Genomic DNA, 144,179 nt, shown 5'->3' with positions numbered 1-144,179 from the left:
TGGATGTTCTGTCCATTGGTGTTAATGGTGTGTTGAGGTCCCCTACTATTATTGTATTGTTGTTGATGTCTTCTTTTAGTTCTATTAAGAGTTGCTTTACAAATTTTGGTGCTCCTGTGTTGGGTGCGTATATATTTATAAGTGTTATGTCTTCTTGGTGGAGAGTCCCTTTTATCATTATATACTGTCCCTCTTTGTCTTTCTTTATCTGTTTTGCTTTGAAATCTACCTTGTCTGATATTAGTATAGCGACACCTGCTTTCTTTTGTTCATTATTAGCTTGGAGTATTGTTCTCCATCCCTTCACTCTGAGTCTGTGTTTGTCTTTGGGGCTGAGGTGTGTTTCCTGGAGGCAGCATATTGTTGGATCTTGTTCTTTGATCCATCCTGCCACTCTGTGTCTTTTGATTGGGGAGTTCAATCCGTTTACATTTAGAGTGATTATTGAGACGTGGTGGCCTACCACTACCATTTTGTGTCTTGTTTTCCGGTTTTCTTCAGTTTCCTTTGTTTCTCGTTCCATGGTTTAATCTGTTCTGATGTAGAGCTGCTACTCTCTGTTGTTGTCCTTCTACTTATCTCCTCTGCTCTTGGTTTTGTAGTCCCTTTCCTTTTTTGGATTTTTCAGGAATGAGGGTTTTCCTGAGGATTTCCTGAAGAGGAGGTTTTGTGGCAATGAACTCCCTTAATTTTTGTTTATCTGGGAAAGTTTTTATTTCTCCATCGTATTTGAAGGATATTTTCGCTGGGTAGAGAATTCTCGGCTGTAGGTTTTTGTCCTTCAGATTATTGAATATATCATTCCACTCTCTTCTAGCCTGTAAAGTTTCTGCTGAGAAATCTGCTGATAGCCTGATGGGGGTTCCTTTGTAGGTTAGTTTCTTTTGCCTGGCTGACCTTAATATTTTCTCCTTGTCGTTGACTTTTGCTAGCTTCACTACTATATGCCGTGGAGTTGGTCTTCTTGCACTGATAAAGTTTGGAGATCTATTGGCTTCTGTCACCTGAAGATCCATCTCCCTCACCAGATTTGGGAAGTTCTCAGCCATTATTTCTTTGAATAGGTTTTCTGCCCCTTTCTCCTTCTCTTCTCCCTCTGGTATACCTATAATCCTTACGTTGCATCTCCTAATTGTGTCTGATAATTCTCGGAGAGTTTCTTCATTTCTTTTAAGTCTTGCTTCTCTCTCCTCCTCTGCCTGCAACAATTCTATATTGCCATCTTCCAAATTGCTAATTCTTTCCTCCATATTATCGGCCCTACTGTTCAGAGCATCTAGATTTTTCTTAATCTCCTCTATTGTGTTCTTCATTTCCAGTATTTCTGTTTGGTTCTTCTTTATCGTATCAAACTCTTTTGTGACATAGCTCCTGAACTCGTTGAGTTGTCGGTCAGAATTCTCTCTTAACTCAGTGAGTATTTTAATGATGGCTGTTTTGAAGTCATCATCATTTAGGTTATATATCTCATTTTCTTTGGGATTGTTTTCTGTGTATTTGTTACTTTCTTTCTGTTCTGGAGATTTGATGTATTTTTTCATATTGCTTGATGTTGTTGATTTGTGCCTCCGCATGGAGATAGAGTTTAGTTGCTCCTTTCACTTGTTTCAGCTGCTGCGGTGGGGGGAGCAGCTGTTTATACTTCACCAACCAGGAACCCTGTCCGTAGTTGCTAACTGGGCCTGGGCCCCTCTTCGTAGCCACAGTGGCCCTTTGGATTCCCTCCTCTGCCGTGGGGGCCGTCACGGGGGGCTTCAGACTGCAGGTGCCTACTGTTGTTGCCCACCTAGATGCGCTCTCTCCTTGGGGTCTGCAACGGTGTTATGGGCTTTTCCAGCGGCCAGGGGTGGGATCACTTTTATTTGTCGCTCGGTTGCTGTCGGCACCCACCAAATCTCACTTGTCCTCTATGGGTCGCAGGAGAGCTATTGGCATCTTCTACAGTCTGTGGTTAGTACACCTAGCTATGCTGCTTTTGCCCTGGGGTCTTCCAGCCTTGTGGCTGGCGGCTGGGTGCCTTCTACTGGTGCTGTGCAGAGGCTTTCCCTAAGGCTTCTGTGAGCCTGTAGGGTTTCCCCCTAGGCTACTAAGCTGGGTCTCTGGAACTCTCTCCAGCCCCAGTCCTCTCCGAGATCTCCGGCAATCCCTAGCCTCACCTGGTGGGCAACGGCAGCTGGGGGTCGCCCCGCCCTCTGGGCTTCTCTCCGGGCCTCTGCCGGGAGCTCTGAATGCTCAGCGTGGCCCCTCTGCTACCGGCAGACAGAGAGTTTTGTCTGCTGCCCGGGCGGAGCTCCGGCGCTTCTCCACCGGATCGCCGGACCCGCCTTTGAAAGTTCCCCCGCCCCTGTCCTCTCCGAGATCTCCGGCAATCCCTAGTCCCACGGGGCGGGCAACGGCAGCTGGGGGTCGCCCCGCCCTCTGGGCTTCTCTCCGGGCCTCTGCCGGGAGCTCTGAATGCTCAGCGTGGCCCCTCTGCTACCGGCAGACAGAGAGTTTTGTCTGCTGCCCGGACGGAGCTCCGGCGCTTCTCCACCGGATCGCCGGATCCGCCTTTGAAAGTTCCCCCGCCCCGGTCCTCTCCGAGATCTCCGGCAATCCCTAGTCCCACAGGGCGGGCAACGGCAGCTGGGGGTCGCCCCGCCCTCTGGGCTTCTGTCCGGGCTTCTGCCGGGAGCCCTGAGTGCTCAGCGTGGCCCCTCTGCTACCGACAGACAGAGAGTTTTGTCTGCTGCCTGGGGGAGCTCCGGCACTTCCCCTCCGGGTCGCCGATCCGGCCTTTGAAAATTCCCCCGCCCCGGTCCTCTCCGAGATCTCCGGCAATCCCTAGTCCCACGGGGCGGGCAACGGCAGCTGGGGGTCGCCCCGCCCTCTGGGCTTCTGTCCGGGCCTCTGCCGGGAGCTCTGAATGCTCAGCGTGGCCCCTCTGCTACCGGCAGACAGAGAGTTTTGTCTGCTGCCTGGCGGAGCTCCGGCGCTTCCCCACCGGGTCGCCGGACCCGCCTTTGAAAGATCCCCCGCCCCGGTCCTCTCCGAGATCTCCAGCAATCCCTAGTCCCACGGGGCGGGCAACGGCAGCTGGGAGACCTCCGTGCCCACCGTGTCTCTCTCTGGGACCCTCCGGGCGCCCCGAGCACCAGGCCGGGTCTCCCCGCCAATGGCGGGGAGAGACTCTCCCCGCGGGCTCAGGTGTGCAACTCCAAAGTTTCCCTCTGCGTTTAGGAGTAATTGCGGGGGGTTTAAGTAGGGTTCTGGTCACCTGTTTCCACCGTCGCTCCTCTGTTGTGTTCTCGCTCCTGCCCTAGATGTGTGTGGATCCTCTGGGGGCGTCCGTTGGAAGAAAGCCGCTTGCGGGTACTAGGCTGCCCGTCGGGGTCGGAGAGTTTTCACCTATTTCCACATCCTCCCGGAGGAAAGTCCGTCCGCCTTCCGATGTATAGTCGCGTGGGTGTCTCAGACGTCCTGAGATGCTGTCTGGATATCCTTTGTCAAGCGATAAGTGTCCAAATAATTGTAGACTCGAAGGGCGAGAGACAAAGAGGACTACTCACGGCGCCATCTTGGAAGAATCGCCTGCCATATCTTTTTTGAAAATTCCCAGTCCAAGTGATTACTCACTCATTCCTTATCTCCTTGCCATCTAGCTTCAATCCCCAATAATGATATCCTAATCAGAGTAGGAAATCCTAGTTATGAAACCCAATGGCTTTTTCTCAGTCTTCGTCTTTATTGACCTCTTTTGAACGTCTTCTTCTTTAAATGTGATTCTCCCTTAATTGTTAGTCACATTTCAAAATTCTCATTCAGCCAATACTTAGTTGTCATCAACTTTGTGTGTGCATTCTGTCAGGTGCTGGAATACAAATGTCAAAAGACACAGACTTAACCCTCAATAAGCTTGTCTAGATTAAAGATAGTTAGGCAACTACCAAATAGTAAGCATGACTATATATATAATATATAAATTACATATAAGAAGCATGATATATATTTGATATATAAGCATTATATATATATCATGCTTATTTGGTTATACATACATGAAATCATGCTTATTATTTGGAAGTTGTATTACATATATATAAAAAGAGCAAAGAGGAAAGTATACCCAAATTTACAGTAATTTTTAGTGGTTAAGTTTATAAGCTTTAGAGTCAGATAGACAAGAGTTTGAGACCTGAATTTGTCACTTGTTAGTTGTATAACCTTGTGTAAGTTATTCAAAGTACTTTAAGAATTAAGTGAATCATTACAGATTATTTCATGCTCACTATATATTTTTTTTCCTTCTTCTTTTCTCCAAAGCCTCCCAGTACATAGCTACACAATCTAGCTGTAGATCCTTCCAGTTGTGCTATGTGGGACGCCGCCTCAGCATGGCCTGATGAGTGGTTCTGGGTCTGTGCCCAGGATCTAACGCAGCAAAACCCTGGGCCACTGAGCAGAGTGCACAAACTTAACCACTCGGCCATGGGGCCGGCTCCTCATGCTCACTATAGAAGAGGAGAACGCTATTGGTGTTCGTGAGTGAGAATGAATCATATAATATAGAGTCCATTACACAAATTACTAGAGGAATGCTTGATTTTAAATGGTTTAATAAAATTATCATAAGTAAACACAAACTATACTATTGTTATCCCACTTCTTAGCATTTTTTAGTATCTGACATAGTCATTTACTGCTGGAGTACATTATAAAATCAATATGTAAACTGCATGGACACAATTTCAAATGAAAAAGCATGCCTTTTGGAGATGGAAAGTTGGTTTGCTGTCCTGACTCAGCACCAGACCTACAGAACACTGGTTAACCAGGCCACCCACACCATTCTGTGAAAAAACACGTGCAGACAAAGTGTTAGCATTTAATAGGCTGCACCTTACCCCAAAATTGGCGGAGTCCCCAAGACTGACTCAAAGTAGAAAGGCAAGAATATATTTCTTTTATTTGTTCTTACCAAAAGGTGAAAAATCTAAAGCAAATTCAGTTTGCTCTGGAACTGCTGATGCTGGAAACTAGCCAATTAGGCAGACTCAAGGGACTCTTTAGTTGAAATGAGCATACCCAAGAATGTATTTTATCTAATACATAAATGGACTGATCGATTGCATACTAAGCAATTCAACTGAGAGACATTCCTTCTGCCACAACTGACCACCTTTATTGACATAAGCCATGAAAGGTGAATCCAGGTATATGCCAAGGACATGTGCCACTCTGCCCCCTCACCACCAACTATGAAACACTGTTTCACTCAGGAGTCCAATCTCCTGCCAGCACGAAGCACGTTAATAGCGTTCCTTGCTATGACATCTTCACAATAAATTTTGCCTTTATGTAGTTAATTTGTTGGTTTCAGTTTCTTTCCTCCCCCTACTCTGGCGGCATGACGCCAGTTGGAACTGTTTTTTGGGCAAGAGTAGGATTTAAAAATTCTGACACATGCAGAAATTTTACATTTTAATTATGGTGGCTTCTGACATCAACTAAAGTAATGGCCAAGGAAGTAATTTGCAAGTATGGCTCCCTCATAGGGTTAACCTAAAAATATCTGTATATAAAATATATACAGATATATATATCTAAATCAGTATACAGATTTAGTACAGAACATGCTCTCTATTTATATATCTACTAATATCTCTGTCTACATGTATGTATATGCGTGTATACGTGTGTATATATAAATATATATATATATTTTTTAATTAATGTTATGATAGATTACAACCTTGTGAGATTTCAGTTGTACATTTTTGTTAGTCATGTTGTGGGTACACCACTTCCCCCTCTGTGCCCTGGTAACCCACCCCCCCTTTTCCCTGGTAACCACCGATCAGATCTCCTTATCAATATACTAACTTCCACCTATGAGTGGAGTCATATAGAGTTCGTCTTTCTCGGACTGGCTTATTTCGCTTAACATAATACCCTCGAGGTCCATCCACATTGTTGTGAATGGGCCAATTTTGTCTTTTTTTATGGCTGAGTAGTATTCCATTGTGTATATATACCACATCTTTTTTATCCAATCATCAGTTTCTGGGCATGTAGGCTGGTTCCACGTCTTGGCTATTGTAAATAATGCTGCAATGAACATAGGGGTGCAACGGACTCTTGAGATTTCTGATATCAGGTTCTTAGGATAGATACCCAGTAATGGCATGGCTGGGTCATAGGGTATTTCAATTTTTAACTTTTTGAGAAATCTCCATACTGTTTTCCATAGTGGCTGTACCGGTTTGCATTCCCACCAACAGTGTATGAGGGTTCCTTTTTCTCCACATCCTCTCCAACATTTGTCACTCTTGGTTTTGGATATTTTTGCCAATCTAACGGGTGTAAGGTGATATCTTAGTGTAGTTTTGATTTGCATTTCCCTGATGATTAGTGATGATAAACATCTTTTCATGTGTCTATTGGCCATATTCATATCTTCTTTTAAGAAATGTCTGTTCATGTCCTCTGCCCATTTTTTGATCGGGTTGTTTGTATTTTTGTTGCTAATCAGTGTGAGTTCTTTGTATATTATGGAGATTAACCCTTTGTCAGATAAGTGGCTTGTAAATATTTTTTCCCAATTAGTGAGCTGTTTTTTTGTTTCAATCCTGTTTTCCCTTGCCTTGAAGAAGCTCTTTAGTCTGATGAAGTCCCATTTGTTTATTCTTTCTATTGTTTCCCTCAACTGAGGAGTTACAGTGTCCGAAAAGATTCTTTTGAAACTGATGTCAAAGAGTGTACTGCCTATATTCTCTTCCAAAAGACTTATTGTCTCAGGCCTAATCTTTAGGTCTTTGATCCATTTTGAGTTTATTTTGGTGTGTGGTGAAAAAGAATGGTCAATTTTCAATCTTTTGCATGTGGCTGTCCAGTTTTCCCAGCACCATTTGCTGAAGAGACTTTCTTTTCTCCATTGTAGGCCCTCTGCTCCTTTGTCGAAGATTAGCTGTCCATAGATGTGTGGTTTTATCTCTGGGCTTTCAATTCTGTTCCATTGATCTGTGGACCTGTTTTTGTACCAGTACTATGCTGTTTTGATCACTGTAGCTTTGTAGTATGTTTTGAAATCGGGGATTGTGATTCCGCCGGCTTTGTTTTTGCTCAGGATTGCTTTAGCAATTCGCGGTCTTTTGTTGCCCCATATGAATTTTAGGATTGTTAGTTCAATTTCTGTGAAGAATGTTCTTGGGATTCTGATTGGGATAGCATTGAATCTGTATATTGCTTTAGGTAGTATGGACATTTTAACTATGTTTATTCTTCCAATCCATGTGCAAGGAATGTCTTTCCATCTCTTTATGTCATCATCAATTTCTTTCAAGAAAGTCTTGTAGTTTTCATTGTATAGATCCTTCACTTCCTTGGTTAAATTTACCCCAAGGTATTTTATTCTTTTCATTGAGATTGTGAATGGGATTGAGTTCTTGAGTTCTTTTTCTGTTAGTTCATTGTTAGTGTATAGAAATGCTACTGATTTATGCACGTTAATTTTATACCCTGCTACTTTGCTGTAGTTGTTGATTATTTCTAATAGTTTTTCTATGGATTCTTTGGGGTTTTCTATATATAAGATCATGTCGTCTGCAAACAGCGAGAGTTTTACTTCTTCGTTACCTATTTGGATTCCTTTTATTTCTTTTTCCTGCCGAATTGCTCTGGCCAGCACCTCCAGTACTATGTTGAATAGGAGTGGTGAAAGTGGGCACCCTTGTCTTGTTCCTGTCCTCAGAGGGATGGCTTTCAGTTTTTGTCCATTGAGTATGATGTTGGCTGTGGGTCTATCATATATGGCCTTTATTATGTTGAGGTACTTTCCTTCTATACCCATTTTACTGAGGGTTTTTATCATAAATGGGTGTTGGATCTTGTTGAATGCTTTCTCTGCATCTATTGAGATGATCATGTGGTTTTTGTTTTTCATTTTGTTGATGTAGTGTATCACGTTAATTGACTTGCGGATGTTGAACCATCCCTGTGTCCCAGGTATAAATCCCACTTGATCATGGTGTATAATCTTTTTGATGTATTGCTGTATTCGGTTTGCCAAAATTTTGTTGAGGATTTTTGCATCTATGTTCATCAGTGATATCGGCCTGTAGTTCTCCTTCTTTGTGTTGTCCTTGTCAGGTTTGGGGATCAGAGTGATGTTGGCTTCATAGAATGTGTTAGGGAGTTCTCCATCTTTCTCAATTTTCTGGAACAGTTTGAGGAGAATAGGTATTAAGTCTTCTTTGAATGTTTGGTAGAATTCTCCAGAGAAGCCGTCTGGTCCTGGACTCTTATTTTTGGGGAGGTTTTTGATTACCGTTTCTATTTCCTTACTTGTGATTGGCCTATTCAGATTCTCCATTTCTTCCTGATTCAGTTTGGGGAGATTGTAGGAGTCTAGGAATTTGTCCATTTCTTCCAGGTTGTTCAATTTGTTGGCATATAGTTTTTCATAGTATTCTCTTATGATCTCTTGTATTTCATTGGTATCTGTTGTGATTTCTCCTCTGTCATTCCTGATTTTATTAATTTGCGATTTCTCTCTTCTTTTCTTGGTGAGTCTGGCTAGGGGTTTGTCAATTTTGTTAATTCTTTCGAAGAACCAACTCTTTGTTTCATTGATCCTTTCTATTGTCTTTTTTGTTTCAATATCGTTTATTTCTGCTCTTATTTTTATTATTTCCCTCCTTCTACTGACTCTGGGCCTTGTTTGTTCTTCTTTTTCTAGTTCTGTTAGGTGTCGTTTGAGGTTGCTTACGTGAGCTTTTTCTTGTTTAGTGAGGTGAGCCTGTATTGCGATGAATTTCCCTCTTAGGACTGCTTTTGCTGCATCCCAAATGATTTGGTATGTCGTGTTCTCATTTTCATTTGTCTCCAGATAATATTTGATTTCTTCTTTAATTTCTTCAATGATCCATTGTTTGTTGAGAAGCGTGTTGTTTAGTCTCCACATTTTTGCACCTTTCTCTGCTTTTTTCTTGTAGTTGATTTCTAGTTTAATAGCGTTATGATCAGAAAAGATGCTTGATATTATTTCAACTCTCTTGTATTTATTGATGTTTGCTTTGGTTCCCAAAATATGGTCAATCCTTGAGAATGTTCCATGTGCACTTGAGAAGAATGTGTAACCTGCTGTTTTTGGATGAAGTGTTCTATATATATCTATTAAGTCCATCTGGTCTAATTTTTCATTTAATTCTATTATTTCCTTGTTGATTTTCTGTCTGGATGTTCTGTCCATTGGTGTTAATGGTGTGTTGAGGTCCCCTACTATTATTGTATTGTTGTTGATGTCTTCTTTTAGTTCTATTAAGAGTCGCTTTACAAATTTTGGTGCTCCTGTGTTGGGTGCGTATATATTTATAAGTGTTATGTCTTCTTGGTGGAGAGTCCCTTTATCATTATATACTGTCCCTCTTTATCTTTCTTTATCTGTTTTGCTTTGAAATCTACCTTGTCTGATATTAGTATAGCGACACCTGCTTTCTTTTGTTCCTTATTAGCTTGGAGTATTGTTCTCCATCCCTTCACTCTGAGTCTGTGTTTGTCTTTGGGGCTGAGGTGTGTTTCCTGGAGGCAGCATATTGTTGGATCTTGTTCTTTGATCCATCCTGCCACTCTGTGTCTTTTGATTGGGGAGTTCAATCCATTTACATTTAGAGTGATTATTGAGATGTGGGGGCCTACCACTACCATTTTGTGTCTTGTTTTCCGGTTTTCTTCAATTTCCTTTGTTTCTCGTCCCATGGTTTAATCTGTTCTGATGTAGAGCTGCTACTCTCTGTTGTTGTCCTTCTACTTATCTCCTCTGCTCTTGGTTTTGTAGCCCCTTTCCTTTTTTGGATTTTTCAGAAATGAGGGTTTTTCTGAGGATTTCCTGTAGAGGAGGTTTTGTGGCAATGAACTCCCTTAATTTTTGTTTATCTTGGAAAGTTTTTATTTCTCCATCGTATCTGAAGGATATTTTCGCTGGGTAGAGAATTCTCGGCTGTAGATTTTTGTCCTTCAGATTTTTGAATATATCATTCCATTCTCTTCTAGCCTGTAAAGTTTCTGCTGAGAAATCTGCTGATAGCCTGATGGGGGTTCCTTTGTAGGTTAGTTTCTTTTGCCTGGCTGTCCTTAGTATTTTCTCCCTGTCGTTGACTTTTGCTAGCTTCACTACTATATGCCGTGGAGTTGGTCTTCTTGCACTGATAAAGTTTGGAGATCTATTGGCTTCTGTCACCTGAAGGTCCATCTCTCTCACCAGATTTGGGAAGTTCTCAGCCATTATTTCTTTGAATAGGCTTTCTGCCCCTTTCTCCTTCTCTTCTCCCTCTGGTATACCTATATTCCTTACGTTGCATCTCCTAATTGTGTCTGATAATTCTCGGAGAGTTTCTTCATTTCTTTTTAGTCTTGCTTCTCTCCCCTCCTCTGCCTGCAGCAATTCTATATTGCCATCTTCCAAATTGCTAATTCTTTCCTCCATATTATCGGCCCTACTGTTCAGAGCATCTAGATTTTTCTTAATCTCCTCTATTGTGTTCTTCATTTCCAATATTTCTGTTTGGTTCTTCTTTATCGTATCAAACTCTTTTGTGACATAGCTCCTGAAGTCGTTGAGTTGTCAGTCAGAATTTTCTCTTAACTCATTGAGTATTTTAATGATGGCTGTTTTGAAGTCATCATCATTTAGGTTATATATCTCATTTTCTTTGGGATTGTTTTCTGTGTATTTGTTACTTTCTTTCTGTTCTGGAGATTTAACGTATTTTTTCATATTGCTTGATGTTGTTGATTTGTGCCTCCGCATGGAGATAGAGTTTAGTTGCTCCTTTCACTTGTTTCAGCTGCTGCGGTGGGGGAGCAGCTGTTTATACTGCACCAACCAGGAACCCTGTCCGCAGTTGCTAACTGGGCCTGGGCCCCTCCTCGTAGCCACAGTGGCCCTTTGGATTCCCTCCTCTGCCGTGGGGGCCGTCACAGGGGGGCTTCAGGCTGCTGGTGCCTACTGTTGTAGCCCACCTAGATGTGCTCCCTCCTTGGGGTCTGCAACGGTGTTATGGGCTTTTCCAGCAGCCAGGGGTGGGATCACTTATATTTCTCGCTCCGTTGCTGTCGGCACCCACAAAATCTCACTTGTCCTCTATGGGTCGCAGGAGAGCTATTGGCATCTTCTACAGTCTGTGGTTAGTTCACCTAGCTATGCTGCTTTTGCCCTGGGGTCTTCCAGCCTTGTGGCTGCCAGCTGGGTGCCTTCTACTGGTGCTGTGCAGAGGCTTTCCCTAAGGCTGCTGTGAGCCTGTAGGGTTTCCCCCTAGGCTACGAAGCTGGGTCTCTGGAAACTCCTCCCAGCCCCAGTCCTCTCCGAGATCTCCGGCTATCCCTAGTCCCACGGGGTGGGCAACGGCAGCTGGGGGTTGCCCCGTCCTCTGGGATTCTCTCCAGGGCTTTCCCGGAGTTGAGTGCTGGGCGTGGCCCCTCTGCTAATGGCAGACAGAGAGTTTTGTCTGCTGCCCGGGCGGAACTCCGGCGCTTCCCCTACGGGTCGCAGAGCCGGCCTTTGAAACTTCCCCCAGCCCCAGTCCTCTCCGAGATCTCCGGCAATCCCTACTCCCACGGGGCGGGCAACGGCAGCTGGGAGACCTCCATACCCTCAGCGACTCTCTCTGGGACCCTCCGGGTGCCGCGAACACCAGGCGGGGTCTCCCCGCCAATGGTGGGGAGACACTCTCCCCGCGGGCTCAGGTGTGCAACTCCAAAGTTTCCCTCTGCGTTTAGGAGTAATTGCGGGGGGTTTAGGTAGGGTTCTGGTCACCTGTTTCCACCGTCGCTCCTCTGTTGTGTGCTCGCTCCTGCCCTAGATGTGTGTAGATCCTCTGGGGGCGTCCGTTGGAAGAAAGCTGCTTGCGGGTACTAGGCTGCTCGGTCGGGGTCGGAGAGTTTTCACCTATTTCCACATCCTCCCAGAGGAAAGTCCGTCCGCCTTCCGATGTATAGTCGCGTGGGTATCTCAGACGTCCTGAGATACTGTCTGGATATCCTTTGTCAAGCGATAAGTGTCCAAATAATTGTAGACTCGAAGGGGGAGAGACAAAGAGGACTACTCATGGCGCCATCTTGGATCTTCTCCAATGTCAGTCTTCTTTTTGTAAAGAGTCCTCTCCCACTGACCTGTCTTCACTGGACACTAGCAGGGGCTCAGATTCACTGTTACCACTGGGAATCCTTCCGGGTCCTCGTCAGGCGGGGCGGCAAGGAGTACTACGCTCTCCACATGGCAGGAGAGGAAAATGAAGGTGCAGATCAGCCTAGGGACACGGAAAGTTCTGCCCTGCACCTCACGCTTTCCTCAGTCCTTCCGCCCCCTCTCCTCCTGGTCTGACTTCCCTCTCGCCTTCGCTTCCCTTCCCGAAGGCCCCATGTCAACTACAAACAAGTCGCGCCATCAAACTCTATATAAATATATATTTTAAAGCATATATTTTATATAAAAAATATATATTATTATATACTATTTTATATTATATTATAATATATAATATGATATATAATAATAAATAATATATAATTAGTAAGAAAATATATATTTATACATACACACACATAAATACACACACACACACACACACACAGTGTCAATGTTAAATAAAAAGCAGTTATAATGTATGGCCTGCTGTGCACTCTCAGTTTCCTACAAAACGACAGCTATAATGGAATTTATCTACAGGATTATCATGGAAACTAAATAATGGATATAAAGTGTTCTACATAGTGCCTATAAGTTAGCAAACTCCTAAGTATTCATAAAATGTCTACCACTATTGCCTCTTGGAGCAACCTTAAGGGAGACATTGAAGTGTACCAAGCAAAGAAAGACATTCCAGAAAATGAGAATGCTGTAGTCAAAGCTATGGTAGTAGGAGAGTATGGTGTATGGGACAAACTCAATGGCTGGACTGGAGAGGACCAGAGTAGAGGCAGGGAAATTATTTAAAGAACTGACACAATTGATGAGGAGCGCCTGGACTACAAGAGTGGCAAAGGAAAAGAGGGGATAGATAAAACAGATATCTAGGACAGAGAATTGACAAGAACTGGTGAATACTTAGGCAGGAGATGAAGGTGAAGAAAGTGATGGATATCTTAGGTTTCTGATGTGATTTACATGTTGGTGACACTAAACCACAGAGCCACAAACATATTTTAGAGGAAGAAGCAGAAGCATTTGGTTTTAACATATTTAAATTAATGTAAAGCATCTAGGTAAAGGTCATCTACAATATATTAGACACATACAGAGAATTCAGAAGTCAACCTTCTTTTTAGAATATCTGATAATATTTATACAATTAGATTCTTATAGAATCATACTGGCAACAACAAAGCGATATTAATCAAGAGTTACACATAATAGAGTTTCATGAATAATCCAGAAAGTATAGGGTAATTCAAACCAGAATTAAATAAACTAACAACAAACTTCCAGCACTACCTCAGCTGCTTTGCCGTTGTAAAGGCGAAAATGATTACAGGCCTTAAGATTGAGCGCGATGGTACTGTCAGGAATTTGCTGAAGGTAAACAGCCAGGACTTCTTGAGACACATCGTAGTAATCCAACTTGTAGTAACACAGGGCCACATACACATTGAGGGCAAGGTATTCCCTATTAGATGAAAGAATTAAGGGTTAACAGCTTAGGTCTACTTCATAGAAACGTTCTCAAACTACAAAGACTTTTTTAATGGCTCCATGGACAGCAAGGGAAAGAGGACAAGAATTCGCCTTCTGAAGAAAGAAGGCAAGATATAATCAGTACAATATTTTTCTTTTTGTATTGTAATATTTGGGTGTTTTGATATAAGTAGAGTAAAAGACGACAACTAGGGGAGAAATGGAAAAGTTCAACTCCTACCTATTTGTGTTAAAAAAAAATGAAACTAACATATGCTGTAATTGAGCATAAATGCAAATAAGCACACACCATATAGAGGACAGACAGACAAGGCAAGTAGACTTAATGACTGAGAATGGGAATGGGTGGGAGACAGTGATGGTAAAGCAAAAGAGGGATCAGGGGAGGTGGATGAGATATTTTGGGGTGTAGGAGAGAGGCAAAGTAGTGATAGTTGGAATGTTAATTCTTTAGAAAGGTTTGTTTCTAATTTTGTCAGCAAATTACCTACAATGTTACTACAACACTAAAACTGATACACCTGGACCACACATTTTCAACAGGGCAATATCAACTCCAAAGGGGCAGAAATTGGTTCTTATGGGCAGGTGGAAAATTGTACTCATTTTATGTATAAAGCACAGATATACATACAGTACATAAATGGATATACAATATATCTGTGCTATTAAAGTTTCAAAAGAGGGTGATTGGGGGGAAAAAGTCTAAAAAAGCTCCTTGGAAGGGTGATGATAAAATAAAGATGGAGAAACTCTGATGTAGACAAGAAGGAGATCTTAATCTCACCAGATTATTGGCTAAACAAAGTTGAACACATAGTGATACTAGACTGAAAGTACACTAGGTCCTCAGCCAAACTAGTTAAGAAGAAATGAACAAAATGAGATTTCAGGTAAGCACAAAAGAACACAGACCTGTTATCTAGCAGTATTCGCTTATAAATATCAATAGCTTCTTGGTAGTGAGATCGCATATAGTGGATTGAGGCCAAACTGAGCTGATCTTCTGTGATATCCTGAAGATTTTGATGAAAGTTCATCAATTTCTTCTCATCATTAAACTAAAATTGTGAGAGACAGAAAGGCATGTAGAGATTCACGTTAGAGTACAGTTAGAGAAATCAACACCTATGGTGTGGAGATTTTAACTCCTCCCTCAGCCATCTCATCTCTATGGTCTTCCCCTCCATTCCTTGTCGTCTTCTCCTTTGTCTCTCCTTCAGAGAAAGAACGAAAGCCTCAGCAAAGCCTTGACAATGGAAAGTCTATAAGTTACAGCTAATATTCATTACTTGATGGCCCCCCCCTCTTACTTTCTTTTTCTTTTCTATTTCTTTATATTTTCTCCCTTTCCTTTTTTTCTATGTCTCTTTATCTTTTTTATATGCTGTTTATAAGAGAGATATTTAAAATGGAAGGACACAGAAAGGCAGAAAGTAAAAGGATGTAAAGAGATATAACAGGCAAACACTGACCAAAAGAGAGCTGAGGCAGCTCTTCAACTATGACAAAGCAGACTTTCTGTGAAGAGGGATTTTTAGAGTTAAGGAAAGACATTTCACAATGATAAATGTTTCAATCCACCAGGTGGACATAATTCTAAATTTCCATGCCCTTGATAGAGTCTGAAAAACATGTAAAGCAAAAACTGAAACAACTAAACAGAGAGACAGATAAATACAGTGTGAAATTTTTTTTTAAGATTTTTACATTTTTTTTCCTTTTTCTTCCCCAAAGCCCCCTGGTACATAGTTGTATATTTTTAGTTGTGGGTCCTTCTAGTTGTGGCATGTGGGATGCTGCTTCAGCATGGCTTGATAAGCAGTGCCATGTCCACGCCCAGGATTCAAACTGGCGAAACCCTGGGCCACCGAAGCGGAGCGTACGAACTTAACCACTCAGCCACAGCACCCGCCCCCTTTTTTTTTTTTTAAGATTTTTTAAATTTTCAGTGTGAAATTTTTAAATGCACCAAAAATAATTATTTTCATATACTGCCTGTGGACAATTAGATAAACTTTCTGTAAAATAACTTAGCAATACCAATTAAAAACTTCATAGTTGTTCATACCCAATAATTCAGTAAGTCCATTTCTAGGATATTCAGAAATGTATTTTTATAATTAAAATTAAAAACAATCTAAAAGTCAAATAAATAGGAAATGTTACACAAATTACGGTACATGCATACAATGGAATGTTATAAAAACCATTTTAAAAAATTATGGTTTTAGGGGCCGGCCCCATGGCCAAGTGCTTGGGCTCGGCATGCTCTGCTGTGGTGGCCTGGGTTCATGGGTTCAGATCCCAGGCACAGACCTACACTACTCATCAGCCATGCTGTGGCAGCAATCTATATATAAAATAGAGGAAGAGTGGCGCAGATATTAGCTCAGGGTGAATCTTCCTCAGCCAAAAAAAAAATAAAAATGATTTTGAAGACTATTTAGTGACTCAAGGATATGCTCATAGTATAAAGGTAAGTAAAAACAAAAACCAGGAGCCAGCCCCATGGCTGAGTGGTTAAGTTCTTGTGCTCTGCTGTGGCGGACCACGGTTTTGCCGGTTCGGATCCTGGGTGCAGACATGGCACCACTCATCAAGGCCACGTTGAGGCAGCATCCCACATGCCACAACTAGAAGGACCTGCAACTAAGATATGCAACTATGTACCGGGTTGGGGGGGGTCGGATTTGGGGAGATAAAGCAGAAAAAAAAAAAGATTGGCAACAGTTGTTAGCTCAGGTGCCAATTTAAAAAAAAAAAGCAGAATACAAAAACATATATTCAGCGTGAGTCCTATTCTGCAAAATAAAATAAACAAAAATAAAAATATGCATATAAAAAATTATTATCCTAAAAGGAGATATAATATACCAAAAGGTTGAAATGTAGTTATCTTTAAATATGGTATATGTTATTTCCTTTTTTTCTTATTTCTATTTTGTTTAATAGAATTAATGTGTAACTTTTATAACACAAAAAATTATTTTAAAAAATCATTTTATGATGATGATCAAAATTATTACTATAAGGCAATTCTGAAAAGTGTTGACTTACTTCTAGGCATCAGGGCAAGGTGTTTTTGATTCTGTTTTCTAAGAGACAATAGGATAGTTGAAACAAACTAATCTTCTTAAATGACTACTGCTTAAGAAAAACTAAAATTTAATATCTCTGAATAAATTAATAGGGTAAAAAACTTTGATGGAGGAGAAAAACCCTATAAAGTTAACAGTTATATTCTACTGGTTCTGGAAATATCATTAACAAGAATTTCTAGTTAATTACCTTTCACCATTGTTGGTAAAAAGAAGGAAGAAAGAGAAAAATATTTTACAAGCACAAAGTGTGAAATGAGAACATAAATACCTTGTGAGCCAAGTGGAAGAGGAGGCGGTTTTGAAGTCGGCTTTTTGGAGCTGAAAAAAAAATCCAAGCTGCTTATTAAAGAACCCAATTGTCTACGGCACTTAGTCCCTTGTAGGAATGACATGAGGCTCAGATAAATCTTCCCAAATCCTTACCCATCTGACCCTCATATGTCTCTGCTAGAACGTATATAATTTTAGTCTAATTTCCATCTGCAGTAGCATCAAGAATCAGAAGAAAAACGTTCTAAGGCTCTGCTCTTCTCCACCACTTCTCTGTCTGGTTCCATTATGGTGACCCACAGCACAGCGCTCCACACACACAGTTCTAGCAGCAGCCCATCGCTGTGCTGTTCACATACTGAACCAAACACTGGAAATAAATGGTTATGGTCAACTCAATACATCTGGAAATCCACTCTCATTCAGCTGTTCTTTGCAGTATTCTCTGTCAATTCCTTCTGAAATCTCCTTTCCCACACACTGCCATATTTTCTTACACACTAGCCCAGCCTCTATTCCATAGGTCTTCTAGCATGATCATCTGCCACGCTGAAACAGATAGCCACGCAAAAAGGTTAAGTTCCAAATTCCCTTTGCACTCTTGGAGAATCTTCCTAATTCGGGACACCCATCCTATATCCCTTTACAGTAAAAAGTCATACTTCAGTGTACAAAAAAGAAAAAATATATACGGAAAGAGAGACAGCTACCATGATCACTTTCTATGTGTCTAACACTGTTCTTGGCACACACAAAATCTAGAAACATGAGATAAAGTAAGTAACTTAAAGGCTCTAATAACTAACTTAGGAAAAACTACATTAATACATATGAAACAATTTGGGTATGAATCAAGAAAGGCTTCAAGTTCCACATTTTCCAGGAATTTGAGTTGGAATTTTTTCTAAATATGTATATATCAGTTAATTCTCTAAGAATTCTAACCTATTGTAACCTGGAATACATTCTTCCCTAACAAATCTCCTAACAAATATTCTCTTGCTCACTTTCTCTGCATTTCTTTGAATTTAAGTTGATTCACAGTCTAATTATTCTTCATCTTTCCTCCCATGTTTCCCTTTTGCTATACTCTTATTTGCAAATTTGAGTCCAGTTTCCTAAGATGACTGCCATGACAAAGCAAAAGGGAAGAAGTCTGGATTGTTCAAGCTGAAATTGCTTGGCTCCTCACTCCAAAGCAGGAAAAGCAGCTATAAAATCCACATCCCTAAGAGTTTGAACAACTATACCCAACTCCTACCAACAGCATGAACATCCTACCACGTGGGGCCTAAGAAAGACACCTCTCCCTTTTTCTTCTTTCATCCTTCTGCTTTCTGGCTGTAGCTTCTGGGGAGACGGGGTGGGGAGGGCAAGCAGCACAGAGATTAACTCTCTTTACATGTACAGTTGCTCAGATCCAATATTTTTTGAAGAGTAAAGCTATTTTTAAACTTTCTAATGTCACTTGGTTTTTCCTCAATAGAAAAAGGAATTAAGTTTTAAAATCTCAAAAATGACTCTTACTATATTAGTGATGAATACCAGATATTAAAAGGCCCATTTTACCTTTAAATCCAGCTGCTTCAGCTTGTTTATACATTCCGAGAAAGAAGTAGGTACAGGCTAGGTTCACCCAGACTTCAGGATTGCAGTTTTCCTCTTTTGTTGCATTTTCATATTCCTGAAATACATATTAAGTAGCCATCTCATTTCAGCAGTAAAGCCATCCATGGGTCATTCTTCTACAACGGAATAGGATTTCTTACTGAGACTGTGCACATTTAAGGAATCCTACCTGCTCCTCAACTATCCTCTACCTGTAAGGTTAAATACTGAGCTGAAGCTCAATCCTAACTACACAGGACTGTTGGTCACATAATCTTATGCTTGTTCTTTCCCCTTTTAACATTGATATAGGCTAACAAACTGCAGAAATGAAAAGTGACTAACATATTTTATTTTTGCTAACTTAAAAAGACATACAAAAGGGGCCAGGCCAGTGGCACAGCAGTTAAGTTTGCACACTCCGCTTCAGTGGCCTGTGGTTCACCAGTTGAGATCTGGGTGGGGACCCTCACATCGCTTATCAAGCCACGCTGTGACAGGTGTCCCAGGTACAAAGTAGAGGAAGATGGGCACAGATGTTAGCTCAGGGCCAATCTTCCTCAGCAAAAAGAGGAGGATTGGCAGTGACTGTTAGATCAGGGCTAATCTTCCTCAAAAAAAAAAAAAGGAGACATACAAAAGATACCTTATAAAAAACACATAGGTTCAGTTAACTTAAAATCTGATGACCTTAATACACTACAAATTTCACTTCATTCTAATTGTTTTCTGGCTTTGTTTATGTGGCTTTACATTTTAAAAAGATATTTTTTTCCTTCCAAGAACAGTTTTTGAGATTCACTCTGTCAACTACATTTTCCATATACTTTTACTATTTATCAGTCTTTCCCCGATGGCTTTGTTTCTTTTTCTGACTACATTTGGGTTATTGTCTTTTCTCCTACATCTTTCACAAATACTACCAGCCTCTGTTCTTTCCTTTTCACATTTCCCTTTTCCTTCACCGATTTCGTTGCTTTGTTCTTCATCTCACCTCCCCGTGACCTGATCTTGGATACTTTCATTTCAGCTATGCGGGTTCTTTAAATATCCTTAGATTACATTTTGGGAGTAAGACTATCTTGGAAATGTTTAAACAATTTCATCTCCAAATTAAAAACTGCTTGACATAAGGCATCTATAATTTTATCTAGGTCCATAATCCTAAAGACTGTTCATCGTTAGATAGGGTTTACAACGACCAACGACGACAACTTTCAAAACAATACTTGCAAAAATATAAAGATAATATACTCTGTCCTATGTCTAAAATTAACAAATCCAAATAAAAATTAACTTCTTTTAAGAAAAGAATCATGAACATTCTTTATCAAAAGGGCTTATTTTTCTTCTTCTGAAGATTTCTTTAAGAAATACAAATGTTAATATGTTGAACAATCTCATTAGTATATATCTAAAAGTAAAAAGTAAACAGGACATATATACATACACTTGAACATAGATAAAAGATTTCTGAAGCCATACATCAAAAATGAGCCAATGGTTGCCTCCATTAACAAAAAAATAGGATTGGGGAAGGCAGACAGGATGGCTTTTTTTATTTTTACTTTGTTCCCTTCCATATTGTTTGAATTTTATCATGAGTGTATATTATTATAATACAAAGCTTAATGACATTTTCAAAACCCTTCCGTTATAATTTTTTTTTTTTACTAACCTCTAAAGCTCTCTTGTAGTCACCCAGGTGAAAGGCACAGTATCCAATCCACAAATTAGTATCCTCTTCCTGTTCCCCAACATGACGTTTGAACTTCAGGTTAAAATTTCATGAAAAAAAAATGATGAAAAACTTTGAATAGTAAACCCTCTGTTTAAAAACTGCTATGTTAAGTTACTGATGAACAACAGGAAATCACAAGTAATTGAAACAAGACAATACCCAATTTAATTAAACCTATACCTACAGAACTTAGCACAATCACCTTCTGATTGTCATAGAAACTTATATTTCAAATATTTCACATTTGCTTTTCTGTATTTACTGACACCTTACTCCAGAAAGTATTTAAGAGATATTCTCATAACAATTCTGGGGGATATGTAAGGAACGTAAGAACTATGTGAATTATTTAATGCCAAATAACTGAAGGTTAGCGAGATTAAGCAATGAACTCAAGGCCACACAGCCAGTAAGTGTGGTGGCAGGGACCACCAGAGCCCACTGACTCCGAAGCCCATGTTCTCCCACTCCATGCTCTGCTGCATTCAACCCCACACTTCAAACCTGTCCCATTAGCACACACGTACATTTATTCATAGGTCATGACCTTTCACTGAGGACAAGCCACTACAGCATTCTACTACCCCGGAACAGGCTTACCAGGGCTCATAAGAACTACGGGTGTTCAGAAGACTGGCCTCATTTATGTTCATTGTGAAAAAATTTTTATGAATTCCTCAGCTAACAGAAGAAAAGTCCTGTTTTGGAGGAAAGGACCGAGACCTTGAAGGAGGAGTCTGAACCACCATGTAAGGTGAGATTTTTTTCACTCTACAGGGTGATAAATCAAAAACATGGGTGCAAAATTAAATAGTGAGCCAACACATATTTACAGAGCATTGCTACAGAACTTCTGGTTCCTTGACCATTACAAGATGAAGACATCGTGGATACTTTCCTGTCTGGGCTAAGACCTTACGCTTGTAGCTAACTCCATAACATTAGAAAGCCTCCTCTCACCAATGCTGTGAATTTGAGTCCAGTACCTTAAGTGTGAAGAAATTCTTCTTTGAGGTCTCCCTGAATTTGCCCCAGGAATTCCCTGGAGCCACAGGAGAACTAAGGAGACTTCTTCACCCCAAACCACGGCAGTTCTCATTCCCAGACTGCATGGCCCTTTGACCCTAAGAATGTAAGCACAGAGCAGAGCCTCCCTGACAATTAAAGGCAGTGTGGGATTACACAAGAAATGTGTGGTCTTTGCCTTAAAGAAAATAGAGAAGAAAAAGAGAGACTGAAAAAAATTAGACAAATCCCTACCACTCAGTCCACTGATTGACAGAGCTAGAAGGTCCTTCCAAGCCAACTTCCTCACTTCCAAGATGAGAAAGCTGACATCAGAAAGTCACACAAGGTGCTCAAAACCAGAGCACTAGGAGGAAACAGAGGACTATACATGGAAGACTGAGAAAGATACATAAGCTAACTAAAATAATTATCGTTGATAGAGAAGAGTGGCATGGCTGCAGCAGTGCTTTGGAGAAATGACTGCGGCACAACACAACCAGGTTGTGCTGTCAAAACTCTTCATCTCTTTGATCTTCGGTGCACTCCTTCATTCTCCCATAACCTGTGCGTCCCACAAAGCAGTGTCTCAAAGTGCAGCGTCCTTGGACCATCTACTTTAGAAGCACTTAGGCTAGTTGCCAAAAAAGCAGGTTCCTGAACACCACCAAAGACGGATTCTGTAGAGAATCAGAATCCCTAAGGCGGGGCCGGCCCCGTGGCCGAGTGGTTAACTTGGTGCACTCCACTTCGGCAGCCCAGGGTTTCACTGGCTAGGATCCGGGCGCAGACATGGCACCACTCATCAAGTCACGCTGAGGCATCATCCCACATGCCACAACTAGAAGAACCCACAACTAAAAATATACAACTGTATACCGGGGAGCTTTGGGGAGAAAAAGGAAAAATAAAATCTTAAAAAAAAAAAAAGAATCCCTAAGGCAAGGGTTCATGAATACATATCTTAATAAGTACCCTAGGTGATTCTGAGGCATATTGAAAGGTGAGACCTGCTGCCACAGATTTGAAATATGTTCTAAAGCTATAAGATTTTAGACAATGAGCATGAAGCATGGTTGAATTATTTAAATTTGGTAAAAATGTTATAATATATAATAGAAATAAATCATAAATTGGTCAGGGGTTGGGAAGAACAGTGTGTGAACCGACACTGTATTAAATGTGCCTCTCTATTTTTCAGTTGGATTCACCATCGGTGGGACCAGACATAATTAAAAGTGTCCCTCAAAAGAAAAAGTCAAAAGGAAATGCTAGAAATGAAAAAACTCTGTAACAGAAATGAAGAATGCCTTTGATGGGCTCATCTGTAGACTGGACTCAACCAAGGAAAGAATCAGTGAGCTTGAAGATATGTCAATAGAAACTTCCCAAACTGAAATGCAAAGAGGAAAAAGAAGACAGAATAGAATATCCAAGAACTGTGGACAATAACAAAAGATATAACATACATGTAATGGAAATAGCAGAAGAAGAAGAGAGAGAGAAAGGGACAGAAGAAATATTTGAAGTAATAATAGCTGAGAATTTTCTAAAATTAATAAGATACATCAAACCACAGATCCAGGAAGATCAGAGGGGCACCAAGCAGGATAAATACCAAAAAAAAAAAAAAAACTATACCTAGGTATATGATTTTCAAACTGCGGAAAACCAAAGACAAAGAGAAAATCTTGAAAGAAGCGGGGGGAAAAACATCTCACCTATAGGAAAACAAGGGTAAGAATTAAATCAAACTTTTTTTCAGAAACCATGCAAACAAGAAGAAAAAGAAGTGAAGCATTTAAAGTGTTAAAAGAAAAAAACCCATCAACTAGAATTCTGTATCTAGTGAAATTATCCTTCAAAAGTGAGGAAAAATAAAGACTTTCTCAGACAAAAAAGAAAAAGCGTCCCTCAAGAAATAAATCTCTTTTTAGTTCATCTTTAATCAGGTTTACAGTTAACTTGGAACTGGAATCTGTGCCTGACTAGATTGAAAGGAAGCCCCAGAATGTGCGCACCTGTTCCAACAGCACAGCACCCAGCATTCACCCAAGCATTCGTCTGCGTTCTGGTATTCACCTCCCAAGAAGCAACCTTCTTTGGACATTACCTCCAATAGAGTAATAGCTCCAGTGAAATCTCGTTGCGAAAGCAGCTCCTCTAGCTTTGGAATCTTCCTACCTTTCTTCTTTCTTTTGTCCGCTTGCGGTAGGTCCCCGCCTACAGCAGGTTTGGCCCTTGAAAGCATCTGTGAAAGAAACAACAAAGATCCAACTCCTACGGTCAGTTTTAAACTGAGTGTGACAGCTCCAGCATTTACAAGTCAAATCCTTAAAAACGAATCCCAGGGAAGCCTATTCAAACTCCTTCTGTAACACGTATTTTACTAAAGGGGTCAAGGCCCTGGACTTGAGCTGAACCAAGCAGCTACTCCCAACTTCTGTATCTTCTCCAACTAGAGCGAGATAAGAGACGCCTTCGCGCAGCTTCTGTCATCTCAGCCTTCCCTTGGTCCGCTTTCCAGCTCACGCGTAGCTCAGGTGTAGGGAAATGCAGAAGCAGGAGGAAAGAAAGCATCAAAGTCTTTAGTGGTACCCCTGTTCCCCGTGGGAACACGGGGAGGACGAGATCATCCTCTGCTGACACTCTTACACTTAGCCCAGAAGTGCGCTGGGAACCGCCAATCTCCAGTCCCAGGACCTACTCAGAGTTCTCCCTCACTGTTCAGCGCCACTAACCATCTTTTCGTCGGTCCTGTGAGCCCTCTCCGCAGACAGACCCCAAAGGCCGGGCCTCAGAGCGTCTCCGCATCCACACAGCTCGCTCTGTCTCCACGGCAACCCCGCGGGCGGGCTGGTCCGTCCCAGATTAGCGCTCTCAGAAGAACCGGTGCCCTCCGCTTCGTGGTTCCGTTCCGCTTCCTCCTCTCCTAGGAAGAGAGCGTCGTTCCTTTGCTAGGAGTGAGAGTTTGTTTCTCTGTTTATGTGTTTACTTCAGGAAAAAGCGAATTCGAATGGCCTTGCTTTTCGAATACATGTTCCGTGGGAAAGTCATTTTCAAGGACCACTTCCGATTTGGACCGCGTTGGGCTCCATAGCAACCCCCGGCGCTGACTGGCGCGTGATGTCGGCCTCCGGTGGCTGTGGGAAGCTTAGGAAGAAATTTCTCCTGAACCGAGGAAGCTGGCCTATGGAAGCGGGAGTTCACCAAAATACGTTTATTTCCGTTGACACACACAATATGGAACTGTCATAAATATGTGTTGTTTGGAGGACTTAATTTATCTTACTTGCGAACCCAGTTAACACGGCTGCAAAGGTGATCTAGTCACCGAATCATGGAATGTTAGAGAGCTGAAAGGGACGTCGAAGGACTTCGAGGCCAATCCTGAGAATTAACAGAACTAACATCTGGAGAAGTGAAGTAATTCTTCCAAGTGTATAGGCAGTTGTGGCACGGTTGAATTACATTACACACCACCCCGAATAACTAGCTTTATAGAGACTCAAGTGTACCATAAGCTCATAGAACGAAGGTATGACTTCCTAGATTCTTTCGCAGCCTCGTGGCGCTTCAGCCCCTGCCTCCCTCCCCCAGCCCCCACCACTACTTGAAGAGTAAATGAATGACTACGTATCTCAATTCACTGACACATACACTTTTGTATACACGCAAACATTGATATATAGATAGATATAGATATATAGAGATATACAGAGACATGGAGATAGGCATCTGTGTAGACTTCCGAGATGCACAAATTCACCAGCACAATACTTAACAATTCTTTTGGTTCCAAATATCACAAATATTCCTACTTTTGGTTGAATTTAAAACAAAATTATTTTTAGCTCATTTTTACAGAATAGTCTATATAATTTTGGAATCTCTTTGTTGTGATATTATTCAAATACCATAAAACTCACCCTTTTAAGATATACAATTCATCGCTTCTTGGCCTTTTGGCTAAGATCAAGTGTAACGTGTACAATTCAGTGACTTTCAGTATATTCACAGTGTTGTGTATCCATCACCACTATCCAACTCCAGAACACTTTCATCATCCCCAAAAGAAACCCCACATCCATCAACAGTTGTTCATCATTCCCCCCCTGCCCCCAGCCTCTGACAACCACTAATCTATCTTCTGTTTCTATGCATTTGCCTATTCTGGACATTTCCTGTAAGTGAAATCATACAAACAGAGATCTACATACCATATCTAAACACTGAAAATTTTTAAATCAGAGCAAACTGTTAAATAAAATGTTTTATCCTTGTATTCTGACAAATATACAGTCATAAAGAAGGTCAGGCTCTAATTTAGAATTCTCACGCTTCTCAGAATGCTGTTGCTAGAGATGGCAGTGTGGAGAGAGCTAGCCCCAACCCTCAACCCATGCCCTTCTCTTCTCAGCCCAGGCTCCATCTGCACCATGAGGAGCAGTGTGTGTGTGTGTGGACACCTAGCCCATAAGTGCAAGCTGTTGTCACCCACTCTCTCGTGAACTGTCACTCTCTGACACACCTAAAGGGAGAACAGATGCAGGGAAGAGACCTGTGCAGGTGTGGAAACAGGCTTGGGGTTGCGTGGCAGGGAATTCAGAGTCCTGGGCACCATAGCATGGTGAGGATGGCTGCAAGAACCCCTTAGCTCCATGGCTTCTTCACATCTGGTGTAGAGTCAGAGCACTGAGCCCTGGGCAGGGACCCCTCTCTCTAGGGCCTAAGGGCAGTATTGCTGATAATGCTGTAAACAGCCTTGTTGATCTTGCTAAATCTATTGAAATGATCTCTGATTTCTAGCAGTTTGGGATACTGCTTTAAACCTCTAAATTCCTGTAGAGGCTGTTTGAACCATAGCTATAATTATGAAGGACAGAACATGGCATTAAGTATACTTGAGAAGAAGCTATTATTCCCAGCTACAGCTCTAAGAATCTAATGTGTTATGAAACACATAACAACAGAGACACACAAAAGCTGGTTGCATGGGTTTAAGAGGGAAAGTTGGAACTTGCAAACTTGTTGCAATTGCAATAGAACAGCAATTTCTGAGAGGTTGTAAAAAATAACTCAGATTGTGATGATAGTTGTGTGACTATGTAAATTTACTTAAAAGCATTGAACTGTACAATTAAAACAAGTTAATTTTATGATATGTAAATTGCATTTTGCTAAATCTGTTTTCTTGTTGTTTTTTGTTTTAAGGTAATCCGGATCTGAGCTCAGAGTGCTGTTCTGGAGTCTCTGTTACTCCAGTCTAGCCCTGTTGCACAGTGGTATTGACACGAAGTCCTTGGAAACCACCAATCATTCTCCAGGGCCATGAGTTGCTGAGGGAATATGAAAGACAGTAAGAAGTTTTGGCATTTCTTGATAGAGTGGATTTTCCTTAAGGAAAAGTTCTCACGAAAAGGAGAACCCTCACCATTTCTGCTACAGAACCACAGTCACTGTATTCATGAATTCTATTGAGTGCTGTTAGTTTTTTCTTCTTTTGTTCACTAGTTTCACAAATATTCCACCTTACCATTGAAAAGGATGTTTTAAAAGACAAATTTTAGGGAGGGACATCAGCATCATGGCAGAGTAAGCTCTTCCCTTAGACTATCCCCCCTAAGATACAATGAAAAGGACACTCATAAACCAGCAGAGGACATTGACACAACACAATAGATGTCTGAGAGATCCGTGCAGCCCTACCTCTGAAGGTGGAGGTGCTGGGCCCTCAGGGAGGCAGTGGAAGGAGGTAAGGAGATCTCCCCTCCCTCCCCAGATGGCAGAGATCTAGGGCACAGGACCACATGCATCTATGCGGGGTCGGGGAGGAGAGCTGCCCTCCACAGAAATTTCTTCACTCTCAGAATTGCCTCCCAGCCTGTGGGAAAGCTCTACACCGAGGAGGAAAAGCAATCGTGAGGGTGTCTTCATCAACCCAAGCACCCCAGGAGGGCAGAGAGTGAGTGCAGAGTGGGAGAGCCCTAGGACCGTACATGTGAAACAAAGTACCCCTTCCCCATCCTGGTGCATCAGCTCAGCCAGTCAGCCAGAGCAAGGGACTCTGCCAGAGAGCCTACCCATAGGTTTGTTAAGCAGCAGAGGTGAGCATGCAAACACAGATGGGCCCTGTCAGCATAGCTTCCAAAGGACAGGCACAGATGCCAGAGATCATGGAAGGCCCAGAATACACAGCTCCTACACCCTCACCCCCAGTGGCAGCAGGTAGAATCTGTGACCAGATACTACCACTATGCACAAATACACCCCATCAAATAGTATGAAGCGTTATATTAACACTCCAGACCAGAAGGAGAATGACAAGCACCCAGAAATCAATCCTGAAGGCACAGAAATTTACAATCTAAATGACAGAGGATTCAAAATAGCTATCATAAAAAAACTCAATGCATTACAAGAAAACTCATAAAGACAGTTCAATGAAATCAGGAATAAAATTAATGAACAGAGGGAGTTCTTCACAAAAGAGATTGAAACCATAAAAAAAAAATCAAAGACGTTGGAGATGAAAAACACAATGAATGAGATAAAGAAAAATCTGGAGTCCTTAAATAACAGAGCTGATTTATGGAGGACAGAATTAACAATTTAGAGGACAGAAATGTGGAAATGCTTCAGTGGAGGAGAAGGGAGAACTAAGACTAAAAAGAAATGAAGAAATTCTCTGAGAAATATCTGACTCAATTAGGAAATGCAACATAAAGATGATAGGTATTCCAGGTAGAGAAGAGAGGGAGAAGGGAATAGAGAGATTATTCAAAGAAATAATAGCAGAGAACTTCCCAAACCTGGAGAAGGAGCTGGAATTACAAATAAAAGAAGCCAATAGAACTCATTACTTGATGTAAAAAGACCTTCTCCAATGGATATATTAGTAAAACTGGTAAAAGTCGATGACAAAGAAAAAATATTAAGGGCAGTAAGGCAGAAGAAAATAACCTATAAAGGAACCCCTATCAGGCTTTCAGTAGATTTCTCAGCAGAAACCTCACAGGCTAGGAGAGAGTGGAATGATATATTCCAAATTCTGAAAGACAAAAACTTTCAGCCAAGAATACTCTATCCAGTGAAAATATCCTTCAGATAAGATGGAGAAATAAAAACTTTCCTAGATAAACAAAAGCTGAGGGAGTACATCATCACAAGACGCCCCACCCCCCAAGAAATGATCAAGAAGGCTCTCATACCTGGGGGAAAAAGAGAAGTGTTTACAAAGCCTTGAGTGAGAGATAAATAGGCAAACAAAATCAGAAAATTGCAGCGTTCTATCAGAACAGGTTAGCAAACACTTAATTATAACATTAAAGATGAAGGGGAGGAAAGCATCAAAAATAAATATCATCACTGCAAGTTACCCACAAACTCACAACACAAAATGGAATAAGCTGTGACAACAATAAATTAGGGAAGAGGAAAGGGTTGGAACCTGCTTAGACTAAGGAAATAAGAGGCTATTAGAAAAGGGACCGTCTATGAGATCTATACAAACCTCATGATAACTGCTAAACAAAAAATCAGAGCAGAGATACAGGTGATAAATAAAGAGAAAACAAAAAACCATCATAGAGAGCCACTAAACTGAATTGGCAACCAAAATACATGGGACAAGAAACAGGGGAAATACAGAACAATGGGAAAAAAGTGATAAAATGGCAGCATTAAGCCCTCATATATCAATAATCACTCTAAATGTAAATGGATTGAGTTCTCCAAAGAAAAGACACAGAGTGGCTGGGTGGATTAAAAAATAAGACCCAAAAATATGCTGCCCCCAGGAAACACATCTCAGCTCTAAAAACAAACAGAAGCTCAGAGTGAAGGGATGGAAGATGATACTCCAAGCTAGTGGCAAACAAAGACAGCAGATGTTGCCATACTTATATTAGATAAAGTAGACTTCAAGATAAAAGAGGCAATGAGAGACAAAAAGGGGCAGTATATAATGATAAAATAGATACTGCATCAATAGGACATAACACTTACAAAACTATATGCACCTAACACAGGAGCAACAAAGTACACAAAGCAATTATTAACAGACATAAAAGGAGATATTAACAGCAACACAGTAGTAGTAGGGGACCTTAACACCCCTCTTACATCAATGGATAGATCCTCTGGAGAGGAAGTCAATAAGGAAATAATGGAATCAAATGAAATACTAGACTAGATGGACTTAATAGACATATATAGCACACTCCATCCCAAAACAGCAGATGACACATTCTTCTCAAGTGCACATGGAACATTCTTAAGGATAGACCATATGTTGGGAAACAAGGCAAGCCTCAATAAATTTAAGAAGACTGAAATCATATCAAGCATCTTTTCCTATCACAATGCTATGAACCTAGAAATCAACCACGAGAAAAAAAGCTGGGAAAGTGATAAATGTGTAGAGACTAAACAACATGCTACTGAACAACAAATGGGTCACTGAAGAAATTAAAGGAGAAATAAAAAAATCTGAAGACAAATTAAAATGAAAACACACCATACCAACTCACATGGGATGCAGCAAAAGCAGTCCTAACAGGGAAATTCATAGCAATACAGGCCCACCTTAACAAGAAAGAAAAATCTCAAATAAGCAATCTTAAACTCTACCTAACGAAAGTAGAAAAAGAAGAACAAACAAATCCCAAAGTCAGCAGAAGGGGGGAAATAATAAAAACTAGAGCAGAAATAAATGAAATTGAAACACAAAAAACAGTAGAAAGGATCAATGCCACTTAAGAGCTGGTTCTTTGAGAAGATAAACAAAACTGACAAACCCTTAGCCAGACTTACTAAGAAAAAAAGAAAGAAGGCTGAAATAAAGGAAAAGAATGAAAGAGGAGAAATCACAACGATACCATAGAAATATAAAGGATTATAAGAGAATACTATGAAAAACTATATACCAACAAATTGGGCAATCTAGAAGAAATGGATAAATTCTTAGACTCATACAACCTCCCAAAAGTGAATCAAGAAGAACAAGAGAATCTGAATAAACTAATCACAAGTAAAGACATTGAAACAGGATCAAAAACCTCCCAAAAAACTATAACTCCAGGACCAGACAGTTTCTCTGGAGAATTCTGTCAAACATGCAAGCAAGATCTAATACCTATCCTTCTCAAACTATTCCAAAAAATTAAAGAAGATGGAACACTTACTGACACATTTTACGAGTCCAACATTACCCTGATCCCAGAGGCAGAAAAGGACAATACAAAGAAGGAAAATTACAGGCCAATATTACTGATGAACACAGATGCAGATATCCTCAAAACAATATTGGCAACCCAAATACAGGAATACATTAAAGGATCATACACCATGATCAAGTGGGATTTATACCAGGGATGGTTCAACATCTGCAAATCAATTGCTGTGATACACCACATTAACAAAATGAGGAACAAAAGCCACATGATCATCTCAATAGATGCAGAGAAAGTATTTAACAAGATCCAACATCCATTTATGATTAAAACTCTCAATAAAATGGATATAGAAGGAAAGTATCTCAACATAATAAAGGCCATATATGACAAACCCACAGCGAACATCATACTCAATGGGGAAAAACTGAAAGTCATCCCTCTGAAAACAGGAACAAGACAAGGGTGCCCAGTCTCACCACTTTTATTCAACATAGTACTGGAGGCTTTCGCCAGAGCAATTAGGCAAGAGAAAGAAGTAAAATGTACCCAAACTGGAAAGGAAGAATCTACAGATTCAACACAATCCCAGTCAGAATCCCAATGACATTCTTCACAGAAATAGAACAAAGAGTCCTAAAATTCATATGGGGCAAGAAAAGATCCCAAATAGCTAGAGCAATCTTGAGAAAAAAGAACAAAGCTGGAGGCATCACAATCCCTGACTTCAAAATGTACTGTAAAGCTATGGTAATCAAAACAGCATGATACTGGGACAAAAACAGGCACACAGATCAATGGAACAGAACTGAAAGCCCAGAAGTAAAACCACACATTTATGGACAGCTAATCTTCAACAAAGGAGCCAAGAACATACAACGGAGAAAGGAAAGTCTTTTCAATAAATGATGTTGGGGAAACTGGACAGCCACATGCAAAGAATGAAAGTAGAACATTATCTTTCACCATAAACAAAAATTGACTCAATATGGATTAGAGACTCTTTGATGTTAGTGTTAGAATGATCTTTTCGAATACCATATCTACTTGGGCAAGGGAAACAAAAGAAAAAATAAACAAATGGGACTTCATCAGTCTAAAGAGCTTCTGCAAGGCAAAGAAAATCAGGAACAAAATGAAAAGGCAACTCACCAACTGGGAGAAAATATTTGCAAATCATATATCCGACAAGGAGTTAATTTCCAAAATATATAAAGAACTCATATAACTCAACAACAAGAAAACAAACAACCAGATCAAAAAATGGACAAAAGATCTGAATAGACCTCTTCCCAAAGAACATATACAGATGGTGTACACGCACATGAAAAGATGTTCAACATCACTAATCATTAGGAAAATGCAAATCAAAACTACAAGGAGATATCACTTTACACTTGTTAGAATGTCTATAATTACCAAGACAGAAAAAAAACCCCCCAAATGTTGGAGAGGATGTGGAAAAAAGGGAGCCTTCATTCACTGCTGGTGGGAATGCAAACTGGTACAGCCGCTATGGAGAACAGTATGGAGATTTCTCAAAACGTTAAAAATAGAAATACCATACGACCCAGCTATTCCACTACTGGGTATTTATCCAAAGAACTTGAAATCAATAATTCAAAGAAATTTATGCCCTCCTATGTTCACTGCAGCATTATTCACAATAGCCAAAACATGGAAGCAACCCAGGTGCCCAGTGACTGATGAATGTGTAAATAAGATGTGCTATATACATATATACAACGGAATACTACTCCGCCATAAAAAAAGACAAAATCATGCTATTTGCAACATCATGGATGGACCTTGAGGGTATTACGTTAAGCAAAACAAGCCAGACAGAGAAACACAGACACCATATGATTTCACTCATATATGGAAGATAAACAAACACATGGTCAAAGAAAACAGATTAGTGGTTACCAGAGGGGAAGGGGATTGGGAGATGGGCATAAGGTATAAAGGGTCACATATATACGGTGACTGGAAAATAGTAATGTGCAACTGAAATTTCACAATGTTATAAACTTATGACCTCAATAAAACAAAAATAAATTATTTTTAAAAAAAACAAAAAAATTTTATTTCACTCCCTCCTAGTGAGTTATATGGGTTCATGAGAAGAAGACCCTTTTATTTTCTTTGCTGAGGAAGCTTCACCCTGAGCCAATATCTGCTGCCATTCTTCCTTTTTTTGTGTGTCAGCCACTGCCACAACATGGCTACTAACAGGAGAGTGGTGTAGTCTGCACCTGGGAACTGGGCCCAGGCCACTGATGCAGAGCACACCAAACTTTATCACTAGGCCACTGGGGTTGCCCCTGGGAGAGGACCCCTTTTTGAATGTTCTAAGCAAGAGCAAAAATGACTCTGGGATTAAGCACTTGAAAAATACTCCCTAAAGAAATATGTTTTTCTGTTATTTTAAAATAACTTGTTTTTTCTTATTACAAAATTACTCAGTATTCACCATGGAAATTTTGGAAGATACTGAGAATTAAAATGAAGAAAGCGCAAATTATCTATAAATTTATAAGCAAGAAATGACACCAGTTAACATTTTGCTTTTTAAAAAGTGATTTAACCAGTACTGAAAGATAATACGGTAATGGCTGAACTATGAATAGATTGGAGAACTAGATAATAAGAAATCTGTAGATGATAATTGTTGAAGCTGGATGATGATTTTATGCATGTTTATTATACCATTCTATTTTTGTGTAGAAATTTACCATAATCTAAAATAAAAAAGAGACATCTATTTGAAAACTCCCAAATTCTTTTGTATGGCCGTACTTTTAACTGAAATGAATTAAAGACTGGGGAGTCAATATTTATTTCAATATAAAAGGTAATTTGCATTTATACCAGTTAAAACTAAGTGGCTTTGTGTATGTGAGGATACTGAGAAAAGTAACTTATAATCTCTGCTATTGTAATTGTTTATTTGGTGGGAAGATAATTGGAAGATCAGAAAGCAATATAAAGATAATAAAATGTAAACAGGAAAAATACCAGGGGTTGCAACCAGGTCTGAAAGAAGGAAGCCCTGAGAGAAGGAAGTCCCTGTGTCAGCCAGCCACTGAGGTGTGGGGTCCTGGGAAGGTCCATTTCAGTTCATCCCCTAGTGCTGAAGGCAGCCTGCTAGCAAGAGCTAAAGGTGGCATAGGGTTGTGTGCTTCAGAGGCAGCAAGACCTGCATTTGAAACTGCCTCCCTTGCTTCCTACCTGTGTGACCTTGAGCAGGTTAGTTAACCTCTCTGAGTTTTAGTTTTTCCTCTGTAAATAGAGGTAATAAAACCCATCTCACCAATTTGCTTAAGACTCACGCGAGATCATTTACAAGCAACAGGTAGGATAACAGTGATTAAGCATGCAGCCTCAGGAGAGACTGCCTGAGTTCACCTACTTGCTTTAGCTGTGTGACCTGAGCTAGTCACTACACCTCTCTAAGCTTCAGTTTTCTCACCTGTAAAAAGAAAATGATAACGATAGTACTTCGCTCCTAGGTCCACTGGTTGTGAAAGGTGAATGAATTATACAGAGAAAGTATTTAGAATAGTGCTGGGCACACTGTCAGAGTGCTGTGACATGTGCTTCAGTCTTCATATTATTTTTTTAGTGAGATATAATTTGCATGCCACAAAATTCACTATTTTAAAGTGTACAATTTAGTGATTTTTTAAGTATATTCACAAGATTGTGCATCAACATTATGTAATTTTAGAGCATTGTTATCACCCCCAAAAGAAACCTGTCACTCCCTGTTCCCCTTTCCCAAACCCCTGGCAACCATTCGTCTATTTTCTATCTCTATGGATTTGCCTGTTCTGGACATTTCATATAAATGGAATCATGCAGTATCTGACCCTTTATGTTTGGCTTCTTCAACTTAGTATAATGTTTTCAAGGTTCATCTGTGTTAATAGATGTACCAGTACTTCATTCTTTTTGATGGCTGAATAATATTTCATTGTATGGATACGCCACATTTTGTTTAAGTCTGCATATTATTTAAAGCACTTAATACATAGTAAATGCTCAGGGTCTGGTGGTCTTGTTAATGTCCCGCCCAGTGCCTTGGGCTTTAAGGCACAGCCTCAATCCTATTCCATCTCAATTCTAGGTGGAATAGTACTCAAGGAAGAAGCCCAAGCCATGAAAGTCCACCCAGATGCAGCCTGCTGCTGGGCCTCTGCCTGCCACGCCCGTTCCTGCCTTGACCTTCCACACACTGGTCTCCAAGTCTCAAGTTCTCTGTTATGTATCTCTAGCTACACACAACCTGGTAACCTGTTGTAATTCCCACTCCCTCTCATCTACTCTCTTCACCTAATCTGTTCTTTCAGTCCTGTGGACCTGATTACCTACCCAGTTTCCTTAAACAGTCCATATTACGAGCCAGCCCTCATGGCCTGGTGGTTAAAGTTCAGCCCTCTCACCGCCTCCGGCCCAGGTTCATTTCCCCCTTGCAGAACCCCACCACCCATCTGTCAGTTGCCATGCTGTGGTAGTGGCTCACAGAGAAGAACTAGGAGGACTTACAACCAGGATATACAACCATGCACTGGGGCTTTGGGGAGGGAAAAAAACCCAGAAAAACAGTTCATGCTGCTTCATGTTTTGGACCTTTGTTATTTTGTGTGTTTGGCTGTATTGTATTAATTATCCATCCCTGCATAAAAGTTTGCCCCAAAACGTAATAGCTTAGAGCAATCAATATTCTTCTCTCTCATGGTTTCTGCTGAGGAGCTCAGCTGGGTGGTTCTGGCTCAGAGTCTCTGCTAACATTGAAGTCAAGCTGTCAGCTGGGGCTCTACTCACCTGATATCTTGACTGAGGCTGAAGGATCCCATTCCAAGTGGCTCACCCACATGCCTGGCAAGTTAATGTTGGTTGTTGACAGGAACCCTTTGCTCCTTGCCATGTGGATCTCTCCAGAGGGCTGCTTGAGTGTCCACACAACCTAACAATGCGCTTCCCCAGAGTGAATGATGAAAGAGTGAATGAGGAGGAAGTTACAATGTTTTGTATGACTTAGACTTGTAACTCACACTGCGGTTTCTGTAATATCGTATTCATTACACAGACCACGCCTATTCACTATGGGAGGGGACTACACCAGGGTGCAAATATCAGGAGTGGAAACTTGCTGGGGGCCAGCTGACTGCCACATCAGGCCATCGTCACCAAGTCAGCCCCACCTCCGGATTACTACATGCCCATTGCCTCTGCCTTCAGACCAGTGTTACTAGAAGGTTTGCAGCCTGAAGTTGCTCATTTTAACACCACCAAAGCAAAGTCTGTAAATTTATTCTCAAAGAGGGAAATGCCTTTCTCCCTCTAAAGGTAACCCCTCCGCTATACCTACTGCTCCATCCCTCCCCAGTTCAGTTCTTCTGAGGGAGCCTCGCTGCTAAGCAGATTCAATCCAGGGAAAACCCCTCTGCCTGCTCCTCACCTCTGCCCTGCCCTGTCTGTCTCACCGTTTGACTAACACCTCCCTTGACTCCCACATTTCCTGGAGAACACCTGTTTGCCGTGGACTTTGGACATTTCATCTGACTCAACCCTCTGATGTTTATGTACTTTTAATTTCTATGACTTAACATAGCTGACTCATCGCTGCCTTGTGTGTGTTTTGCTTCCTTCTCTGATTGGTGGTTCAACTGATTCACACAGCCTGATATCAGGCGAATGTGTCCTAGCAACTGCAGCTTGGCACGCTCCTCCAATTTATTTATTTATTTATTTATTTATTTGGTGAGGAAGACTGGCTCTGAGCTAACATCCATGCCCATCTTCCTCTACTTTCTATGTGGGACGCCTACCACAGCATGGCTCGCCAAGTGGTGCCATGTCCACACCCGGGATCCAAACCAGTGAACCCTGGGCCACCAAAGCGGAACTTGCGCAATTAACGGCTGTGCCACCAGGCCGGCCCCCAGGAGAATTTCTTGGTGTAGGAGCACTCTCCCAGGATACAAGAGTTAGTATCCTGGCAAGGACCAGGAGATAATGCAAAATTGCTGCCAGGGGCCTCCTAGAAGCCTGGGAAAGTGAGGGCCAATGAAAAGTGAGGTTGAATTGTCTAAATTTCTGGGGTCGACAGTAGAGGAAAGGATTAAAAGACTCAGAAAAGTGGATGAGCTGGAATAGATATATCATGTTAGGCCAGAAGATGCACCAGAGGATTGGGCTCCACAGGATGGCTCAGAGGAATCACATTCATCAAAGCTCTCAGAAACATACTGGTGAGAGGACACCAATGTCACTAAGAAGTTCAGTCATGCTTCCCCTGAAGGACATAACTGATGGAAGGAGGGCCTGTCCTGGAACCTGGCTCGCTAACACCAACAGGGATGATAGGCCCCTGATGCAATAGACACCATGTAATGGCCCTTCACGGCAGAAGCCAGGGGCTCGTAGCAACAAAGGCAGAGTGGCAGCCAGGGGGCCTGACCTGTAGAGAGCTGTAGAGACTGTGAATAGAACAGAGTTTCCCTAGAAGGAAAACAGATGTGTAGCATACAAAATACTGTTTAACATATGCAATCTAAAGAGAACAAGAATTGATAAGCAGGACAATGAGGAGGACAGTTACCCCAATAAAAAGTCACAATTCCTGTCCCGGTTTCCATACTTGAACGAATGTACAGACTCAGAACCAAGTAACTGAAGAGGTGGCCAGGTCCCCAGGGAGAAGAACCTGCAACACAATGGCAAGAATGAGCTATGGTTGTTCCTCCAGTCCTTCCCCAAGGAGATCTACAGCATTTATGGGGATGACAGAACACTGGGCAGGGAGTACCCAGACATTTTGGTGACTGTTGGGCACAAGGTCAGAGGTCGACTGATACTCTTCCAACTGAAGCATCTTCATGACCCCCGTGTTAGAGTGGGAGCAAATAGGTCCATCTTACGACAGGTCCCCTGGGTCCATGAATGCACTGGTTGTCATTCCTCTAGCTCCAAAATGTATAGTTGGCATTGACGTACTTGGAAGTCGGGCTAACCCTCTATTGCATCCTTGTGATCCTTCCGTACTGTGATAGCTCTCACCTGTTAATGTACCCAGCCTTTGTCAGAGCCCCCTCTCCCCTCACTGCTGTATGATGGGTGCCTGAACAAAGAGGCTATGGTGGCAGAGATGGAGGTGATGTACGGACTGTCATTTGCCCAAATGAACACAGTTACTGCCACCTCTGAATGTCCAATCTACCAGCCATAAAGACCAATGCTAAGTTCTATTCTTTAAGGAGACCAATAGGCTACTTGGTGACCAGTTGACTACATTGGGCCCCTTTTGTCCTGGACGGGCCAGCTGTTTGCTCTGACTGGAATAGACAATGATTCTGGGTATGGGGTTGCCTTTCCTGCCTGAAGGACCTCAATAGCACCACTCTCTGGGGGCTTAAAGATCGCCTGATCCACAGACATGGAATCCCACATAACATAGCATCTGACTAGAGGACTCTCTTGATGGCACAGGAAATGGGGGAGTGGTCCATGAACATGGGATCCGCTGGTCATATCACACACCTCACCAACCAGGAGCTATTGGATAGATAAAGTACTGGAATGGCCAGTTAAAGATGCAGCTCAAGCTCCAGCATCAAGGCAGAACACTGCAGTGATGACATCTTCTCCAGGATATCATCGGATATGTGGTCAATCAGACAACTTAATATGGTACTGTGTCCCCAAGAGTAAGAATACATGAGTCCTGAAACAATGGATAGAAGCTTGAGTGGCCCCCATTAGCATCATTCCAATGACCCACTTGGTTCCCTGTCCCCACAACTCTGGGCTCTGCAGAGTTAGAGATCTTAGTCTCCAAAAGGGGCACATTCTCAACTGGAGCACAGCAAAGGTCCCATTGGACAATTTATGGCTGCCACCAGGCACTTTGGCCTCCAAATGGTCAGAGACTAGCAGGTAAAGCAAGGAATCGCTGTGTTATCAGAGGCAAATTGACTTGGTCAGCAGGAGGAGGTAAGGCTGCTGTTAGAGGGGGCAGGGAGGAATATGGATGGACTCTAGTGACCTATTTGGGTGACATTTGGTACTCTTTTGCCCAATTGTGACTGTGATTGGACATGACAAGAGCAGAAAGCCAGGTCTGAGATGGTGCTCAGACCCCTTAGGAATGAGGATTTGGGGTTCTCACTCAGGTAAGCTACTGAGACCAGCTGAGGTGGTGGCTGAGGGGGAGGGGAATTAGAATGGATAGTGGTGGACGGACATGATGAAGGCAAGTTGCAAGCTTGCAACTGATTGCAGTGACAGGGGCTGTGGTCCATCCCATTAACTTCTCTCTTCTAAGTTTTCTTTCAGGAAGAGTGGCCCATCAGAACTCTGAAGGAGCTGTTCCCTGAATACGGATGGAGAAATTGATCCACGTGGCACAAAGGGTGCACAATAGCGGATTCCTCAGGGCACCAATGGGTTACTCAGATCCTCCTTCAAGCCAGGCCTTGCTGCTCATCTGCAAGGAGTATGTTTAGCTGATAGTCTCCAGCTTTAGCTCCTTCAGGATCCGCCCCACGGTTTGAGCTGAAGTCACACATTTCTTCATGGCCGCCACCAATGACCAAGCAAGGCAGGAGTACAAGGGCCTGGGCCTTTCTGCCCAAGGCTAGACTCCTGCTCCCCATCGGGCTGGCAGAGACTTTGTCAAGTCTGCACCACCATCTGACAGCTCACACAGATCAGTCCTGCCTCTTCCGTTGACTTTCTCTGTTTTACGCTCCAGGAAATCTTCTGTACTCTTAATTCCATATCAGTATCTGCTTCTCGGAGAAGCCAACCTGTGACAACACAAATTTTAGTATTTCCCCAAATGTCTGCTTTTCCCTTCCCACAACCCCCTACATGGTTTTACGTGGCCTTGAATTGAGGGGATTTTATAACTCTATTCCTAACCACTCTGGCCAAACCATGCTCTTTCTTTTCTAATCTCCTATAAACCCACTGTAATATTCAACCACTGATTCCCTTGTGTTTTAATGTTTTTTCATGTCTTCCCAAACACAAGCTCCTTGAGTACAGGGACTATTTCTTAAACTTCTGCATGTTGGTGTGACTAAGTAAGGGCCACACAGAAGATGCTATGCTGAATTTAATTGATTTGGTAATGAAAGCTCAGTCCCTGGGAACCTGTCAGACCACAAATAAGGCCAAGTGGAGTGAAAGGCAACTGTAGAAGAAATTGCTAAAGGGAACAAGAAGTCAGATGACCCTGTGTGGGCCCCAGGTTTGGCTGGTTTTCATTACTAACGTACTCTATTCCTGAGATACAGTTCATCTCCCACGAATTACCAAACTGAGGAGAATTCCCAGTAATCAGTTTGAAGAATTTCTAGTTTGACAACCAAATTCTACCATTTTAAAAATAGGTTTATTTATTGATTTGTTTAGGTGAGGAAGACTGGTCCTGAGTTAACATCTGTGCCAATCTTCCTCTATTTGCATGTAGGACACCGCCACAGCATGGCTTGATGTAGGCCTGCACCTGGGATCTGAACCCACGAACTCCAGGCAGCCAAAGCAGAGTGTGTGAACTTAACCATTAGGCACCAGACAGCCCAAAAAAGGTTTCTTTCTTATCTGATCAATGACCCATTTTTTTAATCTGGAAACTAGGAGCAACAACTCTCTTCCAACTTCCAATTTTTTCCTCTTCCAACTTGGGTCCAAGGATTGGAGGCCTGCAAATTAACTGAAAATAGACAGATTAACAGGAGAAAAAATAAGATTTATTTACACAATGGGATGAGGGGAGCGCCCAGTAATGGAAAACTCCTGGAATAGCCAGAAGTAACTTTCTATGTCTCAATTTAACAAAAGGAGGGTTCTTTAGGACTTCATCGGGAGAGTATGGAAGGTTCTATTGGGCTTTTTGATGCTAATAGAAATGGGCAGTCTGTCTCCAAGGCAGCTGAATTAGCAGGAAACTCTTGGAAAAGGGTTAATGGTAGTTGTATTTTCAGGATGCTTTGCTTTAGCAGATCAAGAGAAGGTTAGATAAAATTTCTTTCTGCGTCATCTGTAGCTCATATCTTTTCACTTTAAAACAGTCTTTGTACTAACTCTGGGGGCCGAGTGGATCCCTGCAGAGGGAAAAGGTCTTGTTCAAATATCTAAAGAGAGTAACCTATCTGAAATCTTGGTCTATGTCTAAGCGTGCTCGTCTGTGACTACTTGCTACCCGGGACTAACCGGTGTCCAGGATACCGCTGTTAGCGTTATAGACAGGCAAGAACGTGTCAAGAAGTGGTTTTTCAAAAAGCTTGTGGGAAGGCAAAAAAGAGGGAGAGTAATAATTGCTGTTCTTTAAGAGGGTATGGTGGTGTGGGAGAAAGGGCACGTCGGTCGTGGCCAGATGGACCACGATCTGGGGCCGGGGGCCAGTTTTGGGAATCCTCGGGTAGCGTCCGGGGTCCAGCTTGATGGCTGTGCATGCTTACTCGTTACTTATTCACGTACAGAGTCAAGATAATAATGTCTAACTCGTGGAGTTGCTGTGAAGATTCACTAATATCAAGCGCCCAGCTCGAAGGAAGTGCGCACTCAGGTCTGTCCGTTCCAGGGATGGGTGGGGTGGAGAACTGAGGACTCCTCGAGGGGCTCCCAAGACTCGCGTCATTCGCCACTTTCAGCTGGCTTATAAAAACTCCACCAGCGCCCAGAGATCATTTTTAGTTTCTCTTCTTTCCGAAGAATCCTCACGGTGCTCAGCTGGCGAACCTCGCCCTCGCAGAGCCTGGAACCGAAAGGGAGCTGTCCGGGCGGTCGCGGGCAGATTTGCCCGCGCTCGTTCGCGCTCATTGCATTCGGTTGCCGTCGCGATTGGCTTTAAATCTAACACAGGGCCCGGGTCGGTGAGATCTGGCCTCCACCCAGAGCCGAGTGTGAAACCGAAAGCGCTGGGCTCTGCTAAAGGCGGTGGAGAGTGCGCGCTGGCTCGCCCCGGGCGCGCCCAGCCGGAGCCCCGCCCGCGCCCGCCTCCCCCCCGGGACTCTTGTAAGTTTCGATTCTCCGCAAAGCAGAGTCCGGTGCCGCCGCCAGCCCAGAGCAGCGCGCCATGGCGGACCCGGAGGTGTGCTGCTTCATCACCAAAATCTTGTGCGCCCACGGGGGCCGCATGTCCCTGGACGAGCTACTCAAGAAGATCGCGCTCCCCGAGGCGCAGCTCTGCGAGGTGCTGGAGGCGGCCGGGCCCGACCGCTTCGTGGTGTTGGAGACCGGCGGCAAGGCCGGGGTCACCCGATCGGTGGTGGCCACCACTCGAGCCCGGGTCTGCCGTCGCAAGTTCTGCCAGAGATCCTGCGAAAACCTGCACCTCTGCAAGCTCAACCTGCTGGACCGGTGCCACTATTCGCAGTCGGAGCGGTGAGTGCACAGAGATGGAGGGGCGGCTCCCTGGGGTCTCGGTCTGGGAGGACTGTCGCGGCGGCTGCTCCGCGAGGGGCGCGCCTTCGCGGGGACCTCGCACCCGACAGCCTCTGCCTCCAGCTCCTCATTTCTCTGCTCTCCTTGGAGAGCCCCTGCTAGACCCGCGCTTCTCTTCTTGGCGGTTCCCTTCCCTCCAACGCCTCCAGACCTTTCCTCGATTATGGCTAACGCGACATTGCCCCGGTGAAGTCTCTGCTTAACTCTCCACCCCAATGAGAATAAAATTCTTTGGGGCAAGCCAGGGCCTAGAGAATTTGGAGGCAGGTTTGGGAACGAAGGAATACGCCTCGACTCTCTGGAATCTTGAGTCTTTCCCTCTGTCACCTTCGTCCCCAGGCGTTTTGCGATCTTCCCAGCACCCCAGCCGAGCTCAGCACCTGGATCCGTCTCCACCGCCTGGAGCCAGGGATCTCTGCTTGGCCGTCCATTCTCCTCATTATCACTTTTCTCATATCTGAAGCTAACCAGCGTCACCTGACCAGAATGGTCCTCTTCAAAGTTACCAATGATGCAGTGTTCTCAGCCGGCTCTCCTCCCCGGTGGTCTGCCTGCGGTGGCCCCAACCGGCGCTTGCAAGCACTTTGAGATAGTGCGGCTTAGTCTCGGGCAGCCGCCTCCATATTTCCACTTGTTCTTTTTTGCCTCCTAGATGTAGGTGTATCCCAAGGTTTGAGTTAGGCCTTTTGACCTGTCTTCCACGTCTCTCCCTAAGAGAGCTCACTCCCTGGGGTTCAGCTGTCACACATACAAAGATGGCTTCCATATGCACATCCGCTGCCCAGACCTTCCTACCGAATCTAGGTCCTTCGTCTCCCAGTGTCTGAGGAGCATCTGTACCTGAATCTCCTGCCAATGCGAATCGAACTCATCTTCTTTGCCCCAGGGCAGGCTCTCTGACCTTCCGTTCAACCCCTTCTTCATCCCTCACAATACCTTAATCACCGAGGCCTTTTATTGAAGTCTCCCATCCCTTCCCCCGTTTCTCCTTCCCATCTCACTTCTGAATGAATGCCTTGTTGAATTAGTGAATGATCTCTGACCACAGCCTTTCTCCCCATCTTTTCTGTACCTATGTACTTCCGCGCAATTATTTTTCTTGATATAGTACTTCACACACTTTGCCCCTCCTTAAAAACTTTAAGTGGTATCCTAGTGTCCCAAATGGTGGTGATCAAACTTTTGATCATGCGCTTGTTAGCAAAAAACTTTAGATTACTCACCCCCAATGTATGTGCAATAAAACGTACAAAAAACAGGTAATTTAAATGGATGAGGTAGATGAGATTATTTTTTTAAAGAAATTTATTTGTTTAGGGCAAAAGTATAAAATTTTTAAAGTGCTTGAATATGCTCCGTTATTTAAAAAAATATTTATTAAATATGTTGTGAGGCACCAATCTGAAAGTCTGTTTCTGAGTTTCAGAAGTTATGTGTATAGAGAGAGTCATCTAAATCACAACAGATGAAATCAGGAAGGAGGGGAGGGTGGAGAATAGAAAGAAAAGGAAGGAACATTCTAGCACTGTACTGAATGACAGAGTTGGAAGGCTTTATCTTGTCTGTTCTGTTATGAAAAATTATTCACCAACTAGTACTGGCTTTTAGTTTTAAATACATATGCTTTTTTTTTTTTTTTTTAAAGATTTTATTTTTCCTTTTTCTTTCCAAAGCCCCCGGGTACGTAGTTGTATATTTTGAGTCGTGGGTCCTTCCAGTTGTGGCATGTGGGACGCTGTCTCAGCATGACTTGATGAGCGGTGCCATGTCGGCGCCTGTTATCCGAACCGGTGAAACCCTGGGCCTCCCAAGCAGAGCCCGCGAACTTCACTACTTGGCTACGGGCCACCCGGATATGCTTCTTATCTTTTAATTTTTTACTATGAATTTTCAAAATATACTAAAGTAGAGAAATAGAGTCATGATCCTCCCTGTACCCATCATTTCACTTCAACAATTTTCAAGAACCATGGCCAATCTCGTTTCATTTATTTGCTCCTCCCCATCCCTGTCCCCAGCTCCAAAGTGTTATTTTAAACCAAATCCCAGAGATCATTTGCTTCGTAAATACTTAAGTATCTCTAAACGATAAGGACTCTATTTTATTAACATACCCACAGTACAATGATCACATTTTTTTTTTAAGATTTTATTTTTTCCTTTTTCTCCCCAAAGCACCCCGTACATAGTTTCATATTTTGAGTTGTTGGTCCTTCCAGTTGCACTATGTGGGACGCCGCCTCAGCATGGCTTGATGAGTGGTGCCACGTCGGTGCCCAGAATCTGAACTGGAGAAACCCTGGGCCATCAAAGTTGAGCGTGGGAACTTCACACGGCCTCGGCTGGCCCCTACAATTACAATTTTAATATCATCTTGTAACTAGTAGGTGTTCAAATTTCCCTGAAATTGTCATAATTTGACTTGTGTTTTCAGGAAAAGTCCTACACAGACATAATCTGTAATTGTTTTGGTATGTTACATATCCAATATATTAAGACATTTTGTTTCAGTTTCTTAACACAGTTTTTTGTTTTATGAATTTTATTATGGTGTGGTTTTTTCTGCCTGATTTGAAACATCAAAACCATTTAAACTCATAAATTGGGTTGTTAACCTACACTTTCTATATTTAAAAGAGTAGATATAATACAGAGATAATTTGGTCTGTGCAAGTTTGGATGGATCCTTTGGGGGAATTCATTAAACTCTTTTTTTTTTTTAGTGAGGTGATAAGTTCTTCTTACATTTATTGATCTAGTCATATTTTTTATTTCCTTTTACGTCTCTTTTGAATTTGAGAATTACAGATTTTTATTCCATTAATGTACATTGTGTCCTCATAATAAGGACCTTTGGGAGAATTTTTTTTTTGCCTCAAAGCCTAGAAAATGTTTTTTTCTCCAGGTATGTTTTAAAAATCTTCTCCCCTTGCAGCAACTTATAAAACCTTCTCTTCTAAAACTTGACATGTGGGAATGTAAGGACTTGCTTTGTAGATAACAGGTTCATGGGATCTGTTGATCAATTGATACCCATGTTGAGATTACCATTCAGTCTGATAAACTATTCTCTGCCTGAGGACAGTTTGCGTGCTGGACTTAGAAAATTTCTTCTATAGTGCTATTATCCATAGATAGGATTTCTCTTACTTATTCTGTAGTTACCATCTTTTCTCTTACATTACTTTTAGCTATATATTTTAGTCAACAGCAGGGCTTGCTTCAGTGTTGCATAATTATTTGTTTTGATGTATCACTTTGGATATTCCTGTTTGTTTTACCGAAATATATGCCCACAGGTGGAGTTGTAACCCCAGTTCTGACAGAAATAATAGCTACCATTTATTGAACAAATAACTACGTACCAAGCACTATGACAAACACTTTAGAGACAGTATCCTAGTCAGTCTTTCCCAGGATTCTTGAGGTAGGTATTGTAAGTCCCAACTTACTGTTAGGAAACAGGCCTAGAGCTGTTTAGAAATTTCCTGAGGGTCACATAGCAGATAGCTTTCAGAGTAAGGGTAGAACCCAGATCTGCAGACTTCCTAACTAGTCCTTGTGTAGTCACGTAGCTGTATGAAACTCGATCTTTCATAATTCAAGTTATTTTTCGCGAGCATGATTTCTAGTTAACCGTTTAAAACAGGCTTGTCTGAGTGTCTTCAACTAGCTTTGTGGTTTCTGCCAATGTGGGTGTTTCCTCTGGGCTTCCTGTTTGTATGCCTTTCTCTTTTGCTTAATTGAAACTTTGGGTGGGGGTGGGTAGGTGCGGAGAGGATTAGTTGACTATTTCATAAATTGAAAAAGAAATACGCCAAAATGCAAAGAATAATATAATAAACATAAGAGTATATAGATTCTGATTATGTAACAAAAGTTATATTATATAAAAGAATATATGGTATAATAAGCTTATAATTCACCTCCCAGAATAAATATTTACATTTTTCATTTTGCTTCTTATCTTTTAAAATAAATAAAACCCACAAAAGGCCTAAGGGTATTATTTTTTTCTCTTCCCTAGTGTCCTTCCCTTCTCTCTCTAAAAGCAACCTCAGTCATGATTTTGGTGTGTATCCTGTCCTTCCATGATTTTATAATTTCCTTGTATGTATATTTGTATCCATATACAAAATGTAGTATTGTTTTATGTGATTTAGAATTTCTACTCAACGTTATGTTTTGGAGATCTACTCCTGCTGTCATAAGGATCTAGTTTATTAATTTTAACAGCTGTATAGTATTTCATCATCTGATTAATACCACAATTCAGAACCTATCCCCTCAATAATGGGCATTTGTGACATTTCCAGTTTTTTGTTACAACAAACCATGCTGCCAAGAATATACATGTCTCTTGGTGCTCATGGCAAGAACTTCTCCAGTGTAGACCATTAGGAAATGGAATTACTAGGTTGAATGTTTGCACAGCTTCCACTATTCCAAATTCTGACAGGTTAGTGTTAAAGGTGGTTGTAACAATTTACACCTCCATGTTTGAGAGTCCCGGTTTCCCCATTTTATGGCCAACTGGCACTTGGCATTACAGGACTGTTTTGATTTATGCCACCACTATGAAGGGTATAAAGTAGTATCTTATTATTTTAATTTTAAAAGAATTTTCTCATGAAAGTTCTTTTTTTTTAAAGATTTTATTTTTCCTTTTTCTCCCCGAAGTCCCCCGGTACGTAGTTGTATATTTTTAGTTGTGGGTCCTTCTAGTTGTGGCATGTGGGATGCCGCCTCAGCATGGCTTGATGAGCGGTGCCATGTCTGTGCCCAGGATCCCAACCAGGGAAACCCTGGGCCACTGAAGTGGAGCGTGCCAGCTTAACCACTCAGCCACAGGGCCAGCCCCTAAAGTTCTTATTATGTGATATTTAAGTCTTATGAAAATATATAAAGCATGCAATGAATATGTGTGTACCCACAAATCGGTTTCAGAAATAGGATATCAACAATCCCTCCGGAATCCCTCTGGAATTCTCTTCCTTGATCATCTTCCCCATCATAGAGGTGATAACTAGAGAAAAACACTGTTCTTTTTTTCTCTCCAGCTTTATTAAGGTATGATTGACTAAGAAACATTGTATATATTTAAGATATACCACATGATATTTTGATATATGTATACATTGTGAAACGACTCCCTCAATCGAGCTAATTAACCTATCCATCACTCTCTTTACCCCCCCTTTATGATAAGAACACTTAAGATCTACTCTCTTAGCAAATTTCAAGTATACACTACATTTTTATAAACTATAGTCATCATGCTGTACCTTAGATCTCCAGAACTTATTCATCTTATACTTGAAAGTTCATACCCTTTGACCAACATCTCCTCATTTCCTGCCCTGTCAGTTGCAGGCAACCGCCATTCTACCCTCTTTTTCTATGAGTGACTATTTGATAGAGTCCACGTATAAGTGAGATCATGCAGTGTTTGTCTTTCTGTGTCTGGCTGATTTTGCTTAGGACAATGTCTTTTAGGTTCATATGTGATGTCATGTGAAATGGCAAGATTTCCTTCTTTTTATGGCTGAATAATATTCCATTGTATTCATATATATATGTGTGTGTGTATATACATATATATATAGACCTCATTTTCTTTATCCATTCACCTGTATCAACAGATGACACTTAGGTTGCTTCCACATCTGGGCTATGGTGGATAACGCTGCGTTGAACATGAGAGTGCAGGTGTCTCTTTGAGATACTGATTGTATTTCCTTTGGATATGTACCCAGAAGTGGGATTGCTGGATCATGTGGTAGTTCTAATTTTAATTTTTCAAGGACCCTCCATACTGTTTTCCATAATGGCTATACCAGTTTACAGTCCCACCAACACTGTTCTGCTTGTGAGGTTTATTTTTGTCATACATTTATTATTTTTTCAAATATGTGTGTATTTCTAAGCAGTAGTTAGGATTGTTTTGCCTCTTTTCAAGCCTATAAATTTCATCAATACTAAGTGTGCAAATACTTGCTTTATTCGCTCTTGTTTGTGTAGCAGGATGTTTCTGAGACTCACCCCTAAGATACAGAGCCTTATTTCTGTAACACCTCAAGACCTGGGCAAGATAGGCTTCTGTCCTGGGCCCTCTGCTTTACAGGTCCTAGTTTGGGCCTCCTCCAGTTGTGTCCCTACGGTTTTTTTTTTTTCCCTAAGGAAGATTTGCTCTGAGCTAACATCTGTGCCAGTCTTCCTCTGTTTTGTATGCGGAATGCCACCACAGCATGGCTGATGAGTGGTGTAGGTCCACACCTGGGATCCCAACCTGTGAACCTGGGCCGCTGAAGTGGAGCATACAAACTTAACCACTATGCCCCCAGGCCAGCCCCTGTATCCCTACTTTCTGAGGAGTCTGTGGAGCCAAGGAATCATACTCCTCTAGAGCCTGTGGCCCCCACTCTCATTCTAGACCATGCTCTTGGTTCCTGGGACACTGGAATTCCCAAGCCCACTTCCAGAGCCTGAGTGGGCTTCTTCCCCAGGTCTTCCTACATGTGGGAGGAATTTGGATGTACAGGCTGACGTGTCCACTGCCTCTGTGTGGCAGCACTAGCGGTGTGGGACAGAGCCTGGGGTGGGAAGAGAAGTGGTAGGCCAAAGTTGGGAGCCAAGGCTGACTTTCTTCATTCTGCTGTATCCTATCATAGAACTCTCAGGAGTCTGAGAATTCCAAATTCCATCTTGGCCTTCCAGGTTGTTGTGAAAGTACGTTTGTCAAGATAGAAAGGTAGAACACATTTTCTTGAACCACTTCTTAGCTTGATTAATTGCTTTTAAGTATTTAGACACTCGGTGCCTGGGCCTCCGTTTTATCTTGCCCCGAGCCCCATCTGTTTTAGAAGAGGGGCTGCTCTAGGTCATTCAAATGGATAGTTTTCTTTTGTATGAAGGTACACAATTTATATATCGATTTTTGTTTTATTAAAAGATAGAGTGTTTTCAATATTTTACTATTACAGACCATGACGCATTGAACATTTTGGTACATGTTTCCCTGTGTGCACGTGCAGGAGTTTCCGAAGTATCTAGGAGTGGAACCCCCACACTGAAGGTTTGTGAGATAACCCCAAATTGTTTTCCAAGTGTGTATTCCCAGATTTACTCTCACCAGAAGAATATGAGTATTCCCTTGCTTCATATCCTTGCCAATTGATATCATCAGCCTTTAAAAATCTGTGCCAATACAAGGAGTGTGAAATTGTACCCCGTGTGGTTTTAATTCCTTATGTATTCTGGGCCTCTAGCCCTTTTAAGCCATAATGCTCATTTTTTAAGTTTGTCGTACTTCATGTCTAATTCCTAGTAGTTGCTTCTTATTTGCATTTTGTTTTTTTTTGGTCATCTTAGCACTCTCTTTTTGTCTGTAATGGCCTTTATTTTATTTTATTTTTTGCCGTTTTAAAGTGTGCAGTTCAGTGGCGATAAGTACATTCACAATGTGCAACCGTCACCACTATTTAGTTCCAGAACAGTTTTATCACCTCAAAAAGAAACTCACACCCAGCCACCGTCACTCCTCATTCTCCCCTCTCCCCAGCCCCTGGCAACCTCTAATCTGCTTTCTGTCTCAGTGGATTTGCCCATTCTCGATGTTTCCTATAAACAGAATCGTATAATCTTTGTCTCATTGCGTCTGGCTTCTTTCACTCAGCATGATGTCTCAAGGTTCACTTTTTACTTTTGCGTGTGACATGTCATTTGTGTGGGTGTATCTACCCAGGAGGAGTCTTCCTGGAAGCTCCTTCTGTCAGTAACTGTGCTCTGTCCATGGAGTCTCCTTGTCAGGCTGATTGCTTTGGAGACACGCCATTTTCTGCAACATCGTGGCATAAAAGGGTGTGTACCCAATAAGAATCATTTGGGAATTTTTGTTCTCTTTTCAGATTTGCTTCATGTTTATTTTAATTTGACTTTCAATTTCTGTGGGCTTTCTGCAGAAATTAAGCTAAGAAACAACATTATAAGGGATACTGTGAATTGTGATAAAATCTTAAATAAGTGACAAGCATTTGATAACAGGGTATTTTCTATTTTTCACATCGTATAGAGATGGCAGAATTAAACATTTAAAATAAGTGTAGATTTGTCTTCCTTCCATAAAAGGGTTCTAATTTGCTTACTGCTCCTGACCTCATTTACTTCCAAGCAGGGATCTATGATCTTTACCTACAGGCTACTTTGGAATTGGCAAGGCCCCAGGATGGGGGTGGAAACAAGCAAAAGAATCCAGAAGGACCTAGGATTTCAGGCCCAGTGAGAAGTCAGTTTAACCAGGTTTTGGAGCAGAGGAGCTAGACTCAGGGTGGGAGGCACGAGTGGAGACCCATTTCATCATCTCTTAACACCTCCCCACTGAGGAGAGATTTCAATCCGTTTCAGACCAACTCAGAGTATCAGGTTAAGAGAAGTCCCCTAGGGAAGTAGTTACCAAACATTTTCATTCCTCACTCCCGTCAATAGAGAACACTTTAAGCATGTACTCCTATTATGTGTATATTTATTTAAAAATCATACACACAATGTGTAACTCTTAATTTGTATGTTAAATATTTCCTAACTTTTTACCTTTAAAAAAAAACCCTTTAAAATCAACTTTATTGACGTATGAGTTACGTGCAATAAAATGTACCCATTTAAAATGTACAATTTGAAGACTCTTCACAAATGGGTACGCTCCTGTAACCATCAACATGATTAAGATAGAGAAAATTTGGGGGCCGGCCCCGTGGTGCAGCAGTGAAGTGGGCACGTTCCACTTTGGTAGCCCGGGGTTCACTAGTTTGGATCCCGGGTGTGAACATGGTACTGCTTGGCAAGCCATGCTGTGGTAGGCGTCCCAGATATAAAGTAGAGGAAGATGGGCATGGATGTTAGCTCAGGGACAGTCTTCCTCAGCAAAAAGAGTGGGATTGGTAGCAGATGTTAGCTCAGGGCTAATCTTCCTCAAAAAAAAAAAAAGAAATAAATGCATTATCTCATTTAAAAGAAAAAAATTTTCCATTAGTACTGAAGGTTCTTTTGTGCCTCTTCTAAGTTAACCATTTAATCCTTCCTACTCCTCTACTCTTTTCAGCCCAGGCAATCATTTTTTACCTTTTTAGATAAAAAATAAATATAAAGAGTTGTAACATTTTTTCCCTGCACCCTGATGGATCACCCTTGGGTACCCAGCTTCGGAATATATCTGAATTATTTCAATGGCTATCTGAATCACTTGGGGGGAATGTATTAAAATGCAGATTCCCAAGTCTCACTCGGTACAGCTATAGACTACACACAGATCCTTGGCCCCCCCACCCCTCCCATCCTCAGCGGGCCTGGTCCCTTCCTGTTGCCCTCTGCGGCCCCGAGTCTCGCAGCCTACCTGATACAGTCCTCTCCCCAGGCTGAGGCCTGCAGCCGCCTGCACCTTGGGCTCACCATGTGGCAGCAGGCAGCTGGATTTCTCTTCTTTGGGCCTAGTGAGTTCTGGGTCTTTCAGTTGTGGTTAAAGCAGGTCCGTTTCTTCAGCTCCTCTCTGCCCCCAGCTGCTCCTTACTCTGCTTCTGTGCTCTCCTCTGATCTCCTGTGATTCTCCCCCATCTCACTAGGGGGCTCCAGATTCGGCAAACCACCCTGCCCTCTAGTAACATGGCAATTGAATCTTGAACATTAGAAGTACAAACAACAGGAGTCTCATGGCTTTAAAATAATACTTCGTTAGCGTTGTTTTTGATTGATGACATTTTATTTTTTAGATAAATGTTCTCTAGATTTTATCTTTCACACATCCGGGTTCCTTTTTCACCTGTCTTATATCATGGTGAGCTATTTCCTGTTTTCTGTGAAAATCAACTATTTCTTTGTTTTGATCACCGCCCCCCCAAGCCCCGCCCTCCCCAACCCCGTCGAGGTGTTGGAGAGCAGAGGGAATGAGGAGGAGAAGGGTAGGAATATTCTGATACAAATTACTGTCAAAAAATAAGACTCTCCCTTACATTATTATCTTTTTCTCGCTGGTCTGCTTGTTGAGGTCAGAGCTGGCCCTGTGTTTACCGACGTGCGAAGTGCAAGAGCTCAGAGGTGAACATCTCATTCAGGAAACTAATTTAGAAACTAATCTGACAAGCCCAACCAGCAGATCTCAGCCCTGACTGCACATTCGAATTACCTGGGGTCCCACCTCCTGTCAAATCAAATCAGTCTCCAAGGGTGTGGTCCAGGCTTAGGTATTTCCAAATACTCCTCAGTTGATTATCCTGTGTAGCCAAGGATGAGAAGCACTCTGCAGGCTAGGCCTCATCGGTGGTGGGGGGAGGATTTATTGCCAGGGTTAAAATAACATTTTGTTCTGTAGCTGGGAGAGAAAAGTGAAAAGGTCATTTGTTTTTAGTCTTTTGGCCTGAGATTCTTGAAAGAGAGACAATTTTGCCTCTTTCAAGGCCATCTTTGCTTTTTTTTAAAAAAAAAATTATCATATCCTCTCCCAACTCACACTGTTTGAAGTTTATCTGCTCCAAGTGCAGGCAGCATTCTGCAAATGCTTGTTTTTCCCTGGGCCCTTCATAATAGCTTCTCAGCGAGCTCTTTCTGTGCCAGGAGGTGGGGAGACCCTGCGGGTACGAACCAACTTCTGTGGGATCCATTGTCCTTTGTTGGAGGAAGAAACCTTGAGCCACGATACTCCAAGTGTACTCATTAGACCAGCAGCATCAGCGTCACCTGGGAGCTTGTTAGAAATGCAACTTCTCTGCCCCCACCCCAGACCTGTTGATCAGAAACTCTGGGGGTGGGGCCCCAGCAATCTGTGTTCTAACAAACTCTCTAAACGATTCTAATGCCCACTAAAACTTTGAGACTCACCCAGTAGGTCTGGGATGGAGCCTGAGAATTTGCATTTCTGACAGCCTCCCAAGAGATGCTGACAGTGCTGGTCCGGGGACCTCACTTTGAGAACCACTGGCTTAGAGAAGCCCAAGAAGCCATGGGGGGCTTTCACACTATTTCCTGGTGTAAGCCTCCCAACCAATATTAGGGACCTGGAGCTGGGGCAGAGTGATCATAAGAAAGTGGGAAGGAAGCTCCTGTCACCTTAAACCGAAACACGACCTCCATTGAGCCCTAACCAGGATCAGTGCTGCTGAACTTGTCTCCTCAAGGCCCATCGGAAGAAATAGTTTGTATCATTTGTGTCCCTGCGACACCCTTTATATGATTTATATGCATTCTCTCTTCTTATACTCTGCTCTCAATTTTCCATTTAGTCCAGGGGAACAGTGGCCTAAATAATCCAGAGTGCCTTTTTCTTTCTTTCTGATTTGGAAAAGTTTCAGATACGTCTATTTTTGTTTGCTTTTTGGGATCTGGGTTCAGTTACCAGATCTTCCTCTTATTTGAGTCACCTTTGATTTCTCATTTTATCCCACCTCAGTTTCCCAAAGTGAAAAGTAAACTGTTGTCTCATAGGATTTTTGTAATGACTAAATTAAACAACAGATGCAGAGTTCCTGTCACTTAGTAAATTGGTCATAAATGTTAGTTTCTGTACTTCTGCTCTCACACCCAAATACTGTACAGTACAAACTGCCCCACCCCCGTGGCTGATGAATATGCTGACATTAGGACAAAGATGAAGCCTCTGAGAAGAAGTTGGGAGAAGTCTAGGCAATGTGGGGAAACAGCAGGGCCTCCCAGGGAGTGGGCTGCAGGTCAGAAACCAAGGCTAGACCTAGATGTGGCCAAGTGAAGCTGGGTTCTAGCTGAGTATCACAGAATCTAGAGGAATGAGCAGTTTGCCTGAGGATGGAGATGAGAATGCAAAGTGAAACTGGGCCCTCAGGTGGGCAGTGTGTGCTGAGTGGGCTCTTCCTCTAGGCTTCAGTGTCTTAGGTGGGCTTGGAAAGCCTGGACACTCAGAGTTCCAGGCAGAGGGGTCCCCATTGGGCTGCCTGGCTGCCTTTAGTGATTTAGAGGAAAGGTTCACTTCCAGGCCCTAGGAAGTACCCCACTCCTCCTCATCTAGGACAGGGCAGGCACAGGGCAGGTGTGAGCAATGCTGCATCTTGCTGGGTTCTGGAGAGGGGCAGAGCCCTCATCTGTGACCCTAATTTGGCCACAGGAGAGGTACCATAGTCTTGGCTCCGTGTTCAGGCTGTCTGGCCTAGAGCTAAAGGGAAAGCAAAGATTCTTAATTCCCTCTGACTAACAGGTGTCAGGCATCTCTGGGCCAGAGGGCAGAACCTGTCTAGTGGTCAGGAGTTGTCATTTTCAGTTCCATGTCAAGAGGATCGTTAGTGGCAATGGCCAATGGAGTGAGGATGCTTTATGAGGTAATGAGGTTCATAAACTTCTCATAAAGCTATAAGGGAGGGGCTTTCTGCTTTGGGCAGGAAGCTGGGCCCTTCTTGCTGTAAATTCTTTTCAGATTCCCCCTCCCATGGGGGTTGGGAGAGTGATGAGGTGGAGTCTTTGTCCAGCTGCTGAGGGCTTGGATGGTGGGGCCTGCTGGGTAGCAGTTATCTGAAACCACAGAACCCAAAGCAAGCAGAGAGCTGAGGTCAGCCTTATCAAGGAGTGTCCAAAACACACTAAAAGCCAGGGACACCGGGTGGAGAAAGCAAGGAGAAGGCCTGCCTGAGAAAACAGCTGGGAGAGAGGCTGTAGCCAGGGTCTGACCAGCTGCCCTTGGCTTCTCCATGAAGCAAGGTGCATGGGAGGGGTGGTTGGATTTTAAGGGCTGCACCAGTCGGCGATTCTGTGATTTTTCTTATGAGGTTCCACATCTAGATCTGAAGGCAATTGCAGAGGGTTTCAGAAATGCCTACGCACAGGCAGCAGCATCTGAATGTGACTTTTAAAGATTAATTCTTAGAGAATAACTTTTACCTAGATGTTTACATTTTGAGAAAAATCGTTACCAATTTCAATAAGATGATTTTGCAAAGTCACTTGCATTTCTGTTTACTAGTGACAAACAACTAAAAAATAATAGTGGCAACAGATAAATGTTTAATATTTGGAAAATGAGTACTATTAAAAGAAAGATTTTAATTCTCAATAAGAAAAATAGAACAGACTTGAATAAATGGAGAGATATTTTATATTCCAGAATCAGAAGATTTAACATAATTAAGATGATATAATATCCAATCTAATTTATGGAGTCAACACGAATTAGATTCTTAATATGATATTTTACGGAAATTAACAAAACCATAATAAAATTTCTATAGAGAGAAAATAGTTAAGCACACTAAAGAGTTTTTTGAAAAGGAATAAGCCAATGATATGATAAATTACTGTTAATATTTAAAATATGGTGCAAAGCACGTTTAAATTATGTAGTATGGGTTTCAAAGCAGAGCAGTAGATTGATAAAATGCAATAGGGATTCCAACAGTTCTAAATTTATTAAAAGGTTAACACACAATAGTCCAAGATAACACAATAATAAAAAGGAATCCTATTTAATATACATTAATGAGAAAAGTTGACATAAAGCACTGGTGTTCCCCGACACCACTTGTCATAATAAGCTCCAGATGTTTTAAAGAATTAAAGTTGAAAATGTCTCCTTTAAAAATGAAACAAAATGTTATAGCTATCCAGCTATGGTGGAGGAATTAATTTCTTGGTATTTTAATAGTAGGCTAGGTTATGAATGGCAAACTGGAAGGATCTGATCATATAAAAATTCAGCAACAACTTTAATAAGTTCTTGATAAAAAGGGAAAAAGTGAAAAACTGTTTGAAATAAGGCTAAGGATTAACATCAAAAAATATAAAAAATATACATATAAAGAACAATTATAAGTCTGTACATCGGTACCCATTATCCACTAGATAAACAGTTAAAGGATATGAACAAATAGTATAAGTAAAAGGAACTATAAGCATCAAGCCAACATTTGGGAATATTTCAGTCTTGCTAAAAACTAAAGTTAAAAGCATAAGTCTATTTCATAACTATTGAAGGAGCAAAAGTGATAAAACTCCATGTGAATGTCTTTGCAGGGAAATAGACACACTCACAGATTGCTGGTGTGTGTTCTAGAGAGCAGTAGATCAAAATGAAACTCAAGCTGCCAAGAAAATTATTGTGTCCTCCCAAAGGAGTAAATCCCAGGAAAATAAAGTAAAAGAAAGGTTGTTTGTATAAAGGTAATTGTAGTCACACTATTTATAGAGAGAAAATCTAGTCATTACCTAACCACCCGATAATTTGATAATGGTTGTGCAAACTAGAAAATATTAATATCCCATTATATTAGTAACTATTAAAACCACGAATCTGAGGACTTTGCGTTATTATAGGTAGCATACATGAGTTAAAAAGTGTAATGAGTGTGTTATGTGGACATTGATAACTATCAAGTTACGCTTGTCTAATGAAAACATCATTTCTATTAGGCTTTCTCAAGGATCTAAATCAGTGCTTCTCAGACTTTAATGTTAATAAATCATATGGGGATGTTGTTGAAAGGCAGATTTTGATTCAGTAGGTCTGCGGTGGGGCCTGAGGTTCTAAATTTCTGATAAGCTCCTAGGTAATGGGGATGCCACTGGTTTTCCCACAATGCTTTGAATAACAGCGATCTAAATCTCTGCTATTCAGTATGGTAGGCATTACTGTGTGTGGCTATTCAAATTTAAATTAATTAAAATAAAGTAAAACAGCACATTTAGTTCCTAAGTCTCACTAGCTATATTTCAAGTGCTCAGTAGCCACATATGGCTTCCATCTTGGAAAGCTCAGATTATACAACATTTCCATCATCACAGAAAGTTCTGTTGGACAGTGTTGACCTAAATCATCAATGTCTTAGAGTAAAGAGGATTTTTATTTCTTTTTCTGTGGAGTTGTTTGAAATATACAATTAAGAGCTTGTTCCATTCCTTTGTAGGAAATCTTATAGGTATACATTGGTGTGTAAGACACAGAAGAGATAAAGCAATGAACAATTTCATAGAATTAAAATGTTTGATAAATGGAATTCTCTTCCCATTGATTTTATTGTCAGTCCATAGATGTGTTATCTCAATTATTCCTTGTCTCTCAGTGGGCAATCATTTCCAATAAATTAGTTTCAGTTTCTTTGCCAATTTTTTTCTCTTCTCACATTATTAATATATACTAAGAAGAGGTACTGTTTAAAGAAGCATTGCAATAGTTTAAAGCATAGATCCCCCCCATCTAGCTGTCTCATCACTTTGTCTTTTTAAAGTATGTTCTTGGGGCCAGCCCCGTGGCCGAATGGTTAAGTTCGCACGCTCTACTTTGGTGGCCCAGGGTTTCGCCGGTTCGAATTCTAGGCACAGACATGGCACCACTCATCAAGCCATGCTGAGGTGGCATCCCACACGCCACAACTAGAAGGACCCACACCTGAAAATATACAACTATGTACCGGGGGGCTTTGGGGAGAAAAGGGAAAAATAACATCTTAAAAAAAATTAAAAAGTATATTCTTTAAGTAGGATCAAGCTGTGTAGATAACAAAAGATATGGGCGTTGATCTTCAATGGCTGAAAGTTCCCTGGATGATTTCTTCTGTGAAGTGGAAACACTGACAGTTGTCCTTTCTTCCAGGAATTTATGCAAATATTCTCATGATGTTCTCTCAGAAGAGAACTTCAGAATCCTGAAAAATCATGAGCTCTCTGGACTCAACAAAGAGGAATTAGCAGTGCTCCTCCTCCAAAGTGACCCCTTTTTTATGCCTGAGGTGAGTTATGATTTCTTAGTTTAAAAAGTAGGGAGAATATTGGCAGCGTTGTGTCATAGATGTGTTGGAATAGGAGCAGACAAAACGCGTAAGTTAGCCTCAGGGCTCTGCAGAAGGCAGTCAAGGCTGTTGCTGAGTGACCTAAGAGATTCCAGCAATTTCCTTCCTATTTGAAGTTTTATAAGAATTTGCCTCCTCCTCTCGGCTGCTAGGGAACCCTGTGTGAGCTTGTGTGATCTGAAGATATGCTAGGAGGACTAATTGATGCTTTACATCGGGGCAGCCTCCTGGAAGAGATGGGCTTTGAATCGAGGTTTTGGAAGATGACAGGGTGTATTGTTTGAGGCTAAGCTGTTGTTACAAAGAGACCCCAGAATGTAGTGATTCAAATAAAATATAATTATCGCATCTCGTTGGCCACAGCTTATCACATGGTCACACTGGAGGCTGGGAAATGTAGTTTCTGGCTGGGTAACCATATGTCCAGTTAAAACTTGGAAGCTTCTGTCACTAGGAGAAAGGTAGGAACAATGGTGGGTAATTAAGAGTCTCATCCATTGGCTTCAGAATAAGAGGATGCTGTTTAAAGAATGGTATCTGACCATTCTGAGAAAAATCTTTGAGTAGAGAAGTTAGCCTCACACTGAAAGAGACGCAGAAGCATAATGGAAGACCCAAGTGGAGTGGGTGGAAGAGATGGAGATATGATAAACAAGGCTGAAATTCAGGTGCACTTTGATATATGACAATATAGCTATTAGGGACCTCTGGAGGGTTAAACATGTTTTGACTCTAAGCTCAGTGTGTTTCCCTGAGGACCTAAAAAACTTAGGACATGAAGGGTGGTTTTGCGTTTAAAAAGCTCAGGAGAGGGGCCGGCCCGGTGGCGCAGCGGTTAAGTTCGCACGTTCCGCTTCTCGGCGGCCCGGGCTTCGCTGGTTCGGATCCCGGGTGCGGACATGGCACTGCTTGGCAGCCATGCTGTGGTAGGCGTCCCACGTATAAACTAGAGGAAGTTGGGCACGGATGTTAGCTCAGACCCAGGCTTCCTCAGCAAAAAGAGGAGGACTGGCAGTACTTAGCTGAGGGCTAATCTTCCTCAAAAAGCAAACAAACAAACAAAAGCTCAGGAGAAATAGGAATGCAAGGCACTCTATATAAATATATTTGGGGAGGGGGAAGGGAGAAGGAAAATACATCCTATTTCTTCTCCCCACCTCATGCATTCTTTCATCTAAGAACTTGGATTTGTCTCTTTGTCTCTGTTCCCAGGAGCCCACGGTTTAGAGATCTTGGGCTGTCTTTGGCCCTTAGCCTGTGTGCCAACCCTAGTCCCCCATGGCTACCAGCATGAGGAAATGCCTTATACCCCAACCTTGTTAAAGGTCCCCTTGACAAGCAGAGGCATCCCCTTCTTTTCCTTTTTTGTGAAGGAACGATGTAATGAAGACTTGTTATGACACTTGAGAAGATCGTAGACCTGCGGTCTAGTGCTAACTTGGAGGCTTGGAAAGGTCACACATCGGGTCTGAACTCTGTTTCAATTCTCCAAAATCACCAAGGACTTTTTATATCAGGCCCCACATCTGAGTCGAGGCCCTGGAGAATAAGGGGCGTGGCAGCTCTTCCCTTTTCAAGGGAGGAGGTCAGGAATTAGGAATCCAAGAGAGGGTTCCCAGAAGAGCTGATTGACAGAAGCGCTGAGAGGGTCCTCCTGGGAAATGCCCCTCATCCTTTCATCAGAGACCAAAGAAGGGGGCAGTGTCACCTGAGGCTCCCTTTCCCTTTTAAGAATTCAATAGCGATGATTAATGGGTGGGGTGAGGAGGGTCATGCCTGAAGTTTATTTTTAGCTAATAATTTAGTTGCCATTTGCCACATGTCAGGGTTAAGATCACAGCCTGGGAGATTGCACTGTTTCCTGAACTAGGTCTGAGGAGCTAGTTCCTGTAGTGGAAAATCGCCCAGAGCATCACTAGCATAAGTTCTATTGGAAAATACTGGGCAAGAGAGGTCTCTAATGGAGTGTTTTAACTTGGGAGAGTAGGGCGGAATATTTTCACAGGGTTTACAAGGAGGGGTCAGCCAGAGTTCAGCTAGTTTCAAGAATAGTTGGTCAAGGAAGGTCCTTCCGTGCTCTCAAAGTCCTGAGTCTGCCCCTAACTACCTGTGTGATCGTGGACAAGGCATTTCATCCTCGGGGTCTCGTTTCATTTTGCATTTGTTCAGCTAACACTTAGGAGTGCCTGCAAGTGGTAGGCACTGAGTTAAATCCTGGAGGCAGCAGTGAACCAGACACACTCCATGCCCTAAAAACAAAATATTCACACTTTTTCACTTCGCTTTGACCTGTGAGAACATAAAAGCGTCAGGAAAACCTGACTTCCTGGTATATAAACTTGTAAAATTGAAATGTGCTTATTAATGGAGGACATGCTTTCATTTGTTTTGGCTTACTTAAGGCAGGAGCATTCGTACTTAAACAGCAGCATGGTAATAGGAATGTTAATCAGAGCATCATTTGTGAAGTTACTGATTGTCCTTTTTTTGTTTTTTGCTAGAGCCTCTAGGATACTGGTTCTTAAGCTTTAACGTGCATCAGAATCTTTTGGAGGGTTTGTTAAAAAACAAATTGCTGGGCCCCACTTCTGGTGGTCCTGATTCTATAGATAAGGGGAAGGGCCTAAGGATTAGCATTTGTAAGTTTCTGGGTGGAGCTAATGCTACTGGTCCAGGGACCACGCTTTGAGAACTGCTGGTCTAGAGTCTAAATCTAGATAATAGGCTCTATAGCAATGGCAAGTATTTGAATCAGGTTTTAGAAGTTGTCTCTGTGGCTAAATTGTTGTTGCCAGACTCTAAGATTCCATGTGTTTGCCGCCTAGATAAGTCACAGTGAGCCATGTTGATCTGGTTTACTCAGAGTCTATTGAAACAACTTATAAATGTTTTAATCTTGAAGATTCTTCATATAATGACTCAAACATTTGCATCACATTTTATATTTTGCACAAGACATTCGCATATTTTATTAATTGGCTCAACAACTTGGTTTAGGTAGACAAAGCAAATATTTTCCTACTTTATGGCAAAAGAAACAGAGGCTGCGAGTAAATAAATAATTCAGATGAGGTCACATAGCTGGTTCCAGGGATGCAGAGTTTTAAACCAGCGTCTTCCAGTTCTGCATCATATGGTCTGGCCTCAGTGACAGTATTCTTTTTGCTCCTTTCAGTAAGAACCACATCTCTGTAGAGCTAGATATGTAAATATACCTATTTACATAGAAATAGAAAAATTATCTTATTTAATGCTCTTTTGAGAAACTTTGCCACATTCTGTCTAGCAGAGACTAGATTCTGAATTCCAAACAGTTGCAGGTAAGATCCACATGTCCTTTTAATTGCAGAATGAGTTGATATCCAAAAATGGGCCTTCCTCTTTCGGGTTCCTCTATAACGTAGGGCTCACTTGGGGTCCTGTTTGGTCCTTTCTATAGATGACCATCTTATTTTGATTCTTCCAAAGGCTTATAAAATTCATGTTCTTTTTAGTTAGTGTGCTGGCCTCTTCTGCCCCAAATAAATCATCAACTGCATACAACCCATCCAAGACTGTAGAATACACACGCATTTTTTTCCTCTGGTGTATCTCTGCTTGCTTCCGAAATGTTTGTATACTTGGACTTTCTTTAATGACTATGTGGCAGATTCAGGAAGGTGTTTTGTCTCTGCTGTGCTTTCCTTCTTCTATAGATATGCAAAAATTATAAAGGAGAGGGGCGAAGACAGATTTGCAACCAGCAGCCACCGTGTGAGAGGCTCCACATCTGTGAACACTTTACCCGAGGGAATTGCAGTTATGCCAACTGTCTCAGGTCCCATAACCTGATGGACAGAAAGGTGCTGGCAATCATGAGGGAACACGGACTGAGCCAGGCCGTGGTCCAGAACATTCAGGACATCTGTAACAACAAGCATGGCCGAAAGAAAGCCCCTGGGTTAAGAGGTAAATGCTTTCTACTTTTTAATTAACAGAATAAACAGAAATAAACAGAAATCACAAGGAAAGAAAAACTTTACCTATAATCACTCTACGTCACCACATAAAACTGTTTAGTTTTCTTTCAGACCTTGTCCATATGCCTTCAGAATTTTTGCATAATTTTAATCATAGTATGTAGGCGATTTTGCCATTTGATTTTTGTGCTAAGCGCTACTCCCCCTCCACCAGAGTTTTAAAAATGCTTATCATTTTTCTAAAAGCTAATGGTTAAATCTTTTTTTAAGGGAAAAAGGTAACATTTTTTTAGATTCAGTTGTTAACATTTTGTCACAATTGTTTTATCACTTTTTCTCAATATATGTGTATGTATAGATACCCACACACACATAATATATTTGTAGTTAAAGCATTTGAGGGGTGCAGCCATCAGGAGACTTCACACCTAAATATCAGAGTGGACCTCCTCAAAACAAGGCCATTCTCTTACATAACCACAATACAATTAATACAGGAAATTTAGCATTGATGCAAAACTATATACCATTTAATTTATAGTCCTCAGTACTATTTCTTTAAAAATTATTTTTGTTTTTTAAATTGTGGTAAATATAACATAAAATTGGCCATTTTAACCATTTTTAAGTGTGTAGCTCAGTGGCATTAAGTACATTCATGTTGTTGTGCAACCATCACCATCATCCATCCCCAGAACGTTTTCATCTTCTCTGCTGAAGCTCTGTACCCATTAAACCTTAACTGCACCCCCTCCTCCCCCCAGCCCCTGGCACCCTCTATTCTACTTGCCATCTCTATGAATTTGACCACTCTAGCAACCTCACAGAAGTAGAATCATACAGTATTTGTCTTTTTGTGAGTTGCTTATTTCACTTAACATAACGTTCTCAAAGTTCTTCCATGTTGTAGCCTGTTTGAGAATTTCCTTTCTTTTTAAGGCTGAATAATATTCCACTATACGGATAACTGCATTTTGTTGATCCATTCATGGATAAACAATGACATCCAACAATGGATGGATACTCCTACCTGTTGGCTATTGGGAATAATGCTGTTATGATCATGGGTGTACTAATATCTCTTTGAAACCCTGCTTTCAGTTCTTTTGGGTCTATACTCAGAAGTGGAATTGCTGGATCACACAGTAGTTCTATGTTTAGTTTTTTGAGGAACCATCATACCATTTTCCACAGCGGCTGCACCATTTTACATTCCTACCAGCAATGCATAACACTTTGTTTCTCCACCTCTTTGCCCGCACTTGTTATTTTCTGGTTTTGGATGACAGCCATCCTGATGGGTGTGAAGTGATCAGTACTATTTCTTAAGCATTTTCCTGTGTTTAATGGTATTAACAGTTGCCAATTTTTAATGTCTTTATGAAGTGGATATAGAAGAGGTGAATTTTATAAAGTAAGTAGAATACATAATTCTAAGATTCTGTAAGAGGTAAGAAACAATTACATCTTATATTTGAGAAATGCTTTATAGTTTACACGGGACTTTGACCTAAAATATCTCGTCATTGTTCCTCAGAGCAAAAGCCTGAAGAAAGGCGGGTGTATTATTAGCCTCACCTAATGGATAAGGAAACTGAGACTCAGAAATTTTAAGTGACTTTTATTGCAAGCAGCATTAATTCATTTTTAAAAGAATGAAGGCTAATACTATGAATAAATAAAAGTATGTTTCCTAGGCCTCACACCACTAGAGAGTAGCAGGGTTCATGTGTTCTGATTCCACATGTAATGCTTTTTCCTGCACACCACAATGCTCTCTGAAAGGGGAATATCTGGAGGGGTGATTTTTGGGTAGTTTCCCAGTATAAATTTATTGTATACAAGAGAAATCTTTATTTATGATCACAAATAGTTAATCTACCTAGTTAACTATTTTGTTGACTGGAGGATGTTGGTTTTTACTATATTCCTGCTGCCCCCTGGGTTTGGAAGAGAAAGGATCTCTCTTCCTTCCCTTCTCTGCACACAATAATACAACCCACACCACACACATACACACTCCACACACACGCACACAAAGCACACATACCACATATATATATATACCACACGCATGCATACACCTCACCTATATCACACACACGCATACCACATGCTTCACACACACACACACATAACACACATACCACATATATAGATACCACACGCATGCATACACCTCCCCTATATCACACACACACATACCACACACTTCACACATGCACGTACCATACACAGATGCGTGCATTCACACCACACACACACACTTCACGTACTCAGGTACCCTGCACACACCACACACATATATCTCACCCATGGACACACCTCATACACTAAGTATACATATACCACATGCATGCATCTCTCTCTCTCTCACACACACACACACACACAGTACACCACACATAAACATCACATGCATGTATACCACATGTACACACAGACACACATGCTCACTCCTGCCTCGTCTCTGCTTCCTGGTAGGTGTGATTTCTAGGTTCTAGAAAGAAGCCAATTCTTTTTGATATTACTCGCTTAAGCTTGGGCTCTTGAGGGCTAGATGAAGAACACTGGAAAAATGTCCAGCTTAAATGAAATCAGACCTTTACACCATAGTTTCATTCTTTTTGTTTGTTCTAAGGATTGTGAATCCTTAACTTGTTAGGTACACCTATATCTCAATATGGGCAAAATCTAAGTGACTTTTGGAAAATTCTCCCTGATTTGCACTAGTCTGTCTCTCCATTCACCATAGCGGTGAGTGCTGACTTGAACCAGGGGATAGTGGATAGCCCCACTTAAGATTTTGGGGGTTTGGGGACTGAGTCCCAGGAGAGAAGCCAAGCAGAGCCAGGGTCAGTCCGACTGTTATCCTGGGCCACGGGATGGTGCCTTCCACTGTGCTAGCAGAATGGCAGGATCCCTTCACCGTCATAACTGCGTTTCTCAAGATTTTTACACGCCAGATTAGGACAAGTAACTTGGTAGAACTTGGGTGGCAAACCTGGAAAAGCTGAGGAGGAACAGGGGTAAGAAGTCAATCGTGCTAGCACTAATTTTCATTGTTTTGTTTTCTCTTCCTAGCTCCTTCCTCACATCGCAGAGATGCGCCATATAGAGGTAGAAGCAAGAGTAGAGACCGATTCTTTCATGGCAGTCTAGAAATTCTTCCATCTGCCTCAGCTTCTACTGAGAGGTCCTGCACACCCAGTCCAGACCAAATCAGCGGCAAGGCTCCCCTGGATGATGTACCTGTGAAGGATCTCACCCACAAGTTCATGCATTTGGGGAGTCAGGATTGCCTGCAGCCAGCCTTCGTCTCGCTTAAGCCTTCCAATCTTGGAGGAACAGGTCAAGTGGGAGGAAACCAGAGGTTTGCAGAGAATGGGAGTCCAGAGCGTCTCTTTCGCGGGAATCATGGCAGCAGTTACCGCACTTCTGATTCAACACCAGGTTCCATCTGGAAGGGCCCCACATCCCAGCTGATTAACAAAGCTGCCAGTGCAGAGATTTTGTTTCCTCAGAATCAAGCTGCCTCCTGCTCTCCTCTTGGTTCTCCACAAATACCAAAAATCATAACCACCAGAAAGAGCACGGGCATGTTTTCTTTGGACGACGAGGGCAGAAGTGGGAGTCAAGATGTCCAGCGTTTTCCGCTTTTTAATAATAATGTTGATGGAATGGCCACAGATGTAACTTCCACAAGATCTTTCAATTACAAAACCACAACCAGTAGACAGAGGGAAAAATCGTTACCCAGGAATCAGGACACTGGAGCTACTCACAGTAATCTCCAGATCACTGGCAAAATTACAGACAGTGATATTTCAGCATTATTTGTTAACGATAAACACGGAGAGAAGAGATTTGGGGCTGGTAAATCTTACCATAACACGCCAAATGGCTCTAGTAAAGTTACAGATGAAGCTACTGAGGTAGCTAGAACCGGTGCCACCAGTTTTGGCTTACCATCGGCAGTCAGAGGGGATAAGGACATGTTATGCTCTGGAAGTCAGAATCTGAGAACCCAGGTCCTGCCCACACCTGGGAAGACTACTGCCCCTGTGCAAGTCAGCACTCTGGCCAAGGGGTCACCTTCTACACCTTCTTCAAGCAACAGAGCTGCAGCCTATGGGACCCATGGTCAGAACTCTGCCCAAATCTCTGTTACCCCTGCTAATGAACTTTCAAGAAGGACCCCAGGCTCTGCACTGAGTAAGTCACAGAAGGACAAAGAGGGCCCCATGTCTTGTGTCTGTAGCAAAGTGGCTGTGGCTGGTGATTTATCTTTGGATGTTCCCCTGCACTTATGAAAGGGCGTATAGTAAGAGGGTTTTGGTTAAAGGGTAGTACTGGTGCAGAGACTGACATGAAGATGGAAGGACCAACCAGTAGAACCATATGGAATAAGTTGCTGCACTCATCAGGGACAGGAATAGTTTGACCATGGTTTAAGAAAGAAGCATAATTCTCATGTGATCATTAATGTTTATATTCGCTTTTATGGAGGAGGCATGTAGGCCTTCATCAATAACACGTGAATCATGGGAATTTTCTTGAACTTGGCCCCAGTTTCAGATATTCTTTCCCATTGTGATACCGGGTATCTTGATTTTTGGCTTAAACATTAAGATCAGCATACACGTATCCTCTTTTGTTTTATAGATTCCATATCTGACGTTGCGAATACCACATCTTCCAGGATGGATGATCATGACTCAAAGGAAATTTGTCTTGACAATCTGTATAAGGGTTGTCAACGTAGTGAGTAACTTAAGGACTTTCTAGAAACAGAAACTTTATTAATAGTAACATGGTTAACATTACTGAGCGTTTGCTGTTTGTCAGGCACAATACTAAGAACTTACATGCAACCTCTTTAAATTTCACATCGACTCTAGACGTAGGTGCTGTTCTTAACTCATTTTATAAACGTGGAAACTGGAGGCGTAGAGAGGTTAAGACCTCACATGCACAAGTAGCCAAGTTGGGTTTTGACCCTAAATCACCCAGCCAGCCCATGTTCTTCACTACTGCATATTATACTTTCTCCTTTGCAATTCAATTTTAGGTGAAATATTACGCTTGATCAGGGACCCATCTTTTCATATACTAAAAGCAAACAAACAACAAATAATTCCAAAAGACAAAAGTATCCTAGCAGATGCATTTTCAAAGTTTGTTTCCTCTCATTATTTAGGCACTGTCTCTTCTGGGCCGTGGGCTCTTTCCCATTGCTCCTCATGCGTGTACTGAAGAGACATGGGTGCTCCGTATGACTGATGACGTGTGTGTCATTCCAGTTGAGGAGCCACACCTGTTCACTGTCCGGTCCCACCAGGCTTCCTGTAGAAATATTTCCCACGGGACTGTGCTTGGGACGAATTTCTGTCCTCTCCTTCTACCCTGTTCTCACGTTTCTGCCTCTATCTCAGGCCTGGGTATCACACCTGATTTCATGTGCTCGATCACTTAGTGGTCTTAGACTTATTTGCCTGGTGTCCGAAGAGGAAGATTCTGCCCTGTGTTCTCTAAATCACAAGTCTTTAACTTAAAAAAAAATTTGTTTTTATTTTTAATTGTGGTAAAGTACACGTGACGTAGATTTTCACATCTTAGCCATTTTTAAGTGTACAGTTCTGTAGTGTTAGTTACATTGATATTGTTGTGCAGTCTCCAGGACTCTTTTCATCTGGGAAAACTGAAACTCTGCACCCACTCAACCACAACTCCTCCGTTCCTCCTCCTCCTGACAGCCACCACTCTAGTTTCTGTTTCTATGAAAACGATTACTCTGGGTCCCTCATATGAGGGGAATCAAACAGTTTTTGTTTTGTACGTGTGTGTGACACTGGCTTATTTCACTTAGCATAACGTCCTCAAAGTTCACCCATGTTGTAGGCTGTGTGAGAATTTCCTTCCTTTTTAGGGCTGGATACTATTCCAATATTCCACTGTCTGTAGATGCCACATTTTGTGTATCCATGCATCCATCAGTGGACAGTTGAGCTGCGCCTGCCTTTTGGCTATTATGAATAATGCTGCTGTGAACATGGGTGTGCCCATATCTGCTCAAGACCTTGCTTTCAATCCGCTTGGGTATATCCCCAGAAGTGGAATTGCTCGATTATATGGTAATTCTGTTTAATTTTTTGAGGAACTGCCACACTGTTTTGCACAGCAGCTGCACCATTTTACATTTTCACCAGCAATGTACAGGGGTTCCAGTTTCTCCATATCCTCACCAACACTTGTTATTTTCTGTTTTTTTTTTTTTTTTTTTTTTATAGCAGCCATTCTAATGGGTGTGAGGTATGGACTATAACAAGGGGCTGTGTGTTTTTGAATCAGCCAAATCTCAGGCAGTGCCACCCTGTGGCTTTCCCTGTGATGTCAAGCCTGCCTCTTTTTGTTTTAAAGTAGTCACACGTCTTTTGGATAGTTCAAAATGATTTAAACATAACAGAGTGCAAATGGTGAAAAACAGAACTACTTTCTATTTTCCTGTATTGTAGACTTATAACATTAATTTATCATTCAGCAAACATTCATTCAATAGCCATCTTTTGCATGCCCAGCCCTATGCCAGTCCTGCAAGGGAGATGTAAGCTAAACAGTGATGTAAGCTTTTCAGTGAATTTGTAATTAAGGTGGGGCATCAAACCATCCGCAAATGAGAAAATTATATAAAATAAGTAGATACATAAATAATAAAGCACAAACTGCCTACTGAGTGCTGGCTAAGGGAATGTGAAATCCAGCTCAGATGAGAACAGAATGAGGTTAGCGAGGCCAGGGTTCCAAGGAAATACAAGCAGGTGTCTATGCTGGAGAGCATTTTGTCTCCATACATCCACATGTGGAGTGCAGAAAGAGTAACTATAAATTTAGAATGATCTGAAATTTCCATGTAGGTAAAGAGACCTTTTGGGGAGTGGGGAATTTTTGTTTTCTGATGAGTCTCCATGAATAATAAAGGAACCGGGAGATAGGAATATGGGGCAATACAAGCAGGAGCCAGCATGAGCAAAGGTACAGATGGGAAGTGTGCTTGCATGCAGGACCGGAAGGGTGGGAAAGGCAGGTCTTTCGGGGGAAAGCCAGCAGTGAATTTGGTTGAATTGCTTAGAACCCCCACTTAACAAACCCTCAGACCTCCTCTCTGTCTTTGTAGAAAGATGCAACAATGTTCACTTCCACCTGCCCTACCGGTGGCAGATGTCAATTGCAAACACCTGGACAGACCTCCAGCCCATGGAGAATATTGAGAAGGCCTACTGTGACCCCAAAATCATCTTGTAAGTTGGTGGCTGGACTCTGGCTTGTGAGATCCACGGCATCATCAAAGGAAAGCATAGTACCAGGCTTATGTAAAGGAGAAAAAACAGTTTTCCTTCAGAATCCTGTTCAAGTTTGAGATAACTCTTGAGATAAGTGGCAAATGCCTGCTGAGTTAACGAAGAAAAAACATAAGCCAAGGGGCCGGCCCAGTGGTGTAGCAGTTAAGTTTGTGTGCTTTGCTAAGGTGGCCGGGGGTTCACCAGTTCGGATGCCCGGTGCTGACTTACGCACCACTTATCAAGCCACTCTGCGGCAGGCGTCCCACATATAAAGTAGAGGAAGATGGGCACGGATGTTAGCTCAGGGCCAGTCTTCCAAAAAGAGGAGGATTGGTGGCAGATGTTAGCTCAGGGCTAATCTTCCTTAAAAAAAAAAAAGAAAAGAAAAGAAAAGAAAAAACAAAAGCCTGGTAGATTTTCAGTCACTCAGAGCCTGGCTAATACTAGGGATTCTGGGAATATTTGCTAACTCAAGTGAGGTAAACAGCGACACAATTATTTGTTTAGTTAATATTTGTCAATGTGTCCTGCAGAAAAACACAATGCAGAGGTCGGTGTGTGTTCCGATCCCCTCATCGTAGGATTATTAAACATGCTAAATGATTAACTCAAAAGAGCTTTTGGCTTAATTTCACAATTTTAGGACATGGTTTGAGTAATTTCATATAGTCTAGTGCAGAATTTTGTTGTACAGTTGAGCATTTTACACCTGCCTTCATGTTAACTGATTTCTCTCTCCTGGAGCTATCCAAGAGGAGACTTTCTGTTTCTGTTTCTGTCAGGGCTAAAATGGGTGATCCTCCACACGGCTGTGTTTATAAGATGCATACTAGTTTTATAAGAAAATTCTCTAGGGGGAAAAATTACATACATTTCATCGTCTGCCAATTTAGTGATTTTGGGGTGGAGATTCTGTGTGGCTGCATTTTACCACTAGAGGGAGGCATCAGCTATTTTCCCATTTCTAGGTGTATTTTTTTTCCCTGCTAGGTAAACCTGAAGTAGGGTTTCTCAATCTTAGCATTACTGACGTTTTGGGCCAAATAATGATTTGTTTGGGGGGGGGGGGTGCGCTCTGTTTAGCAGCATTCTTGCCCTCTGTCTACTAGATGCTAGTTGTGGTAACCAAAGATGCCTTTAGTCACTGTCCGATGTTCCCTGGGTGGGTAGCGGGGGCAACATTGTTCCGGCCTGAGAACCACTGATCTATGAGGTCCTCATTAGAGCAGGAATCCTCAGACTTTTTGGTCTCAGGACCTCAGTTTACATGCACTCTTAAAATGTACTGAGGATCCCAAAGAGCTTCTTTTTATATGGATTGTAGCTATCATCCATATTTACCACGTTAAAAATAAAAACTGAGAAAAATTAAGTATTTATTGATTCATTTAAAAATAACAATACAGTCATGCATCGCTAATGACAGCAATACATTTTGAGAAATGCGTTTTTAGGCAATTTTGGCATTGTGCAAACATCATAGAGTGTACTCACACAAACCTAGATGGTATAGCCCACTACACACCCAGGTATGTGGTGCTAATCTTATGGGACCCCACTGCATATGCAGTTCGTCATTGACCGAAACGTTCTTATGTGGCACATGACTGTAAACTCATTACGCTAATGTAAATAACATTTTTATATAACTATATTTATATAACATATAGTTATATGCGTATAACTGTATATATGAATAACTATCAAAATAACTTTTCCAAAACAAAACAAAAAATTCATTGAGAGGAATGACACTGTTTTATATTTCTGTGAATCTCTTTAATCTATTGTGAAATCACACATCCTGTAGCCTCTGGAAAACTCCATTGTATACCTGTGAGAGAATGAAAATAAAAAGGTCAATTAATGTCTTAATATTATTATGAAAATAACTTTGACCTTGCTGGCTCCCTGAAAAGGTCTTGGACCACACTTTGACAACTATTTAAACAACAATAATTGAAAAAACTGACCTCCTATGAGTTTCTAACTCACTTTTTGACGTTGAGCTCATCAATTGTTTTGTGGGCACAGTTTTATTTGGGGATATTTTTTGAAGGAAGGACACTTTTTGTGACACCATTAAAAATGCAGGGTAGGGGCCAGCCCTGTGGCCGTGTAGTTAAGTTCGAGAGCTCCACTTCGGTGGCCCCGGGTTTCATCGGTTCGGATCCTGGGTGCAGACATGGGACTGCTCTTCAAGCCATGCTGAGGCGGCATCCCACATGCCACACCCAGAAGGACCCACAACTAAAAATAAATACAGAACTATGTGCTGGGGGGCTTTGGGGAGAAAAAGGAAAAATAAAATCTTTTAAAAAAAAATGTAGGGTAGGCAAGTTACGTTCCCTCTCTGTATTTCACAGTTTTTTCTTTTATGTGTAAGACCTGGAGCTGTATAAAGAAAATTTGAAGATCTCTTCCAGCTCTAAAGTTTTAATTCTGTGCTCTTGTTAGGGAGGACCAGGGTATAGAAAGCAGTGGTCAAGGAAGCATTTTGTTAACTTTAAACTTTTCCCTCTTAGCATTTCTATTGGAAATCATAGAGTCAATTTCCAGAAAATGACTTGTGATTTTAATCCCATCCGACGTATCTCCACGCCTTCATCTGTCATGATGCCAGCCAACTGTGTCTTCGCCACAAAATGGATTTGGTACTGGAGGAATGAATCTGACAAATGGGTTCAATACGGGGAGAAGGTGAGTACTCTTCCTCCTTGTGGAGGCTCTCATTTAAACTTGCCAACTTCAGAAAAAAACTGTTAATAAAATGTTTGCTGCCTATGTGCTTACCCGTGGAGAGTGCATGGAGTAGAGGAAATGGTGCTTTTTTACTTTATACACAGCAGTATTTGCATTTTTTTAGCAAGCATGTACTCTGATTATAATCTTAAACAAAAACTTACATTAATTATTCTTAAGGAACTCCTTGAGACATGACTGAAGTGGAACCTTGACATAGCTTTCCATGTATCAGTACAGTCATGTGTTGCTTAATGATGGGGATATGTTCTGAGAACTGCGTCGTCAGGCGATTTTGTCATTATGCGAACATCATAGAGTCTACTGAACAGGAACAAAATTTGCCACCCCAAAATACGTCTCTTTAACACGATTATTTTAGGCTGTTTATTTTTAAGAAACATAAGACTCGGAATGTTTTTGTTATCTCTCCCTTGACTGCTTAAAAGGATTCAGATAAAGAAAACCTGTCTTGGGAAGCAAGCTATCACCTTAGCATGACATGAGCCAGGTAGTAGACAGGGAGGAACCTAGAAAACCCAGTTTGTTCGGCTCCCCTCTGTGTTCTTCTGTTTCTGTGTGGCTAAATAAACACTTGTTTTCCAAATGTTTTCTCTTTTTCTCCTACCTGTGAATTACTGTCCTTCCCTTTGAAGTCCCTGACTCTCCCCACCCCCAACATCTTTTGTGTTTAGCTGAGGATAATATTTAAGGTGAGGGCTTTGGCCATCTTGGCAAATTACTCAGTTTTCCTGGGTTTCTCCCATGTATACATGTTATTAAACTTTTGTTTGTTTTTCTCCTGTTAATGTATCTCATGTCAATTTAATTCTTAGATCAGCCAGAAGAACCTAGAAAGGCAGAGGATAATTTCTTCCTCCTCTATGGTAGCTATACAAACCTAGACGGTCTAGCCTACTACACACCTCGGCTATACGGTACTAATCTTTGGGACCACCGTTGTCTATGCCGTTCGTCACTGACTGCAGTGTCATTATGCAGCGCATGACTGTACATAAATGTACAGAGACTCCTGCTTCCAGCCAGAGAAGAAGGCAAGAATGAGAAGTCAGAAGACTGATGTAGATGGTCACTAGGATTCAGTCAGAGTCTGGATTCAGATGCCCTTGAAAGACTGGAACTAGAAGATTCTAGGCTCACCCACACAGGGACATAGTAATAGAGGATAGAAGTCTAGATAAGCAGAGCTTCTGTCTAGTGTCCCTTCCTCCCTTTGATTCATGGGATTACAGAGAGAGAGTGCCCTTAAGTAGATAATGAAATCAGAGTGTTGAGAAAGAGATTAACATGAAGAAGACAAGCCAGGGACATGGAATGCCAGCATGAGGTTCCATGCAGTTAGAAATCAATGGGATAGAAATTTATCTCCGAGCTGCCTAGTTGCCAAAGCAAACAAAGAAAACAGTCTATAACAAGATCTCCAGTGCCTCTGTGGGAAGAAGACAAAATTTACTCAGGAGAAGCACCACTTTTTCCTGTTAGAGAGGCCTGAGAAAACCATCTCCTATGGGACCACATAGAGGGGCCCGTGTATGCTGTGGTGAGCGAAGTCCTCAACAGCAGTCCTACCGTCGCGACAGTAGCACAGTGGTTTCCCAACTGTCTTAGCAACGGAGACATGTTATCAAACGATCTTTCACAGAATCTAAATGAGCAGATTCGGGTAAAGCAGAGCTGCCCTGTGGAAATAGGGTAGGGGCTCAGAGTCCAGTCTCTTGGTCCCTTTCCTCTTGGCTTTCTTCTCTCCCGCCGTGGCCTGTGGAGCCCCTCGGTGTGAAGGCTCCTGTGATGTTAAGCTTTGTACAGGTTCTTTTACGTTCAAGACAAGGATGTTGTCAAAGTGCAGTTCTATAAAAGTGACTCTGCGAGGTGTCTGTGGAAATAGAAATTATAAACTCAAATTGATTAGCCTTGGTTAAAATAAAAATAAACTATAGGTCTTGGTTCTTATGTCAAATACCTGCAATTTTCAGTAAGATAAGGAAAAAAGCTTGGAAAACATTTGCATTCTAGTGACATCAGGGTCCCAGAGACCAAAGAGAACTCTGAGTGGGGACTAGATGATATTTAAATTTACACAAGTTCCGTCACTTATGTTCCCTAGTAAAAACATCGGGAAACTTCCTGATAAAACTTCTTTAATGCAAAGTTCTCCCTTGGGACATTCAGTCTTTGTTAAACGCAAAATTCTAGACTGTATCTTTCAACCTGCAAACACATAAAATGTTGTTTTCATTTAATCTGCGGCGTGTGTCTATTATAAGAAATATTCTTGAAGATGTGAATAAACGCTGGCTGTTTCATATTAATTAGACCCATCATTCTATAAATTGATTTGGCTCTTGAGCTATTTAAAAAAAAAAAAGAAAGCAGAGGAAAAACAGACTCTAAGTTTAGGGTTTTCATTGCTGGCTATTCAAGCAAAATAAAAATGATGGTTCCAGGAGATGTGAGCCACCATCGTAACGAGCAGCCTGGTCTCCTTCACGGTTCCATGTGTTGTGGTCCATGTTTTCAGCTCTTCGGTGGCCTGGTTTGATCCAGTGTATAGGTTAGAATATTTAGAGAAAAGAGGCGACTGTATGGCCTTCAGAGAGGACCCTACAGGTTTTATTTCCTGTAACTGAATTTTTAATAAGAGTTAGGCAACTGAGCTTTCCAGGTTAGGAACCTCCCTATTAGGAACTAGGAGAACAGAAACTTTTACCAACAAAAGGTAGGTGCATATGCTTTGACAGTGAACTCTCTGGAAGGTAGAATTGATATATGGGAATTAAGGTGCTTAGCCAGGACCAGTATCTACATAGACGGTAGACACGGAGAGGACGTGGGCCTGGGAGAGGTGATAATTAAACAGTTGGGCAGTCAGGCAGCAGTGGGGCAGGACGGAGCCTGGTAGTCATGGGGTTTGCATCTGGCAGGCGGTGCAGCTCCAGACCCTTGGAGATGTTTACCAGCAGGTAGCGAAGCTCAGCAGCGGTGAAAGCTGGGGTCCAGGGGCGGGAGACCATGGCCTGAGAGAATTGCCCAAGGCAAGGGCAAGCCACAGCTCTAGAAAGCCGAGATCAAGGCAGTCACGTAGGCACAGGACGAAAGCCAAGCCCTGGTTGCTGAAACAGACATAAATTCAAGTCTTCTGGGAGGATAAAGGATTGAAGGCTCTGCCATTCATTTGTCCACTCAGAACTGGAGTCCAGTGTGAAGGCAGGGCCAGAGGAAGGCCTGAGTGAACTATGCTAGGCTGTCCGGATGCTCAGACACTGATTTAATGGCCTCGTTCTGTTCAGTCTGACAGCAGCTAGCCACATGTGACTATTTAATTTTAAGCTTAATTTAATTTAAATAAAATTAAGAATTCAGTTCCATGGTTGCACTAGTCACACTTTAAGTGCTCTGTGGTCATATATAGCTAGTGGCTACTATATAGGACAACACAGAGAACATTTCCATCATCACAGAAAGTTCTAGTGAATCGCAGTGGTCTAGACCCTGGAGCCTTGCTAGGCAAAGTCAGGTCCACAGACGAGCCGCATCAGCATCACCCGGGAGCTGTTCAAAATGCAGAATCTAAAACTCTTCCCCTGAATCATAGTCTGCATTTTAACAAGATGCCTGGGGGATTCACGCTCCTGTTAAAAGTTTGAAGGCTCTGGCCTTTGTAGATTCTTTCCAGCCGGGAACAGGGTTCTGCAGAGCTGAGCAGGCAGTTGATGGATACGAGGCTTCAGCTGCGGGAACGGGAGATGAAGGCAGAGATTTGAGTCGTCAAACTGGGGTGCCTCACCCCACCCTGTGCTCGCAGGGGTTTGCCCACTTTAGCTGCTCCTTGGGGTCTGAGGAAGGTGTATGGTTTACCAGCACATCATCTGATCATGGAAACAGTTTCCCACTGCCCACGCCAGAGGGCAGTCTCTTTTACAATCATGCTGACAGATAGTGTCCCAGCCGCTGTTGCAACAGTCTTCGTATTGTGACTTAATTGTTGGATGCTGTAATTCAGAAAGTTCTGCTAAAGATGGCCCTCTGGTCCCTTCCTCCCATTTGTCCTGGTTCTACCTCCTGAAATCTTCAAGTTTATCCCCACTTTGCACTGTGCGCAAATATTCGAGCCCAGCTTTCCCGCCCCCACCATGTTCCTCTCTAGGCTAAAGGGACCTGGTTCAGGCTCTTCTCCACCCAGGGCCGTTTCCTTGGATGCTTTCGTTCTGGTGCCCTCCCCTTACATCCAGCAGGCATTTCCATTAGGGGGATGGGGTAGGGGCTGGGGGGGCGGTGTAGCTGAAAGCTGCAGAGTCTGGAATGTCATTAAAGGGACTGGGAGCCCCCTCCCACCACCAGCTGCCAGCAGGATTTTTTGTCATTAGCTCCTCCATTCTAGATCACAAGGAACAAGTATCTCCTCACCATTAATATTGGGAACCCATGCCGTTAGGGGCTTACATCCTGTCTGCCCTGGTCTGCACCCCTGCCATAGGATGGGGACAGTGGAATGGTGGCCTAGCCGGCCCCCTGGCTAGAATCAATAGACTTCCCTTTACCCACCCATTCTAATGTTCAGACCCTTCATATAGGCCTTGAGACCAGAGGTTCTATCTTTTCATTTGGGGATGTTCTTCCCCCCTTTCATTTTAGCCCCAGTCGGTGCAAATCCAGGTGCTTTTTCCATGTTGTTGACTGAGTGGAGGCTCGGTTAATTTTATTTGCTGGCTCAGGGCAGAGGAGAAGGAGTAGGTCCCTTACGTTCGGATAGCAGGACACCTGTTGGCGCCTCACCTGCCTTCACCGCAGCTCTCAACTGTGCTTTCTCGTCAGGTGATAGGTGAAGAGAGCTGTGTGTTCTGTTTCATGCTGGAGTGTTGGATTCTGTTAGATAGCCAGTGTGGACATGATGTCTGTGCCATGGGTACAAGTGATCTGTACACTTGGGTCATATTTATGGAAGGTGTGAAGAGACTATTGCAAAGAGCTCTATTTTTCAGGCATCCGCCAAGCGTATGGTCAGTTTCTGCAGGAGACTGCTCTCTCCTAGCCCGGTGATGAAGAAGATGACAAAAGGCTGTGGGGTGACTCCAACCTGGAAGCCTGTACAATCTGGTTTGGGAGGCCAGATGTGTTTCTGTTCAAATGCCATGGCTGAAATAAAATTATATAAGATACAATGGTAGGGATTTCTTAAAAACCTCCCTTGAAGTCGTTACCTTTTTTTTTTCTTTCTGTAATTAGACAGACAATCAGGAAAGTTCGAGCATCGACTCTTCATACCTGGAGTCTTTCTTTCTCTGCTGTCCCAGAGGAGTGGTGCCGTTTCAGGCGGGTTCACGGAACTACGAGCTGAGTTTCCAAGGTAAGTTTTGCTTGGTTTGAATCCAGCACGCGATGTACTTGCGGGAATGGGAGCAGAGCAGATGTGTAAGCTACCCCCAGAATCAGGGTTCTTTTTAGCAAGGCAAGCAGTTCGGTGGTGTGGAAGCCAGTGGTGATCAGAAGACCCGTGCTCTAGAGCTTCGGCTCGGACACACAGTAGCTGTGCAACCCTGGGAACAGCACCCGGCCTCTCTAGGCCTCAGTTCCTTTGTCTGTAAAATGGGGGGACTGGACTAAGTGGTCTGTGGGGGTATGTCCAGCTCTGCTGTTCTAAGTTGCTGATTCTGGGTGGGCTGCTTCCCAGGCTGAGGCAGGATTTCCAGGTGCTGATGACTGCAACAGAGACCCCGGGCCTGTGGGTGCCTTCAGAATTTTAGAACTTTGCTGTTTCTTTTGGGCTTCATCATAGGTCAATGGTTTTATCCATCACATTGACCAAAGACTTTGCCTTCTGCCATGTTCATCTGAGCCACCATGGGAAAATCTTCTGGTTAGCTTCTACCAATCTGTCTGCTGTATTTAGTAAGAAATCAGGGTGGGAACTGCCCTCCCTCTGAATGTACCATCCCGTCAGCTATACCCCAGGATGCTCCCTGAATATGGTCAGATACTCGCCCTTTCAGGACCAGCTCTGTGAGTCTTTGGAAGTACTCATGTCCTTTACATTCCCAGGTGGCATCTGAGATTTGAGCCCTGTACCAATTACTGTGTTAAGTAACGTAGCTTTGAAGGACCATTATACTATTTTGGAAAGCAACCTGGTAATACATATCAAGAGTTATTAAAATATGATTTTTTTTTGAGGAAGATTAGCCCTGAGCTAAGATCTGCCACCAATCCTCCTCTTTTTGCTGAGGAAGACTGGCCCTGAGCTAACATCCGTGCCCATCTTCCTCTACTTTATATATGGGATGCCACCACAGCATGGCTTGACAAGCAGTGCGTAGGTCCTTACCCAGGATCCGAACCGGCAGACCCCGGACTGCCAAAGTGGAACATGCGAACTTAACCACTGCGCCACTGGGCAAGCCCCAAAATATAATTATTTTTTCATCCTCTCAGGAATAAGAAGAAAAAAAAGCTATGGGCATGAAGATATTTATTGCAGCCTTGTCTAGAGTACTTAAATAGAGGAATATTCTGTGGACCAGTAAGGTAGTGACTAAACAAATTAGGGTCTTAAATTTCAGAGGAGTATTGAGTAGTTGTTAAAAATTATGGTTATGAAAACAATATAGTGAAAGTGAAATTTGATATTATTAAATGAAAAAATCAGAACCCCAAATTTAAGTTTCTGAACTTTTCTGTTTGTGTTATCTTTAAAATGGAAAAGATTTTTAAAAAAATTTAATGTGCCTGAGAAGTGCAACAATGTATGCATGTGGACCAAGAATTCAAGGCAATAGAGAAGAATAAAAATCTCTTCTGTTGGGTGGTGAAATTAAAAATGACTTAAATTAAAACATTTTTTTCTTTGGTATTCTATTGTTTTGACAATTTTAAAGGGTGATGGAGAGATGAGAAGCAATGTACCTTGTTTATTTTGACCAATAATTTTGTTCACCTGGTTCATAGAAACTAGTTCAGAGCAGTTTGCAGTGTTCCAGACAATTTTTTTCTATTTCCTGTATTCTCTCATTCATTAAACTAGTATTGGCGTGCCAGCTGTGTGTCAGGCACTGTTCTAGGTGCTGGCAAACCAGGCAATTTCAGAAACTGATGACAGCTATGGGGCAAGGTGATGAAGCAGCGAGAGAATGGAGGAGTCATGGGAGAGCACCTACTGTTATCCGAGGGAGAAACTTTGGGAGACAGGGCGCAGCCCACGCACATGGGAAGGAGGGCGCTCCAGGAGAGGGCAGAGCTAGCGCCAAGGCTGTGGGCAGCACACAGGCTTGAGGTTTCAAAGAACAATAAGAAGGTCTGTAAGAGATGAGAGCAGAGATAAAAAGCTGGATATTTATAAGCTGGAAACCACAAGGTTTTGAGCGGAGTCGTGGCATGGTCTGATTTGTTCTTTTTGTTGTTGTTTATTTTGTTTTGTTTTACAACAACTACAGTGAGGCATAATTGCTACACTAAGATACAGCCGTTCTAAGTGTACAGTTGGATGAGGCTGACAAATGCATGCGACTACTATCCTAATCAAGATACAGAACATTCCCATCAATCCAAAAAGCTTCCTCATGCCCATTTGCAGTCAGTCTCCCCCACCCCAACTGATTTGCTTTCAGTCATTACAGATTAGTTTTATCTATTGTAGAACTTCATATAAACAGAATCTTGCAGTATGTGCTCTGCATATGGCTGACTTCTTTCACTCAGAATAACGTTTTTTAGATTCATCTATGTTGTTGCACGTGTGGTGGTTCTTCCATTTTCGTTGCTGAGTAATATTCCATTGTAAGGATATCCTGTGGTTTGTTTATCCATTCACCTGTTGATGGATATTCGGGTTTTCAGTTTTTCGTTATTGTATATTAATGCTTCTAGGAACATTCAAATGCAAGTCCTTGTGTGGCTATGGGTTTTCATTTCTCTTGGGTAAATAGCAAGGAGTAGGATTGCTGAATCACATAGGCAGTGTGTATTTAACTTCATAAGAAACTGCTAAACTATTTTCCAAAGTGGTTGTGCCATTTTACGTTCTCACTAGCATGTATGATGATTTACTTTTTAAAGAAATCACTCTGGCTGCAGCTTGGACAGAAGTCTACAACATGCATGAATTGAAAGTGACATTTCACACTTAATATAGAAAAAAACTTTGGGGGCCGGCCCGGTGGCACAGCGGTTAAGTTCACACGTTCTGCTTCTTGGCGGCCCAGGGTTCACTGGTTTGGATCCTGGATGTGGACATGGCACCGCTTGGCAAAAGCCATGCTGTGGCAGGCGTCCCACATATAAAGTAGAGGAAGATGGTCACGGATGTTAGCTCAGGGCCAGCCTTCCTCAGCAAAAAGAGGAGGATTGGCAGTAGTTAGCTCAGGGCTAATCTTCCTCAAAAAAAAAAGAAAAAACTTTGAAGATGTAGCTACCACATTCCAACTGTAATCACTGATGCCTGGTTTCGGGCAGCTCACATGGATGGTGTCTTGTTATCTGGCTGCCCCAGCCCTCCTCTTTACCGTCTGACTTTGATTTCCAGATTAGACTAATTGCAGACTGTTCATTTACCTTTTTGTTTGCTGGGTCTTATAATAAGGGCAGTTGAAGGATTCAAGTTTTTATCATGAGCAATTTCCATCCAGAAGGATTTTCTCTGTTCATACATGTACACTTCAGTCATGAATATTTGCTGTGTTACTAGCTTCTGAAAAATAACAGTAAGTCATTTTCTGGGACTAATTCTTGATTCTTGTTTGTTTTCTTTTTTCCGTCTAAAGGGATGATTCAGACAAACACAGCTTCCAAGACCCAAAAGGATGTTGTCAGAAGGCCGGCGTTTGTCTCTCACCGGGATGTGGAGCGGATTAAAAGTGGGCTAGAGTAAGTGTTCTGAGGCACTGCTTGCTGGCAGATGTTTGAGATGTTCATGCATTGATCTCATCGAGTGGCTCATGGATCTGGATCCTGTTTTCTTGAAATGTTCCTGCTTGTGTGACAGTGCAGTTTCCTTTTGCATTATCTATGAGTAAGGTACTTATTAAGCAGCACAGTGTGACTGCAAGAATTCTAGAGCAGGAAATCTGGCTTTTCCTCTAACTCCCAGGGGACTTGGGGCAAGTTTCTTAAATACCCTGGGCCTCAGCTTCTTCCACTGTGAGTGGCTGGCTTAATGGAGTTTCTTTGGAAAATAATCAAATGTACAGTTGCTGGGTTTTAGTTTTGCTGTGGGTTCTTCTGTGTATCTTTAGTTTTGCTGAGTGGCTTTCTAGAGGGTGGAGGTTGAGAAAGAGATGGAGAGAAACAAGGGACGAGGTAGCTGGCCGAGCAAGGGCTTTGGAGAAAGATAAAGTGGATGGAAGGGGGTTTGTAAAGGAAATTTTGCTGTGGGGGATTCACTGTAACTCTCCTGTGTCTGCTCATGAAACTCAGTAAAATCTACTTTGTTCGTGAACATTTTTGGAGTTGGATTTTTTTTTCTGGGTGATGTGTGGTTACGTAAAACAGACTTCAAGACAGGTGCAACATCAAGGTGTTCTAATTAGCTTCTTTCAGTTGTAAGAATTAAGGTATTTCATGAGAAAGGGAAGTTACTAAAAGGATGAACGTGGTGTCATAAGGAAAACAACATTTTGTAAGAAGCCAAGGACGGGAACTGAGCTCTCTCAGGGCCCCAGGAATGGGCGTCGGTTCCAATTCTGCTTCAGAGCCTGAGCAACCTGGGGTCTTGGATCTTTACCTGTGACCAGGTTCACGGCCCAGACTCTGGATCTGCATCCCTACTTCAGATTCTGCCTGCTACTCATTAGCTGTGTGGATTTGGACAAATGAATCACTCTGCAACCCCTCATCTATAAAATGGGCCAGGGGCTGGCCCCGTGGCCTACTGGTTAAGTTGAATGCCCTCTGCTTCAGCGGCCTGGGTTTTGTCCCCAGGTGTGGACCTACACCAATTGTCAGCGGTCATGCTGTGGCAGTGACCCACATACAAAATAGAGCAAGATTGGCACAGATGTTAGCTAGGGGCAAATCTTCCTCAGCAAAATAAAATAAAATAAAATAAGATGGACTTAATACTGGCACATTCATCAAGGTTGCTTGATGAATACATTCAAGACCCTTGGAAGAGTGGCCAGCACATCAGGGTGTTCAGTAAACGTTAGCAGCTTTTCTTCTTATTTTTATTCTCCTGCTATTAATAGACTCAGTGACCATATCTATATCTATACCTATATATCTGTATCTACAGATCTCCTAATACTTTGGCTAACGCTTGACAGTTTTAACCTCAGAATTCCAATCTTCGTATCCATTCAGCATTACCTCCTGCCATTACTGCCTAATTTTCTCTGAATTCCTTAATTCAAACTCCCTAGAATTAACCAGATTGGCTTAGCCATCTAAGATCCCTTCCAGTCCTTTTAATATTCAGATTAATAAAGTAAACGTATGGCTGGGTTGGGGGGTCAAGTTCATGCCCCATGGAGCTTACATCCTGGTGGATGAGACAATCTGAGTAACTGTTTCAGTTAGTGCTAAGTGTTAGGTGAGGGGGAAAGGCAGAGCAGGAGGACGGGATGGGGGTACCATTTTCACTGAGGCAACTAACGAGATCATTGTAGCTACTTATTCATTCAAATGATTCTGGCAGAATGTCTCAACAAAATTTTGTTTAAACTGCGTTTCCTTAAAGCAACCTGTAATTCTGACTTTTTAATAATTCTTATACTCCCATTGAGTCTTAACCAGTGAGCCCATACTTTGTTGCTTTGCTGGACAGCAGAAACTGTCCAGACTGTGTACCTTCTTGACTTTGAGCTGGATGGTTCTTTCTGTGCACATATATTTACAAAGGAAGAAATTGGTTTGTGGCATTTCCAAATATCTCATGGAGTCAGTCCATTGTCACAATAATTTACATATGTCACAGTTGGCTTATGCTTTTCCATTTGCTCTGCCCCTTCTCCAGGAACATTCTTCCCCACCACTCCTATGAATCCGGCATCTTTCGTGGCCCAGCTCAAATGCCACTTTTCCCATACAAACCTTCCTTGAGACTGTCCTCCAATCCTCTCCTTAGTCCTCCAGTAACACTTTGTAAGTCTCTTATGGTACTTACCCCATTCCACCTTGTAATACAGTATTTGTGTAACCATCTTCCCTAGGACAGCCCTCCACCCACTTCCCTCCCTTCCACAATTATCAGCTCCTCAAAGCTTTTGAAATGTTTTGCATGATGAATGGTATCGAGTCATACTAAATAGGTAGATAAGTGAGTAAATGAATAAAATGAACTGAGAAACCATGGTAGTGGGAGGTCATGATGAAAACCAGCTTTAAGCCTGCTCTTACTAGCCCAGAGGAAACCCACTGGCTTTCAGATGGAGTAAGAGCCGTGAGTATACGCTGGGCAGTCTGAAGAGAAAGGAACTATAGCATACTTCACTGTTGGTGGGCACCTTAACACGTATTAATTTAATCTGCTCTGCACTATACACATCCAGTATGGAAATCTGAGCTTAAAATACAGATAAATTGGGGCCAATCTCTCTCATTCCAAAAGAATTTTCATTTTACAAAAGAGGGTCTTTAAAGAGTTTTTTCCTTAAAGCATTTTTTAAATTTAATTTTTTCATTATGGAAAATTTCAAACTTAAACAAACTAGAGAAAATTGTACAACAAACCCTTATGTACTTGTTAGTTGGGGGGGGTCATGTAGAGAACCCCAAAATGTATGGTTACCCTGAAATATAGTTCATACAGAAAAGACAGGATTCTTTCCCCGTACCCCTAATATACTCAAATGTTTATCATTTGACAAAGAAGTGTAAGACAGGGGCCGGCCCCGTGGCCGAGTGGTTAAGTTCGTGCACTCCACTTCGGCAGCCCAGGGTGTTGCCAGTTTTGATCCTGGGCACAGACTTGGCACTGCTCATCAAGCCATGCTGAGGCAGCATCCCACATACCACAACTAGAAGGACCCACAACTGAAATATACAACTATGTACCAGGGGGTTTTGGGGAGAAAAAGGAAAAATAAAATCTTTAAAAAAAAAAGTGTAAGACATACTTAATGCTAACATATTAGGACTTTGAAGGTTGAACATAAATATCAAAAAGAATCAATGCTTTTACATTTTATAAGTGAATGGGAAAATAGCATTTAATTAGTTTGCCTTAGTATGAATAATTACTGTGTTTTATAAAAGCATGATTACTGGTACATCTATACCAGGAATATGCAGGGATGTAGTCCAAAGAAAAATTCCAAGAAAAAATTCTCTGAGAAATCTTGGCTCAGTGGCTGGAAGTTAAGGACAGAAAGTCACTTGGGCACATGGACCAGGGAGCCAAGTGAATTCTTACTCTCTCTTATTTGTAGCCACCAACTGGCGCAGACCCAATCAGAGCCTTTAACCTCAACATCTCTTCATCAGTCGGACATGGGTTTCCCACCCTTGAATGGATATGAGGTACTTGCTTTTTACTTTTTTGGTGGGTGAATTGTTTAAAGGTGGGAAAAAAATACTTCACTACAAAGTAGTGTATTTGAGTGAATGAATGAATGAATTGCTTCCGCAAAACTCTTGAATCAAGATTCAAAGGCAGACATCTAAATGGTGATCGTGTCACTTTCCCAGAGAACAACTACTCTCAACAGGGCACCTCATTGTTTCCAGAGTCCAGCCACACGTGATCCTCACAACAACCCTGTGAGATCTATATTAGATTCTCTACTTACAGACGAGAAAAGTGGAACTCAGAGACTTGTCCATTAATTGGAGTTAAAAAAGCAGATTTCTATGGGAGTCAAACAAATTGTGGTTCACCTCGTCACCTGGCCTGGTTGGGGCGAGACTTCCTAAGTGGTTTAGCTTCCGCGTCGTGCTCTAGCTTTGGGGGCAGGCCGCTCTGCTTGGGCTCCTTGGGCACGTTCCAGTGCTTCTGCCCCTGCACTGGCTTTGTGCAAGGAGCTCGCTGGGTCACACCTTGGGGGACCTGCCTTTCCCTTTAGGCAAAATGCTTTGTTTGCCTTTCCTCGGCCTGAACAGATGGGACCAGTGCCATCTAGTTCATTACTGGAATGAACTGCCAGGTGTACAAGCTCTAAACCAGCTTATTCCACCTGCTGTCGGAGGCCTGGTGAGGATACTCCATAGCATAGGGGGCCACACATGTGGAAAGCTCATGCTTTTAATGTTTTCTGTTTCACATTTCTATATTTTACAATTTTTTTAGTTGTTTGAGATTCATAACCAGTATCCAGAATATGCCAAAATAAGTGAGCGTTTTAAAGCTTCCATGAAAAATTTCAAGATTGAAAAGATAAAGAAGATTCAGAATACAAAGCTCTGGAATACTTTTGAAAGGTTGGTGGCCACATTATCAAGTGTCTTTACGTAAAGTTTGAAAGGATTACTTAAGAGCTATCCTTTAACATCTTTATGCACTGGTTTATTTTAATAGTCAACAGTTTCTTCAATCTGTGGTTGTTTTTATTATGTAAACTCGAGCTTCTCTCTTTCAGCTTTAGTTTTACAATTCAACGATTTCACATGTCTGTCATTTAAAAGTTTTGATAAATTTATTCTTTTACACCTGTTGCCTTAACGTTAGCAGCTCCATTCTGAAAGCTGGTGGAATAAAATTTTAAGACGATTAGACTTTAGTTGGGATTAATGTTATTAGCCAGAGTGGGAGAGGAATGTTCTCAGCATTAAGTCTCACATTTCCTCCATTAGGAAAAAAATGAAGATGAATAGAAATGAAGAAATCCTGTTTTGTGCAACCGGCCGTGCGTACGTGGAGTCTATCTGTGCGAATAACTTTGACTGGATCTTACATGGAGCTCATGAAACCAAATATGGACAAGGTTTGTGCTGGAATAGAGAAGCCTAACTAGTAGAGTCATAACGCAGATGCTACCCGTGCTTCTATTATGAGGTGTATGTGATTATTTTGTATCAGCCGGCATGTCCAGGCTTTCTGTCACGGAAACTTGCTCATAACATGAGCTCATGTTAACCTTAAATGCCCAAATTAGAGTGCTAAAGTGACTTGGGACCTGATTGCTGCACCTTAGCCCTGCTCCTGTTTTCTGGTTTTTTGGGGGGGAGTGACCAAAGAGTCCATGTATGCATGCAAACTTCTCCGCCTGTTGGCTACGTTGCCCACCATGACTACCCAGTTCTGGCTATGGCTCTTCCTGACCTATGTCCTTCCCTGTGAAGTCGTCCGAAGTTGCCTTCTGTTGCCACTGATGGGTTCTAATTACAGATGGGAGAAGAAGCCTCTCCCCATCTCAGACCATGCTGATTCACCTGAAGTGGCACAGGTCTACCCACACCTGAAATCTTTTCAGCTCTTTCTTTTTGCTCCTAAACTCCTTTATGCAACTCTTAAAAACAAACAAAAACCAGAGTCGCTCATCTTAAGGGAACAAGTAATAGTTTATCACAGGTTCAAAGTGAACTCAACTCATATAACTAAGTTAAATTCACACACACCCCCAAAAAGCAAGAAGCCAATCAGTGAATATTTTTGAGTGCCTTCTGCACACTAGATGCTGGGGATGCAGTGGTGAACAAGTTAGACATGGCCCTCCCCAAATTGTTTCACATAATTAAGTGATTGCAAATACGTGGCTGCAGTGGATGAAAAGAACAGGCCCTGTGGACACCTAACCTGGCTGGAGAGGTGTTCCCAAGAAAAGGCACATAGTTCACCTGCCACGTAGAGTCATCGTGAAGAGTAAGGAACAAGTGGTGCAAGATATGGCCACACAGTAAAGAGTTCAGACTTGACCCTAAGGGCGTGGGAAGCTAATGAAAGGTTTTGAGCTGGGGAATGACTTGATGAGAATTTCATAAGTTTATTAAGTTCAAATGCATCACTAAAACTTACCTAGAAATGTCTGGAGAAAGCAAGGTAACCATCTTGAGTGAAATATGACATTGGTGAAATTTAAACCCTTCGGTTTCTCATGAGTCTCTCTTATGTCAGAGCTCAAATATTTATCCTAGAAAATGGAAATATGGTATACTATATATGTTCCCAGTTTTGGGCCATAACTGGCTCTGATAGTGACAGGTGCTTAGTCTGTTTCTCCTTTTTGAATAAACGGAACAGTACTGAAACCCTCTCAAAATATTTAGGTGGTTGAATAGTATTACTCACTTGCTATCATTTTTCCTTTAACTTGGTGAAGGGGGAGAGTTATTAACAGCCAAGAGAACATCCTTGTGCAGCATGGAAGAAAGAGGCAAGGATGTAGTCTGCAGTTCTCACAGACAGGCAAGGTGTTTCTCAAGGAACTTTGCCCTTTTTCCCAGGCCCCTCTCCCTTGTGAAGGTCAGGGAGTGATCCTGCTACTTGGCTTGTCTCCTGTTACACAGAATTAGGAGGTGTTTTTGTTTTGTTTGCATTTATTTTTAACGTTGGCTTTCCGTTCCCATCACCCACGATGCTGTTGGTACCGGCTAGATAGACTGATATGAACCACTGGGCCAATAATCCTAGAGGTCAGGCAGTAATCCTAAAAGAGGCCAAGTGGTAGATCTCAAAGATCCTGCTACTCTCTGAGGGAGAACAAAGCCCCCTGTTGCACGTGGGCAGCCACTCTGGTTAGGCTGTTATCTGTGAAATTTAGTGTGTGGCTGTGAAAGGGGAATTAGACATGCCTGCAAAGATAGAAGGGCTCTGGGCTCCACCTTGATAAACTGGAGGTGGAAACCAGGCCTCTAATGGGAGATGGAGGATAATGGTGGAAGACAGGTTAGTAAGAGAGTCCGTGAGAGCTGGGAAGTTGGGCCAGAACTTCTGGTCAGTCTGGACCGAGGATAAGAACTGCAGTGGTAGGTAAAAGCCACCCAACTTAACAGTCAGAGGAGATTATAAAAACTCAGATTTGGATTAGAAGTAGAAGCAAGGTGAAAATAGAAAAGGAAGCACATGTTTGGAGGCAGCTAAGCAAAGAAGGATCTGTCCTGGTACAGACTGGATGCCAGAGGCTAGATGGGAGGCATACAAGGCCAGGAAACGTATTTAGGATCCAGAGTGCAGCAGGCATCACAATAGCTATCAAATCTCCTAAGCTTCTGCAACCCAGGTGCCTCAAGATGCTAAGTGGGTGGAAAGGAAGAAACAAAAATGTTATTTTTGAAGATAATATGAGTGTCTATGTAGAAAACCCATAAGAATCCACAGAGAATTGGAATGTTGGTGTTCTACACAGGAAGTGGGTGGGACACTTGCTTTCCTCTGCTACTGGACTCCTCTGTCACCTCGGACTTCTAGCCACTCACTGCCCTCTTGGCCCAGGCCCAGGATGGTGGGGCTGAGGTCCCTGAAGGACTGAGTCAGAGCCAGCTTGTCTCTTTTTGACTCAACCTAGAGAGGGTTCCTTCCCCTGGTCTTATTCAGAGTTTTTTCTAGTTAACAAAGTCTGTTTTTTTGTAGTGCATTTCTAGATCCTATTTTGCAAATCAGAAGCTGACCATGATTTCTCCTTTTTCTTTATATATTACTTTCAATGATTCTAATTCTCTTTGAGGCAAAAAAAAAATGTGTCTGGCTAAATAAAAGATGGTTATGTATAAAGAATTGCAAAAAAATAAAGAAAAAAGCACAATGTTTTTGACAGTATTATCACATTACATCAATTATACTGAATGAAGGAAAAAAATGAATCAAAGTAGATTACAGAAAAGCAGCATATTGTGAAGTCTAAGTGTGACCTTTAGAGCAAACAAAAGCTAGCTAGGCAAAATAAAAAATAAAAAAAAGTTGGGAGAAGAGCGTTTATGAAGACGAGAAACTGACAAAGGCCGGGCAGGCTGTGGCCTGCATGGCACATTTAAGGTGTGGTGGGAATGACAAAAGCTGAGGCTGGAGCTGCAGGTTGGAGTTGGATCCTGGAAGACCTTGTAAGCCATGCTAAGTGGTGGGTTTTATTCCGAGAACAACCATGAACCAGCCAATGGCTTTAGGAAGGGATTGACATGATGACGCTGGCTGCGATGTGGCGAAAGAGTGGACAGGACCAAGACTGCAGGTGGAGAGAACAGCGAAGAGGTTGTTTCAAGAGCCCAGGCCAGGGGCCAGCCCAGTGGGGTAACACAGAATCTCGTGCGCTTGCTTTGGTGGTCCGGGGTCGCTGGTTTGGATCCCAGTGAGGACCTACACACCACTTTTCAAGCCATGCTGTGGCAGGCATCCCATATACAAAATAGAGGAAGATGGGCACAGATGTTAGTTCAGGGCCAATCTTCCTCAGCAAAAGAGGAGGATTGGCAGTAGATGTTAGCTCAGAGCTAATCTTCCTCCAAAAAAAAAAAAAAAAGAAAGAAAAGAATCCAGGCCAGAAATGAGGTTACCTAGATCTAGGTAGTAGCAGAAGGGATGAAGAGGATGTTGGGGTTCAGGAGAGATCTATTCTCTGTCAGGATTATTTGCAACAAGACAAAGTCCAGATCTTAGGAGAGTGGGCTGTAAAGTTGGGTGTTAGGGTTGGATCATTTAAGCAAATGTAGATTCTGGGTTATATAAGAGGATTATAGAAGCATGATTTAAAAACAACTGATGCTTCATTTAAAAAGTCAGTTGTTTAGGATAATAGTTAATTTTTTTCTGAATGGAGAATGATAAAGTTGCTTTCCAAAGATCTATAGTACCTGTATAAAGAATCATTTTCCATTGACTTCACAAGTCTTTCATTCCATTATCATTGATAAAAATTGAAAAATCAGTACTCAGACTTTCTTATAAAAAGAAAAAAAATTGACGAGTATAAAAGCAATCCAGTGCCATTAAAACAATGTACTACTATCTCAATGTTGAAAATGGGTTTTATGGCTTAATAAGCAATTAAAACGCACACTGAAGAAAAATATGGATGAAATTGGATGAATTTCCTGTCTATATGTTTAATTCCATTTGCTTTAAGTCAAACCTATTTTTACCAGTAACTCCATACTGTTTACTTTACACATTTTACATGCATAACTGGAATTCACTTATCTGGAAATGTTAGCTTTCTGGAATGTAACTCAGAATTTGCAAGAGTGAACAACTGTGTTATGAGCAGCCCAAGCTGTTGTCATAAATTCCTATACTGAAGATCATGTATGTTTTTCCTTAGGAGCTCCTCAGAATCCATTTAGCCTTATTTCAGAAACAGTGTTTTTTTTTCTCAGCCCAGCAAGTGTGGAATGGGAGTAAAGAGATGCTAGGGGCAGGCAGCAAGAAGAAAGTTAGCTTTTAGGTGGGGAATGAGGGGAAGTGATCTGCAAGACACAAACGCAACATTTTTTTCTCCTGCTGGGGCCATTAGTTTAGGAGTAAATGGCTCTGTCCACCCTAGTAACTCAAGAGGGCATCCCTATGTTGTAACATTATGTATCAGAATTCATATCTACATCTGCTGTATCAGGAAAGGGTAAAATGAATTCGTTCTATTTAAAAAATGGACAGATATATATGCTTTAGAAAGGTTTCTTTCCAAAATTAGCTTCAATTGTTTAGAAGTTCTGGAACTTGGAAAAAAAAAGAATGGCTCTTTGCAGACACTTTAGAAATGAGGTAGATGAGTAGTGTGAATCAGAATATGTTGTGGGTCTCCGTCACAGTGAGAAATAAGTCAAATAAAGAAGGCACAGCCTCTCCCCCAAGCATGCTTGCAGAGGCTATGGCAGAGCAGTGTGGAATGCAGCTGTCATTGTCCATCTGTTAAAACTGAGGAGCTGGAACTAGCTAGAAAGGAGGGTCACTGGCAGAGACAGAGCTGGAGTGGGTGGCACAATAGAAGTGTGGTGGGTGGATGATTTTTGTTTGTGTCCTAGTCGTTTTCTAGCTATCTACTGGTCCACTTTATAAGATTGCAAAAAGATCCTGGTGGACGTACTGTCTCCTGAATAGAAGCTTGTTTTGGTCACACATCAGTAAGAAAAAGACAATACAACAGGAAAAAAAAAAAGATATGAAAAAGCAGTTCAGAGAAAAAGCATATGAAATATGCCAATAAGCATATGGAAAGATGTTCAATGTTATTAGTATTCAGGGAAATGCATGTTAAAACCATATAATTTTTTCTGCCTAGTATATTGACAGAAATTTAAAGGACAGATAATATCCAGTGTCGGCAAGGATGTGGAGAAACAAGACTTTCTTCACTGGTGGTGATTCAATCTTTAGACCACTTTTGGAGGACAATTTGCAATATCTGTCAAAATTTAATATGCTCATGTTCTTTGACTCAGCCATTTTTGCAGTCTGTTCAACAGAAATATTCATACAGATTCTCAAAGGTGTACTTACTAGGATGTTTTTAGAAACATTTATTTAGAAGTGTTGTTGGTAATAGCAAAAAAGTGAAATCAACCTATGTTTTCATCAATCCAGGAGTAGTTACATTAAATGATGATACCTCCATACAATGAAACCCTATGCAGCCGTTGAAAAGAATGAGGGGGGCTAGATGTACTGACATAGCATGATTTCTAGGACTAAAGTGGAAAAAAGTTATGGAACGGTTCATAGAGTATGATCCTATTTGTGATCAAATAAATGAGCATAAAACTGTGTCAGAATAGGTGCATGCGTGTATGTATATAAATACATAGAAACAGGTGTGAGAGGATTCCCACCAAGCTGTTAACTGTCTGAGTGGGACTGGAAACAGTAGGTCAGTATAGGTGGTCTTTCATTTTTTTTATTCTATTTTTTACTTATTTCTATTTTATTTATTGTTTTGTTTTGTTTTTTGCTGAGGAAGATTCGCCCTGAGCTAACATCTACTGCCAATCTTCCTCTTTTTGTATGTGAGCTGCTGCCACAGCATGGCCACTAACAGATCAGTGGTGTAGGTCCATGCCTGGGAACCAAACCCAGGCCACTGAAGCCACTAGGCCATTGGGGCTGGCCTATCATTTTTTAAATTCTAAATATAGTTGAACATCATTAACCCAGAATATCCAGTATCTGACCTAATCAAGATAAGCAGTATTTCTGGGATCCAAATATCTTAATTGTTTTTAAAAAACCAATAATAAAAAAAAATAAATGAAAAATGTGTTAAACATTTGTTACCATAAATGAAACAAATTCATTTGACTTACTAATTTTTCATAGAAAAATCAGAATTTGCAACATATACCTATTTCCTTTAAAAGGGCAGAAAAGCAGCTGGCAATGATAAAAATGAAACTAGGAAGTTTTTTTCTTTTTTTTATTAATGTTATGATAGATTACAACCTTGTGAGATTTCAGTTGTACATTTTTGTTAGTCATGTTGTGGGTACACCACTTCCCCCTCTGTGCCCTCCCCCCACCCCCCCTTTTCCCTGGTAACCAGCGATCAGATCTCCTTGTCAATATACTAACTTCCACCTATGAGTGGAGTCATATAGAGTTCATCTTTCTCTGATTGGCTTATTTCGCTTAACATAATACCCTCGAGGTCCATCCACGTTGTTGTGAATGGGCCAATTTTGTCTTTTTTTATGGCTGAGTAGTATTCCATTGTGTATATATACCACATCTTCTTTATCCAATCATCAGTTTCTGGGCATGTAGGCTGGTTCCACGTCTTGGCTATTGTAAATAATGCTGCGATGAACATAGGGGTGCAACGGACTCTTGAGATTTCTGATTTCAGGTTCTTAGGATAGATACCCAGTAATGGGATGGCTGGGTCATAGGGTATTTCTATTTTTAACTTTTTGAGAAATCTCCATACTGTTTTCCATAGTGGCTGTACCAGTTTGCATTCCCACCAACAGTGTATGAGGGGTTCCTTTTTCTCCACATCCTCTCCAACATTTGTCACTCTTGGTTTTGGATGTTTTTGCCAATCTAACAGGTGTAAGGTGATATCTTAGTGTAGTTTTGATTTGCATTTCCCTGATGATTAGCGATGATGAACATCTTTTCATGTGTCTATTGGCCATATTTATATCTTCTTTTGAGAAATGTCTGTTCATGTCCTCTGCCCATGTTTTGATCGGGTTGTTTGTTTTTTTGTGGCTAATCAGTGTGAGTTCTTTTTATATTATGGAGATTAACCCTTTGTCAGATAAGTGGCTTGTAAATATTTTTTCCCAATTAGTGAGCTGTTTTTTTGTGAAACTAGGAAGTTTTAAGTTGTCCAGAAATCGTTGTTCATCTGCTGAGCATGGAAACATCAGTGATTATCAGAGGTTTTTTCAGAGCTGAGGATGATGGATCAACTGTCTGAAAAGCTCTGCCGGAGTGAACTGCTTGCTCATGCTACATCTCTCCTTTTCATGTTTTCCAGGACCTTCCCATCAGTGTTAAATGACCTTTGTTCCTTAAAATGTACACAATATAAAACGGCCTCTGCTGGAGTATCTTTGGTTCATCAGTTACAATTCAGCTCACCCTGCCTAAATTGGGCCGCTTGGTCATGGTGCCCAGGCTCACACCATCACTGTGAGCCCCACACAGTAGCAAATGCTTTTGTTATTTCAGTAGGGTTATATACTATATTTAAGTTTACTTGTATAATAAATATTTTTTTAAGTACAAAGAAAAGTTTGTAAGACTCCATAAGGCATTATTGACATACGCTTAGTCAATGCCCATCATCTGATTATGTGTAAATAATCTTATAAACTACATACCTTCTTTTATAATAATTCTTTCTTTCTTTTTGGTGAGGAAGATTGGCCCTGAGCTAACACCTATCACCAATCTTTCTCTCTTTTTTTTTTTTTTGCTTGAGGAAGATTGTCACTGAGCCAACATCTGTGCCAATCTTTCTCTATTTTGTATGTGGGACACCACCACAGCATGGCTTGATGAGTAGTGTGTAGGTCTGCACCCAGCATCTGAACCTGCAAACCTGGGCTGCTTCAGTGGAGCATGCAAACTTAACTACTATGCCACCGGGCTGGCCCCTAATTCTTTTTTTTTTTTCAAATATGGAATGCTTCATGAATTTACAAGTCATCCTTGTGCAGGGGCCATGCTTATCTTCTCTGGGTCATTCCAGTGTTTGTATTTGTGCTGCCAAAGCGAGCACTTAGAATAATTCTTAACCTTTTTCTTTTTCTGATTATTTCTAGGAAATTACTTCACGAAAGATGCCATCATTTCCCATAAAAGTTGCCCAGGTGATCCCAAAGACATCGTTATGTTTGCAGCCCGCGTTCTGGTTGGAGATTTTATTGAAGGAAACATGAGTTACACGAGCCCTCCTCCACCGTATCATAGCTGTGTGGACACAAGTTGTAATCCTTCTGTTTTTGTTATCTTCCAGAAAGATCAGATTTATCCAGAATATGTGATTGAATATACCGAAACAGACAAACCCTGCGTGATTAGTTAGAAATGATGAAGACAGCATCATAAAGAATGCCATAACCACTCGGTCCACTTATGGAACCAGATTCCCCAGATAGTAGTTGGACTTTACCTTTCCCCACCTAGTTATCCAGTGCCTGGGATCAGTGGTTCCCAAACTTGGCTGCACATCTGACTCATCCGAGAAGCTTTAAAAAATTCCAGGGTCCAGATTGCACCCCCTTCCAGCTAACTCTCTGTGTCTGGGGCTGAGGGCCCCGCAGCAGTATAATCCCCTAAGGGTTCAAATATGTTGTGAAGTTTGGGAACCACTGTCTTAGATGCACCTGGTCAAGACTGATTTCTAAAACTTCTGTAATTGCAGCAACCTTTTTCTCCCAGCTCCTCGTTGAGTTTACTGTACGGCATGGTTTTGCTTTGGTTAAATTGAAAAAAAACTAATTTGGGAAGTTCAAGAGAAATCTAAAAATGCCTGTTGAAATAAGTTCATAAGACAGTAGAGCTGTGGATGGAAGATGAAAAGTTGGGGGACAAATGCTTAAGAACACACTAGGGGAAAAAGTAGAGGTCAGACGTAACTGCTGTGCTGTCCCTTTGTGGTGAAACTGATTCGGGGCACGCAGTTCTTTATCTCTACGTTTATTTAGGGGACTCCATCCAGGTTGACTCTTTCTGGAATGCAATAAAAAGGGCTGCGATGTGTGGCTCAGAGAGAAGCAACCAACTGGAATTAATTGCCCCATTTGGGTTTTTATATAATTATGGCAAAGTAGACGTGTATATTCTAATCAGTAGGATTGCAGAGAAGGCTTTTTTCAGGTCAGACTTTCATGAAATGTCTTTATTTTGGGGGGACTGAGTTGCAGTAGCCTGATTCACACAAGCATGACTGATAAACCCGAGTCCTATTGTAGTCGTTCGCTGTGGCAGATCAGGCTCACCAAGGAATTAGGAGCAGGGCCATCTTACTCAAGGATGGGCCCCCTAGCGAGGTGAGATTTGTTTCCTGGTGAGCACAGAATCAGAACAAAGAATACAGTGCCCCAAATAGGCCTTGCACCTGCAAGGGGCTTCTTTTTCTAAATATAATGTATTGTGCTGAATTGTAGTACAGTCAGCTTTTAGAGCAGTTGAGGTACCCGGACCAAGAGTTCCTTCCTTCTTATGAGGCAGGTTTCTCCTTACAGTTTTCCTTTTTCTTTCTTTCTTTCTTTCTTTTTTTTTTTTGCTGAGGAAGATTCACCCTGAGCTAACATCTGTGCCAATCTTCCTCTACTTTGTATGTGGGTCACCACCACAGCATGGCCTCTGACAAGTGGCAGAGGTCTGTGCCCAGGAACTGAACCCAGGCTGCTGAACTTAACCGCTAGGCCATGGGGCCAGCCTCCAAGTTTTCCTTTTTCGACATTCTGTACCAGTGGCCAAAATTTCCTGTTATAGTTCCTTCCATCAGACACGTTATAAAAATTAGCATTAGAGTTGATTTTCTGTTTGTCAGTTTAGATCAGTGCAAAGATCTCCACAACTCTTTGGCTTAAAGGACTCCAGCAGTAACAAATGTATAGAGATTTTTTAGGGTAGGGTTATTTTCTGGGAGGCTTGCCACAAATAGTTACTCTCATTCACTTATTTTTTTGGTAGTAGCTTCCATTTTGGAGTTTTCATTTCCTGATCTTGACCCTCACATTCCAGAGATGCAGTTTATACAACTCTATCCAACTGCCTACAAGACATCTCTAGCGGGATATTTCACAGGCATCTCTAATTCAGTATATGAACAATGGAACTCTCGATCTGCCTCCCTGAAAGGAATCAGTTCCTCCCCAGCCTTCTGTATATAAGGAAGTGATGTCACCATCCACACATCCGCTCAAGCAGAAATCCAGAGGGGGTCCTTGACTCCTTCCTCTCCCTCCCCCTACGCATCTACGCTGTTCCCAAGTCCAGTTTTCCCTCTTAAATATCTCTTTGTCCTCTTCTAAGTTGTTCTCTACTTAGCAGCAAGGATGGTCATATTTAAAATTTTTTTATTTAATAAATCTTTCAAAACACAAATCTGATCATGCCTTTAGAATAAAGTTCAAAATCATTATCACGGTCCCCCATGATCCCTCCCTTCCCTACCCTCTGTCATTTAGTTTCTTCCACACCAGCCCTTCTGGCTTTCTTTCAGGTCTTTAGTACCCCTTTTCCCCCAGCTCAGTGGTTCTCAGCCAGCACTCCTGCCTTTTTCTTAATGAAAAATACTTTGTAATATCCACTTTATTCAAAGATTCAAAATGCAATTCAGTGGTAATATACTCTGCCTAAACACAATTTTAGAAGTAAATTAAAATTTAAATAAAATTAATATTAACATAAAAGGGAAATAAAAGGTACGTAACTTGGGCACAACTATACCAGAAGACCTAATTAGGTAGTCAGATGTTTATACCTACTTATAATGAATAAATTTGAACTTAAAGAAGGTAGGAGAGCAGAAGCTATTCTGTACAAAGAAGTATGGGAAAAGGAAAAAGCAAGGATACGAGTGGACATTAGAATAGAAACTAGTGATACAATAACTTTTTTGCATATGATAATACTTATTTCTATAAGAGAAAGAACGAAATAGCCTTAACTGAAATAAAGATATTGTGCAAGAAAATCTACAGATTGTCGAAATAGAGAAAATGAGGAAATACTATATTTTTGCAGACGAGCTGTAGGTCATACACGAATGTCTAGTAAGACATTCAAAATTCGTATAGGGTGCAGAATAATTCCTTATTGTGAGGAACTGTCCGACGTATTGCAAGATGTTCAGCATACTTGGCTCTCACATACTCAAGGCCAGTAGCGCCCTCTCCTCCCCCAGACTACGGTGGCACCCACAAACTCTATCAGATCAAGTCACCCTTTTCAGAGAGGTAACATTTTGTAACATCCCCTTTGCTGTCCTGTGACGACTCAGAGATTATATATTCTACTTACACACATGAATTTCTTTAAAAAATCAATTTAATGCCCTAACTCTATTATAATTGAGAAACAGAAGGAAATAAATTTATAATGAAGATGAAATGAATTTCAATATGTAAATGCTCGGGCGTGACTACGCTATACGACATCATGATAGACAGACACTCCTACTTACAATGAATAGGTTTGGATTTAAAAGTCGATCAGAGGCTGCTTCCTGTAAAGTACAGGAAAATGAAAGATTAGAGGTATGGGTGACACTAGGATGAAGACCAGTATTAGGGTAAGTTTTAACAGCCTATAAACCTTATCTGCATATGGTAAGGGAAAGAGCGAAGTTACCTTAATTGAAATAAGGATAATAGGACAAGAAAATTACAGATTGTCTAAGAGGAAAAAAATGACTATTATTCTCTTAAGCGAGCTGTAGTTCCTACATAAATGTCCAGCAGGACGTTAGAAAATCGTATAGGGTGCAGAATAATTCTTCGTTGTGTGGGACTAACCCATACACTGCAGGACATCTGTTATGCCTGGCTGCACCTACGCAATGCCAGTCATAGTCCCAAATATTATGAAACTAACAACCCATCAATTTCCAAAATACCACAGTGAACCACTGACTTAGTTAATATCTAGCATCCTTAGATTAGCTTACTTTTACCCCCATAAGGAGTCCTCCTATAGATTAGATGGAATGCTTGCTTCTCAAACCCGTTTTTAAAATACTTCGTGCCTTGCTTGGTTCATTATAGCATCTATCCAACTTGAAGTTGTCTGCTTTCCACATTAGAATGTAAGCCAGCCTGTCTTGTTCCCTGTGCCACATGTGATGCTTGGTTAAGTGCTTTACTTGTTACATTGGATAAATTTTGTTGATTAAAGTAAGCTCAACTATGTATATTTCAGTAGTTGAGTTGTATTTCTTCTTATTCTTCAAGCTTAATTTGAGATTATCTAATAAAAAGAAACAAATATTAATTTTGCTCTGCTGCCTTTATTTGCTGTATTTCTAAGTATCTCCAAAAAGATAATCAGCTGCAGACACCGGTTTATTCAGTGGGGGATAGAGGATGTGTTTTCCCGTTCCAGCTTTATCATTCCGGGACTCGATGACTGAGGAGCCTTTAGCACACTGCCAGGGAAAGGCAGGGTGGCGGTGACGGAGAAGCCTGCCGTTGTCTGGCACATCTTTTGTCTAGGAGCTTAGAGAAGGACAGGCCAGAAGCTGCTGACACACCTTTCTCCCACTGGTCCTGGAGGTTGGAACAGGGCCAGGCTGAGGCACAAAAGTTAAAAATGTAAATAGTTACCAGCAGAATTGTCCTAGCAGTCACCCCTTCAAAAGCCCTTCTCCCCTCGTTCTTTTTTAATCACAAAGCTTGGGATGGAGAGAGAGAGGAGGAAAATCCCTGTATGGTGGAATAGATTTGATTAAAGTGAAGTAGAACTACCATTTGTTTTGGACCTCAGTATAAAGAAAACAATGTGTAGCCAACCCGTTGCTGTCAAAGCATCCACACTCAAATAAATGAAAATGCTATCAAACCGAGCATGAGCAGATGTTTGAGTTTTTCCAATTAGTTATTTGTTCTATTTGGTTTTTCAGTTTGTCATAGCAGGCTCTCAATTTTTCAGAAATGTTCATTTGAGAAAATGCTATTTAAAGTTTTGATTTTTTGTCCTACAGTTGGGAAAATCTGCCATTATTTCATTTCTGTGGTGGAACCCCTCAGTCCAGCATTTGGGGGAAGCAAAGCTAGATCACAGCCATTTCAGAGTCACACCTTCACTTCTGTAAAGATAACTACTGTCGATGCAAATAATCCACAATCAATCCATAAATCAAAATTGGGGTGAGTTTCTTTGTATGAGCCAGGTCTGAGGACCATAGCCCAGAGCTTCCTTCCCCAGGAGAGGAAGCACTCCAAAGAAGTGCGGTATACAGAGTGGTTATGTACCATCTTGGAACACAGAGCAGACACCACGTACAACAGGAATATCTCTTTTACTACTGTCATGAGATGCTTAGCTAGCACAACAGGTCAGAGGTCAAAAGGTGAGCACAGCAAGTAGTGGTCAGCAGGTTGGTAATCAGTCCTTAGCTTCTGGGAAGAAATGCTTATCCTGAAAGAAATGCTGATATGGGGAGGCAACATGCCTAGAGCATCATTCTTGGCTTTGGGACATTGCAAATATTTAAAGCAGATGTACAATGCACATTCAACAGGCCACGTCAGGCCTTTCTGGAAAAACAAGGTCAGGCTGAATTAGTTTTAAACCAAATGGCTTCCTCACATACTCCAATATATCCTCTTGCTTTTCATTCATTCATCACTACCATAAAAGGCAATGAATGCTGAGTGCTGAATGCGTGGTTAGGGTCCCGGGGCTATGCTGAAGGACATGGCTGGGAAACAGTACAGGGCATAACAGGCAGATTTCGTTTAGAAGGTTATGACAGTGACATTAGTGCACGTCCTTGGAGGGATGTGTTCAAAAGCTTGTGCTAGAGAAGTGTGCCAGGAGCGGTCATCAACATTTGTTTGAGAATGAGCTTCAGAGTCTGAGTTGGAGGGTATATCAGAACTTAGAAGGAACTGCCCAAATCCTAAAAACTCAAATCCTGAAATACTACCCTTAATCTCAACCTCCTGTGTTTCTCGTTTCCATCCCCTTGTGAGTCCGGCATCTTCACCCAGTCTCCGATTTCTCCCTTTTCTCCTCTAACTCCACATTGCCCAATAGTCTGCTCCGGATCTTTTTTTTCTTCCTTTACACACTTTCCCATGAATGATCTCATTTATTCCCATACTCCAATTATCACACACTTCTGACTCCAGAACTATACTCTGCTGAGGCTCAAATAACTTACCCAAGGTTTCATGGCTAAGGAGTAACAGAACCAGGATGATGGACCCCTAGAGTCCAGCTCCAGAACCCACATATTCACGACACTGCTGTGCTAGCTCTCTACAGAACAGTCTCGACTCCTTGCCTCTCACTTCCCACCCTTCCCCAAGAACGCCTGCATCTACTCCTGGTCGTGCCTCCACACTCATTGAAGACTTGTTCTGGCTCACGGTCTTCCTCTCCACTGCAGTCCTCCCACCTTGCTTCAGCATTCGTTGTGGACAACCCCCCCCAACACTCCTAGCCTTAGCGCTCCTCAACCTCTTTGTCTTCACCGTCTTCACTCGACTCCGGACATCCACATTCATCACCACACTGTCATTAGTCAGAATTGCTCTAGAACCACTCTTTTCTGGAATTGTAAACTTGTATATTCTACCTTTGACTCACTCTTTTTGCTCTCTCACATTCCCTGCATCTACTTTCCCCACACCCATTCAGCCCCTTCCTGTCTTCACTTCCTTATCTAGCCTCCAGCCCATTCAGCACCTGACTACTCTTTCAATTAATAGTTTCAATCACCCAGAACTTTCGAAAGTATGTCCCATCCATTAGGCAAACCCAACAGTGGATTAATCAAATTCTGTTTCTAAACATGGAGTATTGTTAGAGAGAACTGCAGAGCTGTTTGCATTAATACCACTACACATTCTTGGTTCTCATCCTTGGCAAAGCCTCTGCACTCCATCACCCCTACCTGTCAGCATTCTCCCCATCCCCACAGGACAGGCTTGGTAAATCTTTACCAGCCTCCTCAAGCGACTCTTCCCCACCCATTCTTTGTCTTGTCTTATACTTAATAACACCACCACAACACAAGCAACTATTGGGGCTTTTCTACTTCATCTTGAGCCTACGAACTTTCCTTTTCATGCACTCATCCTTGCCTCTTTTCCTCTTGTCTAAATGGAAGAGGTATTTCTCCCTCTGTCTAAGGTTAATTCTTCCAGTGTCCCATTTTCTCCCAGTGTCATATGAACCTCACCCACTGAATTACCATTATTCTTAGCCATATTTTCAACTTTCTCCTCCTGTTGGCTCTTTTCACTTGACATATAACTATGCTTGTCTCTACTATAATAAAATACCTGCCTCCATCTTACGTCTTCCTCTAGTTCTCATTTTATCATTTTACCTTTTCAGATAACTTATTTTAAAAAGTAGTCTATCATTCCTTGACTTCTCCATTCTCTTTTTTTTAACCTACAGAAATCTGCCTTTTCTCATTATACCTCTGAAATAAGCTTGCCTAGTTCATCAATACCCTTGTAGGAAACCTCCCTGCAGTATTTTGTCATGCTGACCATTTCCTCCTTGAAGTTTTCTCCTGTGTGTGTGTATAAATGACTCTCTCTCTCCAATGATTTTTCTCTAACCTCTTTATCAGTTCATATCTTAGGCTGGATTCCCTCAGAAGCAAACAGAACAAGATTGGATGCAAGTGGTTTATTTGGGAGGTGATCCCAAGAAACACTGATAGGGGAGTGAGGAGGTGAAACAGGGAAAGGAAGGGAATATAAGGCATGCTAACAAGCAGATTATAGCTGTGGGCAACAGGGGCTCAGCTCCACTGAGGAAACTCTGGGAGACTATGGAATATATACATGAAGTTGTTCCACCTGAGGAATGATGCCCTGTGATATTTATCTACTATCTGGGAGGGAAAATTATTCCTCTACCCTCTTAGGTTCAGTTCCCGGGGGCCTGCAAATTTAACAGACAGATTAACAGGAGAAGAAACAAGTTCATTCATATGCATATGAAAAAGAAGTGACTCCTCAACAGTTAAAAAGGAGGTTTATATACCTATCTTAACAGGGGAGAGAGAGTGGGCAGAAAGGCTTCTATGGGGAGAACAAATGGGTTTCTAGAGGAATAAACAAGAGATAAGGAAATTTGTGATGTTCATTTATGCAGATGCCAGTGATCTCAGTTTTATTTTTCTTCTTCATGGCCATAAAACATCCCCAGAGAGAGGATCTATTGCAGCCTCATTCCCAGAAGTTTCTGCTTTTTTGAAATAAGAGAAGCTCTAAGAAGGCTTCTTTCTGTATCTGTTTGAATCTCGAATGTCTTCAGTTTAAAATAATCTTCATACCAACTATGGGGGTCCGAGCAGATCCCACACCACCAATGCCCTAACATCACTGGTTGAGGACGCTTCTTGGTAATTTCAGCCTGTCTCTACTGCCAGCAAGCTTGCTCCTTCTGCGGGGGAAAAAGACCTTAGGCAGAGCGTCCAGGTGCAAATGCTGAGCGCCAAAGGCACATAGGCAAGACATTAAAAGCTACTGCCAGTTTCCTTCTGAGTTTTCTCCTCCTCCCTCTGTTTCTTTAATGCAGCTATTCCACAAAGTGCTATCCTCTCACCTCTGCTTTTCACGCTCTTCATTTTTGCTGGGTGATCTTATTAACCCTCACATCTTCAATGACCTAATAATCTGATGTGCCTCAAATCTATGTTCCCCTCTCATCTTTCTTAAGCTCTAGATGTGTGTATACAACTGCCTACTGAGCATCTTATCTTGCTCCACACAAAGTGCACTGCAAACTCCACACAATAAAAACGAAGATTATAGTCCTCAAAGCCTGTTTCTCTTCCATTATTCCTTATCTTGTCTTGCTTTGCTAGAAATCCATTCTTATTGCTGCCAGGCATCTTTCTAAAACACTCATACTACAGTCCGGCCAGGCACTGTTTGAAGTTTGGAAATACAGTAACAAACAAAACAAACGAGATCCTGCTTTCATGGGCTTGACTTCCACAGATATATAAATAAACAAAAAGAAAAATTATCTGTGATATGTTCCATGCAAAGAACGGCGAACTACTTTAGATTTGCACGTCAGGAGAGGCCTTGCTGAAGAGAAGACATTTAAGGTCAGAGCTGAATGACAAAAAGGAAACATCTAGATCAGAGGGAAAGCATTCTGGGCAGAGGGATGACATCACTCCGAAGCTGCAATCTCTTCAGTGGCTTTGCAGTCTTGAGCACGTGTGTAAGTCCACGTTTCTCAGCATGGCAGAGAAGGCCTCCCAGCATCTGAGCAGTTGCCTTCCTCTTGAGCTTCTGACATGACATTAAGCCATTTAACCCTCACAACCACCCCGAACCATAGCAACCAGGCTGCTCGAGTTCCTCGATTATGTCTTATTCATCTTTGTACTCTGTCGCTGCATTAGCAGGTGGCTCAAAAAATGTTCATTGAATGAGCATGGTGTCGGGCAAAGGACAGCTACTCAATAAATGTACAGGTCTAGACCAGTGCCGTCCAAAAGAAACATAAAGTGAGCCACCATACATAACTTAAAATTTCCTCATGGCTACATTGGAAAAGTAAAAGAAACAGATGAACTGGTAATAAAATATTATTTATCAATTTAACGTGATTAATATAAAGTTATTAATGATATTTCACATTCTTTTCATTCTAAATCTTCGAAATCCACTGTGTGTATTTCACGCTCCTACCACATCTCAGTTCGGACGGGTCACATCTCAAGTGCTCAACAGCCACAGCGGCTAGTGGCCTGCCGACTCCCTAAGCCACCCAGCCACGCACCTTCTGCCACATTACCTATTTCATCTTCCTCGCAGCCCTTCCCAGCACTCAAATTCCCTCGTGTGCTTGCACGTCCTGACTGCACCGCACACGTCCCTCAAGGCAACGCCTGGCCCCCGAGCAGGCTCCCGGTAGACGCTGTCCCCGCCTGATGGGCGTCCAGGGGAGGGCCGCGCGCCCAGGGCCCTCCTTCCACCGCCGCGGCCACGGCCGCCGCCCCGCCTCCCCAGGCCCGGCCGGAGGGGGCTCTGAGCCGTGGACGTGACTGGGAGGAGTCTGCCCGCCTCGGCTCGCGCGCTGGCCGCCAGGGCCCGGGCGGCGAGCATGGCGGAGCCCACGGTGTGCTCCTTCCTCACCAAGGTGCTGTGCGCCAACGGCGGCCGCATGTTCCTCCAGGACCTGCGCGGCAACGTGGAGCTGTCGGAGGCGCGGCTGCGGGCGGTGCTGCGCCAGGCCGGGCCCGAGCGCTTCCTGCTGCAGGAGGTGGAGATGCGGGAGGGCCTCTGGGACGCCGAGGCCGAGGCGGCGGCGGGCGCGGCTGGCGCGGGCGGCGGCGGGCCCTCGGCCTGGAGGGTGGTGGCCGTGTCCTCCGTGCGCCTCTGCGCCCGCTACCAGCGCGGCGAGTGCAAGGCCTGCGACCAGCTGCACCTCTGCCGCCGGCACATGCTGGGCAAGTGCCCGAACCGCGACTGCTGGTGAGGCGGCGGCGCGGCGGGCGGGACGCGGCGGCCTCCCGGGGCGGGGGCGCGATCGCCGCGCGGGGCCGCGGGCCTGGCCGGTCCGGCTGCAAGCAGAGCCCCGGGCAATGGGAAGAGGGCCGTGGGGCCGGGCGACCCCCTCCGGCGGGGCGGAAGGGAAGGGCCCTCCGGGTCCTCTGGGGAGGCCTCCTCTGCGCTCCTCGCCCCCGCGCGCCGTGAGGCGGGGGTCGTGTCCATCTGGGTTGCTCACACCTCTCGCCAAAACCTTGCAGCCCCTGCCCCCGGGTCCCGCACAACATGGCCGGGATCAACCAGGACTGGCTTGGGACTTGGGAGTTCATTTACTCCAGTGGGCCTTTCGGGGGCGTTGCAGGTCCTACGAGCCCCGTGGCCTCTTTATTCAGAGATTGCTCCTTCCCACCTAAGACACAATTTTCCAGAAGCGAGGCTGTGCTCTCTCCATGTAGAAAGCCTGATCTAGTTTGACCCCCCGGGAAACTGAGGGCGGGATGGTGTGGGGAGGTCGTCGGGGCTGCCTCCTGCCTGCAGTCTTCTTTGGTTTACTCCAGCCCCCAAAGCGAGCTGGGGGCTCTCGCTCTTCTGAGCGGTGGTGGGCTTGGGGGCGAGCAGCTGTTAGGGGTGGAGAAGGCCCGTGCGGGCACCCACAGAACTGGTCAACACCGTCCGTCCAGGCAGCTGGCTGGGGCAGGGGTTTCCTGGGCTCCGAGGCGGCCTCATTTAAATGAAAATGACCCTGGGAGGGGAGTTGTTTCAACCCAGCTTTCTCCTTGTCAGAACTTATTAGGCTGCGGTATCTGTGGTTCATGGAAATTGTTTAACTTCACATGCAAGTGGCAAGTGGCCCTAGGCCAGGAATCTGACCGACTGGCCCTCCTTCGCCTGAGCCTCTGATCAGAGCTTCGTGTTCCCCCAGGTCTACCTGTACCCTCTCCCATGATATCCACACACCGGTCAACATCCAAGTCCTGAAAAACCACGGCCTTTTCGGCCTCAATGAGGCTCAGCTTCGGATCCTGCTTTTGCAGAATGACCCCTGCCTTTTACCAGAGGTGAGTCACCAAAGAGTCACCCGCATATTGCCTGTACCCTGAGAGATGTTGGGGGGAACATGGAAAGTCTACTTGCAGAGGACAGCCTGAGGTGTATAGGGGTGTTATGGAACAGTGCTGATTTTTCTGGAATGTCTATGGTTTTATTGGGCTTTGATACACAGGGAGTGATGGACTTCTGTGGTATAGAAATAATCATGGCTACTGGTTTTTTGAGTGCTTACTGAATGCTAAGCAATTTGTATACCTTAGCTCATTCATAACCTGTGAGTGAGATGTTCTTGTCCCCATTTTACACGTGAGGAAACTGAGGCTCAGATAGATTAAATGACTTGCCCAAGGTCACGGAGTAAATGGCGAATTTGAATTTAGCTCTGTCTGACTATGAAGTCTGTGTTTTGTGAATTGCCTGTGTATGCTTTTGCCTATTTTTCCGTTGAGGCACTTGTCTTTGCCTGTTAATTTATAAGATGTCTTTCATAATATAAATCTCTTTTTTGGTCACATTTGTTGCAAGTGTTTTCCCCATTTACTTTTTTGGGGCTTTAGATATTAATTTTAATTGCTTTGAAACAACATGATTTAGTTTCAAATGCTTAAAAAAGTACCCATTATAACAGCTATCTTGGTAAAATTAGCATGTTTGTATCTGTTTAGCTGTACACAAGAAATATATATACATATTTTTTTGGTGAGGAAGATTGTCGCTGAGCTAACATCTGTGCCAATCTTCCTCTATTTTGTGTAGGATGCTGCCACAGCGTGGCTTGATGAGCGGTGTGTAGGTTTGCGCCCAAGATTCAAACCTATGAACTCAGGGCTACCAAAGCAGAGTGTGGGAACTTAACCACTATGCCACCTGGCTGGCCCCACACAAGAATTTTTTTAAAACAAAATAGTTGGACCCCTAAAAGAAGGTATTACAAGAGAGCACAAATGAAAAGTAGAGTTTTCTAATCTAGCACAATGATTCTATCATAGTCATTCTCATTACCGCACAAAATTGGGATTCTCTTCCTGATGTGCATTACAAAACGCCAATTATTATGGCATCAGCTTTGGGGAAAAGAAATCAGCTTTATTTTGTGAGATCAATCTGCCAGGAGACAGGGTTATATGCTCTCAGATCTGTCTCCCTGATCCAGGGCTTGGGGCACAATTTATGGGATGAAGGGCAGGGTGGTCTGAAGTGTGGAGATAATGATCAGAGGTAAGGAGAAGTGAGGAAATTGATGTTCTGTGTGAGCATAGTCAAGCTTCATGCCTCTACGTAGGATGCATGTTCACAAAATGGCGGCATTACCATGATCTGAGGGTGGAGTTTTTAGCTCCATGACGTCAAAAAGTCACTTATCGAGCATTTTCGTAGGCCCCAGTGATGGGTTGGTGGTCTCAACTGGCTTGAACTGGACAAGAGGTGTCAGTTCCTAAAAACCCACTCTTTTTTTTTTTAATATTTTTGTTTTTTTGGGATGTACATCATATTTCAAATTCTAGATACATTACATTGTGTTCACCACCCGAACACTAATTATAGTGCATCCCCTCACATGTGACCCTAATCACCCCTTTTGCCCTCCCCCCTCCCTCCTTCCCCAATGATAACCACCAGTCCAATCTCCAATGCTATGTGTTTTTTTTTTTTGTCGTTTTTATCTTCTACTTATGAGTGAGATCATATGGTATTTGACTTTCTCCCTCTGACTTTTTCACTCAGCATAATACCCTCAAGGTCCATCCATGTTGTCACAAGTGGCTGGATTTCGTCATTTCTTATGGCTGAGTAGTAGTCCATCGTGTATAAATACCACATCTTCTTTATCCATTCGTCCCTTGTTGGGCACCTAGGTTGCTTCCACGTCTTGGCTATTCTGTATAATGCCGCAATGAACATAGGGGTGCAAGTATCTTTATGCCTTTGTGTTTTCAAGTTCTTTGGATAAATACCCAGCAGTGGAATAGCTGGATCATATGTAAAAACCCACTCTTAATTACTCTGTTGATAAGATGAGGTCAGTTAACTGGTCCTGGAGGGCCCGAGGTTATATTCTCAAGTTGCTGGGAGAGGGGTGGAAAAAAGGGAAGGTATTGGGAAAATAGAGGGTAGTTCACGATTGTGGTCTCATTTTAACTCTAAGGAATTTCAGGGTCTAGAAGGGAGGAAAGACAAGGCTGGAGGTATGAGCTGGAGCCTTTGGTTCAGATGGCAGAGGCTGCCGTCAAGGCAGCAGTCTGTACCCAGAAGGCAGCGCTGGAGTCACCCTTAGGAGCCAAGAGCTTTCTTCTTGGCATCCATCTCCTTTCTAATTTCTTCAGGTTTTGAAGCCAGGTGTGGTAGGTCATGGTTATGAGCCAGATACATTCCAGCCATGTTGCCAGAGGTCATCCAAGCAGCAGGTGGAGCAGGTGATGGGCAGGAAGGGAGAGGAGGATGGCAGCGGCTAGGAGGCAGGGTCCATTCCTTCCTCTCTCAGAGGGAAGGGGCAGTGCAACCTCTATTTACCCTTTAGTTTTTATGAATTTTTTTGGCTTATAGAAGTTTCACATTTTTATGTTGTTAATCCTATTGAATCTCTTTCTTTATGCCTTCTCCCCAGTGTTCTACTATACTCCTATACTCCTATACTCCACTTCAGTGTTTTGTGAGCAGCCAATGGGTTGGCTGCACTTAGGACAGGAGCCCACCCCTGGTCCCATCCGCTGGGTCTGGAGGCGTGTGTCATGTGGCACAAAACATGGCCACTTGGACAGCAGGGACCATAGACGAGCACGGTGGATGAGGCACAAATGGTACCTCACATCTCTAGTGTGAAAATGCCTAATGACCCCTTTTTACCACTCTCCTCAAGATACAGTACATAATACAGATGTAGTACACAATAAAAAATCAATAAGGGACGAATATTGTGATTTATAGTAAGAAATCTATATTTGGTCTTCATCCCTTTTCCTGGCACAGAGCCCCTCAAACCCTTGGAATTTCCTAAGTGTTGAGAGTGATGCAGGTTTTTGAAAAGCCCCTCGGTCACTTAAGGATGGGGGCTGGTTGCCAGGAGAACCAGCCATGTGATCAGCAGGTTGGGACTCTCAGTCCCACCCCCACCTCCTAGGAGGGGAGGGAGGAGTTACCAGTGGCCAATGATTTAACCAGTCCTGCCTACGTAATGAAGCCTCTGTAAAAACCCAAAAGGGAGAGTGGAATCTCCGTGCTGCTCTCACTTACCTTCCCCATGCATCTCTTCCATCTGGCTGTTCCTGAGTTATATCCTTTTATAATAAACTGATATTCTGGTAAGTAAAAATGTTCCTCTGAGTTCTGTGACCTTTCTAGCAAATTAATTGAACCCAAAGAGGGGGTCCTAGGAACTTCCGATCTATAGCCAGTAGGTCAGAGGCATAGGTGACAACCTGGACTTGGGATTGACGTTTGAAGTAGGTGCAGTCTTGTGGGACTGAGCCCTTAACCTGTGGGATCTAGTATTTATACTATCCTGGAGATAGTGTCAGAATTATTAAATTTGTGGGACACCCGGTCAGTATGAGAATTGCTGGGTAGTGTGGGAAAACACACACATTGGAAATATGAAAATGCTGTAGTGATATATTTGAAAACTTACATGAAATGGACAAATTTCTAGAAAAATATAACTCATCAAAATTGATTCGAGAAGAAATAGAAAGCCAGAATAGTTTTTTGAAAATAAAGCACTAAAATAAAACTTTTGAAAACCCAAAAAACCAGAGTATTAGTTAAAAGTCTTCTACAAGAAAATGTTAGGGGGCCGGCCCCGTGGCTGAGTGGTTAAGTTCGCACGCTCTGCTTTGGCGGCCCAGGGTTTTGCTGGTTTGGATCCTGGGCGCGGACATGGCACCACTCATCAAGCCATACTGAGGCGGCGTCCCACATGCCACAACTAGAAGGACTCACAACTAAAAATATACAACTATGAACCGGGGGGCTTTGGGGAGAAAAAGGAAAAATAAAATCTTTAAAAGAAAAAAAAGAAAACATTAGGCTCATAGTTTTACCATTCAGCTCTAACAAATCTTTAAGAATAGATGATTCTGATTTTGGGGTTAGGTCTAGGATCTCTTTTCCTTGATCTCCTGTACATTCTTCACATATTATCACACTGTTGAATTAAAGTGGTGTGCATTTTAATATATGATGGTACAAGTCTATGCCCATTATTCTTCTTTTTCCATTTTTTTCTTTAATCAATTCTCACTTGTTTCCTTTTTCAGATAAGTTTTAGAGTCATTTAAGTTCCTAAAACTGTTTTATAGGAATTCTTTGGGGGAGATAGGAATTGCTCTAATACTATGAGTTCATTTTAGAAAAGTGGCATCACAGTTATAGGTAGGATACCATTTTGTTTTAAACCAGGTCATCTGTTTCCAGTAGAACTTCCCATGCTTTAGGTTTGACTGATTGCATTCCTCTAATATCATTGAACAAGTTCCTCTACCCCCTGAGTTTACTATAAATTGATAGTTAAATCTGGAGGATTGACTGGGTTTAGGTTTGATTTTTGTAGCAAGAATTTTTTGTACGTGTGGTGCATTGTTAGGGCAAGTCCCCGCTTGCCTGGGACTGAGGGGTTTCCAGCGATGTCAGACCTTCCTGCTAAAACCTGGACAGTTGTGTTTCCTAATGTGTCCCATCAGGAGGTACGCAATGTTGGGTTATCTTTTTCTGTGCGAGGTTAAGATTGATTCGTGGTTTTAGGGTTGACAGGCTGATCCATCATTGTGAAGTTCCCCATCCGGAGGCGCTTGGTTTGCCTGGGACAGACCCGGTTTACATTAGTTGTCCCAATGTGTTATTAATACTGCTCCCTGAAAAATGTCCTTGTCTGGATGATAAGTTATCTGCTCGCGCTGCCTGTCTGGATTGGTTTCCCTGGAAGCAGAGCCTGACTTGGGGATTTAGGTGCCTGTGATTTATTGAAGTTGGGCTCCTCGGGAAAATTCTGTGAGGTGTAAAAGACCGAAGCAGGATACAGGGAAGGGAAAGCTACAAGCAGGGTAAAAAGTCTGACCTTGACTTGATTCTTCGCAAGGTTCTGGAGCAGAAATTACACTGAAGAATTGTTCTGGCCTTGAGGCAAGGGGGCCAGCCTTTTGTACCTGCCTAGAATTCACTCACTGGCTACAGGATGTGGGTGAAGAGGCCGGGTCAACTGAGGGTCGAGATCAGAGAGGAGCAGCCTGTGCCTCAGTGGAGCTGGGGGAGGTCCGGATGGGGGTACCATTACAGTACCCATCTGCCTTTCATCCACTGATTTTAACAGCCATTCATGACGAGAAGTTGCCATTTAGAGAATCTATCATTTATTGGCTTAAGAGATACAGTGAAAACGACTGTTTTAAGTGTTGCCTCATTGCTCTACCAGGTCTGTTTACTCTACAACAAAGGTGAAGCGTTGTATGGTTACTGCAACCTCAAGGATAAATGCAACAAGTTCCACGTGTGCAAGTCCTTCGTCAGGGGGGAGTGCAGACTTCAGAAGTGCACACGGTCCCATCAGCTCATTCATGCTGCGGCCCTGAAGCTGCTGCAGGACCAGGGTCTGAATATCCCGAGTGTCGTTAACTTTCAGATAATCTCCACCTACAGGCACATGAAGCTGCACAAGATGCTCGAAAATAAAGGTGAGTGGATCAGAGGGAGATAAAGCATTGTCAACGATGCAGTTTTGACCTGAAAGTGAGTCTGGGGAGAAAGCACTTCATAGGTTAAGTGCTGCTCTGTCTTTGGGGAAGCTTACTTAGGACGTTGAACATTTTGTGGTATGGAACTGTGATTCTAACACAAGGAAGGAAGGGATGGGGTTTATTTTCAGTGCTGCCAGCCACAGGCTTCTGCCCCAGTGTTTGAGCAGTGTAGCTCCTCAGTAAGCACCAGTCAGGGAGGAGGTAGTTTCGTTAGGGAAAAAGAGGAGGGAGGTGGGCCAGTGACTAGGAAAGAAAGGATAATGCAGGGAGGGCTTTCTTGTATTAAATCAAATTAAAGTTTTATCTTTTTTAATTTTTAGGAAATTTTAACCACATTACAGAAATATTTGGAAAATAGAGAGTAGAAATAAAAATTGCACATGACTCCACTCTCTCTAATCCACAGTAATTGTTACCATTTAGTTGCAGGCTCTTCAGTCCTCTTACTATACAAATACTAGTCCAGTTGTGGTCAAAGCATGCATCAGTTTAGCGTCTTAAATTTTCACTTTATCTAACATCGCAAATATCTTCCCATATTGCTGTGTAGTCTGTCATTTCTTAAGGTCTACAAAGTGTGGTTTGGTGTTCCTTTAATTCTAATGCATTCAGGTTACTTGTTAGATTTGCTTTCAGTGGGTTGTGGGCTTAGGAGAATTGCTGATGGGAAAGCCAAATCACCAAAGTCAGGGTCTCTAAGCTTTTAAGATGGATTTTCTCATGTTGGGATGGTAGTGGCTGACTTTATGAGCAGGTGGTTTGAAAAGAGGCAGGGCTCTAGGGAACCCTGTGTGGTGGCAGACACCTTCTACATTGTGCTATGTATGAGGTCTGTCATTATCTTCCTCTGGTCTTATTTAGTGGGTCTCTCCCATGAAATAGTGTCTTTCTGCTTCTGTTGAAATACATAGATAGATACTTTTTTTTTTTAATCCAGAAGACGCAAATGCTTCAAATCAAGAGTGTTGAGAGTTTTGTCTGAGATTTGATTAGCTGGGCTGATGTTCCCCAAATAAAATGAAATTTAGAGTGATAAAAGTGGTGTCTTAGGAAAGCTCGTCTCTTTGCTCATCTTTTTAGATAATTCAACTGCTTCTGCCGAGAATTCACAGGGCGTTGAGAAACAAGGAGTACACGTAGCTGGGGCTGCAGGAGCCAGTCCTCCTGTTTCTGTCCCTGCTCAGTCAGCCAAGAAGTCGTGCGCAGGTAAACCTTAAAGGATGGCAGTGAAATGAGAAGAAGCTTGTCCAGTTGGAAGGTCTGAAAACAAAGCTTCTGTTGAGCTTTAATTTGTAACCATTTATTCATTTAATTGTTTATTAATAGTGGCCTGGATAAAACCTACCTCCCAGGTTGTTGTGAGAATTAAAGAAGATGGAAAAGGAGAAAATGTCAGATTGGGAGGATAAAATTGGGAATGGGAGGTTGGGGATGAGGTTGGACATTGTGCAGGCAAAGAGGGGGTAAAACCTGAGTGTGCGTGGGGTCAGCCCAGGGCTGACCCTGGAGACGGCGTCTCTGCCTGCAGCCCCCAGAGCTTTCCCCAGGTTGCCTGGCCGGAGCTCTGAAGGGGGTAGGTTTCTGCTGCTTGTGTGACCCAGCCAAGTGTTTTTCCACATATACACACATTTTACCTTCACACACACATTTATGCATTTACACAAATGTATTTATAGAGTGCGTACACTTTATACTCTTTATTTTTTTTACTTGTTATTCCATAAGTGTCTTTCTACTTTGTTCACATTGATCATGCATGATCGTTTTTATGCACAGATACACTAATATAGCCTAGTTTACTTAACTGTTTCCCTTATTTGGGGATATTTTGCTTCTTTCTAACGAATTTTGAATATAACTCTTTTCTTAAAATCCACACAATATTGAATTTTTAAAGTTATTCTTTACTTTTGCTTAGCTTTAGTTGCTAAATGATAGCATCTTTTGGTTTGCATTTCTTTACATATATGTACAAGTAAATATTTTTCCGTGTGTCTGCCTTCCGTATGTATTTCGTGCATTTTGTCCATGCCCTTTAATTACTGGAGCCCTCCCCTGCAGATGTGGGATGACTTTTAATTAGGCTCCTTGATTTTCATGAAAGGATGTCATCTGTGCTGTGCTCATGTGATAGCTAACTCTTGTGGATGTGGATCCATCCTCACCCATCACCACAGAGTATATAACTTCCAGGTGCTCACCAGAGATTTCTACCTCATTCTGTTGACACTCTTATCTCTTATTAAGCTTTTACCGAAGCCCAAATTGCTATAGTTTGAAGGATGTGTAGTTTGTCCATTCCTCTGCCTTGTATCTGTTCTTTCTGTGGATCAGGATGGACCATCAGAAATCTATATACCTCACCCATTTCGTGTTGACTCTCTCCTTCCTCCCTTCTGTCTGCCCCGACCCGCCCAGCTGTCTTCATCAGATTGTACTGAGATGTTTGGTTCTTTGTTTTTGTCAAGGGGTACCACAGAGAAGCAGCTTTATGAAATCCTTTCCTGTGTTTGCTGTAGCAGTATTCCCCAGTGTCATTGTGTAGTGTTTTTAAAAAGATTTTACCTGTTCTGCAGGAACATAACATTTGAGAAATAGGGACAAGGTAGCGAGTTTTTCGTAAAGCTAAATTTATTTAACTTAGAAAATTTTTTTATCAAAAATACTGTCTTGTCTATTGTGCAGAAATGTCCTGTTTAAAGTGAGAAATTGCTATGCTTTCTCCTAATGGACGATAATGGAGTCACGCAACTTATGTTAATCTTTTCACTTTGATTGTCAACAACACTTTCTGAAAGCCCTTGTGTTCTGCACATCTGGTTTCTTTTTTCTTAGTTCTGATTTCTCCTGGTGCTAAGTTTTTTAAGAATTGTTTTTACATTTTATTATTATTTGCATTATATCCTTTTATGATGTATATTTTTGTTGTAAGCCACCTGAAGTCCTTAATGGCAATAGTGTCATGTGTAAATGCATACCTCTCCCATTAAGAGACTTGGTGGAATTTTACCTTATTGTGTACTTTTTATATATTTTATAATTATGATTTTATATATGAAGTTATTGACCCTCTCTAATCTTTGTTGCAACATTTTATTCAGTTCTATAATATTCCATTTTGATCTTAGTTCTGTTGGTATTCATTCTATAAAGGTCTTTTATATAACCATCCCTGTCTCTCGTCTTTTTCCCTGATGATTCAGCTGTTAGGAGTCGTCCCATTAGAGCTGGAGAGAGGTTTTCTTTGGCAGTTTATTGGGGCTTGTGAGATGAAGCTGCACGTCCGTAGGGTCCACAAATCCAACATACCCTCAACTCAGAGATTAACTTTCCTCCAGATTTGTTCCTCCTTTCGTTTCTTTCTTTTGGCATGTTACCACCTATGACTTAAGCCAAAAACCTACAAACTGTCCTATACTCTTCTTTCTTCTTCTTCCCTGTGTCAAACTGGTTACCCAGTGTTGGAGATTTTTTCCCCCTCAAAAATCTCTCGAATTTGTATGCTTTTCTGCCCCTTTCTTTCCGTCTGATACACACAGCCTTGTTTCACACCTCCGCCACCTCTTGCATTTATTTCACAGATGCGTAACTCGGTGATTTTCAAGTCATCTTGCAAGGGTTTTTTGTAGAAGCTGCTAGGGGGCCCCCTGCTCCACTTCAGTGCTGGTAGCCCCCTTTTAATTTGTAACATAGTAGGTAGGCTTTTGTGCATTTCATTGATCTCCTAACCCCCTCCCCCGCCCCCCCTGCTCTCCCTCTGCTTTCCGACCTGCTGCCTGGTTGATCTTTTGAAATGCAAACCTAATCATACTGCTTTTTCGACCATAACCTTCATTGGTCCCCGTCACGTGGAGTAGGAGTCATAAACTCAGATGCCTCCAGCGACCAGAAAGGTGAGTTAAATGGATGAAGTGAGCTGACTGTAAGAGGAATGGGGGAAGAGAGCAAGTGCTTTGGCAAACTGTCCTGTCTAAAAGAGGCAACTACCTCTTGTTTCCATGTGAGAATGTGGGCCCGTATTGTCCATATCATCCCATTTGTCAAAAGAAGCCAGAAATCCAGATTTTTATGAGAAATTTTCTGACTTTTAAATATTGACTCTTGTTTTTAAAAGATTTTATTTTTCCTTCTTCTCCCCAAAGTCCCCCAGTATATAGTTATATATTTTTAGCTGTGGGTCCTTCTAGTTGTGGCATGTGTACGCTGTCTCAGCGTGGCCCGATGAGCAGTGCGAGGTCTCCTCCCACCATCCAATCCAGCGAAACCCTGGGTCAGTGCAGCAGAGGGCGCGAACTTAACCACTCGGCCACGGGGCCGGCCCTAAATATTGACTCTTAATTGAGTTTTTAAAATGCAGACCAATATTGTGTGTCCGACCTACCTGCAATTTCTGGAATGCGCCATTTTATCTGCGACTCTGTGTTTGTAACGATGCTCCTTCCGAGTGCCCCTCCCTCCTTCCTCCTGCCTCACGCCTCACAGCCTGGCAGAGTGAGATTTGAAATGCCCATGTAGCCTTTCCTGAGCCCAAGAGAGGCGGCTCTCGGCGCTCGCGAAGCTCCAGCATAGCACTTACCGCAGTGCATTTCAGCGCTTTGTGCTTTTATTCCCTAGCTTTGAGCAAAAGCATTGATTAGTCTTCTTGGTAATTCTAACTCTTGGTAGTTAAATATTTTTTGCCATATAATAAATTAAACTCTGCATTCGAATCCATTAAATCAATATATTGGTCTTCATTGTTGTTTTTTTCTCCCCACACGTGTATATTTTTAATAGTCAAAAAAATCTTTTTTCCCCTAAGGAATGTGTTATATAAGGCAAACATATTTTTGGTGCTTCAGTTTGAATTGTCTAGGTCTAAAATTAACTTTTTAAGACTTATGTTCATGATACCAATTCTTTCTATCAAGGAATTGAGTCTCCATTATTGATACTTCTTGATTTCTTTCATTATAATTTGGTCTTGCTTTTGTCTGGGTCTTATATATCCCTTGTATAAATTCTTTCTTGGCTAAATGTGTCTGTATTGATACTCAGTATGGGACTCTCTATCATTAGAATGCTATTCATTTTTTAAGTATTTGTTTTTGGGTGACTTGTCTTTGTTCTAACAGTGTTAGATGGCCTATTTGTTTTTTCTAAATGTAAAATCATAGCTGCAAAAATATTGGTCTTTTCTTATGTATTTCTGTTTTGTTTTTGTGTTAAATAAAATTGTGATAAAAAGATATTTTTTGATATTTCTTCATTAAATATGAAGTTAATTGTTGGCTTGAAACAAATGTTCTCTGTTTAATAAGGAAATAACATCTCCTATTGTTTCTTAGAAGCTTTTAATAGGAATTGGTCTCTTTTCATATAATCACAATTTTATCATTTGTTACCTAAAATTATATTGGTTTTCATGATGTTAAAACATCCTTAAATTCTGAGTTAACTCTACTTGATTATGGCATATGTTCTTTTAATGTATTTTTTCCTATTTGTACCTATTATAACTATATACATCTATATATTCATAAATAAAATTCATTTATATGTTATGTGCGTATGTAGTAGTTTCTTTTTATTTTTGTTGCTATATGCTCAAAATATAAATTTTATTCTAAGTGCCGTTTTGAGTTTTTGTAAATTGATTTGTAATGTCATTATTATTTTTATTTTTTCCAGCTTTATTGAGGTGTAATTGATGTATACTATTGTGTAAGTTTAAAGTGCACAAGGTAATAATTTGACACTTACATTTACTGTGAAATGATTACCACAGTAAGGTTAGTGAACACGTCCATCACCTCACATTCATTATTATTTTAGAAATAGTGTATTACTGTATCTTGAATTACTCTATTGTTATTTTAGAATATTTTTACAAAAGATTTTTTTGGAAAATATAGTAATTAATCATTGTGGAAATTTTGGAGAATACAGAAATGTATTAAGGAGGAAGTAATAATCACCCATAGTACCACTGTGGAGAGACATTTACTGCTACTACTTTAGGATATTTTTTTTTGGTCTTTTCATGCACATATTCTTCTGTATTGAGGATAGACTATAACCACAATTTCATATTATGCCGTTTTGGATTGATATTATTTTGTAAGCATTTTCTGACGTAAGTGAAAGCATTTGCAGGTATATTTGATGGCTGTATTGTATTTTTTATATACCATTTATTTAATCATAGTCCTATTGTTGGTATTCATTGTTTGCTACATTTTAGTACATATATCTTTGCATTCTGATTATTTTCTTAGAAATAGACTTTTAGACATGAATACACTGTGCGAGGAGATATGAATATTTTAAAGACTCAAAAGTATTTCAAAATTGTTTTCTAGACTGGTTATACCAGTTTACATTCCTCAGCAGCATGGGAGTTGCTCATCTCAGTACACCTTCAACAGCGTGTGTTACAAACACATTCTGATGAAAGACAGAATACACTTCGTTTCCTAAGGGGTTCTTCTGGGCAGATAGTTAGAAAAATACATTTGTATCAATTGTACATTGAAGGCTATGTTTTAATCTATTTATTCTGCAATAACAATTAAGCTTTGTGCAATTTCTGATGTTTTGTCTTTACTGAGATTTTCTTTTTGCTTTACATTTGCATGGTCAGTTTTTTTGTGAACTGATCAGGCATTCATCTTATACAGGTCCTATTTTATTCTCGTGGTGCCTCATAGGCACTGACTCTCAGATAGTTTCTCCCAGATGAATTTTTGTTTCATTCAAACAGGGACTGCCTCCCTCTAGTATATGTAGCAAGCTCTCAGTTCAGGGAAGACGTGTCCACTAACCTGCGTTGACTGTAACAGCTTCCAAAGTCTGGAGAGGCCACTCTGACCAAGGAAAACTTGGAAATGCCTCAGATGAACCTTCCTTTGGCTCATACCCTTCTATATGTCCATAAAACCAAGCCAGAAAACACAGGCAGATGCTCTCATGAGGCATTTTCCTTATCTCTTGGCTTCACATGTTCACATTTCCCCCCTGGCCTCTCTAGGAGTTGGGGTTCCTAACTTCTCAATCTTGCTTTCTGGGACAGTGTCCAGCTTGGCTTCTTTTAGTCCCTACATCTCCAGCCTTAAGCCCCTGCACCCACTCCAGTCCTGTTTCTCACACCTAGCCTACCAGGTGAGATGGCAGGGGATTAGACATTTTGCCAGGTGACTGCATTCCTGGGCTCCCCATCACTGACCTAGCTGGCTGAGAGAGCTCCTGCACTTGAGAACAAGGCACAGTGACAGGGGATTGCTGGGCTCCATGGCAGATTGCTCTGTGAGTTATCTGGGTGATGGGGACTACAGCAGAGTTCCCATCTCAGCTCCTCTGGCACCATAGCCCATCATCCTCTCCCCTCTGGTTGAGATTCTGAAGACAGGTCAGGGAATGTCCTGGACTTCCCAAGTGAAAGATACAGGAACAATCAGGACTCATGAATAGTGTAGAGATGTATCATCAGATAGTTTAGCTCATGCTGCAACAATAAATGACCCCCAAATCTCATGACTTACAAGAGTAAACGTTTGTTTTTCACTTGTGTTCATCATAGTTTCAGTTCTATTCCATGTCCTTTTTGCTTTTGGATCCAGGGTGACAGAGCAGCCCTCATCTTGGTGTCGTGTCCTGGCAGGAGGAAACCACAAGCTGGCTCTTAAAGCTTCTACTTGCCTTGCACTGGTCAAAGAAAACCATGTGGCCACCCTGTGCACAACAGGGGGAGGGTGTATAAGCCTACATGGAGGGCCTCTGCAGATCACATGGCCAAGCCTAATACCAATGGGCAGGAACAACAATGTGCCCTCAGGGAAGGGCAATAAGTGTTATTAACTATAATACAGTCAACCAAAGGAGGAAGCTCAGACAGCCAGCAGTGTATGAGGGTTCCCTTTTCTCCACATCCTCTCCAACATGTCATTTTTTGTCTTGGTGATTATAGCCATTCAAAGGGGTGTATGATGAAATCTCAGTATAGTTTTGATTTGCATTTCCCTGATGATTGGTGATGTTGAACATCTTTCCACGTGCCTGCTGGCCATCTGTATATCTTCTTTGGAAAAATGTTCATATCATCTGCCCATTTTTTGATTGGGTTGTTTGTTTTTTTGTTGTTGAGTTGTGTGAGTTCTTTATATATTTTGGAGATGAACCCCTTGTTGGAAATACGATTTGTAAATATTTTCTCCCAGTTGGTGGGTTGTCTTTTCCTTTTGTTCTGATTTCCTTTGCCTTGGAGAAGCTCTTTCATCTGATGAAGTCCCATTTGTTTATTTTTTATTTTGTTTCCCTTGCCCAAGTAGACATGGTTTTCGAAAAGTTGCTGCTAAGACCGATGTCAAAGAGTGTACTGCCTATGTTTTCTTCTAGGATTTTTATGGTTTCATGTCTTACTGTCAAGCCTTTAATCCATTTTGAGTTAATTTTTGTGCATGGTGTAAGATAATGGTCTACTTTCATTCTTTTGCATGTGGCTGTCCAGTTTTCCCAGCACCATTTGTTGAAGAGGTTTTTCTTTCTCCATTCTTGGCTCCTTTGTTGAAGATTTAGCTGTCCATCTACTTGTGGTTTTATTTCTGGGCTTTCAGTTCTGTTTCATTGATCCATGTGTCTGTTTTTGTACCTGTACCATGCTGTTTTGATTACTATAGATTTGTAGTATATTGTGAAGTCAGATATTGTGATGCCTCCAGCTTTGTTCTTTTTTTCAGGATTACTCTAGCTATTTGGATTCTTTTGGTGCCTCATGTAAATTTTAGGATTCTTTGTTCTATTTCCGTGAAGAATGTCATTGGGATTCTGATTGGGATTGCATTGAATCTGTAGATTGCTTTAGGTAGTATGGACGTTTTAACTATGTTTATTCTTCCAATCCCTGTGCATGGAATATCTTTTCATTTCTTTATGTCATCATCAATTTCTTTCAATAATGTCTTATAGTTTTCATTGTATAGGTTTTTCACCTCTTGGGTTAAATTTATTCCTAGATATTTTATTCTTTTTGTTGCAGTTGTAAATGAGATTATGTTCTTGAGTTCTCTTTCTCTTAGTTCATTATTGGAGTTTAAAAATGCAACTGATTTTTGAAAGTTAATTTTTTACCCTGCAACTTTGCTGTAGTTGTTGATTATTTCTAATAGTTTTCTGATGGATTCTTTAGAGGTTTCTTATATAAAATCATGTCATCTGCAAACAGTGAGAGTTTCACTTCCTCCTTGCCAATTTGGATTCCTTTTATTTCTTTTTCTCGCCTAATTATTCTGGCCCAGACCTCCAGTACTATGTTGAATAAGAGTGGTGAGAGTGGGCACCCTTGTATTTTTTCTGTTCTCAGAGGGATGGCTTTCAGTTTTTCCCCTTTGAGTGTGATGTTGGCTGTGGATCAGTCATATATGGCCTTTATTATGTTGAGGCACTTTCCTTCTGTACCCATTTTACTGAAAGTTTTTATCATAAATGGATGTTGAATCTTGTCAAATGCTTTTGCTGCACCTATTGAGATGATCGTGTGGTTTCTATTTCTCATTTTGTTAATATGGTGTATCACATTGATTGATTTGCAGTTGCTGAACCATCTCTGCCTCTCTGGTACAAATCCCACTTGATCATGGTGTGTGAACCTTTTACTGTATTGCTGTATTTGGTTTGCCAATATTTTGTTAAGGATTTTTGCATCTATATTCATCAGCAATATTGGCCTGTAATTTTCCTTCTCTGTGTTGTCTTTGGCTGGCTCTGGGATCAGGGTAATGTTGGCCTCATAAAATGTGTTGGGAAGTATTCCATCTTCTTCAATTGTTTGGAACAATTTGAGAAGGATAGGTATTAAATCTTCCTTGAATGTTTGGTAGAATTCTCTAGAGAAGCTGTCTGGTCCTGGACTTTTACTTTTTGGGAGGTTTTTTATTACTGTTTCTATCTCTTTATTTGTGATTGGTCTATTCAGATTCTCTATTTCTTCTTGATTCAGTTTTGGAGGTTCTTTGATTCAGTTTTGGGAGGTTGTGTGAGTCCTAAGAATTTATCTATTTCTTCTAGATTGTCCAATTTGTTGGTATATAGTTTTTCATAGTATTCTCTTATAATCCTTTGTATTTCTGTGGCATACCATTGTAATTTCTCCTCTTTCATTTCTAATTTTATTTGTTTGAGACTTCTCTCTTCTTTTCTTAGTGAGTCTAGCTAAGAGTTTGTCAATTTTATCTTCTCAAAGAACCAGTGCTTAGTTTCATTGATCCTTTCTACTGTTTTTTTTTTGTTTCAATTTCATTGATTTCTGCTCTAACTTTTATTATTTCCCTCCTTCTGCTGAATTTGTGGTTTGTTTTTTCTTGTTTTTCTAATTCTTGTAGGTATAGTTTAAGATTTCTTATTTGAGATTTTTCTTGCTTGTTAAGGTGGGCCTGTATTGCTATGAGTTTCCCTCATAGGACTGCTTTTGCTGCATCCCATATGATTTGGTATGGTGTATTTTCATTTTCTTTGTCTCCAGATATTTTTTGATTTCTCCTTTTTTCTTCAATGATCCATTGGTTGTTCAGTAGCGACCATAAGTCTTCACATATTTGTCATTTTATCTGCTTATTTCTTGTGGTTGATTTCCTGTTTCATAGCATTATAGTTGGAAAAGATGCTTGTTGTTATTTCAATCTTCTTAAATTTATTGAGGCTTGCCTTGTTTCTCAACATATGGTCTATCTTTGAGAATGCTCCATGTGCACTTGAGAAGAATGTGTCTTCTGCTGTTTTGGGATGGAGTGTTCTATATATATTTATTAAATCCATCTGGTCTATTTTTTCATTTAATTCCACTATTTCCTTGTTGGTGTTCTGTCTGGATGATCTATCCATTGATGTAAGAGGGTTGTTAAGGTCTCCTACTACTATTGTGTTGCTTTAAATATCTCCATTTAGGTCTGTTAATGGTTGCTTTGTGTATTTGGTGCTCCTGTGTTAGGTGCATATATATTCATAAGTATTATGCCCTCTTGGTGGAGTGTCCCTTTTATCATCATATACTGTCCCTCTTTGTCTCTCATTGCCTTTTTTATCTTGAAGTCTACTTTTATCTGATATAAGTATGGCAACAGTTGCTTTCTTTTGTTTGCCACTCACTTGGGGTATCATCTTCCATCCCTTCACTCTGAGCCTGTGTTTGTCTTTAGAGCTGAGTTGTGTTTCTTGGGGGCAGCATATTGTTGGGTCTTGTTTTTTAATCCATCCAGCCACTCTGTGTCTTTTGTTTGGAGAATTCAATCCATTTACATTTAGAGTGATTATTGATATATGAGGGCTTAATGCTGCCATTTTATCACCTGTTTTCTGTTTGTTCTGTATTTCCCTTGTGCTTCTTGTCCTATGTATTTCTGACTGCCAATTCAGTTTGGCAGCTCTCTATGATGATTTTCTCAGTTTTCTCTTTATTTATCATTGTGTCTCTGTTCTGATTTTTTGTTTAGTGATTACCATGAGGTTATGAATAAAAGATCTCGTAGATGAGATAGTCCATTTTCTGATAGGCTCTTATTTTCTTAGTCTAAGCAGTTTCCCTCCCTCTCCTCTTCCCCACCTAATTTATTGTTGTCACAACTTATTCCATTTTGTGTCGTGAGTTTGTGGGTAAATTGCAGTGATGATATTTATTTTTGATGTTTTCCTTTACTTTATCTTTAAGGTCATAATTAAATGTTTGCTAACCTGTTTTGGTAGCTGCAATTTTCTGATTTTGTCTGCTTATTTATCTCCTTGATCAAGGCTTTGTAAACCCTTTCTTTTTTTTTTTTTTCCAGGTATGAGGCCTTCTTGATCATTTCTTGTAGGGAGGGTCTTGTGGCAATGAACTGCCTCAGCTTTTGTTTATCTGGGGAAGTTTTTTATTTCTCCATCATATCTGAAATATATTTTTGCTGGATAGAGTATTCTTGGCCAAAAGTTTTTCTCTTTCAGAATTTTGAATGTATCATTCCATTCTCTCCTAGCCTGTAAGGTTTCTGCTGAGAAATCTGCTGAAAGCCTGATGGGGGTTCCTTTGTAGGTTATTTTCTTCTGCCTTGCTACCCTTAGTATTTTTTCTTTCTCATTGACTTTTGGCAAATTTGCTAATATATGACTTGGAGAAGGTCTTTTTACATTGATGTACTTAGGAGTTCTGTAAGCTTCTTTTACTTGTAATTCCAGCTCTTTCCCCAGGTTTGGGAGGTTCTCAGCTATTATTTCTTTGAACAAGCCCTCTGCTCCTTTCTGCCTCCAGAATACCTATAATCCTCATGTTGCATTTCCTAATTGAGTTGGGTATTTCTCAGAGAATTTCTTCATTTCTTTTTGGTGTTAGTTCTCTCTCCTCCTCTATCTGAAGCATTTCTATATTTCTGTCTTCTAAATTGCTAATTCTGTCCTCCATAATATCAGCTCTGTTATTTAAGGACTCTAGATTTTCTTTATCTCATTCATTGTGCTTTTCATCTCCAACATTTTGATTGGGGTTTTTTTTTTTCTTTATGGTTTCAATCTCTTTGTGAAGAATTCCCTCTGTTCATTAATTTTATTCCTGATTTCATTGACCTTTCTTTTTGAGTTTTCTTGTAACTCATTGAGTATTTTTATGATAGCTTTTTTGAATTCTCTGTCACTTAGATTGTAAATTTCTGTGCCTTCAGGATTGATTTCTGGGTGCTTGTCCTCCTTCTTGGCTGGAGTGTTACTATACCTCTTCATACTATTTAATGGGGTGGATGTGCCTTCACATAGTGGTAGTATCTGGTTGCAGATTCCAGGTGTTGTGTACTCTGGGTCCACCACGATCCCTGGCAGCTGTGCCTGTCCCTGGAAGCTATACTGACAGGGCTTGTCTGTGTTTGCATGCTCACTGCTGGTGCTTTACAGACCTATGTGCAGGCACTCTTGCAGGGGTCCCTTGCTCAGGCCATCTGCCTGAGCTGATGCACCAGGCTGGGGGAGGGACACTTTATTTCGAGTGCATGATCCCAGGGGTATTTCCACTCTGCACTTGCTCTCTGCCCTCCTGGGCTGCTCAGCTTCATGAAGACACCCTCCCAATTGCTTTTGTTCCTCAGTGTTGAGCTTTCCCACAGGCTGGGAGGTAACTCAGAGAGCAAACATGTTCCTGAAGAGGCCTGCTCCCTCCCCACTCTGCTCTCAGGTCCATGCGTGGTCTTGCTCCCTAGGTTGCTGCAGTTGGGGGAGGGAGAGTAGATCTCCTTACCTCCTTCTACTTCCTCCCAGAGGGTCCAGCACCTCACCTTCAGACGTATGGCTGTATGGGTCTCTCAGACATCCATTGTGTTGTGTGAATGTCCTCTGTTGGTTTATGAATATCCTTTTTCTTGTATCTTAGAGGGGAGAGTCTAAGGGAAGAGCTCACTCGGGGATGATGCTGACGTCAGTCTCTTGATGACTTTTATTCTGACTACTGGGTACTCTGGGTACTGGTTAATTCCTCTCAATGGTTTTACCTGTTAGCCTTGACTCTGGCCATGGATCATACAGTTCCTGCAAACAAGGCAAGCAGTATTTGTTTTAAAATATAGATTTTGTTTCTATTCAGATATGCTGAGGCCAACAGATTAGAAGATTGCCATTGCAAAGATAGTATATTGCTCACAATTCCAAAAAGGAGGGTGCAAGACACACCATGCAGAGCTGTGTGAGAGAGCACCAAAGTTGGTCACAGGTAGAGAGAGAGAGAGAGAGGGAGAGAAGGAGAAAGAGATGGAAAGAGGGAGAGGGATAGAGAGAGAAACAGGAATGGGTGAGCTGGCAAGGCAGCTTTAGGACTGATCAGTTTGAATAACTTCAGTGGGCTCTAAGGTGTAGGGGCTGCCTCTAGTTGTCTGATGCCTAGCCCTGGGGTAGTTAGGGCAGAAGAATAGTGTTAGAGCAATAAAGCAGGAGGTAGGAAAGGTGTGGGCTCTGAGTTGGTTAGTTTGCATACAAAAGGCAAAAGAGAGGAGAGGAGGGGCAGGAGGTTGTTTTCTATCTCTAGGAATCCTAGGAATCCTCTAATCCTGGGAGGGGCAGTCCCTCCTTAGTCTGCAAGGCCTCAGATGTCAAAATCTCAGATACAGAAACTAAAAAGCATGGTTAATACAGTATTTTAAATACATTCAGCCTTTCATAGGCAGGTCTTAGCATTAGTCATCCACTCAAATCCGATACTAGGTGATATATTGGTGGTCACTTCACCCTGGATTTGCTGCCTGGTTATCCATAATAATAACATATGACATTTATTGAGCACCTATTACGTGCCAGCACAGTAAAGGCACCTATAATGATAGATTGGTTGGAAAAATGGCCTAATACTCTACCCCTCTGCATATCTATGTCCTTTGCAATGTAACTTTGTAGCTCCTCTCATCAAAAGATGGAGTTTCTTGGGGCCAGCCCAGTGACATAGAGGTTAAGTTTGCGCACTCTGCTTCAGCAGCCCAGGGTTCACCATTTTGGATCCTGAGTGCAGACCTACACGCTGCTTATCAAGCCATGCTGTGGCATGCATCCCACACATAAAGTAGAGGAGGATGGGCACAGATGTTACCTCAGAGCCAGTCTTCCTCAGCAAAAAGAGGAGGATTAGCATCAGATGTTAGCTCAGGGCTAATCTTCCTCAAAAAACCCCCCAAAAGATGGGTTTTCTTTCCCCACCCCTTAAATCTGGGCAGGCCGCATGACATATTTTGATAAATAGAATGCAGAGGAAATGACAGTATGTCTGTTCCAAGCCTAGGATTCCAGAGGCCTTGGACACTTCCATTCATTCTCTTGGAACCCTATGTGAAGAAGCCTGGACTGTCCTGCTGTAGGATGAGAGATCACATGGAGGACAATCCAGTTGTCCTAGTTGAGTCCATCCTAGACCAGCCTCTAGCCTGCTGTCCCACAAACATGTGAGAGAGCTTGGTCAAGATTAGCAGAGCTGCCTACTTGACCTGCAGTTTACCATTAGTGCATGAGCAAGCCTACCCAGGACCAAAAGAACTGCCCAGTCAACCTCTAAATTTGTGAGCAATGATAAATGCTCTGTTTCAGCCTTCCTGTGGGTTCATTTGTTTTTCTAAATGAGTAGATACATTGTATACATATATATATATTTGTTGTTGTTATATATTTTATTTTTAAAAGCTGATAGAACTATATGATTTTTTAATAAAGACTTTATTTTTTTAGAGTTGTTTTAGTTTTATAGCAATATAAGACCATTTGATCATGGTGTATAATTCTTTTCATACTTTTTTGGATTTGATTTGTTAATATTTTGTTGAGGATTTTTGCATCTTTCTTCATGAGGAATATTGGTCTGTAGTTTTCTTTTCCTGTAATTTCTTTGCCTGGTTTGGGTAGTAGGGTAATGTTGGCTTCATAGAATGAATTAGGAAGTATTCCCTCTGCTTCTATCCTCTGAAAGAGATTGTAGAGAATTGGCATAATTTCTCTTTTAAATAAGTTTGGTAGAATTCACCAATGAATCCATCTGGGCCTGGTGCTTTCTATTTTGGAAGGTTATTGATTCAATTTCTTCATTAGATAAGTGCTGATCTATATGATCTTTAAAAAAATTACCCAGATGTACTACTTTGCTAAACACGATAAAAAAATTTTTAATGACATGAATTTTAAAAAAACAGAACAAAATTCTAACTATGCTGGCAGTCACTGTCTACTGAGCGTGATGAATGGGATATTCAGAAATAGGACATGGAGATTTATCCCAATGATTCCCCTTCTGCAATTCAATAAAGATCATCCTGATACTTGGCAATTGCTAGTGGAAGTTTTCAGCAGGAAAAGAATCCTGTGCAAGTAGGTGGCATGAGAAGCAAGTTCTCATTTGCCACCATTTTGAGGAGACTAGGCTTTTCTTAAAAGGAAAAGAACTGAAAACGTTTTCCTTAACAACGTTTACCTCACCAAAATGAAGCTAACTGCTAAACTTTGCTTCTTGCTTCCTATTTCATTTAATTAAAAAAAAAATTTTTTTTTTAGATTTTATTTTTTTCCTTTTTCTCCCCCAAGCCCTCCAGTACATAGTTGTATATTCTTCATTGTGGGTCCTTCTAGTTGTGGCATGTGGGACGCTGCCTCAGCGTGGTTTGATGAGCAGTGCCATGTCCGTGCGCAGGATTTGAACAACAAAACACTTGGCTGCCTGCAGCGGAACGTGCGAACTTAACCACTCGGCCACGGGGCCAGCCCCTATTTCATTTAATTTTTAAAATACTTTATAGATAAAGACAGTGATATAATTAATGATGATGTCATTAAGAAAACCAATACATTAATGATTTTGCTTTTTTTTTTTTTAAATCTCAAAGATCATTCATGTGAATTGAAGGTTTCTAACATGGTTGATGCCCTAAGTATAAATTTACCTTTTCTGAGCCTGTCTCTAAGGTATAATGGATGACCTGTAAAATGCAAACACACTTTTTTGTAGTATCTAATGGAACTGACAAAATCCTCTAAAATACCAATGAAAGCATCTAAAACAAAAACTTCAGCATCAAAAGTCAGTAGAAAAACACTCAGTGAATAATGAAGAAAGGGAAAAAAAATAGCCCAAGACCAATCAAAAAAAGTTATAGTACAAGAAGAGCAAAACTGAGCCAGCCCTGATGGCCTAGTGGTTAAAGCTTGGCACTTACCGCTTCAGCGGCCCAGATTCACTTCCTGGTCGTGGAACCAAACCACACCACCCGTCTGTCAGTTGCCATGCTGTGGTGGTGGCTCACATAGAAGAACTGGAATAACTTACAACTAGGCTATACAACCATGCACTGGGGCTTCGGCGGGGAAAAAAGAAAGAGGAAGATTGGCAACAGATGTTAGTTCAGGGAAAATCCTTCCCTGAAAAAACAAAACAAGAGCAAAACCAAAACCAATTGTAGAAAAAGAAATTCCAAGCAGAATGTTATGACCATTTGGGATCTCATGAAGATACTAGAGAAAAAGCAGATTAGGATGAAAAACTATTTCAGTACATTTGTGAGTGCTATAAAAATTAAGATAATACTTAATTGTTTTATGCTTATTAAAAGTATACAACTGTGGAATTAAATTTACAGTACAGCCAATCAGTAATGCCAAAGATTAATTGAAAAATCAAATCCAAGATACAGAAAGATGGAGTAAAGGAGTTATAATATTACCAGCAAAATTACTGACCTGGGCAATAGAGCACAGAACTACAACCGCAGATTAAAAAGAATTTCTGAGGAAGTTCTGGACTAGCAACTTAATCAGGGTTGTAATAAAGGAGCATTTCTTAGAATTGGAAACAAAAATTCAGTTAAGCCTGAAATTCAAAAGTGTACCCAAGGTCTTGTCAAATATTATAATTTAAAACAGTAAACCTGAATAAATATTTTAAATTGTTGAACATTAATAACAAGGAATATTTTAGGCAACTAAGAAGGGGTAGATAACATTTAAAGCAATACCAAATAGAATTATTTTGGACCTTGGAATCCAAATGGAAAGCCACAGAGACTGAAATCAGTATTTTTTTAATGTAATTATTTTATTGAAGTCATATTTGCTTATAACATTGTGTAATTTCAGGTGTACATTATTATAAATCAGTTTCTGTATGGACTGCATCGTGCTCACCACCAATAGTCTAGTTTCTTTCTTCTTTTTCTTTTTTTTTGTGAGGAAGATTCACTCTCAGCTAACATCCATTGCCAATCCTCCTCTTTTTTTTGCTTGAGGAAAAGTAGCCCTGAGCTAATGTCTGTGCCAGTCTTCCTCTACTTTGTAATGTGGGATGCCTCCACAGCATGGCTGATGAGTGGAGTAGGTCTGCATGCGGGATCCAAACCTGTAAACCGAGGCCGCCAAAGCAGAGCACATGGAACATTAACCACTCGGCCGTGGGGCTGGCCCCATCCATAGTCTAGTTTTTGTCTGTCACCATACATATGTGCCCATCTACCCCTTTTGCCCTACCTCTCACTCCCTTCCCCTCTGGTAAACATTAATCGGTTCTCCTTATCTGTGTGTTTGTTTATCTTCCACATGTGAGTGAAATCTTATGGTGTTTGTGTTTGTCTGGCTTATTTTGCTTAGCGTAATACCCTCCAGGTCCATCCATGTTGTTGCAAATAGCATGATTTTGTCTTTTTTTTATGGCGGAGTAGTATTCTATTGTGTGTGTGTGTGTGTGTGTCTATAGTTGATGGGCACTTGGGTTACTTCCATGTCTTGGCTATGTGAATAATGCTGCAGTGAACATAGCGCTGCATAAATCTCTTTGAATTGTTGATTTCATGTTCTTTGGATATATACCCAGCAGTGGGATAGCTGAGTCATATAGTATTTCTATTTTTAATGTTTTGAGAGATCTCCATACTGTTTTCCATAGTGGCTGCACCAGTTTGCATTCCCACCAGCAGTGTATAAGGGTTCCCTTTTATCCACATCCTCTCCAACATTTGTTTTTTGTCTTGTTAATTATAGCCATTCTGACAGGTGTAAGGTGATATCTCCTTGTAGTTTTGATTTGCATTTACCTAATAATTAGTGATGTTGAGCATCTTTTCATGTGTTTGTTGGTCATCTGTATATCTTCTTTGGAAAAATTTCAGTTCAAATCCTCTACCTGTTTTTGATCAGGTTGTTTGTTTTTTGTTATTGTTGAGTTGTGTGAGTTCTTTATATATTTTGGAGATGAACCCCTTGTCAGGTATATGATTTGCAAATATTTTCTCCCAGGTGGTGGGTTCTCTTTTCATTTTGTTCATGGTTTCCTTTGCATTGCAGAAGTTTTGTAGTCTGATGTAGTCTCAATTTGTTTATTTTTTATTTTGTTTCCTTTGCCTGAGTAGACATGGTTTTCGAAAAGATGCTGCTAAGACCAATGTCAAAGAGTGTACTGCCTCTGTTTTCTTCTAGAAGTTTTATGGTTTCAGGCCTTACTTTCAAGTCGTTAACCCGTTTTGAGTTAAATTTTTATACGGGGTAAGATAATGGTCTACTTTCAGGAAATCAGTATTTTTAAGATACGTAAAGCTAATATGTCTCATCCATGATGAGAAATAGTGATAATTATAATAGCTTCCACTTAATTGCTCCTTTACTGTGTGACAAGTGCTGTTTTAAGTCCTTTAGATATACTACCATGTTTAATTATTGAGTAACAGAGATGAGGTAGATCAAGACTGCCCTTAAACCCTCAGACCTGGGCAAGAGGGGCCCCTGCCCTGGGCCTCTGCTTTAGAAGTTCCTCTCTGTTCATGATTTACACCATTTAGGCCCCAGGGAAATGCTTCCCCATGTCTCTTATCCTATGTCCTCAGCACAAAAGGTGATTGCTTCTGAATGCTGTGCAGGTGTATGGGTTGTACCACTGCCAACACTGGAAACAGATATCGTTTTGGACTTGGCGGAGGATTTCAGTGGTGGAAATGTGTAGGTAAGCAAAAACAAACTAACTTGTCAAGTCCTGCCTTTCAGATAGCATGGACACAGTAGAATCCTACAAAATGATATAGCTTTTCCCAGTAGTTTCCAGTGTCCATTTTCTCTCCTCTTTGTGGTCTAATCAGTGGTTCTGGAGGTGCTCACAAATCATATAGTATTTGCTGCAAGTGCACGTGGCGGCTGGGAAACATTTTGCACTGTTAAACAATTTATACTACTTCTCAATATTTATATAGGTTGTTTTCCATGTAACATTTGAGAGACAGGACACTGATTCCTTCCATTAGCAATTACATGCACATTGAATGTGGTATTGAATATAATTTTTATAAAAATATTCTTAAGATTTAATTAAATTTTCAAAAAATTAAGTGGGGAGTTGCACTTCACCTCATAATGTAGAAAGTCACAAGAGAAAACCAGATAACCTACAAAATCATAACTTTTCTTAAACCCATAAGAGAGCTGTGGTCAGAAGTCAGCCAAGTTAACTGAAATCCAGAGAGTGACAAGGTTCTGCAGAGAGAGATGTGACACAAAAACTATTTTAGCTTTGACAGAGGCGAGGGGAAGAGATGGCCCCCATAACGTGGGTAAGATGAAATCAGGTATAATTTTAGTGAATTCTTAAAGGCCATGTGGGCTAGCATGTCAATTTGTAACAGGTAATAGCAGGGGAGGACACTGAGAAAGTTACACTAGAACAACCACAACAAGTGGACTGCACTGATTACTAGGTAATCTTCCCCCATCACCCACTTTCAAAGATGAGATGATCTCCATGTTATGGAAATGTTTATGACCACAACAAAAGATGAGAAGAAATTATAATACCCAGTTGGACAAGGGGCCTGAAAGCTGATGCTCTCATGCACTGCTACAGGAAGGATATATTGGAAGACAGTTGGTAATATTATAAAAGGTCTTAAAAATACACATGCTCTTTGATCAAATAATTCCAGTTTCAGAAATTTATCATGGGATGATAATAAAATATGTGTAGAGGAATTTAGTTCCAACGTCATTTGTATTTGTTAGGGTCCCGGCAGGGAACAGATTGGCATACTTAAAGTGGATAAGTAGGGAGAATTTAACAAAGGACTCTTTACAAAGATGTGGGAAGGGTTAAGGGAAACCAACAAAGGATGGTGGGGTGCTTGGGCTACCACTGATGGGGACATCATGCCACCTTCAGCGTGAAAGTGCGACGGGAGGGAGCTGTTACCGGAACTCAGGGAGAGTAGCCATAGGAGAGAAGCTCCCACTAGGTGCGTTCAAGGTCTTATGTTCAAGAGCCCAGCCAACCCAGCCAATTGGTAGCCCTTCTGGGAGGGAGCTGGGGGAATAAACACTCTTGCCTCCCTCCCTTTCTCATTATAAGATTTCTTGCTGATGCTTCCCATTGACCAAACCTGCAGGAATCCAGAAAGCGAGGAAGCCCAATGCCAGAGTCTTGCGAAGGTCAGCTTCCCAAAGCAAACAGCATGGTGGAGAAGGGTAGAGGATGGATGTGGGCTAATAAAAATATCCAGTACAATATTTGGTGCAGCATTGCTTATAATGGTAAAATATTGGAAACCACCCAAATGTCCAACAGTAGGGAATTTGATGAACAACTTATATAGGTTCATATTTTGGAACACAGTGCCACCATTCAAAATGATGTTTTGGAAGTATTACTTATTAAGGTGAAAAGATGTTTATAATGTTGAATGAAACAAAATATTCTGTACAATCTGATCCCAATTTTCTATCAGTATTATACGTGTGTGTGCATTCATGCATTTAAAGTGCCTGGAAGAGCATATGGTCTAATGTTAACAGTGCTACTTTTGGGGTGGTGAGATTACAGATAATTTTTATATTCATGACTTTGCTTCTCTGTATATTCTGCTTTTTCTACAATGTGTAATAAAAAATTAAAGTTCTTTTTAGAAAAATGTGAAATATGGCATGATCCCAAATTAATTCTGCGAGTTAAATAGGTGCTATTCTCAACACTGACAAGGAAAATTCCTGAAAAATTCTATTAGAAGCCAATTTCATTTTTGAACATAATTACAAAATTCTTTCTTCTTATTTTTTTAACAAAATTCTTAAGTAAAATTACAGCAAAGAATTGAGCAATAATAATTATCATTGTATATTTAATTAGATGCCAGTTATAATTCTGGGTGACTTACCTGATCCTCTAACTTATTTTCGGACACCACTATGAAGCAGATATTAACATTTCCATTTTTAGGTAAGAAAACCAAGGCTCAGAAAAATCATGCCCAAAGTTACGTAATTATTAAACGATAAATCAGTATTCAAAGTCAGATCTGTTTTCATCTAAATCTGGTGTTCTCGACCACGCCATGACTAAGTAGAACTTATCTCCAAATGCAAGACTAGCAGATCACAAAGAAAACTCTGAATATAGTACATAACGTCAACAGAATGAGTAGTGAATATCCGATTACATTATAGACACGGCAAAATCATTATATAATATTTACAAGACTCTTAGAAGCTAGAAACAAGTAGATGCTTCATTAACTTAGTGTCTATGTCTTTAAAAACAAAAGTCAACATCACATTAACTATAAATTAACTGGCCACTATTATAATTATTTAGCATATTTCTAGAGATTATTGTCATTGCTTTAAGATGGCCAAAAGTGGATGGAAAAAAAAAGATCAAAACATTACTATGGTAGCCTGATGGAAATTCAATCATTCATTCAGTAAGTAGTTACTAAGAACCTACTATGTGTACCAGGCACTGTGCCGGGCATTGACCACGTAGCGGCAAAGGATAACAATAGCTAACTGTAATGTAGAGTTTGCTATACGCTAGGCTCTTTTCTAAGTGCTTTGTGTATAACAACTCATCCAATCTTCATACAACCCCACGAGGTAGTTACCATTATTGTTGTTCCATTTTATAGATGAGGACACCAAGGCACAGAAGGGCTAAAGTGTCATAGCTAATCAGTGGTAGAACTATGACACAAATATATATAGACTTGGCTCAAGAGTCTGAGGAATCAACCATTGTGTCAATACCCCTCTCTGAACAAGAAATAATGGTCTTTGTCCTCATGGAGATTATGATTTAGTGGCACAGATAGACATGATACCAAACACAGAATTAAATACACAGTTTCAAATAGTAGGTGCTAAGAAAGAAGACACTAATGGGAATGCCTTACTTAGGTGGGGACAGGGCATTTAGGGGAGGCTGGGGTGAGGAGAGCCTGTCAGGTGAAGGGGGGGTGAAGGGCTAAGGCCAGAGGGAAAGCCTGTGAAGAGGCCCTGGGGCAGCGCCTGGAAGAATGGTCCCTCTGCCGTAGATATCAGTGCCTGTCATGGACCATGTTCAGGACTTATGGCCAATCTGAATAGCGTGATATAAATTGGCACCTTCTATACTTAGTTTAACACATGGCAGCCATCACACCTTTTTTTTCATGGTCTAGAGCTGTGCTGTCCAATATGGTGGCCACTAGCCACATGTAGATATTTAACTTTAAATTAATGAAAATTAAGTAACATTAAAAATTCAGATCCTCAGTCACCCTAGTTACACTTCAAAATGCTTGTAGCCATTTGTGGCTAGTGGCTACTTCATTGGTCAGAGCAGATTTATAGAACAGTTCTGTCATTGCAGAACGTTCTTCTGGACCGTGTCGGGCTAGAAATTCCTTAATTTGCCCTTTTAAATAGTGGATGAGTTCCACACAGAGCTGTTTGTGGGCAGATAGTTTCATCATCCAGCTTCTCACAATTTTTATCCAGAGCCTATACAATTCAAATTTTGTAAACGTATTTTATTGTTTGGAGACTGTCACTTCCTAAAGGGCAGAGATTGTGTTCTTCTTCTAATTCTGTGAAGAGCACTAAATTTAATAAACATTTGCTGATGCCAATTACTATAGCTTACTGAATGCTGTACAAGACCAAGTTAATATCACGTCTGAAGTGACCTTTTATGTTTTTAAGCAATCTCTGGTTGGTGTTTCATAGTGTATAGCAGAGGAATCCAGCATTTCTTGACATACTTTGATGTCTGAGAAGTTACTCTATCAGTGTAAGAATGAATAAGTAGGTGCCATGGCACATCCCTTCTGGCCTTGGTACCAAAGAACTGTGGACAAACTCGTGATTAATTAACTAGGTTAATTGTTAATTGGGGACTAGGGAGGGATGAGCTGAGGGAAGAGACTCACTTAGAGCTTAGTTCTTATACTTCCAAATGGAAGTACTTGGGATGTACTTCCAACTAATTCAACAAGCATTAATTGAGCCCTCCAACCTGACAAGGCACTGGGGAATAAAGAGATGAAAATGAGGAGGTCTCTGCCCTTGAAGAACTTACAGACATATGAAGATTTACTCCGTGTGGTCAATGCAGTGACAGAGGTATCATGGGGACTTACGGGAGCACAGAGGAAAGGCAGTAAACCCAGCTCAGGGAGACCAGGGAAGGCTTCCTGGTGAAGTGATTTCCTGCCCACAACTACAGAAGGCTCAAGAGCAGAGATCTCTCCTAGGAAGGGTGTCCATCTAGAGATTTGAGTGAGGAGGAAGTTTTCTAGAGAAGCAGGGAAATTAGGAACAGATATATAGTTAGTGGGTTTGGCTTTATTTATTCATGTAATTGATCTGAACTCATGACAAGTCGGAAGAACAAAGAACTGAGCTAGCCTACTATCATTATTCTCATTCTGAATTTGAGCCAGAATTGATGAGTTTTAGAACACAGTCATATGTGGGTTGGAGTTAGTGGAATGCCAGAGAATGAGGGTGATTCTAAAAACAGCGTTCGCCAACTGTTGCCATGATTCTACTGTGGAGTTTTGCCATGCCTCAGGAGAGCTGCCCGTGGATTTGGGGCTATTGCGGGAAATGACCACGGAGAGTGTGGGCAGAGGATTGAGCCAGTTGATCTGTGGCAGCTTGTGTGTTGGGAGAAGGGAGGTGGGGAGAAGGAGGTGAGGGAAACTGCAACAGAGAGGCAAGGCCTGGAACCTACTTCAGAAATGTTCTTACTTGCTGTTATTGCTGCCAAGCCATGCAAGAGGGACAGACATTTCCAGCCCATCCCAAGGGTCCTGGTTGTAAACATTGTACCTGCAGTCATAGGTACTTTGAAGCTGTTTCTCCCTCCACTGGCTTCCACTATGACAGGCAGGATTGAGGTAAATAGAGGTAATTCTTTTGTTTAGACCATGGCAGGTCTAAACTCTCTGCTTGCTACATTATGACCATATCCTACTTATTTTCTTTTTTGTAGCAAAGTTTGTCTAAATAGCTTTTCCTCCAGTTAGGTAAGTGATCCATCCTGGGCCACATTCTGTTCATTTCTACCTTCTTACCTGTGCAATTTCTACCTTGGCTGTGTCTTGTCTTTCTACCTTTCTTTTCTCTACAATACCCTCTCTCTTCTCCTTCTTTCTTCCTTTCACAAGTGTCACCCGTTTTTCCCATTGTTTAAGACTAAGCTTGAGCCCCATGTAGTCTGTGAAAATTTCCCTATCTGCTGTAGCTCACCTGATCTTTTCCTTTTCTGGCTTTTTGCATTTATAGTCTGTGAAAGATGACATGAGTGGAGCCATAATAAAATAGAGCCAGAGCAGTCATTTCAGAGGAACTGTCTTGCATGTCTTGTTTTCTTTATCTTCCAAATTGGACCCAACTGCCAATGGTTCAAGAAGTTGTTAAGGACAAGAATATCTTGTTTGTAAGGACTGATGAAATTGGACTTTGCTGATGACTGAATCTCAACCAATCAATGAAGTACAAGTCTAGCTTTTTGCCTGATGACTGAATCCCAAGCCAATCTGTAAAGTGAAAACCTAGTTTTACCTCATCTGGCACCAATGAACTCTTCTTTAATACAATTCACCTCATCCTCCCTTTTCCCCATAAAAACCCTAAGACCTTCTCCTGTAATTGGGACACTATTTGGATTTCTATTGGGTCTATGCTCTCTAAATTGCAATTCTTTGAGCTCAAATAAACGCTTTGCCTGTTAAACAGGTTTCTGTTTTTGCAGGTTGACATATGGTGTCAGAAGTGGGATCTGAAGCAATCTCACCTTCACAGACTGGCATCCCCTGGAAAAAGGTTCAATACCAAAACCAGCCCCCTCGTGACTAAGCTGCTTCCATGGACAGCCAACTCCTCCAATCATGGGATCTCTCAGGCTTGGACCTCCCTCCCTTTGATTGAGGTTAGTGCCTTTCTTTGGGATCAGTGAAGCCACTTTCACCATCACAACAGAGATTTCTCTCAAGCAAGCAGGGGACTCCCTGGTTACAGTGCCGATGTTACTTTTACTGCAGGAGAGGATTCTGTCAGTAGATAGGTGAGTACTTTGAATTTTGGAGGGGATTCCCTTGGTAAAATTTCTGCTTAGACAAACTTTGCTGTGGGTTAATATGCATATGAGGTAAAAGCTATTGCTAAGGGACATCTTGGAAGATAAAGCCACAAAATTGGTGGGCACGGATTGAGCATTTAAGGACCATTACGGTGCTCACCACCTCAAGAAGTCTCCCACGGTAGGGTAAGTTGGTCACGGAATAGGCTAGATTGATGCTAGGTTACCCACCAACCTCAAGAAAACTTCTGTGCAACAAGGTACACTGTAAAAACATCACACAATCCCCAACCTGCAGTACATTCCTCTTAGGTATTAGTTTGGCATCAAGAGACCCAAGGCTTAGCCAACCCTGTTAATGTGCATATAAAAAACCCTATTGTCATTCTAAGTTGCACTTTTTCTTTACCAGGGACTTTCATTTTCTAAAGTTTCCAGAGAAGTTCCTCCATTGGGAACTCCAGCTGGTTTTGTGTTTAAGAACTACAGTCCTTCCTCTTATAAATTTTTGTCCCAGTGGACTGATAATACTCAAGGTGATTTAAAATTACAGTGGCCACTTTGGGGCTCCTTTAAGCTTCCAAAAGTTGTCTTTTTGCATACTAGATTTGAGAACCATGCACCAGGCAAATTAAATGTAATCTTTAATTTCTAAAGTGTCAAGCCCTCCACCTTCTGCTACGTCTGCTTAAAAACTATGGTCTCAGAAGCTGTAAATATGCACAAAGAAGAGCAAAATCCTACTAAGCTTATTTCATGTCCGAAGAGCTTGGCCTGGTAACCGTCAGACTGGGGGCCGCAAAACATGGTGAGACAGTAACAAAGATTGCACCTCATTTATGGTCAGATATGGCTGGACAGAAATATAGATTGATCTCCACTTTTGGCTAGGGTCCTACCAAACTCCCACCAGCCTCAGGGGAATTCTGTTGGCCATTAGAAGGAATGTTCCAATTAGGTAAGATTATTTAAGAAGTGCACTTGAAAGCAAAGGCTTCGAAATTCCAAAATAGCCTTATTGAAAGTTTCATTGCAAAAAGCTAATGAAAAATTATGAAATAAGAGGTACCTAAAAGAAAAGACTGTACAAAAGTCCATTAAGTTAATGCCTTTACAGATCCCCCCATATCTACCTTCAAAGGAAGGCCCTATATGAGCCCCTCTCAGTGTTAACAAGACTCTGAGAGATTTTCCGGCAAACTGCTACATTACTCCCTTAAACAGCCAAGGGAAAACTAAAATTGAAAATTAATGGAGAAGGGGGCTAGCCCCATGGCCGAGTGGTTAAGTTTGTGCACTCTGCTTCGGCAGCCCAGGGTTTTATTGGTTTGGATCCTGGGTACGGACATGGCACTGCTCATCAGGCCATGCTGAGGCAGCATCCCACATAGCAGAAGCAGAAGGACCTGCAACTAGAATATACAACTATGTACTGGGGGGCTTTGGGGAGAAGAAGAAAAAAAGAGAGAGAAAAAAGAAAAATTAATGGAGCTGTTGTTGTTGAACACTGCCAAAAATATTTACTGTCTGTACTGGCTGAAACCTGACAAGGTGTTTGAAAGGATTTAGTAACTGATGATCAGAAATTTGGCCAAATCGGAAGCTGATATTTGGAGGATGGTAGGGATTTTTTTTATAGGCCTTCTTCCCTAAGTTAAAATAGAACTATGTACCCAGAAGCAAATTAGGAATGATGTAGTTTGACAGGTAGAGCAACTTATTATATCATTTAAGTTACAACCCCATTTTTTCTTTTTTTTTGATGAGGAATAGTGGCCCTGAGCTAACATCTGTTGCTAATCTTCCTCTTTTTTTTTTTTCCTCCTCAAAGTCCCAGTACATAGTTGTATATCCTAGTTGTAGGTCATTCTAGCTCTTCCATGTCGGATGCCACCACAGCATGGCCTGACGAGCATTATGCAGGTCTGCACCAGGATCTGAACCAGCAAAACCCTGGGCCACCGAAGCAGAGGGCGCATACTTGACCACTCGGCCACAGGGCCGGCCCACAAGCCAAATTTTTAAAATAAACAAATTAGTTTTACTGCGATTATCTTTGGTTAAAAAATGAGGGCAACTGTGGAGAGAAAAATTATGTTGGACCTTTGTAGATGTGAGATTCTAATCCTATTAATTATCTTTGAGGTTGTGTTATATACCTGTGGACTGGACTCCCCTGGCCGAGGGTAGTATCTTTGGTCTCACTGACTGTTCACAGCGCCCTTTTTGGAAAACCTCAACTGACACTACACGGGATGGTCACCAGCAGATCAGTGTCTGTTGGTACACAGCCTTCTGCTGATCCCCAGTTGTCTTATGCTAATACGACCAGCTCCTGTAAGTCTTATATTCAAGCGTATCATCAGGGTTAAAGAAGCTTGCCTAGATTCCAATTTAAAAGACCCTGTTGATCACAGTCTAGAGGCTGGTGACTGGGTATTCTGAAGCGATATCAAAAGATACCTCTTGAGCCCTGTTGGAAAGGATCTTACCGAGTACTCCCGACCACCAACACTGCTGCAGAACTAGAAGGCCTTGAACCTTGGAGATACACCTCACAGCTAAAGAAGGCTCCACCTGACATCCAGCCCTGTACAAATGCTGGAGACCTCCAAACCAAATTAACTAGGAAGAGAAGCAGCTGACATCGAGGCAGAGAGCTTTCCCTAAATGGCCAGACCAGGCCTGTATCCCTTTTACTTGCTGTTGTTTACCTTATCTTCTCCTTCCCTTTCATGAAAAGACAATACTCTTATCAGCATCTCCTAATCTTACGAAAGGGTGAGATATTTCTGACTCTTGGGTTTGTCATCAGAAGCCTCAGCCTGTATGTAAACCTGGAGAATCTTTTAGTACTCTTAATTACCAACCTCTCTGCCATTCCTCCCCTAATTCATTGTACAAAGTGTCTAGAACTTCTTGCCTAACCAAGAAACCTCCAGAGATTTAGGAGGTAACATTTGTAACAGTTGCAAATACCTCTTGTTTTACTTGGGTAAACACCTCTGGCAAGTTAGAGACAGAACTAGACAGAATGTAGGCACAAGCCAAATGGTTACATGCAGTGCCCATTGACATCCTGTGGTTCTTTGATCTCTTTAGCTGGCTGCCCTCAGGCATTGCCTCCTGGTTCAGTTCTATCCTCCAATTTAGACTTAGCATTTTGTTTGTTGTTACAGGAATTCTCCTTCTTGTAAAACTTTGTCTCCTCTGCAAGTTCCATGTTATAAAAACACCACTTGGATAATGGTCCCTTGGTGCTTTGAAATGATTCCAAAGGCTTGTGAAACTTCATAGGAGAAACCTGAAGGAACTGCAGAAGATGTCTGCCCTTGAAAGAACTTGACAGTAGAGCCTTCCTCTGCTCTGGCACTCTTGTTCCTCAAATGTGGCCTAAAACCCCCTGAGGAAACCACTCTCCCTCCTACCTGGGACATGAGGTACCAGGAATGAGCCTTCTTGGTGACAGGGGACCAGTGGTGCTTTGACGCTGATCAGCAATGCTTTCCAGTATTTGATCAGCGATGCCTTTGGAGAAAGATCTTGATCAAAAGAGGAAATGTGAAAGATGACAAGAGTGGAGCCATATTAAAATTGAGCCAGAGCAGCCATTTCAGAGGAATTGCATTGCATGTCTTGCTTTCTTTATCTTCCAAACTGAACCAAACCACCAACATTTCAAGAAGTCACTAAAGATAAGAATATCCTGTTTGTAAGGACTGATGAAATTGGACTTTGCTGATGACTGAATCTCAATCAATCAATGAAATACAAGTCTAGTCTTTTGCCTGATGACTGAATCTCAAGACAATCTATGAAGTACAAACCTTGTCGAGCACCAATGAATTCTTCTTTAATAAAACTCACCTTATCTTCCCTTTTCCCATTAAAAACCCTAAGCCTTTCTCCTGTAATCAGTACACTGTTTGGGTTTCTACCTGAAATGGTACTCTCCGAATTGCAATTCTTTAATCCTAAATAAATGCTTTGCCTCTTAAACTGGTTTCTGTTTATGTAGGTTGACAAGTCCAAATTCTGTCATCTAACACTGAGACTTACAGTGTTGAAGAGGGAGAAATCACTTAGAGACTACATAAGGCCCATCTTGACCCATCATCCTCTATCCTTTCTCTCTTCTCTTGGAGGAAGACATTGCCTTTTTCTAAACATATTTTTATTGAAAAGACATGTATAACAACAACATCAAAGGACAGAATGTCCATAATCTCATTATCTTAATACACCAAATTTAAGTATTGTGCAATTCCATTCTGGTCATACATGTTGTTTTACATCAGTTTGTAAACTATTTTATATTTAGGTTTTTTCCCCATTTAACATTGTAACCCAAACACATCCTTTGTTTCTTCACAGTTATTGTTACAGAAGCATAGCATTCCCTCTCGTTACTCTACTATAATTTTATCAAGCCACTCTCCTGAGACTGGACACTAGGTTGCTGGCTCTGCCTTTTCAAAAGAATTACAAGTTGCTCTTGATTCTATTTCCTCTTAGCTCTGAAAATTTACTCTATCAGTTATCCCTTCCTTGCATTTTATTCTCTCACTGTCTTCAGACACCTTCTCTTCTATCTACAGGGATGTTCAGTCCTATCTATCCTATAATATATCCCAGCTGTGTATCATTCTCTGTAGCCTCCATTATTTCCCAACCAGGTCATTCTTTTACCCTCATTATTGTCTCTTCCCCTCCCTGTTTCAACAGAAATTCTCTTTTTTGATGACGACATCATCAAGTCAAAGAGATCTTCTCAGTCCTTATTGTCCCTGACGTTGACCATTCCCCTCTGAAATTTCCCTCCAGGCCTTTGGTGACATCACATTTCTGTTGTTTTCCTCAGCTCTCTCTCAGAGGCTTTCTCTATCTTTTTCACTGACTGTTCTTCAGCTTTTCCAAAATGAAGTCCTTTCTCGAGGGCCTATCCTCGGCCCTCTTCTTTTCCTCTCTCCTCTCTTCCCAGGCACAGTCATTTCCTCTCACATCTTTAGCTAATAATTCTGTGCCAATGATTTCCATATTCGTATTTTTAGCCCTACCTGCCTTGTCTCCCTAGCCTGGGGCTCATCTTCTCCACCCACGGCTGTGCCAACATTGCTCCCCGGGTGCTGGCCCAGCTCCTCACTGCCAGCGCTTTCAGCACTCAACGCTGCTTCTTTGCCCTTAAGCCAGCCTCTCCAGCTGACTTCCTTTTATCTATCCTTGCATATGTGGCCTCAAAACCTCTGAATCATCTTTTATTCTTTTCTCTCCTCATATTTCATCAGTTGATTTAACATCCAGAATGTGTCTCATCCATTTTCTATTTTCCATTCAACCCACAAAATTTTTACTAAAAAAAATTAAATACAGAAATAGTAATGTCTTGTGTTAAAAATTCAAATGATGTAATATTATTGTAATCAGATGTATTAATATATAGAGTAAAAAGCGAATGTTCTTCTTCATAAAAGAAAAGATTCCTCTTCATATATTTACTCCCTAACCCCTCTCTAAATTATATTTCTTTTTCCAGTGATAATTGCTGTTTATACACATACTTTTTATAAAAGTGGATTTACAATTACAGTTTTTTTCCTTTAAGGGGATTACGCTATATAGTGTCTTGCTTTCTTCCTTCCCCCATGTAATAGATAGATCTTTCATGGAACAGAATAGAAAGTCCAGAAATAGACCTGTTACCAAAACCAAAGTGGGTTCACCTCCTTGTGAGTCAAATCAGACTCTCCACCAGAAATAAGTTGTGTCACAAAGTAGGGTATATTTGCTGCAAAGAGGAGACCATGAGGAATCATTTCCAAAGTCATGGCATCCCCAAACAAAGGGAAGCAGGGACATTTATTCCAGGTGGGGAATGAATATTCAAATGGAGAGGTGGGTATTAGCTTGCGCAGGCTCAGTTGGAAAACATGCTTCCATATACACTGCAGGTTACGGTAATAAGGCCTAAGCTCCTCCTGGAGAGACCTTAGCATTAAAAATAAGGCAAAAGTCATAGGTGTAGCTCTGGTGGTGAGGCTTGGTCTGCTTCAGGGAGGTTGGTGATTGCCTCTCCTTAACATAACAAAAGGAAAAAAAACACTTTGGAAAAACCGTTAAATCTTCCAAATCCACCCTTGAGTTCCTTGGGGGCAACTAGTCAGTGGCAGACCCACACATACATGGCAATTAATTTTGAGAAAGTATACAGTCAATTCAATGGAGAATAGTCCTTTCAACACCTGGGCATCATACAGAAAAAATTAACTTTAACCCTTATCCTGCAAAATATATAAAAGTTGACTCAGATGGATCATAGAGCTAAAAATAAGAGCTAAAGCATTACATTTCTAGAAGGAAACATAGGAGAAAATACTTGTGGCCCTGTGTCTAAGACCTTGTCTTAGATAGGACACAAAAAGTGTGAGGCAGAAAAGAAAGAAAAATTAAAAACTGGACTTCAGGGGTTGGCCGGGTGGCACAGTGGTTAAGTTCCCGTGTCCTGCTTTGGTGGCACAGGGTTCTCCAGTTTGCATCCCAGGTATGAACCTATGCACCACTTGTCAAGCCATGCTGTGGTGGCATCCCACATATAAAGTAGAGGAAGATGGGCATGGATGTTAGCTCAGGGCCAGTCTTCTTCAGCAAAAAAGAGGAGGATTAGTGGCAGATGTTAGTTCAGGGCTAATCTTCCTCAAAAACCAAACCAAACCAAACCAAACAAAACTGGACTTCATTAAAGTTAAAAACTTCCACTTTTTGAGAGATACTTTTAAGAGAATGAAAAAAGCTAGGGACTAGGAGAAAATATTTGCAAAATACTTATCTGAAAAAGGATTTGTATCCAGGATATATAAAGATACTTACTATTTGATAATAAGAAGGCAAACAATCCAATTATAAAATGAGTAGAAGATTTGAACTGACACTTGACCAAAAGAGAAATATCAATGGCAAATATGCACATGAAAAGGTGCTCAACATCATTGGTCATTAGGAAAATGCGTAAGACCACAAGGAGATATCACTACATACCAACTAGAATGGTTCAAATTAAAATCACTGAAAAACCAAGTGCTGAGAAAGGTGTAGCACAACTGGAACTCATACATTGCTGGTGGGAATATAAAATATATATCCACTTTGGGAGACAGTTTGGAAATTTCTTATAAAGATAAATATACATTTACCACATGACCTAGCAGTTCAACTCCTAGGCATTTACCTGAGAGAAATGAAAACAAATGTTCACTCAAAGACCTGGAAACAAATGTCTATAG

At 41.6% G+C, this 144,179-nt stretch overlaps 3 protein-coding genes, 1 non-coding gene and 1 pseudogene across 9 annotated transcripts in view; 2 read left to right on the top strand and 3 right to left on the bottom strand.

Moving 5' to 3' along the window:
- The window catches only part of IFT56 (intraflagellar transport 56), a 72,871-nt gene extending 37,246 nt beyond the window's left edge, over positions 1-35,625 (bottom strand). Inside the window, exons 1-7 of one of the 3 annotated variants that reach the window (XM_070617892.1) lie at positions 35,398-35,625; positions 23,511-23,648; positions 20,330-20,422; positions 18,613-18,727; positions 17,042-17,091; positions 14,585-14,730; positions 13,469-13,640 (exon numbers count right to left, since the gene is read on the bottom strand). In XM_070617892.1, coding sequence (XP_070473993.1) covers positions 13,469-13,640; positions 14,585-14,730; positions 17,042-17,091; positions 18,613-18,727; positions 20,330-20,422; positions 23,511-23,648 — 714 coding nt within the window. In that variant the 5' untranslated portion in view covers positions 35,398-35,625. Of the gene's footprint in view, positions 1-13,468; positions 13,641-14,584; positions 14,731-17,041; positions 17,092-18,612; positions 18,728-20,329; positions 20,423-23,510; positions 23,649-24,138; positions 24,589-35,397 lie in introns of those variants that run through there. The other 2 variants (XM_070617890.1, XM_070617893.1) reach the window with 2 other exon arrangements.
- A 5,365-nt stretch (positions 35,626-40,990) lies between these two features.
- On the top strand, positions 40,991-98,110 carry ZC3HAV1 (zinc finger CCCH-type containing, antiviral 1). 2 transcript variants are annotated; one of them, XM_070617888.1, is made up of 13 exons: positions 40,991-41,967; positions 57,620-57,755; positions 61,511-61,763; positions 64,859-65,989; positions 66,440-66,538; positions 68,949-69,072; positions 71,640-71,814; positions 77,101-77,221; positions 80,628-80,730; positions 84,231-84,321; positions 85,088-85,218; positions 85,591-85,721; positions 93,931-98,110. In XM_070617888.1, the coding sequence occupies exons 1-13, from the start codon at positions 41,660-41,662 to the stop codon at positions 94,191-94,193; spliced, it is 3,066 nt and encodes a 1,021-aa protein (XP_070473989.1). In that variant the 5' UTR covers positions 40,991-41,659; the 3' UTR covers positions 94,194-98,110. The 2 variants fall into 2 exon arrangements, with proteins under 2 accessions (XP_070473989.1, XP_070473990.1); XM_070617889.1 differs by lacking the exon at positions 57,620-57,755 and having other exon boundaries at positions 41,270-41,967.
- LOC139083147 (U6 spliceosomal RNA) lies at positions 93,781-93,887 on the bottom strand. Its single transcript, XR_011539716.1, has one exon. It is a non-coding gene; the product is annotated as a U6 spliceosomal RNA (small nuclear RNA).
- A 5,609-nt stretch (positions 98,111-103,719) lies between the features above and the next one.
- On the top strand, positions 103,720-140,901 carry ZC3HAV1L (ZC3HAV1 like). Of its 3 annotated transcripts, none has more exons than XM_070617957.1 (6): positions 103,830-104,301; positions 105,239-105,374; positions 110,771-111,029; positions 112,173-112,298; positions 130,409-130,524; positions 136,576-136,702. In XM_070617957.1, exons 1-5 carry the CDS (start codon positions 103,931-103,933, stop codon positions 130,522-130,524), a joined length of 1,008 nt encoding a protein of 335 aa, XP_070474058.1. In that variant the 5' UTR covers positions 103,830-103,930; the 3' UTR covers positions 136,576-136,702. The 3 variants fall into 3 exon arrangements, with proteins under 3 accessions (XP_070474059.1, XP_070474058.1, XP_070474060.1); XM_070617959.1 differs by lacking the exon at positions 130,409-130,524 and adding an exon at positions 140,082-140,901 and having other exon boundaries at positions 103,832-104,301; positions 136,576-136,752; XM_070617958.1 differs by lacking the exons at positions 130,409-130,524; positions 136,576-136,702 and having other exon boundaries at positions 103,720-104,301; positions 112,173-116,482.
- Positions 107,638-108,610, bottom strand: LOC139083035 (short transmembrane mitochondrial protein 1-like; annotated as a pseudogene).
- Positions 140,902-144,179: the final 3,278 nt, after the last annotated feature.

The sequence above is a fragment of the Equus przewalskii genome, chromosome 4, assembly GCF_037783145.1.
Source record: "Equus przewalskii isolate Varuska chromosome 4, EquPr2, whole genome shotgun sequence".
NCBI classification, from domain to species: Eukaryota; Metazoa; Chordata; class Mammalia; order Perissodactyla; family Equidae; genus Equus; species Equus przewalskii.
The sequence above is the reverse complement of the archived record's forward strand: the minus strand, read 5'-3'. Positions and strand labels throughout refer to the sequence as shown.

What these genes read in the sequence shown, in the direction of transcription:
- ZC3HAV1 (XM_070617888.1), top strand. Translation starts at nt 41,660, where the DNA reads ATGGCGGACCCGGAGGTGTGCTGCTTCATCACCAAAATCTTGTGCGCC. An exon ending in CTACGAGCTGAGTTTCCAAG is followed by an intron (nt 77,222 to 80,627) that starts GTAAGTTTTGCT and finishes TTCCGTCTAAAG; the next exon opens with GGATGATTCAGACAAACACA. An exon ending in CACCCTTGAATGGATATGAG is followed by an intron (nt 84,322 to 85,087) that starts GTACTTGCTTTT and finishes CAATTTTTTTAG; the next exon opens with TTGTTTGAGATTCATAACCA.
- ZC3HAV1L (XM_070617957.1), top strand. Translation starts at nt 103,931, where the DNA reads ATGGCGGAGCCCACGGTGTGCTCCTTCCTCACCAAGGTGCTGTGCGCC. An exon ending in TGCCCGAACCGCGACTGCTG is followed by an intron (nt 104,302 to 105,238) that starts GTGAGGCGGCGG and finishes GTGTTCCCCCAG; the next exon opens with GTCTACCTGTACCCTCTCCC. An exon ending in AGCCAAGAAGTCGTGCGCAG is followed by an intron (nt 112,299 to 130,408) that starts GTAAACCTTAAA and finishes CTATGTCCTCAG; the next exon opens with CACAAAAGGTGATTGCTTCT.